The following is a 121,896-nucleotide window of genomic DNA, read 5'->3' as shown; positions in this document are numbered from 1 at the left end:
GGGCCCTCGTGAGGGACACAGATAAATCTGAAGGACGGTGGGATGACTATTGGGAAAGGAAAAAATACAAGTTTGCTTTATTACCTCATTAATACTGTAAATTGAAAAATAAATGAATAAATTCCGAGTTTGAATTTCTTCTCCAGATGCACATCTGTCATTTCTGAGTGAGTTGCAGGTAGAGACTGCATTTTGTAAGCCATAAAGATTAAGATTTGTTGTGTTGCTTTTATATAATGTTTCTGCAAATGTTTCTTTTTCATATGAAAGATTAACACGTAAAGCAACTCGTAACTTTAACTGTCAAATAGATGCAGTGGAGTAAAAAGTACAACATTTACCTCTGAATATGTATGAAAATGGAATCAGAAACACTCCTTTAAAATATTTAATATGTAATATGTATATGTAAATGTTACTTTCCACCATAGAGGGCAATTATGAGACTTTGAAAAAAATGAATAGGCTATATATAATTTATCATAAGCAGCAGTTTCTTAAATATGAAAGCATCTCATTTCATTACTTAAAGTTGCTGGTTTATGGAAATGGAAACATCTGTCTGTTTCCTGTCTTTGTTTCCTGTTTTCTTTGAGGACAGGAGGACTTTAGTTGACAATCTACTGTTTAGGAGAAAGCACTGTTAACCTTTGGCTGCTGTCATGCTTTCTCATCACTACAAAGGTGCGTGTTTGGTGATTGGCCTCACTCGTGAACACTTTCCCACCTGTTTGCCCCTCAGCACCCCCCCTCACCCCGTCCACCCACACCGTAAATATAAGGGGGATTACTTGGCAGGGTGATGGCAGCAGACATTCCCAGAAGAACATAAAAGGGACAGCTGAGGGCGACCAAAATAGCTAAATAAACTTGACCGTCTGCCAACGCGTCAGGCCCTGGGAGCAAAATGCTTTCCTTCATTAGTTTTTCATATTTTATATCCAAATTTACCACCAGATAATCTGTTTTCATTTCATTAACAACTTTGCTAATCTTGTCTATTGGAGGAGTTTATTTTTGCGCTCTCCGTCAGCTCTCTGGTCGGGACTGTTTGTGTTTCCACTGATCTCCTCGGATGTTCAATGATGAGTCATGTCCATTGGTTTCCACTCGTGTAGTAATTTGGATTAGACAGACGATTGTTTGTCCTAGGTGTTCAGGACAGCCAGAGCCCAACGCTGGCTGTCAGCCCTCCCCGTGTGTGCCTATTGACATTTGACCCCTGGTTTGCTTGATTTTCACCACCTTGTTGCAGGAATGAAATATGTGACAACACATGTTCTGACTCTTAATTCAACTTCAAAAATAAAGTAAACTGGTTGATCAGCTTGATTATTGTTGAATGCGTGTGGTAGCAGTCATTTTAACAAATGAATGTGATATTCAAGCCTTAAATGTTGCTTCTATACCTTATCTATGCCTCTATTGCAATATTGGTTGATTTAAAATCTTAATCTAAGGTTTATATTCACAGGCAGTCCCATAATCCTGCACATTAAGGGAAATACAATTATATTCAGCAGTTTAAGATACTTTGACTTTAAATGAAGGCAATTATGCACACACCAAGAGTTGAGTTTTTGATAATGATGATAATGACTTCTGATAATAAAACAAGATTATAGGTATAAACGAAATATGCTATCAAGAAATGTTGTACAATGTTTATCTTATCTGCACAATTACAATTTTATGCCAAGGAACGGAAATGTTTATGTTTTATAAATATGGCTTGATTACGAAATAAAGTCAATTTTGATGATAACTAATGATTTGGCCCCCTCATTGCTTCGTTTTGAGGTGCAAGTAATAAATAAAGAAAGAAGACTAGGTGTGACATCTCAAACTTTTCACAGATGTGTCAGCTGCTGCCGTTTGCTGACTTTACAACAGAGTCGTAAAACGACAAGACACTTCATTATGTGTTTACATGCTGCTGTCGGGAGTAAATGTACAGATTTGTATGCGCTTCAGATGCCTGTTGGTGTAACCTGAGATGTGTGGCCACGCTCCTCTGAAGCCATCTATCACTTTTTGGATGACTGGTATGCCTGTCTGTAGGGTCTGGAATGTGGGGAAGCTCCCACCTTGTCCTGTGGAGTGAGACGACCTTAAGGAACCGTGACATGCGTGACATCCATGACATCCGAGACGTTATAGTTTCAGACACTGGTGTGCCTAAGATTGTTTGTTATGGTATTTGATTCCATTTAGCATTGTGTTACATTGATTGCCATTCAGTACATTTTAAGTGTCAGGGCAGATGTCAGGCTTTGCCTTCAACTTATCAAAGCTTATTACAGTCACACATTACCACTTTTTAGCCTCTGAAGCAGTTGCTTTGCTTATTAATTAGCAGAGTGGATTAAACTGAAATTGCCGTTAGACATGTTTGAGTAATTGAGTGGGCAACTCAATTAAGGGCATCTGATTAAACTGAAATATTGAACCTGTCAATTTTGACATTTGCTGCATTCTTTCTGTCACTTGCATACCTCCATAAATCAGTGATTGACTTCCGACAAATCCCACTGCTAAGATTACACTGTGTAAATAAATCAGGTGGTTCACTTCAGCCCGGAGTCACCACAGTGTGGATGTGATGCCCTCTGCTGTTTACCAGCCTCCAGTGACTCTACATCTCTCTTAGATTCCTGGACTCATGGACCTTTTTCAAGTAAATGATCGTACCTCATAGACCCACAGCAGGGACGTGAATAAATGACAACTGATTGATTGAGGCGGATCAACTTTAATTATTCAGGCAATGAAAACTATATAATACTCTTTGCTTTTAAAGGCATAGGTTAAATTGTTTTATATTGCACCATATGTGAATACTAAACTGGTCAGGGAGCTATTGTGCAATCAGCAGCAGGTGTGCAGCTTCACTCAGCAGGGGGTACATGAGAAAGGCATTTTTCATGGAAAACATTTTTCACATATCACAGTAGGAAAAGCGCGGGTTTGAATAACATAAAGAAATATGGAAGAATTCCATTTAGCTGTTTCAGTTTCAGGGTCTCGTTATTGTGGATACTGCCTCACTGTTACACAGTCACAGCAGCTTACACTTCAGTAGAACTGAGGCATTGTTAATATTATTGACAATAAGCAAGATGCTGTAAAAAAGCCCAGTTGTCACATTGATTAATGTCCAAAGGATGACAGATGTCTGGACACCAACAGCATCTGCACTTTGTGTCTGGATTGTTGCTTGATCTCTGTTGAATCTCATGGACACTTTAAAGGAGAAGTTCACCCTCAAATAAAATTTCAGTTCATTATTTACTTGCCCTCCTGCTGATGGAACATCAGAAGAAGTTTCTTGTCTGCAAAACGTTTGTGCAGATTCTATCTACTCGTTTTAAAACGTGAAGAAACACCCCAAAATGGAAACAGAAAACGGCTCCATCAAGCTTGTGCACCAGTTTCAGACAGGGTGTGTGCTTTTGTTTTTAGTTTAGCATTTAAATTGAAGATTTTGGCTTAAAAAGGGGTGCAAATAATGTCTTTTCAAATCACTTTTCGATCTCCTGTCTTTCAGAGGCTTTGCAGGACAAGCTGTATGGAGATATTTAATTTTTTTCTGTAAACTAATAATCTTCACCCGACTCTCCATCAGCATGAGGGTGAAATATTGACTGATTTTCACTGGTGGGTGAACTCATCCCTTAAGGCAAATCAGGGAAATTACAACTTTCTGTAGACAAACCTAACATAGAATTGATCTAAACTCATCATGTGACATTTAGCACATTTACAGGTGTCTGGGCCTCAAACTCTAAGTTTATTAAATAAAGTAGAACTCACAACACTTCAGGTTCAGTTCCTTTTTAACACGCATGAACTACTCCGTCTCGCTTCCTCTTTGAATGTCTCTCAACTGTCAGGTTTTTTTTTTTTCACCCCAGGTTGATGAGATCACCATCACTGCGCTCTTCTTGTGCTTGGCGACTCCTCAGCCATTCATCTCTTGCTTTCTTCACTTCCTGCCCATAATAATCATGAAGTTTACTAAACTCCTCGAGTGGATCGAACCCCACCAGAGGCCATTCGCCGTACAAAGGTGCTGGTCCATTGAGTGGTGTGACGTGAGCATTTCTCCTGTGCCACAGTTTAGGGGACTTTCTAGCCACCACTTTAGTGGGGGCTTGCAAAACGGTGCTGGCACTGAGGCTTCTCCCCTCCCTGACCTCTGCTGTTGGCCCCTGCACAGGGAGGAAAAAGCTGGTTGGGGACTTGAGGGCACTGACAGAGGAGCTGTGACAGGATTCACCAGAGCCTTGCTGCTGTTTAGCTTCTGTAGATAGAAAACAGGGAATTAATAAAAACCTATTCCACTCATGATTCATAATAAATAGTATTTACATAGCACCTTTTGCAGTGGAATGGTTCTACACACCTTCATACTGCCTCCCCAGGTCTCTCACCAGCAGGGAGAGGTAACAGTGACTGGCTGAGAGCAAAGCTTTCACCCAGCTCTCTTGAGTGTGACGATCCCCTGCTGCAAATCTGTAGGTTTTGAGTCCGGGCCCTTCAAACACCAGGGAGAAGCCAAACTGTCCGTCAGACTCCGGGCGCCGAACTGCACACCCCTCCAACACGATGACACCCAGCAGGTGTCGGTCACCCGGGCGCTCCTGGTAGAAAAGTAGGTTTGCTTTCAGGACAAACCACCGCCGCTGGTAGGTGGCATTTCTGGCTTTCTATTAAGAAAGAAAGCACGATTACTGCAGTTACTGTCATGTGGGTATCAACACTTAAGACATAGTTCCTTTATGATATCAGTGCAAACCTTTTTGTAGAGATATCCCTCTTTGTCTACTGGAGAGGTGCATGAAAGGTAATGGGTCAAGATCTTCTCATGGAGCTTCATCCCAACACCTAAAGAAGAAAAAGTGATTTTAGAATGTAAAATACTGAAAACTGCATGACATGTAGCAAAAGAACACACAAGAGATATTGTCTATTAAATTCACTTCATTATCTTTTATATCCTTCAATTATCTGAACACTTGAAAGCATCATTAAGTCCAAGTCAGTAATTATTCACCATATTATACTTAGGCTATAGAATAATTACTGAAGCACTCTACTAAGATACTTTGGCTTAACATGATTTTATGATTTTATTTTCAATTTTATGCTATGTGACACATTTACTTCTTCTTTTGAATCCACTAAATTTTTCTGACAGGTGTAATTAGTTACTTCTCAGATGAAGATTTTACATAGCAAAACATGACAAGCTTGCACAGTAAATGCAATATCAAAGATCAAATCAGTGGTTTGAAACTTGTTTTACCCTTCATAAAACAGAATGGCCCCTTCACGTGTTTCAGATACGTATGAGTCTTTGGCCAAGGAGACATTTCCCCTCTAAACTTTTCCAACTCGAAAAATTATGATATAGAGGAAAATACTTAATATTTTACAAACAGAACTTTGTTTTTTCTTTGTTCCCTCTCCCATTTTAGATCTCACAAACCCTGAGATTTATCTGGTGACCCCAAGACCGAGAACTACTGAATTAAATTATAAAGAAGGTAAGACTAAATCAAGTTCAATTGGCAACATCATTAAAATACTGTATGTGTATTAATAGTTGATTTAAATGTAATTTTATTGTTAATGATAGTGGGAAAAAAAACTCTGCCTCTGTTTTAAGACACAGAAGAAGAAGCTACGAGTGAATACAGGGGAAACTTCCTCAGTTGATTACTGAAATTAAGAAAAACATTTTGTTTTACCAGTTTTCTGAAAATATATTTGTAAATATATAATTGCATGCTATCAAATGTGTTAGTATTTTGCATATATTTCCAGAGCAGAAACCTAAACTGAAAAAAACCCCAAAATCTGTATTTTGGACCAGAAAAACACTGATTGTAAATCATCAAGTGACCCGATTTGAATAGGAAGAACAATAAGCTTTCACTTGTCTTTTAAATTCAATTCAGTAGATCTTTAATATTATCATTGATTATATTAACAGATAGATAGATAGACAGATAGACAGATAGACAGATAGATAGACAGATAGATAGATAGATAGATAGATAGATAGATAGATAGATAGATAGATAGATAGATAGAATACATAATAGAAAATCGTGACTCAGACTTACCTCTTGAGTCCCTCACAGGGTCACTTTACCCTCCCACACAACCTCTACATTATTTACTTTACAGATATTCTCTCCTGGTCGTCAGCGCTCCTAAGCATAAAGCCAGTTGTTCAGTATCAGTTCGATGCATCCAGAACTAGACAATGTTTGAATATATAGTTTCAGGTTACTACCACTGGTTCTCTCTCGGGTACTAGAGGACAAGTGTTGAAATATAAATAACTCGCCCCACTTCCTGGTAACAAAATCCTGACACATTATATTCTCTCTCCTCTACGCTTGAGCCGACCCTGAGCTGTCTCATCAGCCAAACGGAACAGCCGAAACAAACCTGCCTGAGAAGAACTGCCACCTGGAAGTGAGATGCTGCAGTAGATGTGAATGTGGAGTTTGAGGTCTGATGGCTGTGTCTCAGCTCTCTCACTTCTGCATTTTGTGTTGCCTTTTTTGATTTCAGATTGAGTTTTATTTTAATCTTTGACGGTGCAGAGAAAATATCACTGGGTAGGTGGTTGATTCTTCAGGGAGATGTGCAGCTTTGTTTCAGATATAATGAATATTGTTCATGACAGTATCAGGTGTGACAAATTCTCTTCTCTGCTTTAAAAGCAATGTCATGCCCAAATCTGTCTCTCTTGATTAAAATGAAGATGAATAAATATATATAAAATATTTTTGCATCAATTAAAAGCCAAGACACGCAGATATTACCTGACCCCTTGAAAATGTGCCTCTGTTTTTCTTTGCATCTATTTCAACACACGCGTATCTGTTTTATCCTCAAGGACCTCAAGGAATTTCATATCTAAGAGTCCTGGCTGAAAAGATTTACACAGCCTTGTATGCTGAGGGGCCTTTCCTGAAGGCAACAACACTGAAAGCTAAGAGTTTTAGTTCATGTACTCATGCAAAAGAAAGTATTGAATTCCTGCAAACTCTCATTAAAGTGATTCATCTATTTATATAATTTGTAAAATTCAACATTTCAGACATGGACCTTGGTTGGCATCAAATCCACTGTGTAAAACATCAACACCTTCATTATATACAACTTCATACTTTAACTCTATGAAAATGGACCTCCAGCAGGTGCCTCAAAGTTTTATGCCAAATTTCAATACTTTCATAATTTACCATGTTTTAATGACTCATATAACCTTTTGGTTTAGGTTATACAGATTTTATGGATATGAAGCATATAAGCATATCTCAAAAACTGTGTTAAGAAATATACGATACAATACATATTGATCCTTTAGATCAATATGTATTGTATGTTTATTTAGTCAAATGTGATGATGATGCGATGATTTATTATGACACTTTTTTCAATGCTTGTATCCTTTATTTTGGTTTATTGACTTACATTACCTTTTATCTTAGGTTTTGCAGATTTTAGGGGTATGAAGCATTTGAACATACTAACATCACAGTAAGCAGAAATAGCAATATAAGCACTTTACTGCCTTACTCTGCTCATAAAAATAAGCACATCTCAATTCTAAAATATCTACATTGTTTGGATAAGTTATTGAGTGTTGAGAAATAATTTGTTCATGAATCTACATTACAAAATTGTTTGATCAATATGTAATGAGTTTCTTCTAGTAAAAAAATGATGATGTGATGTGTTTGAGGATGTTTGTATTTTCTTAAATTATGACACATAAGAAGATTCTACAAGAAAAGACAAAATAAACAAAAATACCAATGAAAGATCTGGTGGACCATATATACTGCTGCAGGGTACAAAGGGCTGGGAGTCAACTCCCAAAGACTTGAAACTTAAGGATGAGTCTGTTTTTCTATGCACACACCGAGTGGGTATTATAATCAGGAAACAGGAACAGTAAAATCTTCAACTTTTCTTAAAATCTCTGGGACCTTGAGGGATTTTTGTTTTAGAAAGGTCACCAGACGGGGGCGGTAATGCGCCATATTGTTGTTTACCGACCACCAGAGAACTACCGAAAGGGAAGAAGAAGAAGCCGAAGAAGCCGAAAACAAGCGAAGAAGAAACGAAAGCAAACGTCGCTTGAATTATATTCACCAGGTTTGGTATTTCCCAGCTAAATCTCAGTTTATTATCTGTGTATGTATTTTTCCACACTAACGGAGCATGCAGGTTGAATTGCAGGAGTTTACTAACTGTTGCCGCTAGCAAGAGTTGTCCTCCGCATGCGCTACGTGCCTGCAGTTGTCGGCTAACATTTTTAGCATCAAAGCTAACGTGAGTGCTGTTGGTAACCGCGCATATTCGCAGCGTTACAAGAATCTAGCTCCGTGAAAGTGTTAAAACGGTACTCACTAATACAACCGCTCACTGATGTTACAGTTGCGTTGGGGATTAAAAGAGTCACTGTCTTGCCTTCTGTAGCACCATGCCGAAGAGGAAAGTAACATTTGAGGATGGGAACGGGGAGTTCGACCTGGATGACGAAGTCCCAAACAAAAAGGTACCGCTGCGCCGCGCACATCACTGCTTACTAACAAACATATGACTTGAGAAATACAGAATTTAACACACAAAAGACACTTTATAGACCCGATAACATGATCAGTCTCAACTTGTGCAGTCCAAAATATATACCTGTTTATAAAAGAATAACAAACAGCACCCAAGTCATTTTTGTCTGAGTTGCATGCTTTTCACATGTGCAGGATCCTCTTTCTTTTTTTATGTATCAGTACATCTCTCTTTCAAGACTTACATGTGCAGAAGAACAATATTTATCTGTCAGACTGAGAGACCTTAAATGATATCATGAACAGAAGCACAGCCATGAATATTAATCAAAAACAGACAATGTTACCAGGACATGGACTTCCAGCAAGTAAGATGCTGTGTGTGTTAAATAATGTTACATGTTTTCCATCCCTATTTTTTCCTGTTTGATTAGAGTTGCGAAGCCGTCAGTGGACCAGGCTCCAGGTTTAAGGGCAAACATTCCCTTGATAGCGATGAAGAGGATGAAGGGGATGACACAGACAGCAAAAAATATGAAATTCTGGACAGTGATGATGTGGACGGTATGTCTTGATTAATGTTTGAACTGTAACTATGACAAGATGTGGTGGATTTGACGTGCTACGTATATTTAGTTTTATAACGTCCAATTCTGAGTACACATGAACATGTTCTTAAGAAGTCTAAACCCATAGTTTTTCCCCAGACTAACAATTTGAATTAAATGTTAAGGAAGCAAATTAAAAGAAGAAGCGGCTGGAAAATATTTGTCTATCTATGTATGAGTGCTATGAGTTTTAGAGAGATCATGTTTTACCTAAACAGGGAGTATCAGTTATTATGTCACCTGACACTATGTTAACTATGTTTTCAGGCCAAGAGGGAGCAACAATCGACTGTGATGAGGGAATTCCTATCACACCTTTTAACCTGGACGAGGAGATGCAGGAAGGACACTTTGACTCTGAGGGAAACTATTTTGTCAAAAAGGATGAAGAGATCAGAGATAACTGGCTTGACAACATTGATTGGGTAAATGGAATTTAGGGACTCTTGCTTTATTTGTGACAACTTTCAAGCAATATGCAACAATATATGTTATTTCTTGCAGGTGAGAATAAAAGAACAACCTTTCAAAAAAAAGAAGAAAGGTCTTGGAGCCAAACGGAAGCGCAGAGTTGGTGATGAGGATGAGGCTGAGGAAGAGAAACAAAGAGAAGAGCAGCAGGCAGACAAAGAAAATGAGGATGAAGATGATGAAGAGGAGATGGAGCCTGCGGAGGACCCCCTGGCGTCCTTCACACAGCACCAGCTCACAGAAGCTGTGGTCGAACTGTTGCTACCTGGGGAGACAGTTGCCGCGGCACTTCGTCGGCTAGGAGGCCTTGGAAGACGGAAGAAGGGGAAGCTGAGGGAAGAGAGTGAACCCACTGAGGAGGCCAAAAGGGATACAGAAAAGCTTGACAGGCTCACAGCACTAGCTGACAGATTGGTTGGATCTGGGATGTTTGAGATCTATCAGCAAACGTATGAAAAACTGGCCTACTTGATGAAAAGCATGAGTAGCAAGCAACCAGCTTTAAGGCAGAAAGCCAGTGGTGATGGCGGTGATGATGAAGAAGATGAACTTGACATGTTTGCAGATAAATTTGATGACAAGCATGGTGGAACTGATGATAATGAGGATGAAAAAAGAGGTAACTTAGTATTACTTGTATACATTTCTCTTCAATATCACTAAATATCTTGTTTTGTTTAACCAAATTGTGTCTTCTTCTTAGTGAGTGATGAAGTGATGTGGGAGTACAGATGGGAGAATAAAGATGATTCAGAAGTTTATGGCCCCTTCACCAGTCAGCAGATGCAGGTATTGTCTTACAAAAATTTGGATCATAAAGCAGTTCCTGAGTTTGTAGGTGATGCAGTGTATTGTAATGGTAATAGTGGGCTTCTAAAAAAAAAAGCACCCTTTATTTATTTCATTTACTTATCTTTTTTGTGCTTTTTTTCCTCTTCCTGTCAATGTATTTTTTTCTCAATGTATGTGTTTTCCTCGGTTGTTAAATGCTATAAAAAAAATTTATATAAAAAAAAAAAAAGTTGGAAGGGACTTCCTGGCATCAGGTTGATTGGTTGACAAAGGTTTTATTATTACCATTTTTACGTCTCAACTGGCAGTGGTAGAATGTAACTAAGATCTGTTCTCAAGTACAAATTTGAGATACTTTACTTGGTTTTTCCATTTTCTACTTCTACTTATACATTTTGAAGGAAAATTTATTGCACTACATTTTTTGCAAATTACAGACTGTCAAAGCCAAGTGCCACATTTTTTTTATCAATTCAGTTTATCAGCATTCCGATAAATTAAAATGCTGAATATCAGATCTATTCGTCGTCAGTAATGAGTCCGCCCTGAATATGCATGATACACATACATGTAAATGAATGTATAATTTGCTTTCACTGAATAAATGTCTGAATCAATTTAATTAATAATTGAATCATTTAAATTACTGCAGAGTCATTTGACAAATACTGGTGACTACTCCAGGTTTTATAGTTTACTCATTTTCTTGTGTTTCTTTATACTGTAAACTAATATTCTTACAAAGCTGTTAGTAAATCCCATTATATTCATTAGATTATTGGGTTGCAGGCTGGTTTTACCTTTAACCTCAATCTGTCCAGGTGAGTTTTAATCTTCTTCTTGTCTGTTTTTCCAGGGTTGGGTGGATGAAGGCTATTTCAGCAGCGGCGTTTACTGCAGGAGGAAGGACCAGGATGGCTCTCAGTTCTACAACTCCAAGAGACTTGACTTCGAGCTATATACATGATTCAGTCCAGCAGCACATTATTCAAGCCTGTCATGATCAGTATCATGTTTTGCCCTTAGTCTTTGTTCAACCTGGGCTTTGGTGTCAAAACTGTTATTTTAAGGGGCTTTGTTTTCTGTACATTGTTTTTAAATAAATAAGTCATGTATGTGGTGTTGCCTTCAGCCATTTCTTTCGGAGAGATTCAAGTCAAATTTGGGGTTTATTTTAAGGCTCAAGGACATCTCTGACTTCCCACTGTAGCAATAATTGTTACTTGTTACTGCAGAGCATTTTACACTTGTAGTGTTAAAGATACCACTATTCTAGTTTGTCAATCTGGGCTGAGCTTACTTTCAAACCCAAAACTAGATAAATAATACTTGTGACATGAAAAAATAGAGGTTTTCAGTGGAATAGATAGTTTGACTGGACACAGTTTCATTGGGTACCCATTTCATTACATTTACTTTGCATTTAGTCACAAATACATCAGTATCAAGAAGTGCGTTGGGCCAGTTCAAATTATATTCTTTCAAATCCAAAGTAAGTAAAAGATCATCTGTAGTACATTTAAGATGGGTTTAATATTGGTAGTGATGACAAGACGCAGAACTTTGGCAGTATAATCCAAATTGTATTAAAATCACTTTAAAAAGAAAAAGACGAACATTTGATTGTTTCAGGTAGTTAAATGTGAAAATGTGCTTCCTTTTTGGTTTTATATGATAGTATTTTAAGTTTTCTTAAAATACTGTTAATGAAACCACCGTGTGCTCTTTTTTATGTCTTACACACCAAACAATTAATGGAGAAAATAAATAAAAACCCTCATAAAATTTCATATAATTGTTGAATGTTTAACTTTAACCTATGTTGTTTTATATGAGACGTTCCAGTAAACCTTAAAGATTAAACTAAATCAAATGAAGGTGTTTGATATATAAATTAAATATAGTTCTCTTAAGATACGAGGTCACTCGAGGACATAAAAGAAAACCATCATTTTATGTGAGCCATTTGCCTCCACTCTCCCATTGGCTGCCTCCAACAACGACACGTCAAAATCGGTCCTAATTGGTCAGATTTCAACAGCGCTTTCCGGGCGGAAAACGAACTCGTGCTGTGATTGGATGATCCGTCTGTCTTGTTGCTGGATTTGTAAAAACGGATACATGAACGAGTCAGTGTAGGGCGCCGTCCGGCATGTCTTATTTACGGTAAGGTCGGAATACGAGCCTGCGGTCCAGCTGCACGTTTCTGGTAAGTGTCTTTTTTATGTTATATAGCCTAAATAACCGTAATCAACTAAACAACGTAAATATCATATGTCCAGTTATCTGTCAGAAAGCGTGTGAACGTTTGGAGATATGACAGCTCCCGGCTACGGCTACTCCCTGGCACAGAAACTGTATGTTAAACACTATGAATATCGGCGCTAGCCATACCATGCATTGTGGACGGAGGTACAATAGAGCTCTGTCCACATGTGGCTAAAATGTTTAACTCGTATTGATATGAAAACCTTTGTACAAGTCACAATTACGGTGGCCAGTGTGAAGATACGTTCGCTCGTTTGTAAAAGTTTGAATATCAATCTGCTCATTCCAGCAAGTAGACCAGGCTCAGTTTTGATCGAACCGCCGCTTCAATTTGATTGAAAACACACCTCACTGAAACGCCTTCGTATAATTTGAGCTGTAAAACATGGTTTACCTCCACTTTCCACTGTTATTCGATTTAGCCAACCTTAAGCTAACAGACTAAGTTGACTAACACTAATATTGATGTGGCAGTGACAATGAGCATCAAAGACTGAGACCTGAAATTCAAAACATCAGTTACGATTTTCCTTTGACCTAAAAACTGTGGTGATGTTGACGATCAAGGGTTTTTTCCTCTATTCACAACGCATTTTCAGTCTTCACTCAGCATTTTGCACGATAGCCAAAAACATCCACCTTACCTAAATTTTATTGTATTCGTTTCATACCATTTGAGAAAATCACATTTGTAAAAAAACACCTTGATCGAGCTATGGAAACCTTTTATTGACCCTATGAAGGATATTTCTGTAAACCAGACTGACTGTGTGTGAATCTAATAATGTATGCAAAATTCACCATGAGTATCTAGCAGATACCTCTCAACTTTTCCAACACTATTTTCCTCAGGTTAAATGTTTATTTTTATTTTTACTACAATTTGTACTTGCACAAAACATAAAAAACACTCCTTTTCAGCGTGTTATTGTTTTTTTTTTTTACTACTTTTGATAATTGTTATCGTAATAGTACAGCTTTTGTACACCTGTAGATCGACATGTGCATAGGAAATCAAGATCAAGGGCCAACAAAATCAGCTCGCTAATATGTCAGAAATCCCCTAAATCAAGCGTCATTAGTGGGAGGATTTGAAGGTTTTGGACTGTTAACAAGGAGCTTTTTCACTTTTCTGACATGACCCAATAAATTGAGAAAGTCATCATTTTAATGTAGGATGAAAATTTGTATAGGGATAGTAGTTTGAAAAATACAATAAAAGCAAAAATCTTATTACTTTTCTTCATTTCAGATTAAACCCCCATTCCAGACACAAGAAAAGTAAGTGAAGCCTAATTTTAAGACCTATTTTGATGTGCTTTCATATTGATATGATACCCCGCATGTTTGTTTTTTTCCCCCCATTGTTATTATCTACAGAGAAGGACAGACAAGGAGAGCAAGGGGATGTTGACTTATTCCTCTGAACCACTCCCTCAGATAGTTTGTCCAATGGATGAAGATGCTATTCCCCAAAACCGTTTTTGTAGTGCACCTCCCCACAGTGAACCTCCACCACCTCTCCTCCCCCTTTCCTCCACCACTCCCAGGTATAGTTGTCCTGGCACCTTTTGGTTTCTTATGCTGTAGGTGTGTTTTCCCCTCCTCGCCTTTTCAGACATTTATTTTTCAATGGACTGAATGATTTAGGACTTGCAGACACACAGGAAATCTTGCCAGTATCTGAAAACTGACAATTAGCTTTAGGACTGGCTTTGGGAAAATGTATTTTCGCTCTTGGAATTTTTCTGGTACACTGCTATGCATAGCGCAGATTTGGATGTCTACGAGAACCGTGTGAGTTTCCCATTTGTATTGGCAAAAAAGTTTTAACAGGACATGGTTGAGTTCATATGTCTTACTTTACATTGCAAGTCTTAGATAAATTGTGTAGCCTTAATCTATTTCCTATCAATAGGTTAAGCTTATTAACAATACAGTTTTGAATCAGAAATTTCACAACTCAGCTTTGGCAACAGGTTACAGTCCTCTGTAACCAGAATCCCTCCAGCAACTAAAGTGACTACTCAATCACATTAGGTGAAAAAATATGTTGCTGCAAAATTCTCCATGCGTACAAATTTTTCTCTAGAAAATATATTATTTTTGTCAGGCGGCACTAGTCAAAGGTATTCACTTAAGTATCACTATGTACAGGAAGATACCTGTTAGGAAAGGACTCTGTTTGGAATCATGCCCAAAAAATGTGATTGAGTGGGGCCTAATACACATGCTGGGGCATTGTGCAACTCTGAGACTTAAAGTACTGCATAAAGGCTACATTTGCTGTTTTTCTTTTTGTATTCATAGCTGTGCAAATAATGGAATATCTGGACACAGAAGGAGTGGTCGCATTCAAGGGAACAGAACCCAAACTCCTAAAAAGCAGGGCAACACAGACAGCGGGGCAGCTCAGAAACCTTCCAGACAGAATCCGTCCCCCTCCAAAAGACAAAGAGCAACTGGAAGCATGGTATGAGTTTAATTTAAAAATCCTTTTTTAGAGACTCTTAGGTAATTAAATGAGTCATTACTTATACAGCAAACGTTCATCCCTCTGATTTGTAGGTACAAGCATCACAGTCCACGCAGCCAAGAGTTGAAAGCACACATGGACATGAGAAACAAAACAAGGTCAGTTTTATTGTTTCTTGCTTGAGTTTCCGACTCTCAGTCCTCCCTAAATCTCTGTCATGCAGTCTGCCTGCATGACCTTGATGGTATTTTCCATGTTGTAAAGCTTTCGGTGTGTAATCTGTACAGTGGCTGTACTGTATGTAAACACTGAAGACGTGCATAGTGAACGGGGCGCGAGGGTTAATTGAGTGATTTAATCCTCCTTCACGGTCTGCTGCATCTGACACAGACAAGCAATCGAGTGTCCTAATGTGACCCACTAATACATAAACCACAGACATTTAAGAATGCAATGCATGTTTATTGTCCTTGTTTTCCTTTGTCGTGCAAAATTGGACTATAGAAAAACAGCTCTTTTTAAAATCTTAAATTATAAGGGAATTTGTTCAATTTAAATTGATCTAAGATATATAAAACGTTCTCATTAATCATGAAAGCACTGTGTTTTGTTTGATGTTGTCCAAAAGTTAAAGAGGCTTTTTAGCATTTTCTTGTTGTTGGTTAGACCAGCAGTTAAGATTGGTATCAATGCCCAGCCAAACAATGCCCAATCTTCTTAAAAGAGCTTTGTTTTGTATTCACTTTGCAGGATGGCTTTGATTTTAGCCTTGCACCAGAGTGCCAGAAATGGTAAGTTTGGAACAAATGTTTCTCAAATTGGGTATGCATAACATTTATTTAATTTATATGTGTTTACTAAGATATTTTACTTATCTGGAAAAGAAAACTGCTCACATTATTTTTAGCCAAGAGAAAAAACAGCTAAACCAACCTACTAAACCAGAGGGGCATATATGTCCCCAGTTATTATGTTTTTTATTAACATAACAGGGAACTAGTGATTGGTAGGATGCCAAGTAAAAGATCTTGTGTTGACACCATTTATTGAAAAAATTCAAATTTTCCGTTATTACAGGCAAGAAGACCAGAAAAGCCCACAGGAGGAAATTCATTTCTCTGCTGCAGAAAATGTAGTTCAGCAGTTTTCTGACAATACCACAGAAAATCTTGACGCCACTAAATCTGACATGGATACATGTGTGGGATTACCTATTGTACACTCTGCTGTAAATGCGTCTGCCTCGAAGGGATGGGTGATTGGACCCTTGTTTCAGTCCTTCAAGTCAAAGATGGCCAGTTTCACAGAGATAGTCATGAGTCCTGTTAAACTCTTCAAAGCTAACAGTCCTCCTCCGTCCATGGACTGTCCAGACTTACTCAATGATTGCGAGTTACAGACTGATGGAACACCAGATGTTGAACCTTCAGAGCCAAGTGATATGTTTCATCCAGAAGCACAAGGTGAGAATGGGAATGAGGACGCTAAAACTAATCCGCAGAGGCTCAGTGGAGTAGAAGATGAACAAAATTCAAAAACTGTTGCTATTAAGTATTCCAAAAAATTATCGTTTGACATGGACTTATCAACACACAGCTCTGAGCAGCCAAATGAATGTGCATTAACTCTGAAGGACAAAGACATACCTGATTCTGTGCCTTCACAACACAGTCCCTTACCCTGCACTGTTTCTGAGGATGTTTCAGAATCTGCTGGGTCTGTTTGTATGTCCTCCTTACAGCTACAGCCCTCTGTCAATGTAAGTGCCTCACACAAATCCACCTCAAAGATATCCAGTGATAACAAGGAGCAGAAAAGCAAACAGGCTGTCCGGCTCAAGCCACTGCCGAGGAAATGTTCAGGAAATAGAAGGAAGGTTATCTCTAAAACTTTAACGTCTGAAGTCAAAAAGGAAGAGTCTGAGGCAGAGATTATTGAGGATCAGGTTTCTTTCAAGACAACACTGTCATCATCCTCAGTCTGTTGTACTCAGCCTGACACTGATGGTCCGCAGCCTGATGATGATGATGAAAAGAAAATGGACGGATTCCACTTGGTTCGCCAAAGCCTCCACAATGACTTCAATGTCAGCACCAATGGGAGAACTCTGAAACCAACTTTGAGTGCTCAGCAGCTTGGTTGTCATGTAAACCATGAAACTTTTTCAGCTGCAGGTCTTGGGAAAGCAAAGAGGGAGCTGAAAGAAGACTGTCAGTCCCAAGAGTTTGTGAAAAGGAAAAGATTGACGAGGGATATAGGTGCAAAAGAAGCAAAACAACGAGAGTTGTCAAATGTGGCTTCAGATAGTGGTGTATTAAGAGGGCGAAGATCACCAAGAAAGCAAGTTGTGTTGACAAATACCAATGAGAATGGTGAAGAAAGACTGAGACCTGACAGAAAAAGACAGGCTGTCTCAACAAGAGCAAATAAGAAAGGAAAAGATGTGGTAGAAATGCTTGGTACGATAAATGAAGAAGTGTTAAACACACAGACTGAAAGTTTCTCTGATGCAATGTTGCTTTGCTCGCTTGACAAAAGCAGCTGGGTGTCTGAAGACAACCAAAAAGGCAGCAAGTTGACGCCCAGTGTTTCATGCAAAAGACTGAAGACAAAAACAGCTCTTGGTAAACCTGACGTAAACATTAATAACAGTATGGATCTGGAAACCACCATTGCAATCACCTCTACAAAACAAGCCGAGCAGGAACCGTTATCAGAAGTCCTAGTCCGTCCTAATATAAAGCCGCTCCAGAGCACCAGAAAGTGCAGGGATACAAACAAGAAACCACTAAAACGGAAATCGCCAATTCAAGCCACAGAATCAGACAGCACTGTGGTTCCTACCTCATCAAGACTACCAATGGAGCCAGTGGAAGTCACACCCGCAGATTCTAAAACCCCCCAGCATGTTGAAAATGAAGAGAGCGGGAAAACACAGCTGGACCAGCTGTCCAAGAGACCCAGAAAGGGTTTAAGAGGTGCTGTTAAATCATCTGCATCAAGTGGGAGTCGAGAGACAGAGAGACTTCATTTGAAAACCAAAGAAAACCAGTCTCAAGAAGGCAATGGTGAAATCTCAATGGACCCTGTGTATTTTGAAATGACACCTTTTGAAAATAATCACCAACCAGGCCCTTCAGCCTCCCAACTTCCTTTAGACTGTTATGTACATTTAAATACTGACATTGAGCATTTCAATGATGAGAAAGATAAGGGTACTGCTGTGGCAGATGAGGTATCTCCCACTGACGCTGAAACCAGTCACCACAGCAGCATCCGTGTCTGTAGGCTAAGGTCTAGTGCAAGAAGGGTTAACACTAAACCAAGGAGGGCAGGTAACCAAAGGAGAAGATTCATGGTTTTTCATAGGACAAACGACGGTGAAGAGGCGACAAAGTCTGTCACTATGGATGATGTAGACCTGCCCACATCAGGTGCTAACTCTTCAGAAAATGGCTCGTCAAGGCCCCTGTTACGCAGCTACTCTTGCCCAGAGATCCCCTCATTCCGTCCCATTGACCTACCCTGGACAACTTCTGTGCATTCACCACATCACAGCAGGATTAACACATCACACCAGCATCAGTCACACACTCCTGTCCATCAGTCCAGCAAATCCCTACGTCGGACTCGTCGACACACAGTCTGCAGTATTGAAGTGGAGAGGGAGATTGCCCCTCTCTGCCTTCGTAAGGAGGTGTATCCATCCAGAAGATCTTTCCCGTATGACAGCACCAGCCACAACCTGTCTCCTAGTCATGCACTGTCTCCCAGCACTTCCCTTACAGCACTTGCCTCCGGTTTCCTTTCGAGCCCCCTTGCTTTCCTTTCTAAGAAAGCTGACAGCAGAGGAGGCCCTGCCAGCCCCAGCACTTCCACTCATGTTTCCTCTCCCGCCTCCTCTTCTTCAATATATCCATTGAGCACCTCCCCATGGCGCCTATCAGGATTCCTCCAGAGAACTGACTCATCGGGTGCTACCTTTAACTCTAGTAGCAGGTGATACCTTTTTTTTTTATTCTGTGATAACATACTGTATATCATGATAGTTCCATTGATACTCAAATGTTTTTATCGCCGTGCTGCTGCATTTTCTTACTTGGCTTCTTTGCAGTGGACTGCCCATGGAGTGTGAGATTGAGAGAAGAGGACAGAGTGAAGAGGAAGATGATGGCGAGAACACGAGCTCATCCAGCCAGGAGTTTGAAGATGTAGTGCTGAGGGAGGAAAAGGCTTTTTCTGATTCTGAAATCAAGGTACACAGGTGTAATAGCACATTGTGAATGTGCATAGTAAATAAAAAGCTAAAAAAAAAATAGAGGCCATAAAAGAATATTACTGTTTATGGCAAAAGCGTTTGAGAGGTGTTGTTTGAACTTTATGGTCATTTGGTAGCTGTAGTTTACTTTTACTGTCCATTTTAGGTTGTATTTTACTATATTAAGTGGTGTTCAGAATAATTGTAGAAAGATTTTTATTCAGAAATTGATGCATATTTCTATCATGTTTTTATTATACACTAATCTGTCAAAGTCATATTGTCACAGCTTACTGAAGATATGACACTTGTTCCCAGCTCGCTCTTTTTAACTATACTTTTGTCAACTATATTTTATAAGGCTTTGAGAGATTCAGGTTGCTAATCCTCTTTTTTTGTCATCACAGGTGGTCCAAAAGCGTGAGGAACGAGGGAAGGTGTCGTCTATTAGAATTCGGAAAACTTTACCCAAACCTCAGAACAACCTGACACCCATGGGCCTGCCCAAACCCATCAGGTGAATACTCTTCTCTACATATGTGAACATTCACTCTAGACCTTTTCAATGTTATGTGTGACATGCTCAGAAATATCAGTGTAACTTTGGCTAGGTGGCTAATTAGTTAGCTACCGAGACTTCAGCAAATTAGGAGCGGTTGTTTTATGCTTGTTATATAGAAAAGGACCATAATACACTGAAGGAGAGGGAGAAAAGAAAGCAGGGATAGGGCTCACTGGTAGGGGAAGGGGTGTGTTTTGTTTGGGCAGAACTATCACTATTTATTTGTTGCCGTAGTACTTAAAGAAATCATAATTATTTAGAGTGATCTGGTAAAGTTGTAACAAGTTCAAAGGAGGATCTTAAGTAACAGTTTTGTAGTGTGTTATCTGACGGATTACTAAACATTGGGTCAAAGGCAAAAGTCTTAACAGTCTTCATAAGTGCTGCCTTTACGTTAAGAAAGACCGCATATGTGCTGATAAATATACAAGGTAAAATTTGATAATCTGTAACTAAATCAAACAAATGCAGCATTCGGTGCCTTAGAACAGTAGTACAAGTCCTACTGGGTCACACTGGCCTACTATTGTATGTGAATGTATGTCATTGTCAATACATGTCTGTCATTTTATTGAACACTCTCTGATCAATATTCACAGTGATTGCAACTGTGTTTTTTTCCCCTGCCACAGGCTAAAAAAGAAGGAGTTTAGTTTGGAAGAAATTTACACCAATAAGAATTTCAGCAAACCGCCTGAAAGGTAAGATCATCATTACACCACTCACTGTTAATGTTATGGTGCCTATTAGCACAAAGTCACACACACTTGCCATTTCATAAAGTCATGAGTTGTTTAAAAAATAGTCGATCAACATAAACGGCAGATTCACCACCCTTTTTCGCTTTACACTTTTTGTCTTTAATTCTATCTTTATCTGTGGCTCTATGCTGCGTTCCTGGATATATGTAGTATAGGCCAGAGCCGTCTGTTTATTCAAAATAAAGACATTTAATACTTCAACTGGTCATTGCTGTCATTATCAATTAGTTTGCCATTACTTTCATCAATTGTAAATTGATGAAATTTCACAATTGATGAATATAATGGCAAACTAATTGATAATGACAGTAATGACTAGTTGAAGTTCCAATTAGTATGCAGTATGGAATCGGGATACAGCTAAAGCTTCACTATTCTGAGGCAAGCTTAAAAGCTGAGTTTGACCAGAGGGTGGCCCTAGAGGAAACTGATATTTAGGATTCGGTACTCTGCATTGGGAATGTATAACTTTTTGCATCATTAGAATGGCATATCACACTCACTGAACTTCCTGAACTTGCTGTTTCAGCCGGCTGGAGACCATATTTGAGGTGGCTCTAAATCGCAAGAACGGTTCTGAGTCCTGGTTTGGCCAGAGGCGCGTCAAGCGATTCTTGGAGTTCCTTGAGGTTGGTGAGGCCAGAAGACCAAAGAAGCCACTTGCTGGTGTTGGAAAGGCAGGTATTTCATCTTCCAGGACGAGACGCGGGGGCTCCCCTAAAGACGAACCGTCCCTCAGTGTACAGGATGTGGACTCGCTTCTCTGTGCCAAGCTGGATCAGCTGAATTTGTGGTTGATGGATGATCAGAAAGACAGTTGACAGGTTCCCTTTTTAACGTCCATTGTTTGGCAGTCATTAAAAAAAACAACAACACTGCACAAGATAAGGCTGTTTGTTTTCAGCAGTCCCTCAGCTCTGCTTTCAGTCAGCACAATTAGTGGGCAGTTGTTGTGGTGACAAGTTGTTATTGAAGAATTACATTTTCATTCTGTTGCACTTGTGGCCTGCAAGTTGAAGAACAAGACATCACAGCACCAAAAATGTATTGCATCATAGAAGTTGGATATAACCATAGTGGTTAAATGCATTATATGTTAAGTCTCTTTTTTTTTCTTTTCTTTTCTTTTCACTGTCATTACTGCACTGAAACTTCTGCCGTCTGTTATTCTTCCGGTCATTTTCTGTGTAATAAGTGAAACCGTATAGAAGCAGAAGTTGATATCCTTCATTCAAACATCTGTACAGTGTGACAACTCGGGGTGATGAAGATTTGTTTCGATGATGTTTCTTTTCAACAATGACATTGCGGACTACGTCTAATTTCTTTTGCACTTGACAGAAAGCATTTTTTTTTTTTTTTAACGTAAGTAGTGGTGATCTTGCAGCATCTGCGTAAGTTATTGTGTAAAGGCAGCTATTTTTTTATTAAACGCTGAATATAACTTTTAAACATGCCACCATGAGATTTTCTATTTGCTTCAACCAGGTTCTCAAGTTCCTTTTCTTTTTGTACAGTCAAATGTGTCTGCAAGCAGCATGGACTGTGTGAGTCCTTTCACTCAGCTCAGGGCAGACCATGTCCAATTATTCAAGTGTTTGTGTTTGTACATTTATGGCTGAAGAGGTTTTTTTTTTGTGTGATATATAAATCTCAAACTATACGACACTCAAAAGTATTTCTAATCAATAGTGGAGGTGTCCAGATTCCACTGCTAGCTGGCTTTTTGTTACCTGTGGTTCTTTCTGGATTGTTCTGTGGTGTCTATATTTGTAAAGCAACTGTAAAATTCTTGATAAACTGTCTATGTATAATGTCTTTCTTTTGGCCAAATTTTATATGAGGTTGCCTTAACTGTAAGATTTTTCTGTTTTGAATAGATGTTTTGTAGGTGTGTTTGTAATCGTCGCTGTTTTATGACAGCATCAAGCAGCTCAGAGCACACAAGTTTCTGCCGTTTTATTATAAATTGTCTTTGTATGTATAAAAGTACAACATATTGATACATTTGACATCAATAAAGTAATATGGTAACAATGCAATAATGCTAAGATAATGTTGGCAGCAAGAGAAGGGTCTCATCATTTTCTGAAGCATTGCCATCCCATTTTATTACAGTAGAGACCCAATCCATAATGACCAGGTTTAAGTTGCTACCTTTTAGATTGAGAAATGTATCATCTTTTGTAGTATCTGCAAGTACATACAATATCTAAACATGAATATGCCACATTGTAATAGCAAAAATATTGAGGATTGGGTCAATACTGGGGAATGATAGTTCTTAACTTTAATATATGATGTATATGTGTCCTGTAGTGCCATGTCTCCAACTATAGTTCATGCTGGATTTTCTATGGTCATTTAGATTTTAAATTGTCTATATGTTCATATATTGTTAAATAAATATTACAGTGTATAAAAAAAACATGCAGAAGTTGTAATATTGTTGATAACATATTCTCGAGTGGTTACACCTTATGTAAAACAAAAACAACCAAATGGTAAAGAGCAAGTAGAAAAGTGTAAACTGAGAGCGGTCATTTTATCAGCACAAGCAAGGCGAAGGCAGTCTTTTTTTTTCATGTAACTTCCAGTTTCTTCATGTCTTTATGTTTTCTTTCATAGTTGTCAGCAGCTTTTTTTTTATAAACTGTCTGCTGTCCGTCTCCATAAGCATCTTATGTCAAAGTCCTCTGGTTGTCTTCTGCTGGGGTTTCGATCAGTCGGACAGAGTGAGAAGATATGAGATCAGTGCCATTAGCATGGGAGTCAAAGCCAGTATGGCAACCCATGTCAGAATAGAGATGATGCTAAATTTTTTTGCCTCTTTTGAAAACTCTGTAGATTTCCTAGTATCTTTTGTCGTCTCAGCCTGTTGAAGTAAGGACAAGATAATTAAAAAGAATCATGGGTTAAATCAGAAGTGACAATGCATGAATACAAAATCAACTACACTTCCATTAATCCATAATATAGTTTATCATTTAGTACATTCTGTGATTTAAAGGAAACTATTTAGCCCTTGTGTTTAGTTTATTCGGCTGTACTTCTTTCCTGATTTGGGTCCCACAGAAATCACCGCTGTATATTTGAATAATAAAAAGCAAAATCAAGATTTTCATTTAAAAAAAGACACATCCTCGGCATTAAGGATGTTTGTTTTCCAACAAAATGGAAGGTTAATGTGATTCCAGTATGTGTGTGTGTGTGTGTCCAATCAGAACTTGTGCATACATGCATTTAACTCATACACACAAAAAAAGGCCAATTATACCCACTATAACAGGCGATGTAAAATGAAAACCTTCCCTAGTCTAAAATATGTTGTTTTATTTTCTCCTCCCCGACCATCTGGCGACCCCTGGAAATTACCACCATGAAGTCATTCTTGTGATTAAGTTTGTAAAAGTGTCACTTGGCTAGAGTTGAGGGCAGCTTTCGGGGATTTTGTAAAGTACAGCTTCAGGGCTGTGACATTTGGACTGACAGGTGAAAGACAATTAAATACCTTGACTGAATATATGAGAGCCTTGATTCCAATGCAGGAGATCCCACAGATGATGCTGCACACGGCCAGTTTCCTGTGGTGCTTGTCATCGCAGTAGGAGGCAGCTTCCTTTTTTTCAACAACTACTTCAAAGCAAGTGTTATTTTGTGTGTCAGCTGTCCCTGGAAAGGAATCTAGCAGGACCTCTTCAGCCTCCTCTTCATGCATCTGAGATGAATTAGCCATTTCTGTAAAAGGTAAGAACATGTTTAAGGATTGATTATCTGAGTGATGTCATAATTACCACTGCAAAAGCATGCTGAAAACTAAAGAACACTTTTAATACTTGTCTGAGTGGCTGCTTTATGGTTTTAAGTTTGTTCCTGCTCAATAGAATTGTTTGTTTTTCAAGATAAAGGGAATTATGAGGGACCGGTTTCACCCTTTGTTGAAGGGCAAACCCTGCTTATGTAAATGTTTAGTTAATTAGAATATGTATACTTGAGTGCCCCAAACTTAAGAGGACCACTTGTGTATGGTCTTTTCAGAATATTGTTCAGGCGCAGTGGGACAGGTGGCCTCAGAGTTATTTTATTCTCACTGACCACACCGATTGTATTTGACCTTTTATGCTGCTTCTTACATTCAGAAAATAATAACCTGATTTGAACATCACATTGTCAGAGTCTCCCTCCATTATTAAACCTGAAAAACTCTGTTTAAAGGAGTTTACCCACAAAAAATTACAATTCAGCCATTATATATTCATCCCTATGCTGATGAAAAGGCGTGGAACTTTTGTCGTCCAGAAAACATTTCTGGAGCTTTAATGCAAAACATCGTTTCAGCATTCTCCCAAATAATAAGTAGATGGTGACTTTGAAGCATAAAATGGCTCCATGCAGCTGGTCCGGAGTAATCTTCCTCTCTAGAAACCCCAAGATCCCAAATTGGTTCGAAAAGACGTTATTTACACCCTTTTTAAAGCTGACACCTTCGCTTTAGCTGCCAAGCTAAAAGGCGTTAGCATGCAGGAGCTCGACTGCACATTGTGGATGTAAATAAAGTCTTTTATAATCAATTCGCGATCTAGGGGCTTCAGGACATTATGCTGAATTACCATTTTAAAATCAAGAAGAACAATCACCCATCTTTTTCAGTAGAGAATGCTAAGCTGTTTTGCTGTGTGCTCCATAAATGTTTCTTGGACAATTTCCTTTAACACTTGTATAACCCTGCATGCACTCAGCCAAACAATGCTGTGAGCAACGCCCAGGTGGCGAGTGCTACTGCTCTGATTTAAGCTTGGTTAGATGAAATGTGTTCCCAAGTTGCCTTTGTGACCTGTGTTAACCTCCTATGAATGCTAACGAGGGTTGATGACTTAACTGAGAGCAGTTTTACCTGCTGAGCTGTTTCTCATACAGCACTGGGCAGGTTTCAAGAAATATTAACTAATGTCCTCAGCAAGTCTTAACGTGTTTCTCCAAATATTCAGGCAGTGCGTGATCATGGGGATATCACTGGACTGGGTATTTCCAACATTGAACTGAAAGTACCCTTTGAGTGGCGCAACATGGAACACAGTGTCATGTGTTCTCTGGTAACTATGCAAAAGCTTGAAAAACTCGTAGGATCACACTTTAATGTACAATCTTCCTGCTTGGTTGGCTGGTTGTCGTGGCAAAATCAAAAGGTAAACTGCAACTTGGGGCCTATCTGATCTCTGATTTGATCAGAGAGTGGCACAACAGCATACTTTGCGTGTTTGTTGCTTGACAATGTATCAACAAAGAGTTGGTTAAGAATAGTTTGCCCATGTCGTATTTGCACAGGCCTGTGAATCATTCGTAACGAGAAACATAATGATTCAGGTCTGTGAGTCTGGATCACTGAACGTGAGTTAGAATGATAAAGAGAGTTTCTGTTCTGCAAATGTACACAACTTAAAACATTATCTTAAAACTAGTTCTTCAAGATAAGAACATTTACAAGTTGAGTACAGAGAGTGAATATCAAATTGTTCTAGTTCAAAGACTATGAGGGCTAATTTAAGGTTTACTTTAATGTACAAACCTGTTCAAATTTAAAAAGCTTCGAATCCACTTCTCGCTCCGAGCACTCCTTCAGTGAAACAAGCGATGTCTTGGTTCGTCCAGTGTATTTATTCAGAGTTTGTAGGCAGGTGTCTTCCCTCCTTAGAAAAGTATTTCCGTTTAGGTGACTGCTTCTTCCTTTAGATATAAAATGTATTAGTGAAGATTCCCACACGTGGTCACCCAAACACTGCCACTGTCATCGTCATCGAGTCCAAAAGACATTAGCTGCGAGGCCAACCTGTGAGAGCCCAGTGCCATATAAGTTGTTGAATGACTGGAGGGAGAGCCCAGAGTGAAACTCAGTGTGATACCTCCACGCCCATTTACTGTGCGGGCTCCTTGCTTCTTCCCTCCCACACGTAAACTTGAGGAACCCTTGCCTCACTTGGTTACAGTAGTTCTCATATTCTGTTCCCTTGGGTGCGCAGCGACGGCTTCCTCTCTCCTTGTTAGTCACAGTTTCACTTGCAGCAAAGTGTTTGAACTGCTCCCGTTCTTCTTTCCCATACAGCATTCCAGAGGACATGGGAAAGGTGTGTCAGCACTTGTCTTGCCTTGGGGGTGAAACAGCCACGGATTCCAGTCTGCCTCATTGTTTTTTTTTCTAAATTCAACTTGGAGGAGTAAACAGGTCTTGTGTTTTCACATAGTGTCTCTGCTTTACCACTTACATGCTCTTTTTTTCTCTGGGTGTAGATGTTCAAACTTTATACCATTCATATTATTTTTCTAGCCTCCTGCCATCCATCTGCTCTATGACCCAGAGATAAGAAATATTTACTCCCTGTTGGCTCAGAGATTGATGAAGACCTGACTGCATTTTTTCAGAGCTGACGCCATCGACTCGACCAGCCTCTGAGGCAGCTGTGTGAAAGAACATGGGAGGGACCTGCTGTGTCTTTTCGTCCCGCTGCGAGACAGTTGTGTCTGCATCATACTAATTATTATAATCCAGTCAGACGAGGTAAAGCAGAGGCTTCCTACTTGTGTTATGGTCCATTTTCTCTAAATATAGAGACAACATCCTGGCTTTGTTTTGCATCAGCAAATTGCTGGCACTGCTTCACAGTAATAATAAATTAGGGAAATGTCAGTTACAGGGACTGGCGAAAGCAAAACTGGAGAGGTTTTACACCTAAATGCATTGGCTTAAACGAACAGGAGGCTCCCAGAGGTTCACAAATTCCATCAAGGCAGATTCTTGACTCATGCCAGCAGTCATCTGTCTGATCTTCCATTAGGGGAGATCACAAATCATCCCTACTCGCACATCCACATTCAGGAACAGCCTTATTGACCAGTGTTGCAATTCTCTTTTCCTTTCCTGTCAGATCCCACTGTCCTGGACTATTCTGTTCAATCAATACAGCTGAATTCATGAGCAATATCACAACAGTCTTATATGCAAAGAGATTGAGCACAGTAAGTTCTTAATATGCAGTAAATCATTATTGTGTAAGCTGGCTGATGACGCCTAAAAGAGGCAGTATTTATTGTATATAATGGTATTTTTTAGCAATGCTAGTGGCATGGAAACATCAGTTAGTCGTTCAGTCCACTACTTTACACCAGTGGATGGATTTCCATTTGATTTTATAAACGTATAAACATTTCTCAGAGGATGAATGCTACTGACTGCAATGAGTTTTCTTTCAGGGATCAACTCCGACATTTGTGGTGCCGAGTAGATACATTGAAATCCCTTTGGTGATCCCACAAATTTCGTAAAACGTAACGATCAGTCCATCATTTAAGCTTATCCACTGCCTTTGTTTGTGACCAAATAATTAACTGCACCCCCATGAGCCTCAGCTGTACTTTCTGTGCTATTTAGCAAATGCATGCAGTATGTATGTTAACTTAGATCTTTATTCATATTATCTATATAGTCTATCTGACACTTTAATGCTGTTGTTCAAGCTCTGTTTGAAGTGCCATATATTACAACAATGCTCTAGAAATATTTACAGCTGTAACCATAAATGATCATAGTTTCTTGTACAATAAACTTTATCATGGCAGTACTATTAGAATGCTCCTCCTGTCTCTCTGTTTATTGGTCGTTGGTTGCCATGTTAATCAGAGCTCCGCCTTAAACTCCCGACCCACCAATCAGAAACCGCCAAACTTTGAGGGCGGAAAAAAACACGGAAGTGCTGAAAAGGAAAACACGACAGGACGGAGCGACACGTCGGCTGTGTCCAGTTGTATGGTATGCTGTACCAAAAATCAACTTTTATAAAAAATATTACAGTGGTCTTGAGACTGCATTATTGATCAGTTTGTTAGTTTAATGTGAAACTCTGTGTTTTCGCTCCTGTAAGCCTAAATGGAGGGAGACAGAGGAGTGGTTCTGGCCACAGAGAGATATGGCAGTGCAGAATCCTGGAAGTATTTTGGAAAGGATGGCGTGATGGAGAGGAGAAGAGATGGGGGCGAAAGCGAATCAAGAGGAAAATCTATTGTTGGAGTATTTAAAGTAAGGATTTAAAACGTTTCTGCATTGACTGTTCAAACACGAACACTCCCCTCCAGACTCACATTTTAACATTTTATTTCAGAGCGTTTTTCTGCCTCAAGGATATCCAGAGAGTGTCAGCAGCGATTACCTGCAGTACCAGTTTTGGGATACTATGCAGGTACAGTAAATAATGCACCAAAAAATTGTTATCATCACTGTCAGATTGAGACTTTAATCCACACACTGCTCATTCTCTCTCTCAGGCTTTCTCCAGCTCTCTGTCAGGGACTCTAGCCACTCAGGCCTCTCTCAAAGGTGTCGGTGTTGGAAACCAAGAGGCAACAGTAGCTGCAGCCACGATCACCTGGTTACTAAGAGGTGATGCCTTAAAATATACCATACATTTACATGACTTTTGCATGGTGAGTGCAACTGGCAAACTCATGTTTTTTCCCTTAAGATGGAACTGGCATGTTGGGAAGAATCCTCTTTGCCTGGCGGAAAGGGTAGGCTCCTGTTTTTCTTCTTTTTTTCCGTCCAATAACAGTTTCTGAGAAATTTCATCCTGTCTATGTTATACACTGTTTCCATTTATTTGTGCTCCTCCTTCATAATCAGTTGTTTTTATGTTGTCCTTCCAGGAGTAAACTGGACTCTGAGGCCAAAAAATGGAGGTATACATGGTGTACAAGCAGTGCATTTTTTTTTTTTTAAAGTTACTCTAGTCATTATCATGATTAAATGTATTTAAGTCCAAACTTTCAATTTATTCCTAGACTTTTTGCTGATGTTCTCAACGACTTTGCCATGTTCCTGGAAATATTGGCTCCTTACTTCCCTGCTTTCTTCACCCTCATTGTTTGTACTGCGGGAATTTTCAAGGTAAACAAAAACACGATGAACAAGTTAAGTTGAAATGTGTCAAAAACCTAAAACTTGGTTAACTAAGTAACTGAACCTTGAATTTACCATTTACCAACACATTTGTTGTCATTTGCCAGTTTCAACAAACCCAGAAGCTTAAATTAGAGGCTTAAAATAGTGATTCCTAACCTCAGGGTCAGGACAGTAAACAGTGTTGGAGCAGAAGAAAATCAATTCTGTTTCTCAAAATTGTGTTTATACATCCATGCCTCTGCTCACAAAAATATTCTGTAATTTCTAAAAATACTCCTTAAAAAATGGTCTGAATAAAATCACTCTATAAGAGGGTCTATAAGAGTGCCTCATTCTAATGGGTCACAAGCCAAAAAGGTCAGGAACCACTGGGCTAAATCACCTGATAATCAGACTGCATGGCTATTTCCTTTAACCTCATTTATTCATTGTTACCAAACTGTGATATGAAATGGAGACAAGCAATCAAAAATTGCATTTGAAAAGATGCACTTGATCATAAAAATATTCGGTTGGTTACTTTCTGAGTATTAAATCAATTAAAAGTTTTAGGGCTGCTAGGTGTTTATTGATAAATACAAGCTATGTAGTACAATTGTGTGTGTTTGTCTACTCCAGTCCATTGTTGGAGTGGCCGGCGGTGCGACCAGAGCTGCTCTGACTGTTCATCAGGCTCGCAGGGACAACATGGCTGACATCTCGGCCAAAGATGGCAGTCAGGTACTTTTATTGATCCTGCATGACATTTGCACTGCAGGTTTCTGAGTTTAAATTGCAAATAATTCTTAATAGATACCTGCAATTTGTGCTGAAAAGAGGGACTTTTAACGTATTCTTATCTGCATGTCTTTTATTTACCACAGGAGACTTTAGTGAATCTAGCTGGACTGCTGGTCAGTTTGGTGCTCATTCCCCTCGTCACTGATAATCCAATGTAAGTATTGTAATGTAGAAAGTATTCAAACTGCAATAACAGTCCTACACAGGGACTTTGAAGAGTCTGCTGTGTCTGTTACATCACCTACCTCCTGTCTCTGTCTGCCCCGCAGACTGACTCTGAGCCTCTTCTTCCTCTTCACCACACTTCACCTCTTTGCCAACTACAAGGCTGTGCGTTCAGTTGTCATGGAAACCTTCAACGAGGCACGACTGTCGATCGTACTGCAACAGTACCTGACAGACAGTCGGATCCTGAGCCCAGCAGAGGCCAATCAAAGGGAACCAGTTTTCTTTGGTAAGAATTGTGGATTTGCTGACTGTTTTTTGTATTTGATACTAGCAGCTCTTAAGTCTCAGTTGTAACATGTTAATTTTGTGCATTCAAAATGATGGATTTGGCTCATTTTCTCCAGAGTTTAGGAAACAAGTGCCAATCAAACTTGGAGTGAGGCTGCAGGAGGTTGTACAAAGGTAAATTCATTCACCACACCATTTTGCTTATATGATAAAGAATTATGCACAATAAAAGTTAAACATAGTTGATGATATAATTTCTTTATTTTGTAGTCCAGACGAACTCAGTTTGGCTCTGAAGAACAACAACATGCCTTTCCTACTAGGATTACGCAATGGTATGTCATCTGTCGTGTGTTTACGAACTGTATAACATACTTGAATGTTTTTCATTAATTCAGCTGTCTTCCTCTCAGGATGCGTATGTGTTTGTTTGGGACCAGAAGCATCAGTTCATGATGAAATCCGAGCGTTGTGCCAAGCTGTGTGGCTCAGCAGCATGTTAAGAGAACAGCAAAGTAAGCCTTTACCTCCCTTCATTTCATTACTCAATGTTAATACAGGTGCTTTCTCTCATTTACACAATGCATACTTTTTATTTTCTTTTAAAGGTCACTGGGATATGGTGCATGAGAGTCACAAGTTGATGGACAAAATTTTCAGTCCATTCCTCAAAGGTTAGCGCACACAATTACTAGTTTAAACTACAAATCATCAGCTTTATCTTTTGTAGTTTTTACCAATAACCATTTTGCATGTATAATTTCCAGGTGTGGAAGCTGCAGGATGGGACCTGAAACGAACTCTACTGGACTGGGACGAGTGGAGGGTCGGGTGGAAAACAAAAAGCAACTGAGCTGTTAGACACATGGAGCCATTTCGCACTGTTCATATCACATTTTCAAATGTCAATTAAACATTGATATTTTTTAAGTGCACTTTGATTAATTTTGTGTTCAATTCTCAGTGGGTTTGATACAAGTCAAGAAAAAAAATCTATATTTGTATGACAATATTTCTCATCTACAAAATACTGTTAATTGCACAGTGTTCCTTGTTATTTTTTTCTATTTTCTGTAAACGACATTGCAGTCACCTGTGTACAAATGTATAAAAACTACACACAAAAAGAATGACTGCGCTTCTATCTTCTATCCGTAGGGGGGCGCTACAGAGCACTCGTATGCATTTAAAACACCACGAAGAAGAAAAAAACAACATCCGTTGGTGAAATCCGTTGCGTCAAGTTAGCAAGATTTTTTTAGGATGATGGCGGAAACATTTGCAAACCATTTAATACAATAAACAAATGTTGTTAGATATTAACGTTTGAGCAGTTTAATTGAGAAATGTATAAATATTTCTATAAGCTTCTGAATTGTTTATAGATTATTTAAACGATATTTAAGCTTTCGACATGTCGTGAGGCTATTATTTTGACATTTGTGACCGGATGTTGACCTTGTATTTTTGCTAACTAAATGGTCGCTCAAACTACACTAGCTATATCACTTTGTTTGGTAGCGAGTTGAATTAAAGTGTGTGCTAAATGGGGAGATATAAATGTGCCTACAACTGCGAAAACTCCAGCGACTCAGATGGGAAGTTTTTTAAGTAAGTATTTGCGTTTGTCACTCGAAGACAGGGTTATAAATCAGCTTATACATTTGTGAATAGTCAAGCTAACATTAGCTAACGTAAACATGAACATAATTCTCTGTTTTCTGTGCCTAATATTGAGTTTTTCCAGGTTGTCTCAACGTTTTGAATAACTCTGATTCTAAGGAAGGATATAGGTTTAGCAAGTTTAATTCGGCTGAGTCAAAATAATGATTCAATCTGCGGTTAAGTTAACGTTACTTTCAAACGCTATTAATCCTAAGTAAATTTTCAATGAAAAATGACAATTATTGTTTCAGATTCTCAATTTTCTTCTTTTTCCTGTGACTATCAATCATTTAGTTGTTAAAATAATCATCAGGTTAGTCATAATGAACATATATGTTGATTGCAGTATTATTATTTACCCTTTTTAGAATGAATAGATGATACTGGAGACAAAAATATAGCAAATATTAAATACTGAGAATGCACAACTTCGTTTTGCATGCAACATTAACCAAATATAAAAGCATTTTAGAAAAAAAGGCTTTACAATGTTTTAGTATAAGTATATTGAGAGAATTAAAAGTTACTGAATTTTAAATGGAGTTCAATGTTGTGTTTCCTTCACACAGGAAATACAGACACTCAACAATGTTTGGACTGTTCTAATGATGTGTGTGCTACAATAGGTTTCCACTGTACAATCCTCGAAGACTCAAGAAATGGCTTGCCAACATGAAATGGAAAGACTGGACGCCAACCCGCTTCTCTGTGCTGTGCAGCAGTCATTTTGAGGAACAGTGCATTGACAGAACAGGCAAATGTGTGAAACTTCGGGACGATGCTGTTCCCACCATATTTTTAACTTCTGACACACAGAAAAGAAAGGTTTGTGTGTGGTTACTCAGTATAAAACATCACCTGCCTCATATGGTGGAACAAATAGTTTTTGAACAAGACAGTAAAAGCTTTGATAGGAATTGACTTCATCAAAAAGTTCAGTAATTCTCTAAAATAATGATCTCATTTGCAATTAATGTCATTGTCCCTCTGATGTAGGTTTCCGTCAACCCCAGAAGTAAAAGGAACAAGGTGAGAGTACTATGATGTCATTTACTTGTTAAAATTGTCATTTATTTGTGGTCATTTTAGCAAACATGATGGTCAGTTTTCTTGAACTTAAAAAACATTGTTCACTCAAATGCGTCTTCTTTGGATTGGGGTTAAAGGGACATTAACATAATTTCTGTCTTTATTCAAGCTCTTGTGCAAACTTCTGAACACAGTGTGTGTTGTTTCCCTGTAATGTGAATCCAGCCACCTGCTGCTAAAGCCTCACAGAAGAGTCCAGCACCGTCTACAGCGACCACTCCTGCTACATCGAAGCAAAGCGTCCAGAACAAAGAGCCCAGCCAGACAGAAGAGCCTGCTGGGTACGTTACTATACACAGAAATGTTTCTGTGCTGTCTTCACCCCCGTTTTTATTTGATACTCGCAGTATTACCATTATGTCATGTGGGATTAAATTTAGTATTTTTTTTTTTAAATCCCAGCAAAAACAATCCAAGATGAAACAAAATCAATAGTAAGAATAAGTCATTACATATAATATAAAAATGTCACAGGAAAACAAAAAAAAAAAGATTTACAGCTTTTATTTAGTGTGCTGTGTACAATAAAATGAGATAGCTGCACAGTATTCGAAGAACTTAGGCTGTGTTAACATTTGGATACATTAATAGACCTTTTCAAATGATAAAAAGATGAATATTGTTGCCCACAAACAAACAAAAGTTATTCAGCAATTCCAAGAATGCTTCGGGGTTAATGTAGTAGAAAAGGCAAGTGACCAGTTTATTCCATCATGATATCAGTGGGGAACCTCGACGTTTACTGGACTCAACATCATATTGGATGCTGAGATAAGTGAGCCCCTGATGTTTGTCCCGTATGATTATAAGAAGTAATAATTAGGTATCTGTAGAGACAAGTGTCCACCTCATGCTGGAAATGTGGTAGTATGTGTGGTGGCAATTTCCGCATCTTGCGTTCTAGATTTTTGCAGTACGCCGAGATGTCATCATTGTTGTCATCCTTTGACGCCAAAGTCTCCAGAGTTTTACTGATGACGCGTAATAAGTTCTTTGACTCCTCACTAGAGGACTCCTCCGGCTGTTTCTTGCTGCGCTTAGCTGGAGGCCTGGACTCTCTGGAGGTGCTAGGCCACGGCTCCTCCCTGATAGGTGTGGGTGTGTACTCTGGGTCAGAGATGCTTGACTCCTCAATGGGAGCACATGGCTTCATATCTGTTTCAGATGTGCAGTCGTCATATGTGGGGCTGCTGCACTGGGTCTCACTGCCAGGGCTGGAGGGCACCTCAGTTTTGATGTAGCTGATGCCATCTGAGGTTGAATCATAAAGAATAGTTGAAGTTTCCTGTAAAAGGGGGAAAAAATGAGGGATATGATGAGTTTTCAGTTTCCAGCAAGGCCTGCACGTTGTAGACGAGTTATGGTCACAAGACAATACGTGTTTTGTTTTAAGCTGATGAGTGGCGTGATTTGATATCCCTGTGTTCCTAGAAAATCTAATTAATGTTGCTCCAGGACAATAATTAAAGCTGACAATCACATTTTTGTCATGTCATAGCTTTATACTGTTATTACAGTGTAGTAATACAGAATATGAGCACTGGTTGGTTTCCTCATGAAGCTGGCATGTGTGCACTGCACTGTGTTTTGTATCAGGTCATACTAAAAGAATTTCAAACGAAAGAAAAAGAAAGCAGCAGTAAATTCAGTGTTTTGCTGCTCACTCTACTTACACTGACAGTAAGGTTAGAGTTGGCCTCCTTTATTTTTCTGTGGGGCTCTAAGAACTGCAGATGGCTCAGGATCCACTGCTGCCTCCCGGTCGTTATCGCTCCACGGCTCCCTGGGTCTGCAAACTTCTTGTAGCGGGTGTACTGAGTCCGTAGAGAGTCCCACCTCTTCTTCAGCTCTTTTTCTGGAGGTCATAATAACCACACGTAAACCAAGCAGCATCTCCAAATCATGCCATAGCAACAGTGTTTACTGGCGACAGCCGGAGTTATAATACGGTTTGTGAAAGGAGTGTCAGCGCCTGGTGTGTTTGCCTGTTTACGTTAGCAACAGCTAGCTAGCTCTGCACTGGAACTGGGAGCAACTTCCCTTCACTGGCGTGAAAAGCTGCACGACAGCCACACAGAGGGTCAGTGGTTGAGTAGGAAATCTCACCTGGTATCCCGAGTTTATTTTGTATTTCCCCCCACAGCTCGGTTTTCTTCGCTCTGTTGGCATAGTGTTTCTCCCTGATGTCGTACAGAGCTGGCCGCTCTTGAACCATGCTGACCAGCAGCTCTTCGGCTTCTTCAGTCACGATGGACATTTCTTTCTGAAAGTCTGCCCTGACACGGGTATCGTTCAAAAGGGGGCTTTAAAATAAAATCAAAATATATGTGTCCAGACGAGCGTTTTAGCAGCTTTTCACAAATAATCGTACATAGCACACCTGAAAACGTGTATCACATGACGGTGTGTGTACACTGCGCATGCGCGTCCCGGTTTAAACAGGAAGTAGATTGTTTTTTCTTTATTGAACAAGTTTCAAGTGCTACATTGTCCTTAAATGTAAAGTTCAAAGAGTCATGTTGAAAAATGATTATTTTACAGGTAACACATGCATGGGACACAAAGGAAAAGGCAGAAAGGGGAACCACTACATAAGATTTCTACTGTACAAGGCCGACTGATAGATACAAGATACAAGTTTACTAATAATAATTCATCTTAAATAGACAGTATTTCCCCCATTATTTAAGACTTCCTGAAAAATAAGTGTTTGAATATACTATTGAAAATTAGCTGGGGATATCAGGATATGGTTGCATATATTCAAGTCTATGGATTTGCAGTAAATGTCAAATTACATTTTTCACATTACTTTTGGGAACCAAAGATATTCGCATAACACAAAAATAAACATTCAGATATTTCACAGAATAAACAACCAAGTGAAGGACTAATATATCCCAATATCCCTAACAAATTTTGAGTAGCATAAGTGTGTTCAATAATATATGATTTAGTCATGTGTTTTTGTGATTATCTGTTCACATGCAAGTTTAAACCAGATTCCTTCGTTAAGTGTTTTGCATTATCTTCGCACTGTTTTTTTTTTTTATTGTTTCCCTTTCTGGTTTTATGTTCAGAGACAAAGACCCAACAAATCCTGACAGATGGAGGATTATAGTAGATGAAGGTCTGATGAAGATTGACTCATTCCCACATTTCTTCCATGGAGATTACTGTGTACCACAGGTAAGTTGTATTATATATATTTTCACAAGTTAGTGATCTTGTTATTGTTGTTTATTTTTATAATTACTTATGGCAAATCAAAAGCATTTTGTTGTCAGATTTGTACTTTCATTATAGCAGTTTTTTTTTTTTATCAGATATTATTATTTCATGTTTATATCCAATTTGTTCTTTGTCATGTATTTGTGTCATTTTTTACATTTACATACACAACAGGATATTCAGTGGGCTCCAGATGATGATGTCAGCGTAAGTAGTCATCATGATTTTAAACAACAATATTTTGTCTTAATTTATATGTATTTTTAATCAAGTGCTCCTCTGTGATTTTCACAGCCAGAAAGTGAAGATCCTGAAAAAGTGATTGAGGTAAGTTACAGCATTATTTTCCTTTTTCTTAATTCCTGAATGTCTTGCAACCAACTGTTTTGGGATAATTACTGCAATCACATTTTATTTCTGTGGCAGGTGAAAGAGCCGTGGGAGTGGCTTGGTCTCGATATCAGAGGACCGCTTCCCAAAACACTGAATGAACACAAATACATTTTGACTGTGACTGACTACTTCTCCAAGTGGGTTGAGGCTGTGCCCATGCAGTCCTGCCTCCCTTCAGTTGTGGCGAAGCACATAGTGGACATCATTGCCCACTTTGGATACCCCATCAGGATCCTGTCCAGACTCCCTCATGACATCGTCCAAAAAGTGAGTGTACTGTCAATTAAACTGCTCGCATTGTTTATAGAAAGCTTGAGATGTTACCTTGACTGCCAGTTTTTGAACTGTATATATTTTTCACATCAACATACAAGTCGCAGCAATGTTAGAAATAATTTTAATTTCATCTTGGTTAAAATAACCAAGTGTTTGATTTAGTCTATCCAGTACATTACTAGACAAACACTTTGCTTAGAGCATGAACAGAAAGCCCAAGAAACAAATTTAAGCTTCTTTTTTTTTAAAGATGTTGAAGAAAGAAATGTGAGAAATTCCACTAAATTAATGTTAATTAATTAATTAATTAATTAATTAATGTATCCTCATGGTAGGTCAACAAAGAACTAAAAGATCAGCTGAAGGTCACCGTCGCTCTGGTCATCTATCATCAGCAGACGGGCACTGCGGATCTGATCACACAGCAGCTGATTGACAGGTCTATACTTGTGTTACAGGTTTTGGATTTACTGCTGTTTGCAACATTTTCCTTTTATACATTTACACAAGTTATTATCACATTATATTGAAGATGGTTCTCGATCTTCTTCTTCTTTTTGTCCTGATAATTGTCAAATTGAGACTTTCCTGTCAGACGCATTAAGTGATATCATATTTGCAAAAGTCAATATTCCAAACAAGATTAATTCTATTATTACTCTTCTGTTATTGCATTTAGGGATCTCCCTGGTCCCCCTTGTAACTTGTCTCATATCTGCTGCCCAACAGGATGGTAGGTGATCTAATAACAGAGCATGCAGCTGACTGGGATGTCTACCTGCCTGCTAAGGTTTTCAGTCTGTGTTTCAAAGAACATTCAAAGACTAAAGAGAGGCCTTTTTCAATACTCTGCTGTAAGGGAGTGGAGCCTGTCCAATCCCCCAGAGGTCTGAATGTAAGTGCAGATTTGGAATATTTGAATTTTGATATAATATATTTTTGTATAAACTGTTAAATGACTCTTGTGTTCTTCCTTCTCTGTTCCACAGTTTGATTATTCCCAGATCCGAGAGAGCGCCTTTGTAGTTAGATAGAGATTTGCAGTTTATTTGGTGAGTTGAAGATATTTTAAGCTTTTGACAATTGGAAAACAAACTCAAAGAAGTTTAAGGATATTAGAGATTTTTCAGTAATGTACAACTTGTCTCACTTAGCATTATTATGTTTCAGGTCTCACATGGAGATCAGACCTGACTTGATATTGGTACAGAGTATTTTTCACTAATGGGAGCTCTTTGACTCTATTGAGAGTCGTCATGGAAAAGTGCTGGAAACCTGCTATACTTCATGGTCACAGTGGGATCGTAGTTACCCTGATAGTTTGACAATGAGGAGGACTTTGCTGACTGGACAGGCACGGCAGATAAAACTGTATATTTTTTTACAGCATCCTTCACTCTTCCAAAGACTCAATGTCATCTTAAGTTATTTTCAGTTTTTACTCGCTGTCAACAGCTCTGGAGGCCATTTTCAGTTTTGTATCATATTTTGGATGTAATTTTTTAAAGATATTAACTTTGTACTACAATGAATTGTCTTAAAAATGTCAAACTGTGCAGTTTGATACCGGAGAGGAAGTCATGTTTATAAGAAACTTGTGTTTTTTTGTATTTTGTAAAATGTCCAATCAGTTTCTCATTGTCCAAAGTGGCATTTCAAGTCTAACTGCTAATCAGCTTTAGTCCAAACAGTCCGAAGCATTTGAGTTGAGAAATTTAAGGCTGCTGTTCCTGATTGTTTGTTGTTATTTTATGACGGTAAAATGTAATAGATGCCAATAAACATACTTTTATGTTACATACAAAAACATACAAAAACTGTATGTGTGTTTACACATCAGTATTTACAAATTCATGGTGAAACATAATGCTTTATGTAGGAATCTGCAACATAAAAGTCACATCTGTTATGCCAGAGTTGCATCTGCACATGCAAATTCAAGTCATGCAAAGACAAGTTGAAGCCTTGTTTACAGTTGACATTGTAATAGTCATTACTCATTTTAAATAGTTGTTACATAAAAGGTTTTAAAAACGGTAATGTGTCAAGGGTCACAGTTTCTACATTGCATCACCTAAATGGACAGTTTAGTGACAACTGTTTCACAATGACAACCAAGTCACAATGTCATAAACATCGCAAAATAACAACAGAACCCTGATCTTTACAGTCTGTGGCACCTGGTTTATTTGTATGTTTCAGCTGCTGTCGATACAGCTGTCCCACTTACTGCAGTGACAGCTGCTATCAGAGGAGAGCAGGAGGAAACAAGTCCTCCCACAAAGAAGAAACAGCCAGTGAAGAGAAACACCTGTTTGTCTTGTTTCCCTGCCCAGTGAAACAAAGCTCTTTTCAGTCTGATTAAAAGGGGTTGGATCAAAAAGAACTGTTCTGCTGGGCCCAGAAGGAGGACTGAAGCTGCAGCAGGAACCAAAATACATTATTTGTCGATTAATGCTGGCACCTGACGCAACGTACAGTTGTGAGATTTTGCAACCTAGTTAAGTAGGAAAGAGGAAATTAAATATGATTAAACTGGGATATACTGAAGTAAATTCAGTCTATAATTCTAAGGACAGCACACTAGCAGAAACTGATGTGTGTGGGTCATGTTTGTCCTAAATATGCAAATGAAAAATAATTAAGGACCAAGCTTGATTGTAACAAAACAGTTTGGGAAATTGAGTTTGAATCATGTATTTGCTTGTTTTCCTGATTATTATTAATAAATATAATTTTTTCTGTGCCCTCCCTCATAATGTAAAGCATCCTTGGGTCTCTTGAAAGGCGCCAAGATATTATTATATCATTATTATTGTTTACAAGACATGGGACTGATATGAGTGATGTCAACATTCTGCCAGTGGGTGGCGATAGTGTTCCATCCAGTTGCAGCTCGCTCAGTAAGAGAAGAAGAAAGTTCGGGTGCCTGTTGAAATATGCCATGCCAATACAGCTCATAAAAGGCTGTATTTCACCTGCCAAAAAGTGTTTAAAGCACCTGCCTTGTGACTGAAAAGTTGTTTCTGTATCAAATGACTTGATTTTACTCTTGGTGGTTATAACTGACAGATTATAGCCCACTCACTCATTTTTACCTGTTAAAATACCTTCATACCTTGGCCATCTAAAGGTGTTTCAACAGTTAAAAAGGACTGGATTGGTTATTATCTGTCAAATATAACCATTAAGAGTGAAATTAAATCAATTGGATGCAGAAACAACCTTTCAGTCACAAGGTAGGAGCTGCAATAACTGTTTGGCAGGTATAACACAGTCTTTAATAAGCTGTATTGGCCCTTTAAAGGTATTTCAACAGGTAGAAAGTACTGGATTGCTTATAATCTAGGGCACAGGTCAAATAATGGACAGTCATTAGGATAATTGCAATAGAAATCAATTCTTTATTTTATACGTACCCATCTGTAAATCATGTTTATTACAGTCTAGTTCTAAATATAGGCCCAATCAAGTATATCAGAAATACAACACACAATGACATTGCAAAAAATACTATTAACTGTGATCACGTAAATGTCATTCCCTGATTACGATATAAACTGCCAACACTTTTGCCACATTTTTGATTATTCGGTTACAAGAAACATTGCAGACATACCTTTGTTATTACCACGGACATGAAGTTATTTGCATGTGTAGTTATGACTGTTTGATCCAGATAAAAACAGCTGTACAAGTAAATAAACTGGGCGATACAGCTTTAACGGGCCGCGCGCGCTCCCGCGGACGGAAATCAGTTTCTGGCGGACGTCACTTTTTGGCGCCATACCACCATCTGCCGGTTGACGTCGGCGCTGCAGCTGTGGCTGTCTGATGCTGCTGTGATCTCACAGTTGTCGCTGTGCGGTGGAGGCGTTTTTTTCCCTGTGTGCAACCAACCGCAAGAAATGGTGAGTGAGGAAAACAGATACAGCTCTCAATGTTATGGTGTTGTCTACCCAAACCTTATTCGAGACAGTCAAATACTCCTTCCCTAGGCGTTAAAATGTACGCGGTCAGTCGGCGAACCAAGCCTGTCACGAAAAGCGATCATACAAAAGCTCATGTCTTTGTTTAGCTAACCCTAGCTATCAAGGGTTAGCTTCCCTACGCTGGTTAACGTCAACACACTAGCGTATGCTGGTTGGACATTTGATTGTAACAATCACGTCTATGGCAAGGTTGGCGGAGAAGGATCCAGACTAAAGCGCAGGGATTAACATCGTTTAGGATAAGTGACAGCCCAACCAACAAACTTTGCTTTTGATCAAACGGCTACCTAGCCTCGAAGAAGCTAACTAGCTAGCCGAAGTTGTCAGTAGCTGCTGTAGCTGCGCTAGCGTTATAAATCCATCAAACAACTTGGATTAAAGGCGGAGATGGTGTTAACAGGGAATGTAGCTATTTGAACATGAATCGGTGTCCAACTCAACGTGTGTTTAGGAGCTTTGTGGCCCACAGTTTCCAAATCCAGTCTATTAGGGAAGCTACTCCAGCTAACAGTTGGTTGAGCAATTACTTCACAGCTAGGCTAGCTCGTCATGACGCTAGCTGGCAGCTGCCGCACCGTGTGTCTTTAAAAGCACCTAGGTGAACAGATTGGTGTGACGTTATGGAGCAGAGCTGTGATCTTTCTTTTCAGATATAACCGGACATCCTAATTCACTGTCCGCTTCACCACCACAGCTGCAGCCACTCTACTTTACTCTGTGGAGTCATACGATGATCTAGTGCAGGTAGCGTTAGCTAAACAAGAACCAGCCTCCTAATTAAATAGCTTTAGCTTCTGCCAGCACTGGTTGTGGCTGTAAGTTTTAGTCAACACCGATAAAAGATCCTTGCACAATGGGACTTATTGTCTCAGAGGTTATGGTGACTGGGCACGTTATCATGAAACATTCAGACTGTATTAAACACCTTTATCAGGAACTGTGTGTCAGGGGTTTGGCTCAATGGTAAGTCTACTGAGGGTGTTTTGACTAGATTTGAATTATCTCCACACTGACATGAGTTTTATTCCTTAGTGCGGAACATGGGCCTATAATAGATAACATGATGATATTATAGGTGCAGCATGTCTTCTTGAGAATGTTTTTCTCACTTTGGAAGAATCTAATTCTAACTTCTAACAGATCGTTAATAAGTTGTTTCAGGGGGGAATAGAGTTAACTAGGTTAAGGATTACGTTTTTCCAGTGTGAATGTCTGAGAGTCACCGTTGTCTCATTTGCACTCTTTCCCCTGTCACTTGATCTCACTACAGGATGTGTTTCTAATGATTCGACGTCACAAGACGACCATCTTCACAGATGCCAAAGAGTCGACCACAGTCTATGAACTGAAGCGCATTGTGGAAGGGATTTTAAAGAGGCCACCTGAAGATCAGAGGCTTTATAAGGTAGATTTGAAAAAAAGGACTTTTTAGACATGTGCAGTTAATTAATAAATACCATTTTAACAGATACATTTGGATCAGTTGGTAAGTGGCAGTCTCTGCCATCGTAGTAGTGTAATGACCAGTTAGTGGTCATGTAGATATAGCTAAAATGTTCTGGGTTTGTTATTGTTGCTCCTAGCAATTAGAGTAATCTTAGAATTCCTTGAATTTTCATTGATTTTTTATGTGGCTCAAGGCAATATGATTACATGGAATGGAGCTACACATAATAACAATTACAAAATATGGCCAAAATACAGTACATACTACTTAAACAATGTAGAGACATTTTTCATGATGGCACCTATTTTACAAATAACTTTTGGCTTTTAGAGGCTTTGCTTCTAAAAATAATAAAATTAACTTAAACATAAACGTGTGATTTACAGAGCACTTTGGCTGACACCTTTCTATAAGTAATTTTACGTACATTCTTACATTCAAACAAGATATGATACTATCCAACCCTTTATATCTTCCAGTGACCTTAGGAATTCTGGTGGTGTTCACTCTGTGTGTGCAATGATACAAATCAATGAGCAGGACTGCTGTATGCTGAAGATGGATTATAATATAACAATTTCAGCATGTGAATTTCTTTGGTTCACTAGATTCATCAAAAACTGACACTTTTCGAGGCTTCAGAAACACCCATCCATAGCAGTGTGTTGAAAAGCCAAAGTGCGTCATGTTATTAACACAACAGTTACAGGATTCTTTAACCTTAAACTTAACTGGCAGTATAAACATACTAAATACAAACTTGCTGATTCTGAGGATCACAATTAGTCTTCACAACAGAGAGCATTTCGTGAAATTTATGGATTTGGTGCTTTGTGTAAACATAAATAAATAAAACTGTATTGAATAAACAGCAGGCTCTAAACTACTTTTATGTGTTTGTTTAATTTCCTTCACCAGGATGATGTGATGCTAAATGACAGTCAAACTCTTGGAAATTGTGGCTTCACAAATCAAACAGCCCGACCTCAGGCCCCTGCCACAGTGGGGCTAGCTTTCCGTCTGGGTGGTGAGTATTTCCCCTGTTATTCGACCTCGTCGCAGACCATTTTCAGTTAGTCTCGTGGTCGTGGCACCATTCACTTGCTTGTTTTCATTTCAGGCAACTCTAACTCAGTGTAAACTGAACTTGAGTGCTCTGAACTGATTTACTTTATATTATGTATCTTCCTGCCCTCCCGTCTCACGTTTGTCACTTTCTCTCTCTCTGTCGTTCTCCCAGATGATTCATTTGAGCAGCTGAGGGTCGAGTCTTTCTCCACTCCCCCAGAGCTCCCTGACGTCATGAAGCCCCAGGACTCGGGCAGCACAGCCAACGAGCAGGCTGTACAGTGAGGGAGGGGGCAGGGAAATGAGAGGGACGCGCAGGGGGGCCGGAGGGAGGATGCACGGGGGCGGGGGAGGAGGGAGGGGTTGAATTTTGGGAAATGATGCCTTAGCGGGCGAGTTTTATCTTGCCGACGACAGATCTTCAGCTGGGCACAAAGAATTACACACACGGATTCTCGTAGTTGTAAATTTGAGGGCGGGTGCTTCAAAGTGGTTCATTTGTCCTGAAATCGGTGAACGCATGCTAGATAAATTGATAATTTCACACAAGACCCTTCAGAGATACCTGACGGACTTGTCACGACACTGTCAGTCATCCATGGGATTGGTAAAGGCTGAACATAAAGAATTGTACCTCGTATTTAATTAATTCTAGTCTTTATTTGGGGCAAGGTTATTGCTGCCTTCCTTGTGTTTTTTATTTTGCTGGCTTAAACGTGGGAGTTGATACGGTGTGACCTTTTTAGGCTTTTATGTTTGTGTGTTTTCTTTATTAAACTATTATTAAACTATATAGGATTTAACATGTTTTTGGTCTTTGGCCTGGATATGTGTTGCGACAATAGCTAGGAGTTTGTGCATTTCTAAGTTACTATCTGTATTTCAAAAACATTTGAACAATGCGAATCTGAAATAAAATAGATTCAGTTGTTGGCAGGAGATCTGACATTAAGATGAACATTTCTTGGTACTTTACTTATCAGTAGTTGTAGTTTTCATACTGTAGCTGCTCAAGTTACTGAGACTGAATGAATGCACTCACACGAGCGACAGGCATGGCAGCAATCAAAAATGAATTGATAATGGTATTGATTTGTTTTGTTTTTGTTTTGGTTCAACGTTACTAACAAAGGTGGGGACTAATCAACTTTCCTCTCCAATGTTTGATCGCAGCACAGGAAGTCTTGGAGATGAGTATTACACCAAACCCATTTTGACATGTGATGAATTATGAACTGTGCCTGTGAGTAGTGACCTGCACATCTGACCCTCCATCATCCCAGAATCACTGCCCATTTAAGTTCATGCTGCAATTTGTGTTGTATTACTCTACACCATTTATGCCCTTTTCCTAAAATTAAAGGTGAATGCGTAATGACCCCCTGTCTACATCATAACATCACTTTAAAGTTAAACAGTGGGTCTAATGATCTATAAAACTACACTTTAAAAATAAAAATCCTCCATTAGACACAACAAGAAAATATATTCCAACCTGGGGGTGTTGAATGAAATTGTTGACATTACCGCATTTGCAATTTGAGGCTGTTAAACAGTGGGACATGATCAAAGTTGCACTTGTAACTGATTTAACATTAAAACAACTGTTTTTCAACCCTGTTCTCTGTGGTGTCTTTGTATGCTTTTGTAGTAGAAGGTAAACATTGGCACAGTAATGCAGTATTTTGTTTTGAAGGAACACAATCGATTATTGATTTTTGGTCACACTTGTGTTTTCTGGTCATTTAAAAGTTGCCTCCATATACAATAACACGCTAGCACAAAGGTTAGCGGCAGGCTGATGAGGGGAGATGCAATGTTGAAGATTTTTAAATATTTACGCAACCAATAAAATGGGATGGTTTGTAATGTCTCTAGGGCACTGACATCGTATATATTTACAGCAACAATTATTGTTTTGATCTGCAAATAACTATTAAAAATATGTGTGAACTCAAGTAGGATTGTAACTAAAGATTTTAAAGATTCAGTTGTTGATTGATTTTCTCAGTGTATCCTGAAGTTGAACTAAATCAAAAAACATTTATATTGAATGAATCAACTTCAATATAATGACATTTAATTTATTGAATACAAGGCCACTGTATTTGCCAAGTGGCACATTTTTAAATGCAGTCATTTGGCAACGTGTTTTGAAACACATTTGTTGATGACAACATTAACTAGTCATTTGATTAATGGACGAAAAGATTTAAACTGTCATCGCTTCATAATCGTTGCAGAATGAGTCTTTGAAATTCCCAACAGCACTTGAACGCAGCGGACTTTAGCTAGCAGGGTAGCTTTAGTTAGCATTTTGATAGCAGCGACTCCTGTCTGCGCAGCGCCAAATAACTTTGTGCTCCATGTATGAAAAGAAATAAACCTAAAGAACTATCCATCTCTACTAATGGACGTCAGAGAGTATGTTTTGTCTGCCGGCAGAGCCGTGCTGGACATGGTGGAGCGGGAGTGGCAGCCCCTGTCCCCGGGCGAGCTGGAGCAGCGGCTGGACCAGGCGGTGGAGGAGATCCTGGAGGCTGACCTGATGGCTAAAGTTAAAACTCAGCCTGCTCCTGCTGTTTATGTACAGTTACTGCAAAGTCAGGCTAACGTGCAGGTGCAGCCCCAGGTTCTGCAAACTACAACATCCAGTCCCACGGAGAAGGAGAGCCCGGAGCTCAGGGAGCCGCTGGAGACCGTGGAGAGTGCTGCAGTCAATGTGCGTAGTGACAAAAAATCTGTAGCAGTTAATGCACTTAAAGAAGGTTTACAAGAGGGAAAGATCATTTTACTTACTGCTGTGCACATCAACATCACCAGGACATCCAAAAGGGTTTTCTCTGCACTAGTTTGGTGATGTATTTAGCTCAAAGTTGCACCGTGTAGTGTACTGTGACTGAATAAACAAACAGACCTTTAAGGACAACATTTTACTTTCAATTTCTGTTTTACTTTGTTTATATTTGGTGGACCCTGCCACATATCTGGCTTCAAACAGTGTTCTGAGGATCTTGTTTACCTCTGGAAAAAATACATATTTCTGAGTTTGTATAATTAATTAATATTTTAAATATTAAAATCCTGAGATTGAATATCTTCTCCAAAACTACACAGTGCCCCTTTAATTTGCCAAGTAAAACACACTTTTTAATTGAACTGCAATCAGTTTTACGTCTGCTGTCAGGCCTGTCAGATGCACTCCTTGTTTTTACACTATTTTACAAGCAGAATCATCACCTGTCAATATTTTAACCTGAAATACCTGCTGACAATCAATTTTTCCCCTTTATCAGCACATCGCAGACCTGCTTCAAACCTCCAAATCCAGGGCTCGAATGGCTGGGCGGGCTCGGTTATCCCTGTCCCACACTGTTCAGCTGTCCCTCACTCTGCTCACCGAGCGCGTCAGCTACCGCTCAGTGTCACGTCGCTTTCACCTGGAAAAAGGAAACATTCACAGGATCTTCTTTTCTTTCTGTGAGCGTGTCAACATGCTGGAAGAGAGGCTGATCAGATGGCCAGTCGGTGGGTTGATGTCAGTGTGGGATTATCAGTGTGATGTTGTCAGTGATTTCAGTGTTTTTGAAAAAAAAAAGGGGGTTGGAAATGATATTTTCTCTGTATTTTCCAGGCACAGAAGCTGCAGAGGCCCTTTTCCCACTTACCAGTCCAGAGAAGGTGCATGAGGAGGTGCAGCAAGGTGTCCCTCAGGTCCTGGGAGTATTGGGACACACCCACATCCCTATCCGCCTGCCTATAGGGAAACATGATGTGGAAAGCAGAGTGTCTGAGGTGAAGAGGATGAAGAAGGAGGCCCATCCCGACTCCTGGCTAAACCTTCAGCTCGTATGTGACCGTAAGGGTCGGTTCCTGCACTGCAGAATCAGTAAAGGATCAGATGTGGACAGAGGCAGTGCTGTGAGGGACAAACTCAAACAGCATCCTGAACTGATGCCTGCTGGCTCCTGCCTCGTGGCCAGAGCTGGCTATCCGCTCACTGCTCAGATTTTAACTCCATACTCAGGAAGTCTCGGGCCGAGAGAGGAGCACTTCAACAAAACGCTGGAGGATCATTTTCACATCCTGGATCAGGCTGTTGCCAGCCTGAGAGCCAGATTTCAAAGGCTCAGGTATCTGGATATTGGGAACTACGATCGAGCCAGAGCTGTTGTGCTGACTGCCTGCATGTTGCACAACGTGTTTTTGGACATGGGACAAGTGGTTCAAGGAGAAGTTGAGAAAGAGGAAGCGATAACCGGAGAGGAAGTGGGGGAGGTGTGCGACGAGGGAGTACACAGACGTGACACCATTTCAGATTTATTGTTTAAAAACACTGATTCTGGAAACACATGATGTGATGAGATCTTTTGGAAACTTGTGCTTTGTTTTAAATGAACAGTTCTGTCATATAAAGTTTTATTTTAACAGAAATTCTTCTGTCTCGGTCTGTCTGCACAAACACTGCTGCTACCAGAGGTTTGCTGTTAAAGCATTTCCATTTTGTGAATTAGCTGTTTTCCACATTGACCATAATCGGAATGACAAATGATAATATTGTGCAAGGTCACAACAGTTTCGACACATTTTACAAGTAGAAAATAGAAATATAATCACACAAAGCAGATGAGGAGGCTTCACTCTGACACAAATATAGATGCCAGTGATTTTCTGTCTTCCTCTTACTCAGAGTGGAAGGACGAGTCAAAGCTAATAATACTGTGATAGCAGCATACTGAGAAGGAGCACAATAATATCTACAGAAAACTGACAAGTTAGGTCATTTCTGGGCTCTAGGAAACCCATTGTTGATAACCATTATAAACTAATCTCCCCACCTTAAAACACCTTTCTGTTAATGCCATTACCGAGAACACTGTTGCTACTATGATATCTATAATAATCACACTAATGATGTGTTGTACATAGATTTTAATATTGATTATACTGATATTAAAGCTAAAATGATTGCTTTTGCAATAAAACCACTGGAGGGCAGTGAGCTTTCACAAGTCTGCAAAGAAACTCACCAGGATCTTAATTTAAAAATAAACCAGTCAAAAGAAAAAGTGTCTCATATTCTGTCCACCGCCAAATGTGCAAGAGGGGGTGGACAGAATATTTACAAAGGTATTGTTTATTGCAGGATCGTTTATTGGAACACAATACATGGTAAAGTTAATACTTCAGTAACTGTAAAAGCCTGTGTCGTTTCTATTAATACTATTATCTATACTTACTGAAGGTCCAGTGAGTAAGATTTAGAAACAAAATGTCAGAAAAATTGGATATAATGTTCACTGTCATGTTTTCATTAGTATATGACAACCTAAAGATGAGAATTGTTGGGGGTTTTTTAACCTTAGAAAGAACAGACTACCTACTGTAGCCCTAAAGGGACAGACCAATCACCTGCTCCTGCTTCACTTTTTAAAATAATTTTTTTCGCATTTTTTCGGGACAATGTAGCAGAGGTTGAGAAGAGGGGTGTTCACTTGGTTGCAATGTGGAACCTCACCACTAGAGGCTACTAAGTCTTACACATTTGACCCTTAACGATGATAATTACCAGTGTAAATGTGTATTTTTTCAGTTACAAATATGAATTTTTAGTCTCCCTTCTCTTATCAAATGGTCATAATCATGATCATTTCAGTTAATTCACTCCCAGGGCCCATGTAAAAAAAATAACACTCTTGCATAGGTTTGTCGACTTTTGACATAACTGGTACAGTGGTGGTAGCATGCCCATATTAACCTTATTTATGAGGATTCTTTTGTTTTGTCTTCTATTTGGTATAAAAATAACTGATGATGACATCCACCAGAAAGGGAAAGCTCTGCACCCTGTGTCTCCATTTTTTATCCGTTGTATTTCCATTTATTCTGACACAATAATCTCTCTTTGAGCTCTACCTGCTGTGTCAAGTTCAGCTCTGAGTTCTGAGTTCAGCCTGCCCAGACTACTCTTAAAGCTGCAACAGTAAGAAATGTCTGGACATGACCGACCTAAAAAGTTTTAGAACAAATGTACACACGTGGAAGTTCAGATCATGTCTCTTCTGTACTAATCCTTCGACGTGTCCGTGTTGTTCTTCTGAGCCAGGCTGGAGATGGCTTGAGCCAGGTTGTTAATGGCCTCTATCTTCCTCTCCTCCAGGGCTTTCTGCTGGGCCCACATGTTCATCTTCCTCTCTTGCAGCTCCATGTACAGCTGCAGGACGTCCTGTGGAGGCCGGGCAGAGCAGGGAGAAGCTGTTGCGGGAGGTGTAGGGAGGATGGGGGTGAACCTCTTGCTGGCTATGGCCTTGCCCACCCTCGTCCCGCTGAGCTTGGCCCTCCGCTGGGCTTCGATCTCCTCACTGCTCTTGCCCAGGACCTCGTGCATAGCCTTGAAGAACTCCCAGTGGACGCTGGCCGCCCCGAGCCTCTTGGCCCTCTCGCTGTTCTTCCTGTACGTGGCCAGCATGTTTCTCCACTTGAGGTCACACTCATAGGCCTTCACGGTGACATCTGTGACCTCTGACTCCCTCAGTTTGGCGTTGACTTTCTCTGCCACCATCTCCCAAAGTTTCTTCTTCTTGCACACTGGCTGGTCAAAAGCCGGATCCATCTCCAGCCGCGTGTTGACAAGGTGCCATGTAGCCTGCAGTGTCCATATAAATTCTAGAGGGGAAAACAAAGGTGTATCATGTCATTGGACGAACACATCTTTATATAATCTTGAATTACATTCCCTAGCATTAATCCTCTTAGCCGTTTTAAAATCGATTAATTTGATTTGACAAAGCTTGTCTGACTGAAACAACGGTTTGAGGTTATTGAAAGACCAGACGACATAACTCTGATTACGATATGTATGAATCACGGTTTGTGGCTATAATCGCTGCGATAGGTAACGTTAGAGGCTGCGCACTCATCAGGCCCTCCTCGCTTCACGCGGTGACTGGATAAAAGCTTGCCAACTTCAGGCTGCGTCCACTAACCTGCTTTGGTTTTATCGGTATCCACACTGGACACGACCGTTTCCTTTCCTTCCACTTCAGTACTCTGTATCACAATTGTCTCGATAACCTCCATGCTGCTAAACCATCACACATTATTAATTCATTCCAAATTAGTATTTTTTTTTTTGCACTCAGGAGTTGTTGTTTTTGTTTGTTTGATGAGCGGAGTATCGATCGTGGACTTTAACAACCTCTCACAGTCACCGATGCGTTGTCTCGCATCGAGTAAAACGATGATTATAACAACGTCACTTAGCAGTTTGGGAGTTGTAGTCCGATTTGGTTGAAACGAACGGTATTTTGCGTGATCTGGCGTACCGACTGGACTACAATCCCTAAACGCTGCGAATTATTAGACGTAAACGACCCTTCGTACTTATCACGGGAAATGTAGTTTTTTAAGGGAGGGAATTCACAAGGGGGACGTGACAGGCAGGGGCGTTCGAACTACAAGTCCCAGTGTTTCTCCAACCGCCCCACCTCTTTACTCCGTGCTCCCTCCCTCGTTCGCCCCTGTTTTGTTGTTTGGCTAAAGATGGCGTTAGCGGCTAACACAGGCGATTGCATTTTGTTTCACAAAAATTATTCTGCCAGTGGTTAAAAACATTGATGAAATAGAGCTTTAGTCCGTCATTTGATATGCAGAAATGTGTTACATTGAGCCAACACACGTTCACTACGTAGAATAACGCTTGTTCGGCCTTCTCACGATGTAGGCCTGTTTTTAGGGAGTGGACCGAGGCTGTTGGAACTCCATCTCCCGACAGCGACTGCGGCGTCAGGTGGTACAACTTTTCCTATTTTGATGGTATCTGTAGTTCTCTGACCTCGTCAGAAGGTAAATTTTTGGGAAACTTTGAAAAATATGAACGAACTCATTAAGAGCATATATGCTGCCACTTGAGTAAACAAACCGACGAATTAAAGTGGAAGGACATGTTATTGATTTTCACTGGAACAGTTCAGCGATGCTCCACATGCTGTATAATACTTATCTAAACTGAGAGGAGTCAGACTGAGATTACTGAACCTGTAGGTGAAACCATAGGGACCATGTCTGCATCACTTGTGCAAGGTGACAGCAAACAATCTCGAACACCCTCCAGAGAAGGGCACCAATCATCACCAGAGTCTTCTTTGGCCTGGTGCTTGGCTCACCTCTCCAAACCTGGACCAGGGGCTGAACATCATGGGCATGGCAAGTCTGACTCAGGTGGTGGAAGAGAAATGGATAAGAGATCCAGAGTTTCTCAGTGGAGAGCCCTGGTTGCAATTCGGACACAGCATATCAAGGGCGACAAGGCTGGCATTGCCACATTCAGAACTCAAGGGGGCCTCCGGCCCCTGCTGGACCTTCTAAAACACCCAGATTGCTCCAGGAAGACCCTGGACCTGGCTCTGAGCATCCTGGGAAACTGTTGCACGGAGCTGGAGACACGCATTGAGGTAAGATGAAAGAAAAATTGAGAAGGTGTTGAACTCTATTCTTTAAATCTCTCATTCAGACTGATAACATTTAAAATGTCTTCCACCGTAGGTTCGTAAACTTGATGGAATAAATATTGTTGGTAAGTGGTAATTCTCTTTTTTATGTGGAAGTTGATTGTAGCTCGAAAACCACAGTGAATGGAATTTAATCTTGAATAAAAATGTTACTGCTTTAGTGGAGATCTTGAGGAGAAATGTGGCCCTGGAGACGGTCCAGAACCGAGCAGCCCGAGCCTTGGGAAACTTGGCCATGGATCCAGAGAGCTCTGCACTCATCCACTCTGCCGGTAAGTCTGAAATGTCAGTGTATCCCACTGCTTAATTTTTAGCTCAAGGTTTTCCGCATTTAAAGTGAGATGAGTGGTACTTAAGGGAAATTTGCAGTAAGAGCAGAATAGTAGTAATAGTTATAATGGTGAAAGAATAATCATTTATGGACTACAAAAGAGGTGAATTGATTTATTAGTTATTAAGAGATTAAAAGACGCTCACAGTCTTATAAACACATTGTATATTTTGGTATTTTGTTTTGTTAGGCAGTTGTAATGTCAAAATGAAAAGATGCCTTCTGCAGCACAAAGTAACGCATCCAGCTGGAGCTGCAACAATTAATAATCTATTTACATTTTCTTTTTGCAGGTGGTGTTTCTCTTCTCCTCCTCTGTGTGTCTCTGTCTTCTGGACGGTCCTCCCCCTCTGCTGCTCCACTCAAAGACACCTGTCCCAAACTGGAGTGCGCTCAGTCAGCTGCTCGGGCTCTCCTCTACCTCTCAGATACGCCCTCTAACCGCATGTCCCTGCTCACCCAGGGGACCTTATCTGCCCTCGCCCCTCTCATTGCTCCAGAATATCCCCAGGGGCTGAGGCGGGCCACGCTCAGGACACTCCATGAGCTGACCCGGGGCTGTGGTGTTGAATGTGCCAGAGAGGTGTCCCGGTCTGGGGTCCTCGCTCAGCTTGGTGTCATGGTATCGGAGGAGTCTGGGAAACCTTTTGAGGAGCTGGCGCTTAAAACCCTCGCCAACATGTGCTCCCAAGGCTGCCTGCGCCCTCTCGTTGGGTCACTGGGGGTCATTCAGAAATTCACTGAAGAGATCAAGAAGGACCCACTAAAGTCTGGAGTCTTCCTCAAGGCGCTGTGCTTGTGCTGCAAAGAGGCCGTCAACCGGGCCAAGGTGAAGGAAAGTGGCGGATTGGAGGTTCTTATTGGGTTTATGTCTGCCCATCAGAGCCATCCCCTTTCTCGACTAGTCATCCTGGCCTGTGTAGACTTTGTTTTTGATGAATCTGCTATGGAGCAGTTGCAGGAGTTGGGGCTGGTCCCTCTGCTTGTTGCCAGACTAGTTGAACTCACCAGAGGTGAGGAACAATCTGCTGAGAAGATGGATGTGAGCCTCTCCTCCAGCATGTCTCCCACTGAGCTCCTGCCCTCTTCATGCTTCGACTCTTTTGACTTTCCTGCTCCTGAGGGCTGCAAGAAGGAGGAAGCGCCTGGGAAGGAGCAAGGTCTATGTTCATCAAGCTTTTTAAGTCTCAGGTATGGAAAATAAAGAGCATAGATTTATTTATTTCCCCAGTGATTTTTTTTTTATTATCCTATATTCTGTCATATATCTATATGCTTATTGCTCTCTCTTCAGGTCCTGGTTGGTGTCTGAGGGATTGATCACTTCAGAGGGGGATCTGTTGGATTCCTCAGGTGTTGAAGGGGAATGGGGGAGTCTTCAGATCCCGTCGTCATCCCCTCAAACTTCCTCCCCAAACCCTGATTCCCTTTCCTCTCTTAAAAACTCTTCTCCATCCAACCCTGCTGCCTCTTCCACTTCTAAAAAAGTGACACTGCCTTCACCCATGTCCTCTTCAACTCAGCCCCAGCCGTCATCCACAGGAAAAATCCCTGATCCCCTTCCCTCTACCCAGTCTAGTTCCTCCACTCTCCCCTCTCCCACTAAAACAACCCAAACACCAGTCTCTCCATCAAAGTTTTCATCTCCTCACAGAAGGAGGCAGCGTGCTCATGCAGCAGCTTGTTTGACAAAAGTCATTCTTGACACCCCTCCCTCTGCGCCCCGCCAAACAGCTTACCAACACCCCTACCACCCTGAACCATGGACGCCCGAGTCACCTATCCTACTGCTGCTGTCACGTTTCTCCCACACCACCGACCCAAGTGCTGCTCTTGTCAGCTCAGGTGTCATGTCCGGCTTGCTCTACTACCTCACCCAGCACCAGGATCCCAGCAGCAGGTGCCTGCGTATGCTCTGCCGGCTGAGCTGCAACCCAAACTGTTTGCAGGCGCTGGTCCGAACCGGCTCAGTCGCGCTGATTTGTCACCATCTCTGCCAGAGAGAGGGAGGATCTGGAGGAGAGGAGAGGCAGACGGACCGAGTGAAAGCTAAAGTTAAACAACTTGGTAAGATAGAGGTCCTAGTGGGATCAGTAATCTGCAACACATTAACTATAGAATGGCTGAGAAGCATTATTTCACCCATAAACCTTCTAGCTGTTTTTTTATTTTTTTTTTATATCATACAAGAGCAGTTTGTAATTGTGTGCTGACTCTCTCTGTAGGCGTTACTCTTCTCAACAATCTGCGTGTTCAGTGTGAGTCTGGATTTGGCTCCGGGGTTCTTGCCCATGTGATGCTGTCAGGCTCTGAGACTGACAAGATGAACTGTGCATTGTCTCTGCCATTGATCAGCAGGTGAGTGGTAGATCTGTATGAATTCGAGTTCAGTAATCATTGAGAGAATTATTTACACAAATCCACTTCTAGTTCTAGAAAAGTTCTGTTACATGTACTCATTCCATGGGGATACAGAATAATAACTGTAAATGTCCATCTATGAGCTTTACAAGTCCTCTTTTTTTTTCTCCAACAGCAACAAGTCCCTGTTGAAGAAACTCCTTCTGGACAGCGGTGGACTACTCTTGGCTCTGCAGCCCCTTGGTTGCAGTAGCGATGATGAGGATGAAGACCATCCAGCTGAGTGTGGAAGGTTACTTTCTGATTGGTTTAATTCCCAGCATTCTGGCCTGACTTCCCGGCTCCACTCGCTGTACTTCTCCCTGCTGTCTGGATGCCTGTCCACCCTGATGGGTGGCATCAAAATTGAGTTTGATAAAAAATATCTAAATTCTGTTAAAACCCCATCAGTCGCTAAAATTGACAGAGCTTCACCACCTCCCTTGAAAAAGCCTCGCATGGACGACATCTGTCCCTATGGAGTCTCGAACTTTGACCTCCTGTTGCTACTTGATGATGGAACGAAGGTGCCAGCCAACAGAGAAGCTGTGGCCGGGTTGGAGGGAAAACATGGGGTTGGCTCTGAATACTTCTGGGCCTTGTTGAGAGGTGGATTTGGAGAAGCTCAGGGAAATGCAGAAGAAGCCATCCGCATTAAAGATGTCAGCACAGGGATGCTGCTACCAGTGCTCCATTTCCTGCATGGATGTGGCCTCACCAAGGACACAGAAAGGGAAAGTGATGAAGGAGAGCTGAGAGGACAGTGTCGGATTTTGGACTCAGTGGTCCTTGAAGGCCTGGGGATATACCACAAAGAGACAGAGGATCACTCAGCAGAAGACTTGACTTTCCAGAAAACAGCTTTAGGCGAAATGATGATCGGAGCGTGCAGATTTTTGGTGACTGAGCTGCAGAGAGAGTTGGAGGATCTCTGTGTGTCTCTTCTCCTGTCCTGCTCCACCAAGGCCGCTAGTCGGGCTGCATCAGCTCCCACAGAGGACAATGCTGCATCTAAAATGGACCAAGAAGGCCTCGAGTCTGCTGAGGAGAACCTGGCTAATCGAACATCTGAGTTAGAATTGACTGGTTCTGAAGCGCAAACAGAGACGGGACAGATGAAGAAACCAAACAGTTCCGTACATCCGACGGACAATAATAAAACCTCTTTCGCTGGAACAGTTCAAAAGGCAAGTAAAGGAATCAATACAACCTCAAACCACAAGACTGTCAAAATTGTCTCTCAAGTCTCCAAATCAAGATGTGCGTCAGATTTGGACACAACACCTGATCCAGGAAAGCTGAAGTTGAGACCAAAGAACTTGATGAAAAGTTCAGCACAACCTATGAAATCAGCAGCTCAGGACTCTCCTTCATCCTTAAAAGCCAGCGCCAGAGGTAGGGCCCTGGCTGCTCTCCTCCCCCAGGTGTACTGGTTTTCGCAGCGGTACAGCTACCCAGCACTGGGTCGAGCCTGTCTGTCTTTGCTGCTGGGCTGTCAGGACTGTCCTCGGCCCTTCCTGTCCCCCTCGCTTACTGGAGATTGCCTTCACAGATTTGCCAGAGAGGCCGACTGTACGGAGACTCTGAAACAGGACCTGCTAAGTTTGGCCACAGTAGCTCTGAGCTGAACAAGGAGGGACATGTTGACTGATTGGTGGCATTAATTCAGAGGGCACAGCTTAAGTGCAAGTCAACTTTGGGGCTTTTTAAAAGCTTCTAGGAAAGTTGCTATTGTGTTGATTTCTTCAAATGTCAGGTCACATTAACCGCATGATTGGAAAAACTGTGCTGTACCAATTACTCCAGCACTAACAGAACTGATTTATTTTCGTAAACTGGAGGCGTAAATTTATATTTAGTTTTGATGTAAACTGATATGAACTGTAGCCTGTCCCAGCATGACGTAATTGTATTATAATTTACTGTTGTTGGATTAACTTCTAATGACATTTGATTGTGATTTCTTTTTTTTTTAAATTTAGGATAAAGTCTAAGCAAATGTCTGCAATGCATTTGATGAATGTCATTTAGCTGGAAGTACTGGAAATATCAGGGTTGGTCAAGAAGCCAGTTGTTTATTTTGTACATAGAGATAATATGGATAAGCAGATATACATTGTATAGATTCCAGTTGTCCCATATTAATTTATGCCGCTGAATATATTGTTGGAACATCACTTTGCTTTTGGTTTTTCTTGTTGTTGAGGTATACACATAATATGTGGTCATCATAACATAGCAATATTTTTGTTCTATATTTTTCCCATTCTGTGAAAAGACCAAAACCAACAATTTGTTAGTCGGCCTCTTAAAACTTTCTTCTCACCCCCAAGCCTATTGATTTCTATTGAGGACATCAATCTTAAAAATAGAACATGGTTCTGGACTGTGTTTGTGAGTGTGTTGGTAAAAAAAACAACTTTGTACATTCATGGTGATTGAGGAACATGTCACCAAGTACAATAGTGTGGCTCTTGTTGTTTATGGATCACAATTGAGCCTTGGAACAGCACAGGTTGCTATGTAAGGCTTTGGCTTTACAGACAATACTTCAGCATCGTGAATAATTAAGTAGATCATAAATGAGTAGATCAGTTCATTGTTTCTGTGGTCCTTTCATGGGATTGTGTGACATTAAGAACAACATTGCCAACCTTCTCTTAACTTCTGAAAGCCCTGTGTGCAGGTTTTGAACAATTCAGATTTTGGCAACCCCTTGTGGTGGTGCAAAAAAGTACAACGTAAGATATAGAGGTGACACTTGGAAAAACTAGAACAGTTTTATATAAGTCTTTAGGACTGATTAAAGGGAGCACTCCTCTGTATTAACAAAAGAAACGGCACTCATTATTATAGAGCACAAAGTGGTTTTATTCCTGTCTGGGTGCACCGGTTGATGCGGAGCAGCTTGGCCCCTCGGCCAGTATAGTTAAGCCAAGTACACTGCTGCCTGGAAACACAGCTGAGAAATGTGACTGATTGTCTCAATGATGGGAGTCCTCGTAGCCATCAGGCAGAGGGTTCGTGTGAGGGTTGTGGAACAGGGAGTGGTTTCCATCCCCCCAAGGAAATTTCTGTAAGGAGAGATAACACATATGTAAGGTCAACAATGGGGAAAAAAAACCTTGATATTCATCCCATACCAATCTTTTATTGGTGGAGGGGTGGTGTTTAAATCATGCTGAAAGAGAAGAGTGCACTGATGATCAGCCACAATGTTAAACAGGAAGAGGGCGAGTGAATAACATTGATAATCTTGTTACAAATGTTCCGGTTAGAATTCTGTGTCTTGGCATTCATGTGGGTGCCACTTGGCATGCACTTGCGGATGGAAATGCCCCCCTAGCAGCTTATTACTCCCTGACACACGTCAACGCCACCTCGGAATTACCCAGATCCTAATCTGATCGAGCATCTGTGGGACATGCCAGGACAAATCTGATGCACAGAGGACCCACCGTGGATCAGACTTTGCTTTGGCGCGTCAAGGCATTAAAACAAGACCTCTGGAGGGGTCCTGTGGTGTTTGGCACTATGCCTTTTGCAGAGGACTCCCTGAAAGAAGGAGGCTTGGTCAAAGCCTTGAAGGTAGAGATTGCGATTCTGGAGAAAGATAGTTGACCATTGAGTTTCCTTCCTGGGTCATCAAGTACAGACGTTTTGGGTCGATATGAAATTCTAACCCTCACGTCAGTATTTGACGACTGACGTAAGAGACAGAGCAATCTCAAGGATCCTTCTTAAGGGTCGCCTTCCCTTCCTTTAAGGTCTTAATCACATCTCTTGGGCACATTGCTGAGCAGTTTTGTGTGGCAGGCAGCCTGTCCTCCTGGAGGGGGGGTGATGAGTGACTAGTGCAACCCATATGAATACCAGGTTTGGTACCAGGTACCAGGTTTTCCCAGATAAACAATGCATTGTAACATGATGATCAATGCTATTTACTTAACCTATTTGTCCTCTTGATGTTGTGGCTGATTGGCGTGTACAGATGCAGGCAGTGTGAGACTCACCTTGGTGCGGATACGCAGGTGAGGATATGGCACAAACTCTGGTGGCTCATGTGAGGCTGCCTGCATCTTCATGTATGCATTAGCCATGCAGACAGTAACACCAGGGATGGCCAACACAAAGGTCAGAATCTTCCAGGTCCTCGCTGTAAGACGCAACAAGTGAAAGTAAAAAACTGAAGCACTAAGTAGGCTATAGAGGAGAATGGAAAAATGATATCAGCCTACTTTCTACAGAGTCCATATCCATAATAAAATCTAACTTGGTGTTTTGCCAAGGAGCATGAATGTGCAGGACAGCTGCCAGCTCTGCAGACATTTTAGTTAATGTTCAACAAAAAGCTCCAACTGTAAGTGACTCAAGAGGTGCAGTTACACATGTAGAAGTTGATGCATTTTTGTTGTATTTAGTCGAGACTGACTACAGTTAAGACACACTGACCTCCTCCCTCATGGCTCGAATGTGACGCAGCAGCCAACACTCGACGAGCTGCTATAGACAGAGACATCTGTAGAGGTGCAGGGGGGAGGAAATGACTTTAGAAGTAAGATTGGCCCAAGTTTATTTCATTTATCTCAACCTCAAGAGAAATTCATATGCTTTACACTGAGCCATAATACAACTATTCTATACTATATACTATTCTCTATCTTGCCATTTAAACAACTTAAATGCCATATATAAAGTAATTTGCAGATAGTAATCCATCATATGACCCTCTGCAACAAGTCAAACAACAGGCAGTTGAGGCTGGGCCTACTAGTATTGCTGCATATTGGTATATTAGCAACCCTGCTTTAACTGAAATCAAAGAAAATCAGGTCAGAACTTACTGTTGTTCAGGCAGGCAACAACCAGTATGCTCTAATATTTTTAAATATTTCTTCGGACCCGTTTAGCTTTGAATTTTTTCCTCCTTCCTGCTTGTTTGTCCTTCAGTCTGTCCTGAGCTGAACTCAGTGTGTTAGACTCCTCCCCATTTCGATCTGTCGCTGCACCAACCAGCTAGTTTATATTTGGGCAAGTGCAGAGGCGGGTTGATACGTGACGAAGAGGAAGAAGGAAGGGGGAGGAGGTGTGCTGAGCACATTCAGCCTGAAATCGGCACAGAAGCTGTGGATTGATCCTCACTAATGGATCACATTAACAGAAAAGGCATCAGGTTTTTCATAAAATCAGTTTGTTTGCTGTTACTTTCGGTTTCAGTTAGAGACCAGGAAGCCAGTTACAGGTGTGCACTGACAGCACACATTGCTCACTTGTGTGTCACAGATTCAGAGCAATCTCCTGTTTATTTACATTTTTCAATTTCACCTTTTAATTACTTTAAGTCCTTTTTGGTCCGCATTGTATTAAGACTTGATGAACACTTATATCCTGTAGTAAAATGATAAAACCCTGTAACTTATATGAGAACAACATCATAACATCTAACAATTTTCACACATAACATACCAACTTATGAGTATTATAGTTATATATAGTATCATAGTTAGTATTGGTATATGTCTTTATAGAAAAATGTTCAGGTTGACTCCTGCCTCCGAAACACAATGACTATAGATTATGTCCCCATTATCATACTTAAATATTTCATTTGGCATTTCAGTTAACAGGAAAATGCAGGCATGAATGTAAGACATGAAATCATACAAACAGTAAAAGTTTAGGTTCTTTAAGTCCTGAAACGATTGAAGTGTCAGCTAATTATTTGACATTTAATTTGACATTTAACATTCAACCCAGCTTTGTTTAAAGTGTTGGCGAGAATGGTTTGGTGATCAGAATTGTGACCTTGTGTGAAAAAATGACATGTACAACATTTATTTTTTATATACCATAAGACAGACTATCCACTAGATGGGGTAGTTTAGCTACTGTTGTTGTTATGAGTGTCATGAGGACATGTCCTTAAACACTCCTTGGGTCATCTGCTAGTACAGGCTCGCTCCCTCAATGGGCTTCCTTCCTCTTTGCTGGAGTTTACTACTTTGTTGTTGGATTGTGGCTGATTTACCCGCACAGAGTCAGTATGTCGAGTAGTATATTTGAAGTCCATGTGACAACTTTAAGGTGTCAGAAAATGTCATAAAAATGCAGCATTTATGGGATTGGGAAAAAAGTAGATATATACACTTCATATCTTTAAAGGAAAGGCTTTCTTTGCAACGTTTGAATCAAATTATGTTGTACAATAATCTCCCCTCCTTTAAGTGTTCACACTGTTAGTGTTGCCTCTGTCGTCTCCGTCTTGGCAGGTTCGGGCTGCAGTGCAGACAGCAGACAGCAGACAGAGCCAGCGGTGATGTCAGCCAGTCATGCAAGCAGCCAGTCTGAACGTCTAGCACTTGTGTTATTGTGGGCAGAGGTTAAACACCATCTCAGTTTGAAGACCCCAGCGCGGACATGTACTGGCAGTTACAATTCAATTCAATTCAATTCAATTCAAACAACTTTATTTATCCCCGCAAGGCAATTCAGTTTGCAGCCTCAGTCACCTAGAAACAAAGAAACAACAACAAAAACAAAGACACATACAGCACCCACTCTGTCAGTACCGCAGGTTGGCATAGGCAACCCGAGCTAGCAGCAAATAACAATAGGAAATAAATAATGAATAAATATACACATTAAAGCGAAACTCTCGCCAAAAAGCAACCGAGGCTTTATTTGGGATTGAATATGAGTCAAACCTTCGTGTGAAAGCATAATTACGACGAAAGAGGCACTTTTAAAATGTACCATAGTTTCGGTTTTGGGCACGTTAATTTTGCTCTGCAGCTAACGTGAGTAGTTCAAAAACCTTCTCTTTCATAAACTCTGTGTACACAAACAATGTTCTCAATGCTTTTGTTCATGAGTAGAGACCTTAGTGATGCTACGAGCAAAGTTTCATGTTGTGTCGAGCCTTCTTAGTGTTCTAAAAACAGCGATTTTGATGCTAGCATGTCTTGCCCCATGCACTCCCGTTCAAAATTAACGTGCCCAAAACCGAAACTACGGTAAATCTTAAAAGTGCCTCTTTCATCGTAATTATGCTTTCACACGAAGGTTTGACTCATATTCAATCCCAAATAAAGCCTTGGTTGCTTTTTGGCGAGAGTTTCGCTTTAAGGCTCTCAGGTTTACAATGCCTGGCCTGCAAATCTGTTTGTCTTCCTCGGGGGGGCGGCAAGGTAACGCTGCCCTGAGGGCATCAAACAGAATTCCTGACCCAGGATGTGGTCAGGATGACTAACGACCTTTCTGGCTTTCTGGATAACTCATTTATTCCAGATGGAGCTTAAGTCTGTTAGCTGGACTCCAATGATCTTGGAACAGACTTTGATAATGCTGCTGAGACAGTTCTTCTCCTTCACAGATAGACCATCAAACCAACAAATAAAAGAGAATGTCAACAGAATTTCAATAAAAGAATGATAGAAGTTACATAAAATTCAGCTTCCGCAGTAGATGGATACGTTGTTGGCCCCGTTTAACAATAGACTCTGTGTTTTTTTGTCAAACTTGAGTCTGGAGTCAAACATTGTGCCTAAATACTTGTATGTCTCCACAATTTCTACCTTTCCTCCATAAATAGTGCATGCAGCAGGATCAGGAGGGTTCCTCCTAAAGTCAATGATTAACTCCTAGGTTTTTGTCACGTCTAAGTCCAGGTAGTTATCATCGCACCATTCCACAAATGAAGATAATGCACAACCATGGTCTGATTGGGCCCCCTGGAGGAGTGACAGTAGGGCCGTGTCATCAGAAAATTTCACAAGATGGCTGTCCACTTGGGAAGACCTGCAGCTGTTGGTATACATAATAAATAACAAAGGAGAAAGGACACAGCCCTGTGGAGAGCCTGTGTTGGAAGTGATGGAGGTGGACATATGACCATTCACCAATACTCGCTGAATTCTGTCTGTTAAGAAATTTAAGAGCAGCAATAAAATCTGATCAGGTAGATCAAAGTAAGAAACAAGACGTTCAATTAAAATATGAGGCTGCATCTTATTAAAAGCTGCAAATGAAAGCCTAGCATGTGAACTGGGTTTCTCAAGGTGCTTATATAGCATGTATAAGATAAAAATCTTTGCATCATCCACACCTTTCCCAGGCTGATATGCAAATTGTAGTGGATCAAGTTTACCAGTTATAAGGGAGACAATTTCATCCTTTAATATTTTCTCAAGAACCTTCTTCACAAGAGACGTGAGAGCGACTGGCCTGAATTCACTGAGTTCTCTTGGATTACGATCTTTGGGAACAGGAATTATGGTGGATTTTTCCCACATAGTCAGTATCTGGCCACTCTCAACCTACATCTGGAACAGTAGTGAGAACACTTCACTGAGCTGGTCAGCACAGTGACGCAGAGTGCGACCGCAGATGGAGTCTGGGCCAGCAGCCTTACCCTCTTGAGGAGATTTGTGACATTTCCCTGGGATTCATTCTGTGGGGACAGAGATTCCCGCAACATAGAAATATTATTCAAAAAATCAGACCTTTCAAACCGGGAGAAATACGAATTGAAACAGTTTGCCAAGTTGTTATCATCCTCACTATTTACTTGGATGGGCTGCCTGGTCTCACAAGATGACTGATTAATTGATGCCATAGACTTTATTCCTCTCCAGGCAGCTCTAAGATCTCCACTTTCGATTTTATTCCTATATTCCCTTATTTTGGACTTCCTTATTTGCTCCTTAACTTCTTTAGAGACTGCCTTTTTCTCCAGGAGGTCACCTGAATAGAAAACTCTTTTCTTCTTGTTGATCACACCTTTAAGTTCTTTAGTCACCCAGGGCTTATTATTAGGGTAGGTGATCACTTTTTTAGTAGGAATTATCAAGTCCACACAGAATGTGATGTATGATGAGACAGTGTCTGAGAGTTCATTTACATCTTCACACACATCATAAAAGCAGTTCCAGACTGTACACTCAAAGCATGCCTGGAGGGAGGAGATGTTGTCTCTCCTCCTGCTCCAGACGTCTGAAGGCTGGCTTGTATACAGGCAGGAGATACACGCTGCTGTGGTAAGAAGCACCAAAGGGAGGTAGAGGCTGGGATTTGTAAACCCCACTAACTGATCCATAGCAAAGATATAGTACGGTGTTCCTCTGTGTGGTGGGAGAAGTAACATACTGATCATATGTCCTCAAGGACTTTTTAAAATTACAATGATTAAAATCTCCTATAGGACAAACTTTGGTGCGTCAGGGCAAATAGAGTCCAGTTTGTCTGTGACGTCACCGATCAGCCTGGAAAACAGCTGACGCGTTGGCTCGCGGGTGAATGTACACTAAGGTAAAAAAAGAGTTGTTGAAATTCGCGAAGCAGGTGAAAGGGGCGGAGAGAAATAGACAGTAATTCCACATCAGTTGTGCATATCCTCTCTTTGATCACCACGGTGTTACAGTAGCCTCCCTCTGATTCATCTAGAAGCAGACGCCTCCACCTCGACTTTTGCCGGTGATTTCCGGTGACTGGCTGTAGGAGTCTGTAAGGACAGGAGAAGCTCCCGGCTGAATGCAGCTCTCCCGCTGCCATGTCCGTCGGCGTGGCTGGCGCAGTCCAGCAGCAGCGTTGACACGCAAAAAAAGTGCAAAAAGCTTCACTGAAGTCCCCATGATCCGCGGCATTGGAGTACTGACAAATCTTCCACACACACGTATTAAACGATAACTAAAAAAAACACACGCATACAAACGGTTTAAAGACAATAAAACAACAGAGCGACTGAGAGGTTGCTGGGTCGCAGAGTGCGGAGCGCCCCCCGAAAGCGGAGCGCTCCACGGAGGGTTAGACACATTTGCATGTGTTGCAGGTGAGCTGTTGGAACTGTACAACCCGCAAACACATTATTAAGATTGCCTCCACTGCCTGCATTTACCTTCAAGTGGCAGAACTCAGATGTATGGAACACTGTTAAGTCATGTATTTATGTATTTCAGCCGTAGGATTGTGGATCCAAGGAGGGCGATGTTGGTCTATCTGTCAGTCCACCATGAGACTGATATGTTTGTTTATTAAGTGAAAGATCTCAGTTATTACATAATTACTTCCCTCCATTCATTTGGCAGTCGAGCTTCACAGATCTGGTCTTATTGTTGTATTATTTTCAATATGACATATATTTTTCATGTTGTTGTTTTACCATTAACTTACACTGACAGTTTACCTTCATTACCTCTAACCTCATTCCACATGTTAGCAGGCCTAATAGCTTCCTCCTTTAGTATTGAGCGTAGCAGGTTTGTTTGTGTTGTCAGGTTGAAGGACAGCCGCATAATAAATTAAACAATTCAACAGGTTTTTTACCTGAACCTGATGAAGCACAGCATTTCCACAGAGGGTGGAGGGCACGTGTGGAGTTTATACACACACGGCAGCCAGAGGAAATAGTGTAGACTCAACACAGCAAAAGTGCACAGGGCATAAGTGCACAAATGTTTGAAACATGTAAACTATGTCCGGAAGACAAACATTTTTATTCCTATTTTCCAAAGATACCATCGACTCATTCTGACACCACTTACACAATTATTAATACATGTAAAAGATATTCAAGTCATCCAAAATGTGGGTATTTAAATTAAAAATGGTGTGTAAACTGAGCTTTAGGGTGGGTTTGTCCTCCACAACATCCCTCAACTTCCACACACTGCTGTCTGTGTGTATTCTATTCCAAGAGAAAGACAAATGTGGACTGTGTGCAAATGCAGTAAGTGTGTGTGATGTTGGACAGAGGTGAAAACAGCCTGTGCCAGTTGTAACAGACTGTCCCGTCTTCCCCCTGTAAATCTACGTGGCTCCTTCCTTTCTGGGCACTTATTCTTGGAGTCACACCAGAGCAGCTCACGTCAAAGGTCTTCTCTGACGTTATACCGTTTTTCAGACAGAGACTGTTTTTTTTTGTCGACCATTTTAGGATAATTGACTGATTGATTTAGATTTCTCTGGAGAAAGTGCTGTCATGATAACTTATAAAACACTGATATGATGTCTTCTAATTGTGAGTATGTAAGACTGTGTTTGGCCTGTAGTGTAACTGTGGCTGCAGACACCTGAACAAACCATGAGGAGCCAGAATCCACCATCAGTGTTGTCCCAGACACAGCAAGTAGTGGATTTGGAGCGATGTGAGGGTCAGCATTACTCCACAGTGGAAACGTTCATACACCATCCAGCACATGAGCAGTCCCGTGCAGACAGAGCAGGTGGAAAAGAGACTTTCTTTTGTCTGCAGTGAGGATGTTTACCTACAGTCTGACACAACAGGTGGGCACTTCAACATCAACCAACGCCAACGAGTTTTGTATGAGTAGCTCAAGGTATTTTTGAATTTTTCACACGGCAGTGGAAATGCACCGTCCCACTGACTGATTAATGGAGGTAGTTAGTGGAAGCCAGTTTAAACCCACATAGCACCATTGGTTTGGCCCAGCTACAGACCACAACACGACGCAAAACACGCCTCACTCTACCTCGGATTTGTTGCCTTCATTAGTTCGGTTTAGACAGAACTATGAGCAACCATTTCGAGTCAAATGTAGAGGCTGTATTGTATGTGAAGCACTGGTTGTGTGGGTTTTTCTACAGCAGTCTATGACCCATGGTTTCCCCACTAAGTTTTTCCGATGGGGAAGAAGAGGGTGACTCTTATTTGAACTCCGAACTTGCCTTCCATCTCCCTGGATGTGCGTATTTAGTTCCAGGTACCAGGACCAGAATACAGTCGAGACTGTCATCATAAGGAGTTGGACGTGGTTTCATAATGTGTCTGTGGAAGGTTACTGTCCCCTCAATCAGACTATATTCACGCAGCAGCCATTTTCACACAACGCTTCAGGGTGGGAAGCTCATATGCCGTGATGATAATTTGCTGCTGTGTTCCAAGACTGACTTATCGTCATCATTTCCATGCCTTTTATAGGACTTGGACACTATAGGACACTGGAAAGAAGCAGAACAACATGCAGGGCTCTCAGCCTGATTGTCTGGGGAAAATGGCCACAGAGTCGTTAAGTACACGTGTGAGCTCTGAGTCAGGGGACACTTAAATCACATGATTCACTCACTTTATGTCATGAATAATTGGCTTAGTCTATTCCCATTGCACTTTGTTGCATTTTGTTTTTATTAATACACCAACTTTTCAACCTTTTTCAAGGGGGGTTCATTGTAATTATCTCTTTGGTAGCCAGCATTCGCAAACAATGCTGAAATGTTCTTATTTCATCTGTTGTACCCATAACAACATCAACATAGCTGCTGATATGACTTATACCTTTATGCTATTAAACTCTGTTTTCTTCTGAAAAGTATTAAAAACACATCAGAGAGCCATTTCCCATAAGCTCTGAACACTCCCTTACCTAACCTGCACAGCCAGACGCAGGCTCAGCTGCATGCAGAGTGTGCCAGCACCATCACTCTGTAGGTCTTTGTGTTCTTCCCCTAATGTGTACACGCTACATGGAGCTGAACGCTAATATAAAGCCTCCTGGAGGTGGCCCACAGTGTCTTACAATCTGGAAAGTAGCGGCGCATAAAACCACTGATAAACACGACAGTTCCAGTCACAAGGTTGAGAAAGAACAACTTGTCAGGAAATTCAAGACTTAAGTTATTTTGGAGAAGAGTGAAAGTGATCATTGGATGTTTATTTTACCGGAGCAAAGCCAGTGTGGAGCTGCACTTTCTCTGGATTCATGAAAGTGTTCAAGGTTGGAGATATGCAGATTTCCAACCTCTGATAAAACTTCAAGACTGTGGGAGCTCATTTTTTGAGTGCTCTGCATGTATCAGTGATTATCTGTCTGTACTTGTCTGTAATGTGAGATAACTGATGGCTGATGACTTAATGGAGGTGATTATGTAACCAGGTACAGGTGTTGTTGCTCTGACAGAGAGGCACACTGTTTTTGTCTGTCCTGCTGAGGTGTGCCCGAGTCTGTGTTTCCTTTTCACTTTCTGTGGAACGTTTCAGTTTATTTTAAGTGGGAAGGAAACAATGAACTATAAATACTGCAACAGCAACCAGTGAGCTGTATAATAACTCTAATGTTTGTCAGTGGTTTTTTATAGGAAACTGGCGTCATGAATAACTCTTACAGAATAGCAGCCCCGTGGTGTCTTAGAGTAGCAAATAGTCACTAAAGAGACCAACAACATTGACCTGTCTCTAGGTTGACTGACCATCTTATATTTGCAGATTTGCAAAAAATGTTCGAAGTCAGTTTGCGACATGTTTGCTAGTGATTACTTTTCAACATGGAGGGGAGGCAAAAGTTACTGTTGGCTGCGGCTTCAGGAGAATCACAACATTAGAGCAACATCATGTTACCTTTTTTTTTAAACCTTATATTAACATCAATAATCATTTTGATGGTACAGTGTCTTGTAATAGGTCGAATAGTGTCTTTGTCTCAGCCACCCTGCCCCCCATCACTTGTTTCTGCACTATGCGACTTCAGTGGGAGGGAAGGATCACATTGTTACATACATGTATACTTCAAGACACAAAGTTTTTAACACATCACACTGTCATGACGTAATTAGTTTTCATAAAGCACGTACATTATGTCTCACAAGTTGCCTCAGGCATGGGCCCTCATTATCAAACATTGCGTAGAAAAGGCTCCTAAATTCTCTGATATGAGTAAAATGTGCATGAGTATAGAAATATCATGACAATTACAACACTTTCTGTTTTTTCTGTGGAATTGATACACATTCCTGGGTACAAAGTTGATCACTTATACACTTGGCATACACTAATTAAGCACACATAGTGGTGTTGCACTCAAACACTGTGGGGGGCACCACTGCCACAAAATGCCTGTTTATAACTTAACGTAAGCCTCAACCAGGGGCGAAAATCTTATATCAGCTGTGGAGGGGACAACTACATTAAGTTTGCTTGACAGCAATTATTGAGGGGACCACAGAAAGAAGTGCTGATATATTTGTGGGACAAATCATATTTTTATCAGGATTGGGGTGCCGTGTCCAGCTTGTCTCCTCTGGGGTTTACACCTATGTCCTCATCTAACATGACCGCTGTATCCGTCATATTCCAAACCCCTTCCTTCAGAGATTTTTCTCTTGTCTTCTGTCCTCAAAGGACACGTGAGGACAGCACACGATCACACACAGAATGTAATCTGTATGTATATATTGGGGCACACAGTGTTTCTAATATGACCGACCACAGTGAAACTGCCATCCAGATGTGTCTCCAGACACTGCATTCCCTGTTCTCATACTGTTCTCTGGGTAAATGAGCCAACACGGTTCGCACCACCTCTGACAACATTTAGCTCCTCTTCACAGCTCCTCACATCTCCTCTCGAACAATCAACACTCTCCTTATGGATCCTCGTCCTTAGGCACCTCTCAAACATGCAGACAGACAAATGTTTAGAGGTTAATCATGGTTGAGGGAGTCATGAGTCAGACGTGGGTTATGTTATTGTCTTATGCTCAGTACCACCAGGGAAGACGATGTGGTGGTCTGCCCATGTGACTTCAGTTTTCCCCCAGGTAGCAAAAAAAAAAAAACACAACCAAACTGGCTTCTTTCACTGCGTGACCATCATATGTGGATCTCCAGTCAGACGTTTGCATTGAGGGCTGCTGTGCCCGACTCTAAGATCTAAACTTGAAACATTACATTAAGAAACAGCTGTCTTGACAGGGGACCTCCCGCACTATATGATATGAAGGTGATCCTGGAGCTTGATGACGATGCTCCCAGGGCCTAATGCTTGTTGTACACAGTCTCAGCAGACTGCAGTAACACACTGTGTTGCCCCAAAGAGCCTGTATTAAGTGAGATTACACAAAGCTCCTCTGTAGAAAGCTTTGGCAACTCCTTGAAAATTACAACTTAATTGAGGTAGCAGCCTTGAGGGCTATTTTTACAGCAGTTACGTGTGTGTGTGTGTGTGTGTGTGTGTGTGTGTGTGTGTGTGTGCATTTTCACATTAGGCATTTGTTGTTTATTGATGAACACAAAAAGGATGAAATGTTTACTCTAGAATTTCCAGTCCACGCTTTTTACAAGGATATTTACCCTTCTTGAGTAGATTCTGTTTGCTCACTCTCATTATTTTCACCTTCTTGTTTTAGAAGGTGTGATGTTTACTCCATTAACAAAACCCAAGAAAAACAGCTGCTTGTTGACACTCTTTAACGCAGCTGAGTTTTTTTTGGAAGACGGATAATTTCAAGCCATCTGTCAGACCGTAATTTTCTACAACAAACTCATTTTTGGGGTGAGGGCAGTGTATCCTCACCATGTCTGTAATTTATGTCTGAGTGTGTAAATGTCACTGTGTGAGTGTTTACATACAGGACATCATCTTCCTTTATAGAGCTGTTAACTGCTGTCACCGGTGCTTTTCCATCCTGACAAGAATGTCACTGTTGCGTGTGTTTGAAGAACTTCTACTGTGGAAAGCATCCGAACAAAAAGCTTCACCAACTGGTCTGGGAACTGTTCTGCTACAACTATAGAGAGGGATGCACTGTGCAGAGCGTACCATTGGGAACAATGCGGGACTTCATGCAACAGAAGGTACAGAACCAGAGCCTGTAAGATTATAAAGCATTTTTACCACCCCAGGAACAAACTTCCAGCTTCTGCACACAGGCAAATACATAGTTTTGGCTCAGATATCTGTTATTTTCATCCCTACACTCGTCATGGTGAAAAGGCATTTGTTCTGCTGCAGTAACATCTGACTGAAACAGAAATAAATAGTGCATGTCTGACTTATGCTTTTAGAATAATGTGAATGAAACTTTGACAAACCATTTGCTCAAATGCAATCTGCCTATTTCAGTTCTTTTGGGTGGAGAAAGCCAGGCACAGAGATGGTTAAGAGAGGCTGGATTTTCAGGTGCTGGCCAAAGCACAAGATTTCAGTTCCAGTGGTTTTGTGCCTTCTCAGCTAATGGAAATGGACCAAAATGGGCCCTTTTTTTGCCCAATCAGACCAGTGTGTGTGTGTGTGTGTGTGTGTGTGTGTGTGTGTGTGTGTGTGTGTGTGTGTGTGTGTGCAGAGGGCAGGACTGGACAGTGGGAGTGTATCAAAGAGAATATCGTATATAAGACATCAGGGATAGTCGTCCTTTAAGCATCCTTCCATCCGTCAATCCGTCCATCAGCTGGTCTCTCTGCTCTCTGTCGGTGCTGCTCAGTGTTTTGTCTCCTCCATCATGCTGGTTCGAGCTCTTCTCCAGACCTCGCTGGTTCTCTGGCTGGCTCAGCAAACTCTGCAAGGCGGTAAGATAAACATTGAATTACACCTCTTGTAAACGGATTTGATGATTTCCCAGCCTGTCTTAAACACATATGTCTGGGATGTGGATCATTTTGGTTTTCTTCACATCCAAATCATGTTTTATTCCTTGCATCTCATTCTAATTAAGCGTTATATAAAATTACTCGCTTGGAGTTTTCAGATTCATTCTTTGTGCAATATTTTTTAACTTTTGGTTGAAAAAGATCCAATCATCAGGTTAAAATGAGATAATATTGTTACAGAAACAGAAATATCTATTAAAATTAAGGATAAATAACATTTTGACATTATTCAAAATGTGAAGCACGGTCACATGCATGTAATTATTTTTGGTACATTTTCATTTCCATCGTTGCCTTGCTACAGTTAGTATATATGCCATGGTTGTTTGTCATTTTGAGTGACAAATTCACTTCATCACGGAGCTGACACATGTCAAAAGCAGTATGATTTCATCTTGAATGCTCTGATGGATCTCCAGTGACTCCCTCTCACCTACTTGTTAGATATCATGCCTGTGAGACTGAGGGGAGAAAAAAACTGCTGAACGACGTGGGCTCCACATCAGCGATCCCGCCAAATCACTGTGGTTTATGCCATCTAATTTCTTTGAATCAAAGGATGCCCCGAGAAGGTGGCAGTGGCGAGTAAAATTTGACGACCAATCGTGAGATGAACTAACAGGCTCCACACAGTCGCTCCATGTCATCTCCTCCTCTGTTTGCATCAATGGATATCTGTTCCTCTCTCCTCCCTTTGGCCACTATTCATGAATCACTACAGTGGCGATTTTAATACTTGGTAGTTTGAAATGACTCATATTGCTGTATCAGCCTCTCAGAGTACTTACCTTTACAGGTAGAAAACCATTAAGTCAGCAAACAGGAGTCCCTGCTGAAAGTACAAGAAATAATTCCTGTAACATAACTCCAAACTAGGCTAATTTTGTGGTAGATAACTAATATAATAGACCTCTTTACATCAGAATTTACTCAAAAAAATGTTACCTAATGTTCATTATCTTGCATATCTAAGTGTGTATTATGTGTGCTATACATACTGCTGTCTAGTCTTGCTGTGAGGGTCCTGAACTCATCCTCAACACTTTACCATTACAACTTTATTCAATTATTATTTATCAATTTGTCTGTAATGTATGATTTTTGTTTTTTTGTATATATGTAGCTTATGGAAGTAAAATTCCAATAAATTATTGTATTACCTCATCAGCCATTTTAAATTATTTCACATGATCATTTTTACTTCTGATTAATTCAACAAACACATTTTCACACCTGGTGCACTGCTGTGTTCCATTTTCAGGGGTTAAACCTCAGAGTATGCCCTGGGGGAGAGTGCCGCCAGCCAGAGGTATGTCACAACGATTTCAAAACCTATTCAACTTGTGTATGACAGTTTTAATGACTTAGAATGAACATGGCCATGTAACATATGACCTTTGAATGCTTATTAGCCACGTTTGAAAGCCTGTTTTGTGTTTGCTAGTTTGGAACGTTAGCAAGTCTAGCTAGGCTACTAGCTAGCTAACAGCTAATCCGCCATTTTGTTTAGTTTGTTGCCACAGAAGTAGGTGTCCTGGTGTATTTATGTCCTGAAAACAATTTATATTCTTTTTCTTTCTGTGTTTTTTTTTTTTTTTTTTTTCGTCTGGTGTTGGCATTGGAGTTAAACCTGGAGGTGAGTGGATTTCCTAGCATGTCTAAAAACCATCATACCAAATGATTTAAACTACAAACAAGTGCAATAAAATAAAGATGGTGTAAGATTAGCACCTCTACTGACTGATCTTTAGGTTTGTGGAGTCAGAAGTGCTTATTGTCAGCTGTGCACATGATTCGATTTACGGAAGAATCAGGAGAAAATGAAGAGTAAAGTTGTCCACTTTAAATATTTGTTGTAATGTAAAACATATCATGTGTGTAATGTGTACGTCATCATATTTTTTTATTTTTTTTATTTTTTAAAAACTTTTTCTCAGTTGCAGGTGCCCTCGGAGCACTGGGAAGCCGATATGGCACCAAAGCAATGAAGACCGGAAGTATGTTTAACACTATCTGCAATTTTCTGCTCACAGCTGTGTCTTATTTAATCTGAGATAGTAATGTTTGTATTTTTGATTTTTTTTCTAATTTAAGTGGGACGTTATCCAGGGGCTCAGCTTGGTGCTGGCAAGTTGTCCTGATCTTGGATCTTTACACACCTACCTGTACTTATGTTGCCGCCATAAACATGGCTTAGTTTTATATTGCATAACAGAAAAGGAGGACAATTAATTAAAACGTAAATGCAAAATATATAAGCCGTTTGTTCAATTTTAGCATTAAACTCCTTGGTGTTCAGTGGGACCATTAAACTTGGAAGAATAAGAGTTTTCCAGTCTTGATGCATAGAAACAGATTGTGTAATCTTGAATAATTGTAGTTTTTGTGAATTGTGCTCTTTTTGGTTTTCACAGGAGGTTACAGAGGTCTCGGATTAGGAAGTAGAGCAGGCCTGAAGCCAGGTGCATATGGAACCCAGGGAGTCTATGGTACATCAATATGACCCTTTTCAAACTGTCACAGCTCACTTGCTTTTTATGATCTTTCCTGACTACTGAAAAACTGAAGATAATCCTTCTTGTGATTGCAGGGGCTCATCTTGGCACAGGAATGGGTTTAGGGACTGGACTCACAAATGGATTTGGACTGGGCTATGGCCAGGGACCGAAACGTGGTAAGACTGACGTATTAAAGTATCTGCCATAATCCAGCTAATATTTTTTAAAGATGTTGATAAAGAATCATCAAGTTTAACCCACAGTATGTGTGGCTGGGTGTTAGATCCTTAAAAGCAAAGATCAAATCACAAGCAAAAGCAGTCGATGGCAGGCAGGAAGTTTTACACAGGATCAAGGCATCACAAGGAACAGTCAGGACAAAGGCAGCTGACTCGACAAAGATTTAGCTCAATTCTGGACTTAAATACAAACTAAACTTACAATGGGGTGAGTTGCAGGTCGGGTGAGGTGGAGAAACACAGGTGGAGGAAACAAGACAGCAGGGAAGGAGCTGATAGACTAGAGAGAACACTGGGAACAGGGCTGGGCTGACGAAGAAAAATGCAGTGCAGGTGTGAAGGTAAAGCAGACTAGGGAGGAGCACATGAACACAGGGGGAAAACAGAATACTAGAAACAACACAAAACCACACAAAACACAAATTAGATGAAACTGAAATGACAGGACAATGTCACCTTAAGCTTGTAAAAAAAACATTTAATTGACAGGTAAAAGCCTGACTCTGCTACTTGAACAGCTGCCAGCTGTAATGGTCTTGATGATATGTAAGGCCTTGAAAAAGTAATTTTTTCAGTCGCCCTCTTCCAACTACTAGGAATAGGATTTTACATTTACAACCACAGTTGTCTGCTAAAATTACATTTGCTTTAGTTGTTTAACACGAGTGGACGTGTCTCAATTAGAAAAAGGTGAAGTCACGCATGTTTGCACTGAGAGTGTTGCTGTCCCCACCTGAATTGTTCTGGTGAAGCAGATTGATGAGGATGTCATTGTTAAATAAATATGGGGACGGGAACAAGGGCAAAACTCACATAAACAGTTGGGTTTCAGCTGTAGAGCTCTTTGTAAATGAGAATGAAATGAATGCTTTTGTGTCTTTGCAGCTTACGGTGCTGGTCATGGCACTCTGCCTGGTAAGTATTCACATGGTTTGTTCCATGATTTCTTTACCTTGTTTGCCCAAATGAGAGCATACACAGTCTCTCTCTGTAAGCACTCTCTGTGTTTGTTTGTTTGATAAGTCTCAGCTAAGTGGCACTATGTCATTGTCTGTGAACGTGATATATATGGGGCAGATTGCATCTCAGCAAATGACTTACGTGTCCTTGTAAAACAGAGAAAAAACCCAGAGCACTGGTGATGTAATCTGAGTGCTGGTCAGATTTATAGATGTCCTCTGAACTTGGCTTTTTGTTTCCTTGCCAGGATACGGTGCTTTAGCTGGCATTGGCTACCCTGGAGCCCGACCAGGTAAGTGATGAATCATTCCCATTACTTCTTCCATTCAGCTCATGCTTGCCACAAACACACACTTGCGCTGTCAGTCATGTTTTAACAGATTGCACAAAAGAGGTATCCAAGGATGCTGGGTAGTCTTCCAAAACCATATCTTCTTTAATATAACAATTTGTCCTGTTTCACTGAACTGTGGGCTTTTATTTTATCACCCCCTTTATCTTACACAGCTGCTTGTCCTTTTGATTTGGTAAGAGGAAACTCCTAGCTTAAAAACTGTCTGCCTGTACGGCCATAGTGTCGGCCAGGGTTTCTCTGTCAGTCAGTATGTGAAGTGAAATCGATGACAGTTCCCTTATCTGCTATCATTAGGAATTGGACTTGGGTATGCCGCTGGAAAGAAGGCTAAGGCACAGAAACCTGGTAAAACCTTGACCACAGCGACCTGTGTGGTCTTTGTGTTTGTTAGTCTGTGTCTGTCTTTGTTCTGTCTTGTGTTTGTCTATAACCTCGCTGAAGTCGAGTTCATGTTGGCTTTTGTTTGCATGAAATCTCAGCTATCTGCTGTAATATCACCATCAGATCCTCCATTTTATTTTGCGTGCACAGGGTAGATTCACATGCTGATGTTGGACGGTGTTTTTCTAACAGTGTTTTATGTGTTGCATGATGCATGAGTCGCCCAGCTCTTATTACCGCTCTTTCACTCTGAGTTAATCAGAGTTAATGAGAGTTGATGGTGTGGAGTACTTAATGCTGTTTACAAGAGCTGAAGGGGCTATGGGAAAATAGATTATAAAAGCTAAATACACACTAACAACTTGATTATAATAATCTTAACATTTCAATCAAGCTCTGCAGAATCTTAAGAATTTGGGTCACCTATTTGATTTATCTCGGCACAAAAGTGATTTTTTTTTCGCACACATTGGTTCGCTAAAGTGTGCATGCAAATGTCTCTAGTTTCAAGAAAAACTTGATGACTGAAACTGTTCCATAACAGTGGAATTATTTTAATCTGCTGGCCAATATTTTTCACTTTTAAATCCTTCACCCTGTTCTGTAGGTTTCTGCTTCCTTGTCCGATCAGTGTTTCACTAAGCTTTGTCTGTCTGTTGTCTTTGTCACACACTCATGATGTCTGAGTCAGCTGTTGTCTTGACTCTGTGCTGTGACACAGGTGTGTTTTATGGCATTCAACAATTTGGGATGGCAACATTATGTTGTCATGTTTTATATGTTGATGTCATTGCTTTGACTCACCGAGAAGTGGCCTCAGTTGTGTCTTTGTCGTCTTACTTCCTAATTATGGTGATGATTCTGTCCTTTGAAATAGGACACATTCAGGCCATAATGGATTTTTTTATTGTGTCCGTATGGTTGTGATTTTACCTCTGTTTGAGTACTGATTACCCTGCTGATGATGTGTTATATTGCATTGAATGCTCTGATACACACATCAATCGAAAAGCATATCAGTAGATATGTGCCACTGGCCACCACAGTGTGCCGTTGACCCTCAGAGAAGCACTGTTGTCTCTGAGCCACCAAGAAGTCACGAATGCATGATGATATTTCTCTGCCAGGTGCATCGACAGCAGATTTGGGTGGACCTGAGATGGCCCGTCTGGGGCAAACTGTTCAAGATCTGATGAGAGAAAAGAGCAGAGCGCTTGGCCCGTCGTATGGAAAAACTCTTGGACCTGAAATGGCTGGGATGAGGAGAACCAATATACTTGGTGCCACTGCTCCTGAAGCACATGCAGGAATTGGCTTTAGACCTGCTGTGCTCACACCTGGAAGAGAGGTCAAAAGCCTTGATTCAAAACTGAAGTCGTCAAGTCTTGGACGTATGACACCCTTTGATAAAGACAGTGAAAGTCTTGCTGTTTCACAAGGAGGGGTAGGAGAAAATTCTGACAGTTTGGTCTCATTGAAAAGGGGCACGGCAAGCCATGGAGCCACACTGGTCACTGGAGGTGTAAGACAGCAATTGCCTCTTGAAGATAACATCAGAGGTCTTGGTCATGTTCCTTCACAGGTACAAAGGGCACAAGACTCTGATTTATCTAGCCAACAAAATCAGTGGGTCAAAAACTGTGGATCCACTCGTGGTTTGTCAGATGCATTGGGAATCAATCGCCATGAGCTTTTGGGTTCAGAGACGCAGAGGGGTCAAGGTTTAGTGCCCCAGCCTCATGCTGGTAAGGACAGCAAACATCTTGGGCATGCATCTCCACAAACTCTACCACAGACTCAAGATGTCAGAGGCAATATATTCTCTCCTCCACAGGGTCAGGCAGCCAGAAACTATGTATCTGCCCTAGCAGACAGGCAGGGTGTCAAAGACCTTGGGCTTGTGGCTCAAGACACAAGTGTGCCTAGAATCCGTGGGACAATTGCTGTAGACAACAATGGTCGTGGTTCTCCTAATCTTCAAGTACAAGGAGGAGGGAACTACGCACCAGTGATCCCAGGCACAAGTGGAACCCAAAGTTTAGGCGTCCCCTCAGTAGAAGGGCAGAGAGCTAATGGCTATACTGCTGATGGAAAGAAGGCAAAACACCTTTCCCACGCTGAACATGAAGGGACAAAGTCTAATCCTCTCAGTGTCCCAGGACAGACTGGGAGGAATACCCAGGCATCAAGTAAGAGCAAAGCTATGTCTTTACACAGCATCACAACATCTTTTTGTTTATTTTTATCCAGTTTTCATTCATATGTGTGCACAACCGGCAAACCAGTTACAATATCAACACACCTACACTTCTAGAATCAACAGTGAATTGCTGTCTTTGTATTTTGAAGAGTTTGTAAGCTGTAATTAGTTAATACAGAACTGATTTTTAATGTGCCAGAGTCGGTCAGTAATTCTTGTTGTGGCATTCAGGATCTACTAATAAGCACGTGCAATGCATATGCTGCTTCATGATAGTTGTTGTCTCTAAAGGTCATGGGCCAGCAGCTGCAGCGACCAAGATTCTATAAATAGTAAATCCATTAGCCTGTATATGTATTGCTTGGTATGCTGAGTGCTGTCCTTGAACTTTTTCACCTTTGCATGAATGAAGAATAATAGCAGTAATGAAGTTGTATTCATTGTGAGATTGAAGCTAACAGATTCCTTACTTTTCAGTCGATTTTTCTGATATCGATACATAGGCCAGTATACCGCCGTTTTTTGCAATGATCCCTCAAATGGAGCATTTTCGTTTTCTGTCGTAAGATTTGTTTGCTTCTTGGTAACAGGATGGATGATTCTAATTGTATTAGATCAACAAGCTTGAGATCAAAGGATGTTGCATCCTTCGTACAGAGCTCAGAGTCCCGTTGTCAAAAACAATGGCACTTTTCTTTTGTCTTTGGTTGTCATATGTTTGCTGATGCTTGATTCAGGTGATGAGCTCTTAATGACAGGACAAAGAATATTAGATCAAAGTTTGTGAAGTCATTGTTGGTCCACCTCTTTTTTTTGATCAGCTTGAGAGATGAGAGGAAATGGGGATGAGAGAGTGGGGGGGGGGGGGGGCATGCAGCAAATGGCCACAGGTTGGACTTGAGCCCTGGGCTGCTGCAGCAAGGTCAGGCCCTCCGTACATGGGTCACATGCTCTACCAACTGAGCTATAGAGCACTTTTCAGAACATCAATTACAAATGGCTATACAGAAAATGAAGAGGGAAAGAGGGAGCTATAATAGACATTCAATATAATCAATGAAAAATGAGATGGTGAAAGACCGCTCAGCAGCTGGTGTTCAGGACGGTCTGTGTCGGATGGAAAAGGTGCTTAGACCCACCAGAACCCAGTCAAAGATGTTGACATCTGTTGTGTGTGTGTGTGTGCCTATTTCTGTTCCACTGTCAGCTGCACATGTCCAACAGTACGTTAACAGCAAACCTCTGTATGTGGAAAACACATGAATGAGAAAGAATTTTATGTGCCATCGTTTAAAACATGATTTCCACTTTGAACCAAAAGCAGAGCTGAGAGATTGTTCCTCGGGTTTTTCCCTGTAAATATTGGCACTCATATTTTTAATGGAAATTGCAGGAGATTTGGCTGAGTGTGTGCTAACTTCCTCCACAGGTTATGGTGCTGGAGCAGGTCTGGGAGCAAGCCTGGGCACTGGGGGCTATGGAGCAGGTAATGTTGACCACTGACACATAACACAAGAACAGTTCTCGCTAGCAGATGTAGATGTCGATAGATCTTACACCATCTGTGGTAAAGGATTCCCGTGTACTGCCTACAGGTTTGGGACAGGGAGCATACCAGGGTGGTGCAGCTGGCAAACTTGGAGGTAAGGACGCATATTTTTCTTCATTTTTCTTTGTTTTACTTTCAGGTATATATTCTCATTTTATTACTTTTGCGCCATGTCCTTGCTGTCTCTCTCTAAATTAAATCTTACCTGCTGCTGCTCTTGGACAAGGTGAGTATTCCCAGGGTGTTGAGGGATGTCTGCTGTGGGATAATTGTACTATCTGTCTCCTTTATAATGTTTTTCTATCTCAGTTTGATTCTTTACCTCCACAGACTCACTGACTGTATACAAATGTAGAAGCTTGTCTGAGAGCACAAACCTATTACAATCAGGATTTTACTTGGGATGCATCGATTCATCAGCTCAACATTGGTATAGGCATGTATTTGCCTTATTGACTATTATCAGGACACAAAGGAGTTGATGCGTCGCGCAGCAGAAATCAGCTGTTGCTCAGACTTTGCCTTGAAAGAAAAACATTTGCTTGTGAGTTACGTCTGAGCTCTTCTTTCTTTAAAGGTCACAGGCAAAGCGGTTTCATGCTCCTTCTTTCTGGTGAATAATTGATAGTGCTTTTAAAAAGTAAAAGGCAACAGCAACAGCAATGAAGGATTTCTTTAAAAACATTCCAGTCATCTCTAAATTGTCTTTTCCTCTTGTTTTGTATGCAAAGTCAGAAAGTCACAGCATCCAAATATTGTTTTTATAGCAACAGTTTTTCTTCCAAGTTTCATATTGATGTCTTTACAAAAGAAGTAAGAGTCTGTTTCCCATGAAATAGCTTTTGAATGTGTGTCCTCACAGGCTATGGTGGTGGAGCAACAGGATACCTGGGTGCTGTGCCAGGCAACGGATTTGGTAAGAGGAAACTCCTCAGTACATGCACAGAGAAAAACAAATTATATCAGTCAAATTAAGTACTCTGAGTCACAGAAGGCAACATGGAGGACAATTTAGATTCAGAAGCCAGAACGTGATCCATGAAACATGAATTGTCAGCCTGCAATGACTGAGGATCATTCTTTATTCTGTTTGGTGTCAGAGGGAATCTGCATCAAAGCTCTCACTGACATGAGTGATGATATCCAGTTAAGACAGGCTGATCCTTTGTGCTGCTGAGTGACTTTTATTGTTCTGCTCTCACTGTATGTGGAGACGCTGCAAAAGCTTTGTCCACAGTATTTCACATGAATGATAAAGACTCTCCTGAACTTTTCCATTCCATTTGATATAGTCAGAAAATGTCAAATACGGCACTTGAGAAGATGCACTTTGAATTCAGTCTTTACATGTAAATACAGCTTTTAAATGTTTTAACATACAGCCCCTTCTCTTAACAGGTTATGGGAATGGTTACAGTGATGGCTACGGGCCTGGTGAGTACCATTTAAAGAAAAAAAAGGGATATTAGGAGAAGCTCAGTGAATGTAAAGAGCCATCAGCTCACAGTCATAATTATAATGCTAATTAGAACTATGTTTCAGGGCTTGATTACCCTGCAGAGTTAGCTGATGTTGCTGAGAACAAAGCAGGGAAGAGTGAAGGTAACAATTTTGAGGTGTTATAAGCTGCTGAAAACCCTAACAGGTGATGGCACTAACCTGTAGATGCCTCAAAGGTCCAGTGTGTCAACTGAGCTGAACATTATCACTAAAGATATGAAAAATGTGAAAGGCCCTCTCTAGAGCCAGTGTTGTGTTTATCCCTTCTGGGCTCCTGTAGAAACATGGCCTTGAACCATGGTGGACCCAGTGGAAGAGGACATCAATGTAAATATAATTATGAATATTATGTTCAGTTTCTGCCAAAAGATACTCCTAAAGCCTACACACTGGACCTTTAACCTGCATCATCCGACAGCTGTCCAAATAAGAGGCCTTCAAGGAAACGCACTTCCTCTGATGAACAGCCAGTTCGGTCTTTCATCCACTGGGTGTAGCTATTGTCTCTTATTTATAGAAGCTGACCAGTTGAATCTGGCAGTTTCTGACTTCCTTGCTCTTGTAGAAGCTTTTCACACAGCTTCACTAAAAGATGTAAATCAGTTAAAGGATGAACATTGCTTAACATGCTTGTTTATGTTTTTATTTTTTTCCACGGTACAGGAGGCTATGCTGGACCAGCCCAGGGGGCATATGGTAAGAAATTGAAAGACAGGGGTGATCCTCTAGCTGCCACACAGTGGTACAACTAAAATGGAAATACTAGATCGCACTAAGAGTGTTGAATGCTTCAACCCAGGCTTCACAATCCTATTCACTGTATTTAACAAACAGCTGTCCTCTTCACAACTTGCAAAAGTTGCTGGCTCTGTACTGGTTTAAGCATGCACATGCTGAATTAGGGCTGCAGCTCAAAATATCTGACACATTTCGGTCAAACTTTCTATTACTTTTTAAGAAATCCTATCATACCAGCAGATAAGCTAGAAAAAAAAAACAACCCCCTAAAAATCCCCAACAAGAGCTCTGTATGAATATATTTTCTGGGATGTTTGAAAGCATGTCACTAAAGCCCCTCTTGTCTTCGTTCAGGCGCACTCGGCGCAGGAGCGCACGGTGCAGGACTGGAATCAGCTGGTGGTAAATATGGTGAGCAGTGCTGACATGACCTCATCCTTCTGTCACAGTATTAGTCAGGCTTTTGTGAATGTGGCTTTCCGCGCAAGAGTCAAACTTGAACAAGTTGACAGCACAAAGCCTGTTTACTGGCCTGTGCATGTGAAATGGTGAAAATGGAGAAGAAATATGAGTCAGTTTACCCAGATGATTTCTTTTTCCTCCAGGAGGAGGAGCTCCTCAGGTTCCTTATGGTAATGCTCCAGTGATTCCTGTTGGGCTGGAAGGTACGAGTAAAGTAATTTAATTTACATGAGATTTATAACTAGAACTTTAGTCGCGTCAGTTTATTGGTGTAGTCCTCAGTCACAGTTTCAAAGGCAGAAACAAAAACACAAAATATAATAAGGAGAGTAAAGTCAACACCTCCAGTCCGAGGCCCCCAGTGCTTACGTGGAATAAACTCCATGAAGTAAATACAAAGAATTCAGTTTTGTTACACCACAATAAAACATCCTGTTCATCACTACGCCACAGCTACCAAAACACTTAAATACTTGTTGTCCCTTTAGGTGATGGTGGCTACCCGTACTATCCTCAGCAGCTTGCTCTCGGGGCTGATGGCACCAAAACTGCCAGCAAATACGGTGAGAATGAGTGTGAGAAACTGTGTGTAATGGAAAAAGGGCTGTTCAGTTGTTTAACCAGATTAACCAAGTGAGGTTAGAAACCACAGTAGAACAGATGATAATGAAACTGTGACCAGTAATAATGTGTTGTATGCATGTGTATAATCTTTCTGTCTATAAGGATTTTGTCATTATTAGGCCAAGCGATATCTGATTATCTACATGTTTTGTGTTGTTTCAGGGGCTGGTGCAGGATATGGAGTTCAGCAAACAGGTGAATTTCCATGTCACAGATCCTTACACATAATGTGCCATTCGTCACACCAGTATATCAGATTGCGATACATTAGCAGTTGCATGAGCGTGACAGTTGGATGAATTTTTTAGTATCAGTATGTCTTGCATGATTGAGAATGACATTTTTAAGTACACTCGTTAGCTGCACACATTTCTTCAGCTACTCCTGAAGTCCAAAAGACACCAAATCATAACATAAATGTATTTTGTGTTTTTGTTTTTTGTCCAAGTCAACTTCTTTGCTTGTATTTGATAAGGTTACGGTGCACAGCTGGGAGCAACTCATGATGCATTGGGTAAGCAAGAAACCTGAGACTTCCTCATTTATTTCACTTCATCAATTTCCAGTTACTGCGCAGTTGCTGGTGACATTATTAGCCATGTCTGGTTGCATAATGATACTGCGACAGCACATAGTGTACTACATATTTTGCTGTGCTACAAAATAGCTTTCATATATAATTATTGTGCGGTTTTGCATTCGTCTAAATAGCACTGTGCTTTTAAACACAATTTTTTTATTGCTGACTACAACGAACGACGCAAATCTATTTTTGGACACACTGTTGTTCTTTTCACATGCTCTGAACATGTACTTTAACTTAAATTGCTTCCACACAAAAAGCAGAAGTGCATGCATTATGGATTATTTTCCACTTAAGGCTGTAGTGTGTTGGCTGAGTCCTCACATACTGTAAAAGGTCAAAGACCTTTATTGCAAGGGTTGACTTGGCTGTCAAACCCTGTTTTCTCACTGCTGCAGTTTCCCTCTGAGCACATTTATAACATTGAACTGGGTTGATCCTTTCGCAGGAGAGCAAGCTGGCAAATATGGTGGATTGAATGGTGCACTTGGAAATGGATACAAAGGTGAGAATGAAGGGAGGTGTACGATTAGTGTAGTCCAGTTAAAACATCGTTAAACTATTTAGAATTCAAAACCAGACTTGTGTTAGTCATCAGCCAATCACATTCATCTATGTTTATTTCCTGATTCATTATATGTGTGTTCTTCCCCCCTGTCCTCTTTGTCTGTCTTTAACCAGGCTAATTCAAATGACCTGGACTTCGAGTGGATCATTTCCATGATGTGCTTGGTGTAATGTGTTTTTCAAGCTTCGTGTGTGTTTCTCTCCATTTTGTCCTGTTGTGTTGTCTGTTTTGCCTTTTGTTTCATTTTTCTCAACCCCTTTGTCTTTCTCTGTGAGTGGACATTTGTTATCCATGTCTGTTTGTCTTGTCGGTCCCGAACCTGCAGTGCCCCACCAGTCTTATTTTATCAACACTGAAAAAAACTTGGTTGTGATTGATGAACATAAATAGATGCAGGAACATTGTCTCTATGTTTTAAAATGAATATTAAAAATGGTCATTTTACTGTTTGAGTCCAATAAATTATATATCAAATGATGCTGAATAGAAGCCTTTGAGTAAAAACATGTTACATAATGTCTACCTGCACACATTGTTCACTTGAATAGTGTCAGCGAAGCCTCATCCGTACACAGGAAGTTTTACCACATCCTTTCTAAAGAAGGTAGCACTGACTGAGACAAACCTAAACATTCAGATCACCACTAAATGTAATAAATGAAACATCAGATACTACGGGCAGATCAGATATTATGCTTTTATTCATGATACACAAACATGCCGAAAATCCACTAAATAGTAAACACAACAGTACATTTTTATAAATGATTGCATAGATAAAAAGGAAAGTGCTATAGAGTGATTGCGCAAGACAACATGTCTGAATCTGCAAATATATGCACATTTTAAAAAATAAGGTATAAATATGTCTGAGTAAAAAAGCTGCGTTGAATATAATATTTTCACAACTGGAAGAACTTTTATATGATCTACTGCATATGCTTTGCTAATGTGAAAGTATAATGGACACTTTCTGATGTAAATACATGGATACAGTATATAAAAACAACAGCATCTCATCTGCCACTGCTTTTATTCAAATTTTGAATGTTTCGAACATTTTAACCATTCATGTCATTTATCTAAATCTTTCACTCATCTCGATATCTGAGAGCCCTTTGTCAAACACAAATCATTCCATGTACAGAGACTACACTGAAACAAAACTGATCATACAAAATATTAGGGAAATGTTTCATAATTGAGTTGCAGCTGCTTAGTCACCACATAAAACATTCTTCCTGAGCTAACACACTTCTCATTCTATATGCCCACTAGAGATTTAATAAATCAGCATCATTGATTTACCTAATTAAAAGAGCGATGTTGCTTGGTAAACCTCAGTAAAGCCAAGCAAGGATATTTATATCACATCAAACGTTTGACTCTGGTTTCTCCCTGAGCTTGTTTCGTCCACAAACACTCCCATCTTCAACAGGATGGGCTTTGGAACAGGTTGGGCGTGACGGGACACATACAGACTCTTCAGACTCGAACTCATAGGTGAGGGTTTGTAGTCAGTGCAGGAACCTCCACTCAGGCTCGGAGCACATCTAACGTCAAACTTGTAGAACAGCTTACCATGCTGGAGGACACAGACGTCCTCCCTGACTCCAGCAGACAGAATTTGCTCACATTGTCCCAACAAGTCGTCGTCCCAGTTGCTGTCCTGATCCCACATTTCAAATCTCACGACATGCCCTGCAGACAAATCCTGGGTGCCCAGGTCAATGATGGTGCCCCAGTGTGGGTTGTTGTTGTTGTGAATGACAGCAGAACGCCGGACCAGCTGCCCGTTGAATGACACCTTCACATAGCCATCCGTGGCTGTGGTGTGGTCTCCCCAAAGATCAGAAGCCCGTTGGACAGTTATGACGACCCGTGCCATTCCCTTACGAGTGGGACAGCAGTCTTGGTTTACAGCTGGGTCATTGTGGCATTGGCAGACGCAGGGATCCCTGGAGTCGCTCTTGATGCCGGCCTGACAGCGGTCACTGCAGTTCCTCCACAGGCCTTTCTCCAAAATGTAATGGCTGATGGCCGAGCGCAGGTTCTTTCGGACAGGGTCTTTAGTAGGCAGTAACTCATGAAGCGATTCAAGGGAATATGTGAATATGTCTGGATTCTGTGCTAGTGTGGTCAGCCATTCCTTGTAGGCCGATGGATTTTTGTCAGCAGAGAAGAGAAGGTCTGGCTCGGTTGTATGACCTCCCTTTATTTCTGTGAACCTGTAGAGGAGAGAGTTGCTTAAAATATGACATTTGGCATTTCTGGTGCTGAAAACTGTCATTTATAAGGGTTTATTCCGTCAAAGTATGCAAATGATCAGAAGATGTGACAAATAGGAGAAAATATTCTATACCTGTCGTTGAAGAAGCCGGAGAAGGATGTCTTACTTTCAGACTTCTCCATGTCCTTCTGGCAGTGTTTTGCTTGAGTCCCGAGTTTTGAATCTTTGACGCTGGCGGACGCCTCAGCTTCCAGGCACATCCCCACCTCTTCCACACTGAGGCCATTGAGGCTTGCTTGGCACTGCCTGATGCTGGTCACAGATTGAACGCTTCCTCCCAGCTTCACCTAGAATGATATATTTTAAGACATACCGCATTAGCAACTATGGTGTCTAATTTTGCCAATGTGGTAGTTTTTTTTGATAAAATGGCATTTAAAAAAAAATCCATTTGATTCACCTTGGTGATGTAATGGGTGCCAAAGTTATCAATCAGTTTGTAGAATCGTTGCTTGTATTGAGGGCTGTAGATTTTGGGGAGTTGTTTCACTGCTTTGCGAAATTCTTTGTGCAGCTTGGGAGTGCCGGACACTCGGTAGCTGTTTCCAGTGAGACACCAGACAATAAGGGACAGACCAGTATGAAGCAAATGTATAACAGAATTGGAGTCATTTTCAGAACTAGGGGAGTGTGTAGAGAAATTTCAGTCCTGATCATCTTACCTGTAGTACTCACAGGACATGCTTTGGCTTGTAAAGCTGAACTTGTCATTCTTAGTTTTTTCCAAGGAGTATTCAGCCAATTTAGAATTGGTACCAGCTAGCATTACTGAGCCTTCTTTTTCAGCTACATTAACATCAAGATTGGCCTGCCAGTTGTTATCCACAGAAGAGCTGCTGGAAGTGACCAGAGCCTCACTGGATCGGTGGACTGAACTAGCCACTTTCATACTGCAAGAGTGCTTTGCCCTCCAGTCCACCACTGACAGCGGGAGCTTTTGCTTTTTGTTCTCTAGATAGGGGTTGCTACACAGGGTGCATCTCTTGTCCTTGCGTTTCCACAGATTCATGTCGATTACAAAGGCCCCCTTGCGTTCCAGTGTGGTGATGTCGAAGCCTTCACCAGCCAAATTGGTGCCTGGAGCAAATTCTGCATCCAAGCACTCTTTGGGTTTACCCTCCTCACAAGACTGATACGTACACTGAGGGAAGGACAGCATGAGACCAGCGAGGACGCAAATGTTCAACAGGAACATGTTGCTGGTAAATTGGATGATGGATGCAAACGGTTGGTGTATCCTGAAAAAAGTTACATATTAGACATTAGAAAGTGAAGCATGCACCACTACCAGATGGCTGTTGAGCACTGGTTATAAAATAATTGAACACCAACTGCTGCTTTAGATCAAATCAACCACTCTGTTCTCTTAGGCGGTCTCAATCATGCAGTTCATACTCAAGTGGTTATAAACTCCTATATAAAAAAATTCTGTGGTGAGAGTCTTATCTATACAGCTTACCAGTTTCAGTTGCAAGTGACGATCTTTATCTTCCTTTGATTCTTGTGGTGTACATCAAAGTTACATTTTAGGACCTATTTCATTACACTTTCACTCTGATTTACTTTTAGAAAACATGACATGGTCTTTTGCTGATGTTCTGTGAAGTAGATATGTATTAAATGTGGTTGTTAGACCTCAAATATATATATATATCTATCTATCTATATATATATATATATATATATATATATCTATATATATATAGATATATATATAGATAGATAAATATACATATATATATATATAAATATATATATGTATATATATATATATATATATATATATATATATATATATATGTATATTTATATATAAATGAAACTTTTGTTGGTTTACAAGAAAACCTGGCAGGACAATTTTAAGTCTCTTCTCCTTTTCCACAAGAGTGTCATGAACTGTACTGATAAAAATGTATACAGCTTAATGGTAAGCGTAAGTTAAAACCCCTTATTTTCCGCCCTCAGTTGCCTTTAACAGTCTGTGCTGAAATGTTCCAGAAACTTGCCAGACTTTCAGTATAAGAACTATTTTCCACATTAGAATTATTGTGAAAATAAAACCATATCTGTCTTTTTAGTTTTTCACGTTTTTATCTTCTCATATCTTGATTGCTGACTTTCTTACTGTGAGTCATCGGCCATTCTTGTCACTCATAACAAAAAAGAAACCAACATAATATGTAATCGTTTGTCTCTTGAATAGCTTTTTAAGCACTGCAGGGATTGACATGATTATATTTCAGATCTCTTCAGCCCCTATTACAAATTAATTTAGCTTATGTGATGTTCTGATCAATCTTTTTCTTTATTCTACATTCAATATCCAAAGGCAATAAAGCTTCTTTTTAGTTGAGTCACAACTGCAGTCACAACTTTATAAATGCTTAGGCGAACATTTGTTGTTTTAAAATGCACTCTGTCAGTAAATGGCCTTGACTTGCGGTATGATAGCTCACTGAATGCAAGAAAGCTACTGCTCTCACAAATCTAACAAAACTAAACTATCCGATTTCTCACTGTCACAGCAGTGAACAGTTTATACAAAACTAAGTATAACTTAACATTGTATTAAGCCACAGATGGTTAGTATATTCAGATAAATCGAAAGCATATTTGAATACGAGCACATCAGGATATACTCACCTTCGTCTCGCCTGTTCACGCTGCAATGGTGAAACTGAGTGAGAACACGAATAAGTGTGTTTAAAGTATAAGAAACAGGGTGGGAGGTGGTGAGGGGGTGAGGTGACAGTGGTCTCAGAGGCAATAGGGGGAAAAAAATCATCATCGATGTTTAGCAGACCGAGTGCTGAGGGGGAGGAGCTGGTGGTCGGTAGACAAACTCAGGCTGACTTTCCAGTCAACAACAAAACTAGAGACCACAAACCCATCATTTCTCTGAAGTGGTGGTGGGCTGTGGCCGTCCTCACTAGGAACCAGTCTTTCACATGAATCATTATATTTCATGATAAAAGTAACTTGATAGTTGCATATGATGATGAACATTATGAAGGAATTGGACTGTTTCAGCATAAAACACTGTACAAATAGAAAATCAATCCAAACAAGAAAATACACAAACAGTCAATCGCCATATGAATGAGTATATGACTTTTTTATTTAAGAATAAAGAAAGATCAAACCCAGAATGGAGAGATTGACATATTTGAAATGAACAGAGAAAAGCACATTTGATTACAAAATAACAAGAAACCAATTAACTGCTAAGCTGATAAATGCATATATTAAAAGAACATATATATAACAGCACTAAGGAGATGTAAAAATGGTGCAAGAGGACTAACTGACTATAAAATGCATAAAACATGTATAATATGGTGGCGTAACATGTCTAATGTACTCTTAAGCTTTATTGGTCTGTTCATCACTTCTTTGTTCAAGAATCAACAAGGCAATAATGTGATTAAAATGGATAAAACACACTAGTACAGCATGTTATAATGCCTGCATAGAAACATAAAATGCCAAGATAAAAAGCTGGTAAGAAATAATGCAAAAAAAAGTCCCCACAGTATATTAAGACCTTTATAAAACTGTATTAAAACTGAACACACAAAGTGTAACAGTAATGTTTTCTGATTTAAGTTTTAACCAGTTTGTCAATCAGTCAATTCTTCCCAAACTGATGTACCTCTCATCTTTTGTGATCAGTGGAGATTTGATAGGAGGACAATATCAGCACTGGTAAAGCCAAACATAGCTGCTTATATCTCATCTAACTTTTGACTCTCTGCATGAAGACTCTGGTTTCTCCCTGAGCCTGTTTCATCCACAAACACACCCATCTCTAACAGGATGGGCTTGGGAACAGGTCGGGCATGACGGGACACATACTGACTCTTCAGACTCGGATTCATAGGTGAGGGTTTGTAGTCAGTGCATGAATCTCCACCCAGGCTTGGAGCACATTTCACTTCCCATTTGTAGAACAGATCACCATGGTGCAGGCTACAGACCTCATTCTTGACCCCAGCAGAGAGAATTTGCTCACATTTTCCCAACAGGTCGTCGTCCCAGTTGTTGTCCCGATCCCACACTTCAAATTTCACTTTATTGCCTGCTGTCAAAACATTGTCGCCCATGTTAAAGGTCATGGCCCAGCGTGGGTTGTTGTTGTTGTAAATGACAGGAGTCTGAAACATTTGATGGTTGAAAAACACCTTCACATAGCCATCTGTGCTTGTAAAATAGTCTCCCCAAAGACCAGAAGCCCATTGTACAGTTACGACGACCTGCGCCATGCCCCTTTGGGTCGGGCAACAGTCTTGGTTTACAGCTCGGTTATTATGGCATTGGCAGACGCAGGGATCCCTCGTGTCGTTCCTGCCGGCCTGACAACCCTGGCTGCAGTTCCTCCACAGGCCTTTCTCCAGGACGTAATGGCTAATGGCTGAGCGCAGGTTCTGACGGACAGGGTCTTTAGTAGGCAGTAACTCATGCAGTGAGTCCAGGGAATACGAGACGATATCTGGATGCCGTGAAATTGTGTTCAGCCATTCCTTGTAGGCTGATGGATCTTTCTTAGCAGAGAAGAGAAGGTCTGGCTCTGTTGTATACCCCCCCTTTATTTCTGTGAACCTGCAGAGGAAAGACAGTCATTTAACCAAACATCACACGGACCATGGAGTGACGCTCCCACACTGATGAACAAACCTGCAGCTAAATGCCGCAATGTCAGATTTTGGTCTGAACTTTCAGATGAAAAAGCTCCCTTCTGTGAGCAATGCCAAAAGAATATTTGAAAACAATCAGGCTTTATTGCTTTCTGAGGTCAATCGACAAATCGATTTAAACAAGACAAGATTCAGGATCTGGGACAACTGACCGTAATTCAGGACTGTCCTCAATTTTTTAGGAGGTCTTGACGCCCAGGTTGAAATAATAAGCCAACTTTGACTTTTGGTCTTACACGGGACATGAACAGTGACTTTCCGGGTTGAAGCCCTGAAGGCTCTACTGCGCTGACTCACTCATGTGCATGTGAGAGAGTTTCTCATCCATAGCGTTACCACGTAGACACAAGATTGGATTTAGAGGAATTTTTAAAATTCCGATTCAATTCTAGCATTTAAGAAATTACAGTTTGGTCTTTACAATGTTGAGGTTAGTAATTTTGAAATGCAAATTATCAGAAAAGGTGAGAAAATATGTGAGAAAATGTTCCATACCTGTCATTGAATTGGCTGGAGAAGGAGGACTTACTGTCCGTCTTGTCAATGTCCTTCTTGCAGTGTTCTGTTTGAACGCTAACTTTAACGTGCACGCTGGCTGACGCCTCAGTTTTCAGGCACATCGCCACCTCTTCCACACTGAGGCCACTCAGGCTGGCCTCACACTGCTTGATGCTGGTCACAGACTTAACACTTCCTCCCAACCTCACCTGGAATTATATATTTTCACACATAGCTGATTAGCAAATTATATTTAGATGTTTGTTTGTTGCATTGTCTTTTGTTACAACCATTACATCATCTTGGTTCACCTTTGTGATGTAATGGGTGCCGAAGTTATCTATCAGTTTGTAAAATGGTTGCTTGTTTTCAGGGCTGTAGATTTTGGGGAGTTGTTTCACTGCGTTGTAAAATTCTTTGTGCAACCTGGGAGTGCCGGACACTCGGTAGCTGTTTCCAGTGAGACACAAGACAAAAAGATAGACCGTTATGAAGCAATTGTACAATATTAAATCATAGTTCATTGATTGTGAGTGTGTAGAGAAAACTTACCTGTAGTACTCACAGGACATGCTTTGGCTTGTGAAGCTGAATTTGTCATTCTTAGTTTTTTCCATAGAGTAATCAGCCAGTTTAGACTGAGAACCAGCTAACATCAATGAGCCTCCTTTTTTTCCTGCTTGAACATCAAGATTGGCCTGCCAGTTGTTATCCACAGAAGAGATGCTGGAAGTGACCAGAGCCTCACTGGATCGGTAGACTGTACTGGCCACATTTGCGTTGCAGGACTGCTTTGCCCTCCAGTCCACCACTGACAGCGGGAGCTTTTGCTTTTTGTTCTCTAGATAGGGGTTGCTGCACAGAGTGCATCTATTGTCCTTGCGTTTCCACAGATTTGTGTCGATCACAAAGGCCCCCTTACGTTCCAGTGAGGTGATGTCGAAGCCTTCGCCAGCCAAATTGGTGCCTGGAGCAAATTCTGCATCCAAGCACTCTTTGGGTTTCCCCTCCTCGCAAGACTGATACGTACACTGAGGGAGGGACAGCATGAGACCAGCGAGGACGCAAATGTTCAACAGGAACATGTTGCTGTTAAGTTGGATGATGGATGCTAACTGATGGTTTATCCTTAAAAAGAAATGTTTTTGTTGAGCAAACATGAACATGAACATTACGACACCACTTTAAGCTGCATGTTGAACAGGCCTAAAGTACTACTGAATTACTTAACATTAAGACCATATTCACTCACTTTGACTGCAGTTTTACTTGGTTTTTAAAAACAGTATTTTCGACGATTGGGACAGATATTACCCATAATTAACTGCTCTCAATCTACGAGCATTTTCTCAATTATACCTGCCGCTGCTAGCCCCTTCTTGATGAAACCCAGCCAGAGCTATCTATTTTAATGTATTTTCGACCAGAGATGGACAGAGTACTCGACCACAGTACTTGAGTAAGAGTACAAATACCACTGGTCAAAATTTACTCCGTTACAAGTAAAAGTAGCTCAGTCGACATGTTACTCGAGTAAGAGTAAAAAAGTACTTGCTTTTAAAGGTACTTAAGTATCCAAAAGTACATGCTTTTAAATTTACTTTAAGTAAAAGTAAGAGTAAGAGTAAGAGTATTTCTTATTTTTCACATTAATGAATTACTATGATTTTTTCTAAATGATTTTAAGGACCTTTTAACTCTTGTTTCTGAGAATTAACTCTTTGAAACCACCTGCACTGATGTGCTTGCTTTTAGGACCACAATGTTATATAAAGCCTGCAGAAACACCTATAAAAACAAATAAAATGAATGGGATCACAGGAGGACAGCAGATGTTTATTAACAATCATTAAAACTGTAACCAAATGAACCTGCACCGTCCAACTAACTCTCTATCATTTAGCTAAGTTGGGAACTGGAACCCCCTCAAAGACCAATGTTGTCCCCAGACCACTGGTTGAGAATCACTGCTTTACAAAAAACTACATGATGCAGCCATTGTCGCGGTTTTGTGTTGACAAACACAGTCGAGAGCGTGGCTACTTTGGTGGTATCCTTATGGGGAGGGATGATGTATTTCCGCTTTTACATAGATCCCAGTGGAGAGCGTGCACTGTGATAGGTTTCCTTCTTTGACAAACACAGCTTGTGTCCAATAGTATTTCAGAAAAAAAAAAAAAGTACTAGTACTTTTCAGCCTTCCTAGAAATTAACTCGAGTAAAAGTAAAAATATTTGTCTTGGAAATGTATTCAAGTAAGAGTAATAAGTACCAAAGAAATCTAATACTCAAGTAAAGTACAAATCCTCTGGATATGTACTTAAGTACAGTACTCAAGTAAATTACTGTCCACCACTGTTTTCGACCCATCTCTAAGGCTTGAAGTTGTAATAACCCAAAGACTAGCTGAAACCAAGCCACTCAAACAGATTGTTTCTGCTACAGTGCACAGATTTTTACCCTCCGACAGGAATATAAACCGTATGGCTGAGTGAACAGGGAGATTGGACGTGACTGACGGAGACAGCAGAAGGTTGAAGATGACTATTATTTGGCAGCCTTGCGAGCTAACTAGTCTACTTGTGTGGTAGAAGAACGTTAATAGTAAAGAACACGACTGCCCTGAATTTTCTACACAGAAAAGAAAAAAGTAGGAAGGCTGTTAATCAGTCAATATTCTGTCGCCGCCACACAGCTCGGAATATTATGATTAGAACAATGTAAAACAAATTAATACTTCCAATGATGGCCCAGCTATTCTGCCCTACAGAGGCTTATAGCAGTAACAGGAGTGTGTGGTTTCTGCAAATTTTGCATCACTTTTTCTGAAAGATAGAGCGAGATTAAACTGAGATATGTTGTCACAAGATAGAGCAGACATTTAAATGCTCAATCTCAGTGACAATTTAAGAAAATGTGTTAATATTGATATTAACATTTCATATGATGATTATGTTTGAAAACCCGAAAAGATTCTGTGTGGATAAAGTTTGAGAATATTTCAAAATGAGCAAATCAGTATCGACTCACCTTTGTCTTCTGTGTTCATGGCGCGTGTGTCGATCTGTTCGTCAGCATCGGGATCGGTGCTTTTTAAGACAACCAAGACAGGAAGTGAAGGGGCGTGAGGAAAAAGTGGTCTCTGACAGAACAGACAGCAAAAACAAGTGGTTTTCCAGTTTGACCAGTGTGGGCAACTATTCTCAGAAACGAAACAAAAAAAAGAACAATGTTAAAGGCAACATAAAATTATGATGATGATGATGATGATGATGAAAATGAGATGATGATGGTGTTTAAGCGGCACATTTTGACAACCTACAAACCATACAGAGTAATGCTGGAGTGCTTATTTTACATTAGGTTAATCCAGGGCAGATACATCGACATTAATTAACATTAACAATTAATTTAGAAGAATCTGTTCAAATTATTGATAAGGTAAAAAGGAACATCAGTACTTCTGAAAGCACGAGTTCACATGTTAAAAGACAAGCGAGACTTGGTGTGAAAGGGGCGTGAGGTGTTGGTGGTCTTCAACAGAACAGGGAGAAAAAAACACTTGGTTTGACTAGACATATCTCTCAACTATGGCACAGAAGACTCTGATGCTTAAAAGATCTGTTTCTCAAGACTAAACCAAACAAAATGTGATTTCAGGGTGGTTCAACAGCAGATGCAGACAGTAAACAAATACATTAGAGCTATGTGGGACCATTTTAACATTTAAAAAGAAAATCTAATACAGATAAATTATCATATGAGAAATTAAGAGAAGGAAAAATGACAAATAAGGTAAAAATAATCAGAGTAAACTGAAAAATGCATCAATTCATACATTAAAACTGTGTTTTTACAAGGAAGAAGAAGATGTACAAAGCAACACTGAGGTTGAAATACAAAATATATGTGATATGTATTCTTCACTCCTCTCTGCTTCTTCTCAGCCACCCCTCATCAACTTGAAACTTGTGGCTTGTCCACCGCAAAGGGGGGTCTTGTTTGTCACAGTTTCTCAGAGGTGTGAGAGGTGGAGGTGGTGTGAGTCGTCCAGCTCCTCAGCAGTCCTCTGCTGTTAGAGGATTACAGGCACCAGCTGCTGCCTTCAAGTGCTCCTGGGAAACTTCTAACTCCAAGTACAGTCCTTACTTTTGTGCAGTAGTAACAGCAAAATGAATAATGATAGTATTTTGTTGTCAGTTTTGAGATTAAGAGTCAAGCATTATGAAGCATATATGACAGTTAGGCACGGTGCTTAAATTATGACTCATTTCTAGACCTGCAGCTTTCAGTGAGCAGTGATTCTAAAATGAATCACAGTGATTCAAAGGTCTTACAATATAATTTTCATTCACTGGTATGATCCTGCCTTTCACAAAACCTCACAAAACATTCTTGAAAAGCTGACCTCGATCTTTATTTGTAATTATATTATTACTACAGAGGGAAAAGACACACTTTGTCTCTGTAATCACCATTTTTGTTGTTGTTGTTGTTGTTGTTTCTGACAAATAATATTCATGTTCCTTGTGTTTATCATGTGAGCTCAGGTGGTAAATCCAATATTTCCGCCTGTATTGAAGGCAGCTGTAGCTCAGTCAGTGTAGGCATTCACGCTGCCAAGTGCAGCCAGGCAGCATGAACCCAGTGTCAGCCAACCAGAGTGAGACCAGAAGTCAGAAGAGTGCGCCTTCAAAATAAAATAAAAGAATGACGAATCCCATGTTCACTTGTTGTTGTTGCCTGTTTGTTTGGGTCATTTGGTTACATTTGTTAAAGAGCTGCAACTTTATGGACCTGTCTTGTAGAGGGTTTATTGAGAACACTACTTCACTACCTCAGATCTTCTACTGTTCCCGTACCTGTTACAGCATAACACAATTGGGACAATCGTGCAGTGTTGGGAAAAGTACCCCAAAGTCAGACTTGAGTCAAAGTAAAGATATTGTGCAATATGTCTTTTTTAAGAGTAAAAGTCACCCAAACGAAGAGTCTTTGAATAAGAGTCTTAATGTATCTGATATTGAATATAATTCAGAAACTAAAGCACAAGTTAAAGTGAATTAAATATATATTTACATGTAGGCTATGGGTCGACCAATAGTTGGATCTGATATTCAGCGTGTTTCTGATAATCAGAATCAGTATTTTTTGATCTGATTGCTGTTTTTTTTATTATTCTGTAATGCAGCATGTAATCTGCAGAGTAACTAAAGTTATGAAATCAATCTAGTGGAGGTCCAATTATTTTGAAAACACCGACCGGAAGTGCTCCCGTGTTAGTTCATGTAGCGTGACACTTCTGTAGAGGCGATGCAGGGGACTTGAGGCCGCCAGGGATTTTCAAGGAATACGGCTAGCCAGAAATAATGGTGGATAATAATAGGCTAAAACAGATGTTGAAGAAACTGAATGCAAGCTCTACGGACCGGGCCGTGTGTGTTTGGAGTCAGCCAGCTCAAACATCAGCTCCCTCAGCCCCTAGTTACAGGACATCGATAGCCGACTGCCCGGCTTGCTAGCCCGCGGTCCCTTCCAAAAATCTCCGCTCCAGAATCACGGATCTCATTTGTGTTTAAAAAAAAACAAAAAAAACAGCATTACGAAAGCTGGCCGGCATCAGACGGACCTGACCTGAACATATGCCAACCTCGTGCTTTCATTTCAAGTGAAGGTATGACCTGCTAGTCCTCTATCGCAAAATCTGACCGCTAGGATCAAGCTAGCATCTTCTGGAGTTGGATGGACGCGCGGCTCGCACTCGAACACCCACAGCATCCCAGCCCGGGACGCGTTCAAGCCCGCGCTGCTGCACCGGAATGCTAGCTGCCTACTGAGGAAGTGGCACTAACATGAAGAGGAACACTGTCTCTCAACCGCTCAAGGCTTTTTGGTGCTACACTGACATTTTTTAGATGCCAAATGTGATGTCCTGCCCGAGCTTGCACCATGTACGTGGCTGGCCGTGTCTGTCTCCAGCCTCGCGGATGACACTCACACAGGTACCGGCGGTTGAGAGCAAACAGCGGCGGCTCGGATACACCGTCGCCGGGTAGTGCTGAGAGATTTGACGTGAGCCTGCTAGCGCCAAAGCTAGGAGGCTAACAGCACAAAATATTAGAAGAAGGAAAAAAAAAAAACCCTCAACAAATGCCAACACAAATGGTATCCCATAAGGTTTTAGTCGCAATAATCTTATTAAATGTGTATATAGGTGTACAGTCTGTTTTTTACTTATTCGGCGGCGTCCTTTTAACGGTCCTGTTTGCTATGGCATTTTTAAATGGACCCAGGCTGCTGGACTGGGCGAATTCACCTCCACATCTTCAGTTTAACAAATACGTCCTGACGGGATACCGGCCAATCTCCTCAGTGCAAGACTGCATCAGGAGCCTGTTCTACCTGCACAATGAACTTGGGAACATATACACTCACGGTGAGTACAACAATCAGCATGAAGCGCTTAGTCAGCAGGTGAGATTTCTGTGTGACTTTGGAGCATGAAGCCACACCAGTGCAGACACACTGCACCTGAGGGGAGGATGCTAGGACAGACACTGCACTGAAGCCTGGACGTTTTTGCATTCAGGAAGGCAGGCAGACATGACTTAAACATATATTTTTTTGGCTGATTATGTATTCAAACTCAAAACATTTGTCTTAGTGATGAAACATTTACTTTTTGTGTCTTTGTCAGCTAGACAGAATTAAGAATATTACTTGTTTTGGCTCATAAAACACAGGCATAACCCTGATACATAAATCCTCAATGGTGGAAAATGACTGATTACACTAACACAGGTTTACTGTACAGTTATGTTACTTAACACATGTATTCACACTACATTTCAGAGTCAAATACTGTACTTGTAATTCACAAAATGTATGAGACAGCTGTAGTTACCGGTTGATAACTAGCTGACTAAGATTTTAAATAGGGCCCTGTCTGATTATTCAAAATTAATCAATATAAAAATGTGCCACTTTGGTTCTGATGCAACATCCTCTCACACAATGTTGCCCACAACACTATCTGATTGATGACACGTCACAATTAATAGCCTATAAAAGTGAGTAATCTGAATCTGCAAATTAACTAGTAACATGATGTATCAAATAAATGTGAGAGAAGACGTATACAGTAGCAGAAAAAGGAAATACTCAAAGCACCTCAAAATTGTACTTAGATTTATTACATCACTGGTTGTTTTCGCGTTTCATTTTTGCTGCAAATGAACATCAGTGCCATATATGATTTTTCAGTGTCCTCATAGATACAAGTCTGAGTTTTTTCATCAAGATCTATGCATTGTTCCCAGAGAAACTCATGTTGAAAAGTGCCCTGTCTCTCAATGATTAAGAAAGACAGTAAAAGTTCCTGGATCTGTCCCTTCATCCCGGGCTGAGACTCATCCTTCATCCAAGTTTCGCGGAAATCCTTTTAGTAGTTTTTGTGTAAACCTGCTGACAAACCAACCAACAAACAAATGTGTACCCATCTTGGCATAGGATCTGCTGATATTATTTTATATTTGATAAGTCTGTATCGATTTGTCTAAGTGGTCTATGAATCAAAAAGATTGAGAAAAATGTAAATCACAACTTCCCTGACTTCAAGGCGATGGTTTCAAATGTCTTGTTTTGTCCAAACAACAATCTGAAACTCAAAGATATTCAACTTATTTGACACGTGACAAAGCAGCAAGTGCTTTTGTCTGAGAAGCTGGAACTGGAGTTCGTATTGAGTGCTTTTTTATGTACTTCTGTACTTTTTTTTGTAATGGAGTCTTATTACACTTGCATTACTATTCATAAATGCTCTGAATACTTCACCACTGCTAACGCACTCAGTCACTTTAAAGGTTTTACACCAAAATGACCCTGGTGATGACATAGAGAACTACTTTGAAATTGCTTTTTCTTTGAATGAAGGTACCATGCACTGTACATTGTGTGCATGCCTAATTGGAGAGTGATTTTTGATTATTAATTCAATTAATAGGCTACTAGGCCACATTTTACCTTTTTCATCCATTCCAAAATGTCATGGTTACACAACAATATGCCATTCTTTTAATAGGTTGGCGCAGGCCAAAATTAATTGCAGTAATGTGTTAATCTGTGCAGCCAGAGGTGAGACTGATGTGTCAGCTTGTTAGCAATCTGCATGGTGTGATTCTGTTTTCCGACTGATACGATTACACTGCCAATAGCATGGCACACAGCAGCATGCCTTGGTTCCTTCACCCCTCTTCTTACTACCGTCAAATTAATCTAAACGCACATCTGATAATCTGTGTGCACGCCGCCTTCAGAGAATAATCTGACAACTTCGTCATTCTGAAGGTCATTATTTCACGGCACTCCAACTGCCAGCAATCACTGAATAAACTACAGTAGTGATCATCTGGGAAGTGGCCCTGGAAGTCTTTATTACACTCTAGTGACATCAACCGAGCATGTGACCTTAAATGCACTCTTTACGTGATTGGCTATATAAGGAGGTGATTTTTAATCTAATGAGTTTTGGTCCAAATCTAGAAGAGAAGATGCAGAGTCGTGCTTGTAACTAAGGTGGAGCATTGTTGTCTTTGGACTGTGGTGAAACATTTCAGCCAAGTTTCATGAGTCGGTTTGTTTTGCATATAAACTCAAAACATCCTGCCCGCAGCTCGGCACTCAGACACTCCACCTTGTTCATGCCGCGGGCCGTCTGAGGAGATCCTCTCCACTGTGTTCAACCCAGAGTGGAGCAGAGTATGGCTGGTCGGCTCAGGACGAGTGGGGGGAGGAGCAGAGATAACACACTTAAAATAGATGTGTTACATTAGATGGCATTGCCTGTATCACCTGGCTGGGACGTATGCCTTGACATTGGGAACGGCAGAGCGAGCAAAAAAAAAAGCGGAAGGGAGTGCAATACGCGTGCGGTAGAGTGATAAATGATTGTAACAGCTGTTCTGCATGTGGATCGGGTTTCAAGGTCCTCTCCCTTGCCTGATAGATCAGCTCAAATCGGAGCTATGTCGACATTCACAATATGTCCTTTCCTGCATGAAAGTAGGAGCTTAGTGGGGACCCATGTCTTTCCCTCACAGGGCAACACTGATACATTTGTGCCAATCATGTAGGCTTCTGCTCTGCTCCACATTATTCTTGCTGGTGTCTGTGCACACTCAGCATTTGCAGAAGACTTTTGCAGCCACTCGTTCTTGTACACTGAAAAATAGCGTTCGCAGGCCACGGAAGTCCTGAGCTAGATTATCAACCACAGTATAAACATAACATTTTGATTTGGTTTTGAGAAAGTGTCTGTGTTATCTTATCGTTCTTGAGCTGTGGTTTTCATGCTAGCATGCACAGTGCCTCAGACTTTGTTTTCTCTCAATCACACGACACCTAAGAAGTAAATGTACAACAGTAAGTACTCCTTCGTCATATGTAGGGCTGCAACAATAAGTCAATAACCCGATTAGTCAACTGAAAGAACACTAATTGGCAACCAGTTTGATAATTGATTTATTGTTTCCATTTATTTTCAAGCAAAAATGTTGAACAGCTTCATAAATGTGAGGATTTACTTCCTTTTTTGTCATCTTTGAATGTAAAATTGTAAAATCCAATAGAGTCTTTGGGTTTTGGACTTTTGGTTGGAAAAAAGAGCAACATAAAGATGTCACTTTGGGCAGATTATTGGTGATAAAATTAATAACAGTCCCAAATTATGAGTCATGTCCTCCATCATTTGTTTTTAAGACATTAGTTGTCAGCGATGTCCTAAAATTCCTCATGCTTTACACATTTTGCCATCAAAAATACGAACTTACAAACAGAGAACACTGCAAAGGTGAATTAGATGTATTATTCTACCTTTTATAGTACATATGTTAATTACAGTTGAGGTAAAACCTCCTCTAACAACCTGTGCTGTCCCTGTTTCTCTCCCCAGGCATCCCTTTGGTTTGCTTCCTGGTGCTGCTGCCTCTCAACATTCCCTGGTCTCAGATCAGCGTCACGTGGTTGGGCGTGGTGCACTTCCTGGCCTGCCTATCGCCCCAGCTGGGCTCTGTGCTCTATCACCTCTTCATGAACCACGAGGGAGGGGAGCCGGTCTACCACACGCTCCTCAAACTGGACGTGTGTGGAATCTGCATGATCAACACGCTGGGTGAGCAGTCTTGAGCGAGCCGGCTCAGCAGATTTCTTCACCGTTTATCATTTTGCATTCATCGTCAGCCGCCCTCCTGTTATTGCTGCTCTGTTTACTTCAGGGGTGGAATTTTTCTTTATTGATTGTCAATGATTTACCAGGGGAGTGTTTTGCTTGGAGGTGTATCAGTATCGATTTGTCAAAACAAATTTGATTACTGAGTCAACTGGCCAATGCAAACATGATCCAAGTTCTGAAATGAATATTGATCCGTCCATGCTGCCTATATAAGCCTATTAAAAATGACGTGAAATATTTTTCAATTATTCATTTAACAAACAGACTGGCCATACTTAACATACGATGACATAATGCTTGATGTCTGCATATTAGGTCAGCATGTAAGTTAAATGCTGCATTTGATGATGCAGCTGCTCTTGCTTATTTAAGGATTTATTTAATACAACAACATTAACCAGCCCTAGTTTAGATATGATAGTGAGTAAAAAAAATTGTTCAGAGTAGGGAAATCATGAAAAATATTATGGCCGTTGATTTTGCCATTATTTCCCAATTAATTTGTGAGTTCATTTTTCTATGAACATTAAAAAAAAAACATCAAAAAAGGCATTATCACGATGCCAGGTATCCAAGGTGACATGTTCAAATAATTATCTTTGTCTGGAAACAGTCCAAACTAGTGCTGCACAATTAATCAAAATCATAAGATGTTCATTCAAACTAATCCTGAATCATCACTGTCAGTTTCTTTTACTATATCTGCAGCCCTAGCCCAAATCTAAATATATTCAATATACTATGTTATAAAGCAGTAAAGATCAGCAAATCATCACATAGGAAAGAGGGAATTAGACAACCTTCGGCCCGCGTGCGCCTCGTGTTCAATTCCTGCTTTGCTTCATGTTGTCCCGTCTCTCTGTTCTTTTCCTCTCTATTTCCGACTGTATTATCTAACAAAGTGAAATGCCCCTAATAATTATCTTCAAAATAATTGTCTGTCAACCAACTAATGGCATAATCTACCAATCCATAATCCAATTACATAAAGCGATCTCCCTGCAGACTTAATGATTTGTTCCCCGCATTTAAGCAATTTTCCTCTTGTGGAAAGTTTATTAATTCACCCAGTTTCTGTTTCTTAAAAGGCTCTCACATGTCAAGAGCTGAGAATTGCATGCAACACCATTAAAAGGCTTCTAACCACACCACACCAACAGTTTGACCTCTTTGTGTTGTGGCTTGCATCAGGTGTTGCATTGCTTCTGACTCAGGCATCAACCCTGCATCTCTTTGCTAACTCTTCTCTGTGTGTGTTCCTGTCTCAGGGGCGCTGCCCATCGTCTACAGCACTCTGCTGTGCTATCCGTTCATCCGCACTGTGGCCCTGTTAGTCTACATCCTTCTGTCCAGCCACGCCATCTACTGCGCCGTCACGGCTAGGAGCAGCGTTCGCCGGCTGCGCTCCTTCGCCTGGCAGGCGCTGTTCCGCTTCTCTTTCTTCCTGCTGCGCTGGGTGGGGGTGGGCGGCGGCAGCCCCACCTCGCTACGCCACTTCCTCATGATGGACGCGTTGGCTGTGCTGGGCGGGGTCATCAACATCACACGCATCCCGGAGCGCTTCCGCCCGGGACTCTTTGACTACTGGTGTAACAGCCACCAGATCATGCATGTACTGGTGGTGGGCTCCATCCTTTACCTGCACTGGGGTGTGCTGGACGACCTGCTGTGGATCAACAGCTACAACTGCCCCTCAGACTGACCCCCCCTGCGGCCCCCAGCCCTTCACAAGGAACACTGGGATGTAAGGTTGAAGGACCTCTGGGGGAGGGGGGTGTCTGGAAAGGGAACGGGGAGGTGGGGAAATAAGAAGGGACTTATGCTGTGAGGTGAGACGATATGTTGACCGTGCACGTGTTCACCTTATGCACTCAAACTCAGAATGTTCATATCTTCGTCCATCTTGGTACTTTGTGCAAATGCGGGCAAAAGTATGTCGAGTCACACGCACAAGCATTTTCGGTCACTCACTTGCCGCAAACATGGACACACAGGTGAAACTCACACACAAAAACACACACACACACACACACACACACACACACACACACACACACACACACACACACACACACACACACACACACACAGCAGAATGGGAATATTTTAAACAGTACATTTAATGACTGAATATTGAACACTGTAAAGTCTTATGTAAAGGCTATTGTTAAAGGTCACTGCTGAGTTTAAAGCCTTTACTTAATAATAGAAGTTAAACTTGAGCATTAGCTTGATATGGTTAGTTAAGAAAGTCTGTGGCTAAATGATATCACATGCGCAAGTTCTCTCAGATGTCACTGTTGCTACCTATGCAGCACATCCATATCTCAGCTCATGCACATCACATATACCACACACAATCAGACACCCTCACACCTATATTTTTATACTACATGTACATACTGTGAGTGCTGCTCGAGGCACTCATAGAGTTTTCACTACGTCCAACTGACTGAGTTTTACCGGACTGGCTGTTCTGTCCATGTTTTCCTGTTTTCTGCCTCTTTTATTGTGTGTGTCTGATTTGTTCCTCCAGTCACAAGAGAATAAGGAAATGAAGGTGGGTGAGGGGTTCATTCCTGAGTGTGAAAGCATGTTGGCAATGAGTTTACTTGGTTGTTAGAATCAATCGTGCAGTGTTATTGGCTTTGTTTGCACCTGAGCTCAGTGCCAATAGAATTCAGATGTTTTTAATCAGAAAAGAAAGTGCACTGGTTTACAATTTGTGTTGTTCAGTGGCCGAACCGTTGGCCAAACTTTTTCTTTATTGGAGTCTGCTCCGGGTTATTTACCCATGTATGTTTATGACAACATCCCATTGTCAGGATGATTGTAACAAGATGAGCTTTTAAATTTTTACTGAGAAGTTTTACACTGAAATGCCAACATATGTGCATTGGATCTTGATGTACATGTAGCATACAAGATGCACTGAAAGTTAAATTGCCTCTTGATTTCAACTTGATTGCAAGTGTAAGTCACTCTCTAAACAATTAGATGTCAGTCTGTTTAGAGAAACTTAAGATGAACCCAACCTGCGCTTTGGCACAATATGCATGAAACACTGTCATGAATTATATATTTATTATGTTTTTTATTCATTTGTATTTATTTGCTGGCAACGGTAAAAATGTGTTTGTCAGCTGCCCAGTCAGTTTAAGTTGCTGCTGCGTGGGATCACTGGCTGACAGATCAAGTTAGAGGTCAGAGAAAATCTTTTGTTTCAGTCAAACTGTTCAAATCCGGAGGATTAGCTCCTCATTTTTCTCTGCACACTCTTTTTTCTAGTGATTATTTGATTCCTCTGTCACACAGTAATATTGTCGAACGAGATCAGTCCCTACGCATTGCAATACACTTGAGCTAAAACTACGAGTTACTGCTGATCATGTTTACATGGAATCATTTAAATGTTGAGAGGTTAGTTTGTAAAATGTCAAAACATTTGCTCGTCACAATTTTCCAGAGCCCAAAGTGAATCCTTCAAATTGTTCTCTTGTCTAACCACCGGGCCAAAATCAGTATAATCCTAATTTTCTATCAAAGGCGACAAAGAAAAGCAGCAAATTGTCACATGCGGGAACCAGCAAATTGCAAACTGTTTTGATTGAAAAATGACTGAAACAATTAATCAGTTATCAAAATATTTGGCCATTATTTTTCTCTCAATCGACTCATCGACGACGTTCACAATAATGAGTAGAAAGGAAAATTTGTTATATGAGTTTTAAAACATGATGATGTTATTATTGTCATTTCTCTGGCTTGAATTGTTCTCATATGTTTAGATGTTTACTTGTACACTGACCTCAGACTTTGATGCTTTACAAGGGTCAGTCATTATTGCCACTTTATGCTTTCTAATTTAGATGCACTATGTTTGCTCTGCAGTTGTGTTTGTGTTCTTTGACGGTTACAGGTTGCACTTTTTTAACCCGAATACAGGTTAGACGGTTGTGTTTTATGAAGCTATTCTTGCCAAAACTGGAATGAACCTCTTCGCCCGCCTGTCACATTTTAGTCACGTCAAATTTTGTGTGAATGTTCATGATTGTTTTGCCACTTTTTTTCCTCTGTGGTATTTCAGTCACTACTCTTGAGTAACTGTTCCTTCAAGCTCAAGACTTGCGGCTGATGTGCGACTCCTTTTCCAGAGGCACTTTTCTTAACGACATTGCACTTGTTTCCGATGCCAACAGTCGCAGCCGCCCACTGACTAGTTGCCAATCCCGTCAGCCCCACTTCATCTTGCCAAATTAGCAGTGTCTGAGGTGTAGCACATCCTCTGCTTCCTGTGCTAACACTGACTCAGAGGTGAAGGAGGATTTCCCACAGTTTTTATCATGTACACTAGCCTCAGACTGCAGCCCCACCATCCCCACCACCCGCCCCCTCTCGCCTTGATGAAAAGTCAGATGCTGTACGTCTGCTAGTCTCACTCTAACACAGTGATTTTTAACTGCTATGACCGTGGTACAATGTAAAAGCTGAAACTAATGTAATTTTTGGCCACTGAATGAAAACTGAAAAAAAATGCATGAAAGTAGCTGAAGTCTCATAGTGTTAGCTAATCGTTCACCGTAGCCATCCACAGGCCATGTCACTCAGATGGAAGATGACTGTGTAGGTAGTGGGTCGTAAGGGGGTTCACCACTACAGGAAGATGATCAGAGGCAAAACATCACCTTCGAATAAACTGCACTGTTCATCGTTCTCAAAAAGGGCTTTGGATTAAAGTAAATTACAATTCTGAAACACATTTAAAGTCCATATAAATAATGTAAATACATGTATGTAGATTATATATACATACAGTGCAAACGATATACCCTGACTCATTTTTGATACACAATATGTTAAATACATAAAAGTATAGGAACAGGATTTTAAGGGGAACTTATTGGTGTGCTGATGCTCTCTTTCACGGCCAAAGCGAGTTATGAGAAAAGGGAAGCAGACACGGCTCAGCGCGGTGCTCCAGATTAATATCAAAGACGTGTGTTTGCTTTAGCTATGTCCATATGTATGTGAACAACACAGAGAAAAAAAAAAACAATGCTGAAATTGGTTTCAGTGCTAACGTAGACTTGTTTGACCCTTTTGTGACCCCTAACTAAGAATGCTTTTGATCATTTAAATGTAACCACTTTTTTAAGGCGCGCGGGAAAGACATTCGTGACCACCGTGGGGGAATCTTGGCGGGCATGTGAATACCTCGTGACTACCACTGGTCTATCTATGCATTATCAGCCGAAGGATACGTAACAGTGAAGTCGATTTGTGTTGTGGTTTAAAAACGGCTCTCTGATCCGCTTTGCGGGGGGAGGGCTTCGCTCTAACATCCTGGGTCTCCCACTTCTCAGGGTGCCATAACAGTAGCTGTAACATCCGAGACCTGACCTCTGCTGTCTGACACATGGCTGCGAGACTATGATCTACCTCCACCTGTCCTCTCTGTCCGGTCTGTTCGTGCTGTGACCTGGGTAACAGATTGGACAGAAGGGAGAAAGAAGGTGGAAAGAAAGTCTTTCTCTGAAAACCATGTTGCAGGAGTGGAACCTGGCCAGAAAATGTGTCCGTTTGTCTGTATGTTAAATGAAAAAAAAAAAAAAATGACATGATGTTTGAGTACATCGCTAACAAAACAAAATTCAAGTTTTTTTTAACATAACACAGGTGCCGGATAGCCTGTTAATGACCTGTTTATAATGGATTACCTGTATTGTTATATACTGATTATTATGATTACTGTTCTTCTGTGGATCCTAATAATGACACTGGTCTATGTGTACAGATAGAGACAAGCCCTTTCCTTTAGGATGAAGGGAGCTTTCTGGAGGGTCTGTCTGTTATTCATATCTGCAATGTCACGGCATTTTTCAAACGACAAGGTGTGGCTCCATCTAGTGGAAGTTCATGCGCACTGATGCAGGCATTACTGTAGCCATACTGCAGGCAAATGAAAATAATTGACAGCTTGTTACACTGTCAGCGCTGGCTTGCAGTTATTCTCCAGGGTTTATTTATTTAGATTTCCAGATCATGTACGTATGCCATGTGTGTATGAGCTCTCCTGCAGAACCCATACAAGCATGAGATCCTCGTCAAATTTGCTTTTTCCCTCAGCACTGACGGGGCGGCCGATTGCATCCCCAGAGTGCCTCGTTATCTGGTCTGTGTGCTTGCAAAGTCATGTGCACGAACCCAGAGACACAGTTTGTTCCCGTGCTGTAGTTCACGCGTCTGTCTAGCATTAACGTCCTGTGTAACAGACAGGCTCTCACACTCCTCAGTCTCCAGCAACGATTGTGCAATAAACTGAAGTCTATATTTTTAAAACCGCCTATAGACCTTCTCTTTCATTTATGTTTCTTTTATCGTGAGATATGTGTGTGTGTCTGCTTCTGCACTTTCATGTTTTGATTTGGTTTGTACAACTGGAAAGCGAGCACCTTTTGGCAGGTCCTCGTATCTTCAAACTGCTTTTACAAGGTTTAGTCATAGTTTTGTCCAATCCCCGGAATAAATGTTAGCGATGTAAGTTTCCTTAAACCGCAGATATGTTGAAACATACATTAGATATGTCAAAACTTTGTTTCTTTATGTCGCAATTTTATGTTTCCTCTTGTTCAGCTTTTGATTTTATGTTGTGACAACACTGCCCTTATGGTCGGATCAGGTTTAGGCAAGAAGACCGCTTGGTTGTAGTAAGAAAACGATCATTGTTTGTCTTACTTGGTTCTCGTAAGTGTCTCAACACCTCGTCAAAATTATCCAGTGGTTTCAGCTCACAATGGTTGGAACAATGGCTCTGAACTGTGGTCTCTTTAGTGGCGACCATCCACAGTCAGCTGATAGACACGTAATCTGAGTGCTGATATGAAACATTTACATTTAGATGTATCTGTGGTTTGCAGGAAAGAAATGCCAACAGTTGGTGTAAGTAGTTGTGGTGGTTACGGTTGGGACCAGGGGCAGAGCATCCAAACTGGGTGGTTTAAAATCTGTCATAAGAGCCTGATAAAAGTTAACATCTGTCCATATGATTGACTACTTTTCACGGTTGGTTAAACATTGCCTGAAAGACTTAATCGATATACTTTTGGCTTCTCAGTGTCAGTCAAATTTAGCAACCCTGGGCCAGGGAATACATTATGCTAATGAGGACATGCACAAGAATAGATGTACGTGTGCATGCATATAAGGATCAAACGTCCCTACAATGCAAGAATGCAATAAATCAGGGGTTGAGCTTGTCAGTGTAGTATAACAGATAAACTCAAAATTATAGTTTAGGATTTGGGACTAAAGTTATTAAATTGGGTTTAGTTTTAGAATCTGTGAGCATCAAAGTTAGCTGTACGCAGTGTTGATTCAGAGACAGGAAATAAATCAAATCGATAAGAGGCCTTCAAATACTTTAAAGCAATTGGAGCAGTTAAAGTTAGAATTAGATTTAGATATCTTTCTGCATAACAGAGGTGCAGTGAAGTGCATGTGTAATAAGGATCGATTGACCTGATAATGACAGAAAAATGTGTAATTACTCGACCTCACCACTTCATGGAGAAGATTAGAGCTCAAGTTTAAGATTTTAAAATAGTGCTTCAGAAGTTTAGTGTTGCTTGTCCATAAAGTTGAGGTACAGATTAAAAATAAACTAGGACTAGGCCAAGGACCAAAAGGCAATTTCCGAATTCCTGGATACGTCCTTTAATCTGGATCTTCACCAAAAGTTAATGAGGTCTATTCTGGGCTAACCTGGACACGTGTGAAAGCATATATTAGGGATAAATATTACTGTGATAAGAATATATGTTTACTTATACTCCTAATTCCTCCAAATGCACTGGATCCTACATTTCCCATAATGCAGTTATGTCTTTTATTAGGCCTTCCCTGACTGGTACATGTCTTGATGTCCCCAGTTTTGCAAAGCAGGGTTTCTGTTCTTACTATTAGACTCTACAAAGCTGACCCGACAGCCATCAGACCTCAAACAACAGTTCTGATTGTCTGATTAGGACTCATCGTGGCTTGTAAACTGATCAGAACCAAAACTGGGTTTAGTATCAGAAAAGGTGAGCATCAAAGTGTAATATTGGTAAGATCAGGGGGTAAGGAGATACATCCAAGGTTATAATCTCCCCAGGATCATAATTGTAATGCGCTCTTTCTTCAGTAGACCTTCAATGTGTAATCGCCAAGAATAACTGATGATTAAGCAGTTTTCCAGCTGCCGCATCATGTTGCAGTGAAGGCTGCAGAATTTTGTAGCTGCAACATCACTTTAGGGATGCACGTGAGATGCTTTAGAACTTCTGTGATGCCTTTTAACCCGCTCAGTGATCACTGCAAATTTCACAAAGCAGTGACTCTGATTATAAATTGACACCTGAGCAACAGTGGCGTGAATCCGCTGTCAATTTGTTGGCACCTGTGGCTCAAATAGAAATGAAATACATGTAAGTATGTATCATCTTGACATGTTTACATTGATATAATCTTACCAAAGATCTCATACAGTTTACGCCGTCTTCCTCTTCATGTCGTCTCTTGCAGATTTTGAACGCCGACACCTCCCACTTCCACCATCATTTGAAACTGTCACTTCCTCCATGTCGTTCTGTGATGTACTTTAACCTACCGACTCTTCTACGTCCTCATTCTGGTGGCAGGGTGGTTGTCGCACCGCTGAAACTCCTCGAGCTGAATCTCCCCCACACGACTACCAGGTAGGCCTCCAGCATCTGTCTGCAGTTCCTCCTACAGTTTGTCTAAACCCACAAGACGTCTCTCTGGGTATAATTTCATCTGTAACAGGTGCATTTATGGATAAATAACGGGTACGGATAATACAACGCCATTGATTTGAACTTAGCATCCTCTGATCCTCGTGTTCCACCTGGCTTGAGTTTACCCTGTTTCAAGTTAGTGAATTGCTTCCTACTTTGTACCGGGCGAATGTTTTCCATCACAACCAGAGAGAGACAGTGGTGGAGAGAGATTATTGACATGCATTTAGGCTCCTGATAAAATTACGGCTCACTCTGTAAAAGGTTATTAAATTAGGTGCAGAGCAGCCAGAGAGGTCTTGTGATGCACATGCAGCAAAACTGCTGTACGCTTTTGACTCTGAGGCTTAGGCGCGGCTGCAGATTTCAGGAAGTAAACTCTACAAATGGAGGTAAAGCAAAACATATTCAGTGTTTTTGATTGACGGTGCTGTTGCTGAGTGGTTGGAGCTGCTTTTGACTGAAATTCTACACAAGTTGAGGCTCTGTAGAAATCTCATTAGTCGTGAAACTTTGGTTCCTGCGTTGGTAAATGATTCATTTTCCTGTACTGTAACTTGCAGCTAGCAGATATATTCTCCAGTATGTATACCTGGTGGAAAATCAATGAGAGAACGAGTGAGCGACAGACAAATTTGGCAAGAGAGAAAGGTTGGTGGTTGCGTTCACTCTAAAAGGATGTGGTCTAACTGCTGCTTTGGGAGACTCTTCTACCTTTTTAGGTAAACAGCGTGTGCAGCTCAGCTGGTGACGAACAGCATCTACGTTCATACTGTTGTCTTTTTAATTGTCTCCAACAATCAACAGTTATTCAAACAGTGCACAGAATCCAAAATTATAGAAAGAGAAGGAGGCAGAGTTGCAGACAGTCTAGAGGAAGCAGTTGTGAAAGCTTTTGCTTCCTCTTTTTTTGGCTTTCCTCTGTCGTGTCTTTCAGCTGTTTCGTCAGCTTCGTGTCTGTCAGTTTATTTCCACATTGAATCTAAAAGCATAAATATAAAGGGAGCTGTTGCAGGTAAATCTTTACAACATGATTAGTCTGAATGCATTCTAATGGTGGCTCCAGACTAGAGACCGTTTCAGGCTTCATGCACGCATAAAGGTTTTTTCATTCTGGGACATATGCTTTCTTTCCAGTTCACCATGTCTAGGAAGGTTGTGAGGACCAGCAAGTTCCGTCACGTCTTTGGCCAGGGTGTGAAAGCTGACCAATGCTACGATGACATCCGAATCTCGCAGATGACATGGGACAGCAACTTCTGCTCCGTCAACCCCAAATTTGTGGCCATGATCGTGGACGCCAGTGGTGGAGGAGCCTTCATGGTGTTGCCCCTGAGCAAGGTTGGTGCTGCGTGGCTCTTTGCATCCGTCTGCCTCTCATTATACCATTTTTGGACATGTTGATGATTTCAAAAGCAAAGTTGGTGTGATATTTTTTCTTTGTTCAGCAACATGCTTGCAGTTTAAAAAAGTGAATACTTGCCAGCCACAATCACACGTTTAGCTGAATAAGGAAGTTTGATGCCGACTTTGAGCCTCTCTAACACGTCACTCGCTCTGCTGTTGAGAAGTTTTCACCATATTAGGAGTTTGTTGTCAGCTCAGTCAGGGCAGGATGTGGCCGAGGGCTTGGTTATTCTACAGTCACTTATGGAGCCTGTTTAGGTGGCTTGAACCTTTTCTCATTGGGTTTTATGTGCCTTAAAAGTGGAAAATTGCAAACCTTGTGACATTGTCCATGTTATTTTAAACATCTCAATGGAGCTCACCTGTATGTTCCCTCCGGCTTGTAAATTGAAAGTCTTGAAAGATCTTGGATCAGTTTCCTCAAAAAGAAAACATTAAAATTAAAATTCTATTTTATTTAGAAAAGTCTTAAACATTTTCTCCTACCTGCTGTAGGCAATAAAGTAGGTATATGATGTTTTAATATGTCATTCAAGTCGATCAAAATACTTTATATACCTACAAACTAAAGGTGGGATTGTTGCGACTGTGAATGATGGACACAGGAGACTGTTTAAGCCTTTTTTGTGAAGTTTCAGTCCGAGCTTTAGTCTCCACTATCACTACTGTTAGCTACAGCAGCTAGTAATGTTGAATTTGATGCCAGCTGCATGTTTCAAACAAGTCGGGACAGGATCAGCAAAAGACTGGGAAAGTTGTGTAATGCTCATAGAACACCTGTTTGGATCATCCCACAGGTAAACAGGTTCATTGGTAACAGGTGATGGTATCCTGACTGGGTATGAAAGAGGCATCATCAGCGTTCGAGGACGGGGCGAGGTTCCACCACTTTGTGAAACACACGATTGTATAAAGAATAATCCTACATGGGCTCAGGAACATGATGTAAACACGGTTTGTTTGCAAATGGTTGCATTCTTACATTTAACACACAATCCCAATGTTTTAAGCAATCAGGGTTGTTCTTCAGTCGTGAAGCAGGTGTTAATTTGCATTCTATGTGGTATTAAAATGGTCTTAAAGGCCCTTGAATTTAACTCGGTGAACCCTGCAGAGACCACATGATCCATGGTCTTAGCTCTGATGTAGTACAAAATTCTCAAGGGAACAAAAATTTGTCACGGGTCCAGTGAGCGTAAAATTGCGGAGAAGTGCACTGTGTGTAGACGTGGTAGCACTCATCTTGTTTTGAGATAAATAGTGGTGCTATTATGCAATCTTGCATAAGGACCAATAAACGCTTTGCCTGAGTTGATAAACTCCAGAAAGTCAGTGAGCTGTAAAACTTTTTCAAAAATGTTTATCCTGAATTTTTCAGTAGATCAGATAAGTCATAAGATGAATGATGCCCTGGGTCAGACATGATGTTTCGAGGGAGGGCAGACTAGATTGTGCCATGGGACTTCCTCTTCCGGCCCTGATTTCCTATCTAACCCAGTTACGAGACATTAAAGAGTAATTGGAGGCATAGCTGTGGTATTTATATCAGCTGACTATCATCGTCCACCTACCACCTGGACTAAATCATCATGTTTTTGACTCTATCATAGTCCCTTTGCTTCATTTGAGCTGTAGCTGTCTTGTTTGTTTCCACACTATGGATGAGTTGTGTGCTCATCACCTTTTCTTGATGTTACCCTCTCTACAGACGGGACGTATCGACATGTCCTACCCCACTGTGTGTGGCCACACCGGGCCAGTCCTGGACATCGAGTTTTGTCCTCACAACGACAATATCATCGCCAGTGGCTCTGAGGACTGCAGCGTCATGGTAGGCCTTTTACTAAATAAAGTTACAGCAAACATGGTGGAATAGTTCAGTCTGATCTTTCAAGCATTTACATGACATTGTACTGTGATGTGTGTGAATTCACTGAATTGTTTCCTTGCTAAATAGATCTGGGAGATCCCAGATGGCGGTCTGACCACATCACTCACAGATCCTGTTGTCAAGCTGGACGGTCACTCCAAACGTGTCGGCATCCTGAGCTGGCACCCCACCGCCCACAATGTGCTGATGAGCGCAGGTATGAGACACACCTGTGACTGGAGCTGCATGTACATGATCTGACCGAGAGTTTCTGTTCAGAAATGTAATTTGAATATTGGAGGAACCAGGGTGGTCTGAAAGTACAATACGGCACAGATGTATTGTCAGGATGTACTGAGACTCGCACCTTTGTTGAACAGGAAGCTCTTACAGCCCCCACCCTCTTTGCTTCACGCTCAAACCCTGATGCAGCTGCAGCGTGAAGTTGAAAGACATTGACCTTCCAAATATAGTTTGTCCTGGGTTCATGGGCTATTTTCATGTTCATGAATATTGTTGCCAGAGTTATGAAATATCTATATTTATAAAGCTAATATAATTGTATGAGGTTCTGTAGCCCGAGCGAAGATAGCAAACCTTTATTCGGCTAACAACTGCAGCGCCGACAGACTCTGCTTTTGAAAAAAAAAAAGCCCTAGAGAGTGTCGACTGTGTAACTACTTATCAGGGGGGAACCTAAACTGACACTGAACTTTTATTTGCATTGATTAATTGAATAAGATGATAGGAAGAAAATGAAGAAGGGCAACAACAACAAGACATAGTTTATTAATCCCCTTAGGTCAGATCAGGTCTGTAGTCTTCCTCGTCCACCACGGCGTCCTGAAGCTGCAGCTGCTTTACTTACTTAGCTGCTAAGAAATGGAGAAATGGGCTTGTTTTGCAGGGGGGGAGTGATTTGTAGAGTTTCCAAGGCTGCATCTGAAACCTCCTCATACTGACACTTAAGATTTAGAACAAGAATATAGCAGAAAACAACTATTTTCTATGTAAAGATTAGTGGAGTAGAGGCCTCCTGAGCAGAGAATGACGTCACACTTATATACAGGCTTCTCTGTTCTTTGTTTTGGTAGCCAGTGTGGCTGCACGTGTGTGTTTGCTCGTGTGAGTCAAATCCTCTTACTTGCCCAATGTACTTGTTGGTGACTTTATTCTTTTGTTTCTTTCCTTGTGTGTCTAGGCAACCCAATCCACTCACATGTTGTCAGAGTACGTTTCTGCAAACCACAGATATGTTGAAACTGTACATTTCTTTATGATGCAGCTTCACAGTTTTCACAGTATACTTACCGTCTGGTAGACACAAAAAACACCTGGTTAGAGATAGGAGAACACTGTGTTTAGCAGTCAGTTAACTGCCAACATTTTATGCCAGGCTGGAGGGGCCACTTTCTGTGTTTTACAACTCTTGCTGAGAACATGAAAGGAGGGGGAGGTGTGGCCATGTGTGTGTGTGTGGTCTCATACGCTGGTGCTACAGTGACATCTAGTGGCTGAAAATCTCATTTAATGAACCTTTAAGTTCACAGCATTTCCAAGCCTTTTTAAATCACTAAATCTGTCTGTGATGCTGGTGAACTTCTTATAGCCGAGAGCTCCTGGTACTGGGCTATATAGCTGAAAACGTCATGATGTAGAAGTCACCCAGCTCTAACTGCTGATAATAAATAGCACAAACTTTTGATTTATGGATGTTAAATCAACGGCTTGTAACTCTGTGATGAATCTTTATGTGTTGCATTCCTAATGTAAATGAGGTTGTTTGCATAGCAGAGATCATTCGGTGCATGATTCAGCTCTGTCAAGACTTGTCTGTGTATCCATGGCAGCTATCAGCGCTGTTGTTTATTCCAAAATATGCCACTTTGTGTGTATCTGAGGATTTTTCCCAAGAAGAAACACAGAGACTCTTTTTTTTTCTAATTTAGCAGATTTATGCTGTAGATTAATGAGCCACAGTTGAAACCTTTAAATCTCTCCCCATCACCACTTTTGTCTCATTGTGTCCGTGCAGCCTGTGATAACGTGGTGATCCTGTGGAATGTGGCTCGTGGGGAGGAGGTGGTGAGGATCGACACCGTACACACTGACCTCATCTACAGCGCCTGCTGGAACAGGGACGGCTCCAGGATTCTCACCGCCTGCAAGGACAAGTTTCTGCGGGTGCTGGACCCACGCAAGGGCACCGTCCTCTTGGTAGGTGTCCAGCTCTTACTGTCCTTTTCCCTAAAAACACTGTGCTGGTGTCAGAGTTAAAGTGACTTGACACAATGGCTATCAAAACATCACTGAAATCATGTTTCTCTGCAAACATTTGGCGTGTCATTTAAGTGACAGTGATGAGGACGGCAACTAGGGATTCGTTTCAAGACTGATTAATCTGCTGGTTATTTTGCTAGTTTATAAGTGAATTATTTGGTCCATAAAAGGTCAGAAAAATATTAAATAACCCCTCAAATCTCTTAAGCATGCAAGATGGTGTCCTTTTGTCTGACAGAGACATTCGGTTTAATTAATTGTAAAAGAGGCTGGAATCAGCTAAAACGAGATTTACTTTACAGATTACTTTTCTGTCAACTGACAAATTGATTGATAGACAAATTGTGTCTGCGCTGATAATGATGTGGTGTTTCTAATTTCCTTATTTTGAGCAAGTGTTTTCTCTAAGTATGTATAGGACAATACATCTGGGATATAATGCTTTTTTTGTTATTTCTAAGAGATTTGTTTGTCTTTCTGCATCTGTATCTACAGCAGTTTGGTTAAATTAAGCGGGAAAATCTACTTTATTATTAAATGATATATTCTTTATTTTTTATTATTATTATTATTAGCTCTATTACCTGATACTGATAAGAACAAGTATACAAAAGGACATTTTCATAATATTAAACCATTTTGGTATTTGAAATGTAAAATATAAAAACTCTACGTCCACACAGATGAATACATTTCTTTTTCTTTTCTTTGACATTTCTTTAAGCCATCTATATCAATATAACAAGTACACAGTGTCTGTAATGACTTCAACTCTGCTCCACCTACAGGAGAAGGAGAAGCCTCACGAGGGCTCCAGACCCATCAGGGCCGTCTTCGTGTCCGACGGGAAGATTCTCACCACCGGCTTCAGTCGCATGAGCGAGAGACAGGTGGCGCTGTGGGACCCGGTGAGTGTCAACAAACCTCCAGCAATATTATTTCTTAAATCCATGATAGCATTTCTCTACAAAATTAGATATTCATTACAATGTTAAATTTAAGTTGTTAAATTTAGCACTGGAGGACTCAGTTAATCTGCTTCATCGGGAGAGTGTGGGCGCGGGTTAGATCAGATGTGACTAACAGTGGCCTGGCAACATGAGCAACAATCCTGCCCACGTCAGAGCAGTGAGAAGAAACGTCTACAACAGTAGAAAACCTAGACATGAAAAATTATTTAAAAAAACGGTTTCATCATGGCCTTGAAATGAAAATCTTGACAGTGGCGCTCAACAAAATGTTAGTTATTTGTCACCAGGGAGTTCTTTGCTTTACTCACAAAACCGCTGTTACACAACGTCCAGCTTGCAGCACTGAGGGCGTTGTTGCTCTGAAATATCCCACATGAATCTCAATTAAATGAATCCGTGGCTTACCTGCAGTCTGCTGTAGAGGTCTCTCTATACAAACATGTCACACTGGATATAATCAAATGGTAACTCAGTGGACATATCTGAATCTCCTTTAACAGAAGAACTTCGGAGAGCCACTGACCCTGCAGGAACTGGACACCAGCAGCGGAGTCCTTCTGCCATTCTTTGACCCAGACACTGGAGTCGTCTACCTCTGTGGCAAGGTTAGATTCAGATGTTGTAATAACTTTTGTTCTGTTGTTTGTCTCGCCCACACAGACAAACACAGCTGACTTTCATATTTTGCCTCACAGGGGGACAGCAGTATCCGCTACTTTGAGATTACAGATGAAGCTCCTTATGTCCACTACCTGTCCATGTACAGCAGCAAGGAGAGCCAGAAGGGGATTGGTTCTATGCCCAAGAGAGGTCTGGAGGTCAACAAATGTGAAATCACTAGGTAGGAGCATTTATGTGTTTATAAAACAAGAAGTAGGTCAGTGTTGACATTGTGTATGGCAATGCTGTTGGTCAGTCCGTAAGTAGGTCCAGACTCTGAGATGAGTTGCCATGAAAGTTTGTACAGATACCCGTAATTAATCCTATGTACGATGGGCATCCTGACTTCCTGATTGATGCCTTCAACTGTTCTTTTAGTGAGATAATATTATTGTTTCTGGTTCTGCTAACTCAGGAACTTAAAATATAAATATATATTTATACTTTCAGGTTCTACAAACTTCATGAGAGGAAATGTGAGCCCATAGTCATGACGGTGCCACGCAAGGTACAGTATGCACTATATGTCATTTTATCAGTCAGAATTAGTTTGTGGGTCAAGGGTAATTTGTGCATTACTATCTTTAACTCACTCTTTCCTGCACAGTCTGACCTGTTCCAGGAGGATCTGTACCCAGACACCATCGGACCTGAGCCCTCAGTCGAAGCCGACGAGTGGTTTCAAGGAAAAGATGCCCCGCCTATTATGATCTCTCTAAAGGACGGGTTTGTAGCGACCACCAAAGCCAAGGAGTTCAAAGTTCACAAGAGTCTCCTGAAGACCACGACCGCCTCCGCTGGGAATCAACAGGACAGCAGCGGGGTGAGACGATTAAAGATTATTCTCATGTTACGTTTCGGGTTCAGACTGTTTCAGAAAAGTTGCAGTGGTGGAATGTAACTAAGTACATCTACTGAAATACTGTATGTAACTTGATCATAAGACTCACTTGAATTATTTCGATGTTATGCTTCAAAGAGAAATATTGTAGTTTTAATTCCACTACATTTGTTTTACAGTACTTACGAAGATTGACTTAATTTCAACTTGAATATAAAATATGTATCCACAATCTGCGTAATCAAATTCTTCATCACATCCCAACTCTGTCTCTCTTTGTCTCTCTGTCCTTCAGGAGGTCCAGTCCTTGAGAAAGGAGGTGAAAGACCTCAAAGCAGCGATAGAGGAGCTGACCAAGCGTGTGAGTGAGCTGGAGAGCAAGCATTAAACAAGAGAAGTTGGGTCAACAAGAAAAATAAGAATGAAAAAAAGACCAGAAGTCAAGAGAGAAAGAATGGAACGAATAAAGACTGTTGTAAATTCTGACTGTAGCGAGACAAAGGGAGGGATTTAAGACAACAGTTGATACAAATGAAACATCATTTTTCTTTGGCTTGAAGCTTGAATTTGTTTATTTGGTTTTGTCTGATCAATTTTAAAAGTCCCTATTTTAATATATGCTTTTAGTTTGAAATAAAGTCCTCTGTATTTTCAAAATATTGTTTTCACTTTTCTTTTCCAAACACATGAAACACACACCAAACACACTTTTGATTAACACCAGATTTTAATCATTTATACTCATAGTTATACAAAATGAGAAACAAATTAAAAAAGAGCAATAACGAGAGTTATATAAAATTTTATGAAATGTCATGTGGACATTTAGGAATGGATCATCAGTGAAACAAGTGCACAAAGATGAGAATTAAACATTTAACAAAATGAAAAGAATGTAGAGAAACAGACAATGCAATATAAACAGAAACCTTTCTGTTTATATTGCATTGTCTGTTGCTCTACATTCAGGGTTCGAACAATATGTAAAATATGAGTCACTGGCTCATTTATATGCTGAATGTTGAGCTTACTGACCCTAGGTGTATAATTTACAGCTTGTATACTTTTTACTTTCCATGTAATTTTCAAATACCTTCTGCATAACCCGGCACCTAACTGTGAAACAGCTTTGAAATTTAAAACATCTCCAGCATATGAATATGACAGAAAAAACAAGATCAGTATTCAGTATTTACAGACTTTTTCTATTGTTTTCATTCAGTTTTTATCCCCCATATCATCTACTTTTCTCTCAAACACCAGTCCCCTTTACAAAGCCACTACACGTAGTTTTTATTCGGGGCGGAGGCACTGTTGCTGTAGTACTTTGCGGTTCCACCGGAGCTGCCAGATCCAGGTCTGCTGAAGCAGCAGAGCAGACCTCCAGCAATTAGCAACAGCACGCCAGCCGCCCAGCCGATAAAGATGCATGCTCCCATCTCCTTCTTCTGAGAAGCTAACACCAAGGGACTGTTGAATTCTCGCACAATATTGTGGGCAGACCAGCTGACGGGGATGATCACCAAGAGGCCGGCCAGCAGCAGGCCTATCCCAGCCACCAGGCTGATCTTGGGTTTGGCGTCTTCGTTCTCAATGCAGGTGGTGAAGTCGGCACCGCAGAACAGGATGAGGAGGCTGAGGCCGCTGAGCATGGCGCTGATGATGGTCATGGCACGGGCGGCCTGCAGGTCAGAGGCCAACACCAGCAGAGAGTCGTAGTTCTTGCACTGCTGCTGGCCGGTACTCTGCACGACACAGGTCGTCCACAGGCCCTCCTGACTGCTCTGCTCACACACAGAAAGTAAAAGGGAGGGTCAGTCATTTTGTGGGGCTTAGGCAGCACATTTACTCAAAAAATGCACTTTCTTTTGAAAGGTTTAACATACAAAGATCAACTTGATCTATAATGCTTCCACATTCAGGAAAGACAGTTTTTAAATCAATACCCCTTTCTGTGACACATGCTGTCAGTGCACTGCAGAAAAGTACAATTTATGTTGGGTTTTACCTCCTTGCCATACCTCTCAATTTTCTTCCTATTCACGACCTTTCATTAAAAGAGCTTCAAGTTTTTCATTACCTGTGCAGTCACAATGTTGGATCCTACGAAGGACGACACCTTCCAGCGTGGGACGGCACAACAAACAATCACCCCGATCAGGCCGAGGACCCCGAGGGCCACACATACAATCTGAACGCCCTTAGATGCCATCCTGGAAAAAGTCAAGACGGAGAGAAGGATCAGAGGCACAAAGCTGATATTTAAAACAATTGTTACTATTTGTTTTTCTTCATTGCACACACATGATTCATTTATATTAATTTGCACTGTTCACATCCAAGTAGCGCAGCTTCAGTGCTGTTGAAACGCCACCTGTTTCCCTCATTGGTTACAAAGTAGGAGCTCATGAATCTCTTTCACAGATCTCAGATGTAAGCGCCATCTATCTGTTGTTACTGTGCTGTAACTGTTGATCCGTGGTTTTTTTTTGTTGTAATTGCATAGCTGACTGCGCATTCAGACAAACACCCGTTCCCTCCGACAGGCCTTCACAGGATTATGTGGCTTAGGGCTACATTTTAAAACAAGTTCATGTCCTGACAGGCCCAGGGCCCCCAGATCTCCACCCAGTACAGACTCAGCCACTCCCTCAGATCTTCTCACTTGGAAAACCATCCTTAAACTATATTTATCTATTTTAGGATCACTTCATACAGACAAGAATTAAAGTATGAGTAGAAAAAGATGTTTTGATCCTTAAATTACTGTTGCGTTATTTTGATAAATGGTATGTTTATATATCGGAAGAATTAAAGAACAAAAATAACAAAATGAAAACTTGAAGGACATACATTCAGGCACAAAAGAAGAGCAGATGTGCCTATACTCTCTCGAGACTTATGTTAATTGCTGCTAGTTTTTTATAAAACATGGATAATGTTTTCGCAAAG

At 40.8% G+C, this 121,896-nt stretch overlaps 17 protein-coding genes and 1 long non-coding RNA gene across 39 annotated transcripts in view; 10 read left to right on the top strand and 8 right to left on the bottom strand.

The window, feature by feature from the left end:
• Window positions 1-2,732: 2,732 nt before the first annotated feature.
• pheta2 (PH domain containing endocytic trafficking adaptor 2) lies at window positions 2,733-8,116 on the bottom strand. The gene is made up of 4 exons (XM_030408731.1): window positions 6,132-8,116; window positions 4,799-4,887; window positions 4,406-4,709; window positions 2,733-4,303 (listed from the first exon to the last, which is right to left on the bottom strand). The coding sequence occupies exons 2-4, from the start codon at window positions 4,877-4,879 to the stop codon at window positions 3,906-3,908; spliced, it is 783 nt and encodes a 260-aa protein (XP_030264591.1). The 5' UTR covers window positions 4,880-4,887; window positions 6,132-8,116; the 3' UTR covers window positions 2,733-3,905.
• On the top strand, window positions 8,060-11,588 carry cd2bp2 (CD2 (cytoplasmic tail) binding protein 2). Of its 3 annotated transcripts, none has more exons than XM_030408728.1 (7): window positions 8,060-8,184; window positions 8,509-8,587; window positions 9,032-9,161; window positions 9,473-9,630; window positions 9,710-10,295; window positions 10,380-10,465; window positions 11,325-11,588. In XM_030408728.1, the coding sequence occupies exons 2-7, from the start codon at window positions 8,513-8,515 to the stop codon at window positions 11,433-11,435; spliced, it is 1,146 nt and encodes a 381-aa protein (XP_030264588.1). In that variant the 5' UTR covers window positions 8,060-8,184; window positions 8,509-8,512; the 3' UTR covers window positions 11,436-11,588. The 3 variants fall into 3 exon arrangements, with proteins under 3 accessions (XP_030264588.1, XP_030264589.1, XP_030264590.1); XM_030408729.1 differs by lacking the exon at window positions 8,060-8,184 and adding an exon at window positions 8,194-8,361; XM_030408730.1 differs by lacking the exon at window positions 8,060-8,184 and having other exon boundaries at window positions 8,490-8,587.
• Window positions 11,589-12,531: 943 nt separating this feature from the next.
• prr14 (proline rich 14) lies at window positions 12,532-21,883 on the top strand. 2 transcript variants are annotated; one of them, XM_030407133.1, is made up of 11 exons: window positions 12,532-12,677; window positions 13,989-14,017; window positions 14,117-14,286; window positions 15,047-15,209; window positions 15,305-15,370; window positions 15,963-16,003; window positions 16,290-19,211; window positions 19,327-19,468; window positions 19,878-19,987; window positions 20,665-20,733; window positions 21,323-21,883. In XM_030407133.1, exons 3-11 carry the CDS (start codon window positions 14,144-14,146, stop codon window positions 21,612-21,614), a joined length of 3,948 nt encoding a protein of 1,315 aa, XP_030262993.1. In that variant the 5' UTR covers window positions 12,532-12,677; window positions 13,989-14,017; window positions 14,117-14,143; the 3' UTR covers window positions 21,615-21,883. The 2 variants fall into 2 exon arrangements, with proteins under 2 accessions (XP_030262993.1, XP_030262994.1); XM_030407134.1 differs by lacking the exon at window positions 14,117-14,286.
• An 854-nt stretch (window positions 21,884-22,737) lies between these two features.
• Window positions 22,738-26,796, bottom strand: LOC115575254 (uncharacterized). Its single transcript, XR_003982644.1, has 3 exons — window positions 26,360-26,796; window positions 24,305-24,531; window positions 22,738-23,668 (listed from the first exon to the last, which is right to left on the bottom strand). It is a non-coding gene; the product is annotated as an uncharacterized LOC115575254 (long non-coding RNA).
• A 1,580-nt stretch (window positions 26,797-28,376) lies between these two features.
• On the top strand, window positions 28,377-32,106 carry rusf1 (RUS family member 1). Of its 3 annotated transcripts, XM_030407137.1 has the most exons (15): window positions 28,428-28,594; window positions 28,707-28,861; window positions 28,944-29,021; window positions 29,107-29,221; window positions 29,304-29,349; window positions 29,485-29,517; window positions 29,620-29,725; window positions 30,359-30,460; window positions 30,604-30,674; window positions 30,790-30,974; window positions 31,093-31,150; window positions 31,247-31,311; window positions 31,390-31,491; window positions 31,585-31,650; window positions 31,744-32,106. In XM_030407137.1, the coding sequence occupies exons 2-15, from the start codon at window positions 28,712-28,714 to the stop codon at window positions 31,827-31,829; spliced, it is 1,263 nt and encodes a 420-aa protein (XP_030262997.1). In that variant the 5' UTR covers window positions 28,428-28,594; window positions 28,707-28,711; the 3' UTR covers window positions 31,830-32,106. The 3 variants fall into 3 exon arrangements, with proteins under 3 accessions (XP_030262995.1, XP_030262997.1, XP_030262996.1); XM_030407135.1 differs by having other exon boundaries at window positions 28,377-28,594; window positions 31,390-31,650; XM_030407136.1 differs by having other exon boundaries at window positions 28,581-28,861; window positions 31,390-31,650.
• Window positions 32,107-32,322: 216 nt separating this feature from the next.
• LOC115575252 (uncharacterized) lies at window positions 32,323-40,386 on the top strand. Of its 2 annotated transcripts, none has more exons than XM_030407140.1 (12): window positions 32,323-32,587; window positions 33,268-33,466; window positions 33,638-33,670; window positions 33,896-34,011; window positions 36,811-36,919; window positions 37,136-37,168; window positions 37,256-37,288; window positions 37,388-37,621; window positions 37,966-38,069; window positions 38,360-38,525; window positions 38,620-38,682; window positions 39,833-40,386. In XM_030407140.1, exons 1-11 carry the CDS (start codon window positions 32,523-32,525, stop codon window positions 38,662-38,664), a joined length of 1,137 nt encoding a protein of 378 aa, XP_030263000.1. In that variant the 5' UTR covers window positions 32,323-32,522; the 3' UTR covers window positions 38,665-38,682; window positions 39,833-40,386. The 2 variants fall into 2 exon arrangements, with proteins under 2 accessions (XP_030263000.1, XP_030262999.1); XM_030407139.1 differs by lacking the exon at window positions 39,833-40,386 and adding an exon at window positions 38,801-39,667 and having other exon boundaries at window positions 32,358-32,587.
• Window positions 34,218-36,181, bottom strand: LOC115575253 (transcription factor Adf-1-like). Its single transcript, XM_030407141.1, has 3 exons — window positions 35,837-36,181; window positions 35,404-35,585; window positions 34,218-35,015 (listed from the first exon to the last, which is right to left on the bottom strand). Exons 1-3 carry the CDS (start codon window positions 35,985-35,987, stop codon window positions 34,485-34,487), a joined length of 864 nt encoding a protein of 287 aa, XP_030263001.1. The 5' UTR covers window positions 35,988-36,181; the 3' UTR covers window positions 34,218-34,484.
• A 991-nt stretch (window positions 40,387-41,377) lies between the features above and the next one.
• On the top strand, window positions 41,378-45,752 carry elob (elongin B). Its single transcript, XM_030406978.1, has 4 exons — window positions 41,378-41,541; window positions 42,893-43,027; window positions 43,988-44,096; window positions 44,310-45,752. Exons 1-4 carry the CDS (start codon window positions 41,539-41,541, stop codon window positions 44,420-44,422), a joined length of 360 nt encoding a protein of 119 aa, XP_030262838.1. The 5' UTR covers window positions 41,378-41,538; the 3' UTR covers window positions 44,423-45,752.
• A 762-nt stretch (window positions 45,753-46,514) lies between these two features.
• Window positions 46,515-48,571, top strand: LOC115575110 (uncharacterized). The gene is made up of 3 exons (XM_030406975.1): window positions 46,515-46,859; window positions 47,434-47,665; window positions 47,772-48,571. Exons 1-3 carry the CDS (start codon window positions 46,548-46,550, stop codon window positions 48,491-48,493), a joined length of 1,266 nt encoding a protein of 421 aa, XP_030262835.1. The 5' UTR covers window positions 46,515-46,547; the 3' UTR covers window positions 48,494-48,571.
• A 483-nt stretch (window positions 48,572-49,054) lies between these two features.
• LOC115575111 (uncharacterized) lies at window positions 49,055-51,389 on the bottom strand. Its single transcript, XM_030406976.1, has 2 exons — window positions 51,124-51,389; window positions 49,055-50,803 (listed from the first exon to the last, which is right to left on the bottom strand). The coding sequence occupies exons 1-2, from the start codon at window positions 51,215-51,217 to the stop codon at window positions 50,205-50,207; spliced, it is 693 nt and encodes a 230-aa protein (XP_030262836.1). The 5' UTR covers window positions 51,218-51,389; the 3' UTR covers window positions 49,055-50,204.
• A 233-nt stretch (window positions 51,390-51,622) lies between these two features.
• On the top strand, window positions 51,623-57,759 carry armc5 (armadillo repeat containing 5). Its single transcript, XM_030406974.1, has 7 exons — window positions 51,623-52,590; window positions 52,682-52,712; window positions 52,809-52,919; window positions 53,272-54,169; window positions 54,273-55,045; window positions 55,204-55,336; window positions 55,515-57,759. Exons 1-7 carry the CDS (start codon window positions 52,198-52,200, stop codon window positions 57,004-57,006), a joined length of 3,831 nt encoding a protein of 1,276 aa, XP_030262834.1. The 5' UTR covers window positions 51,623-52,197; the 3' UTR covers window positions 57,007-57,759.
• A 469-nt stretch (window positions 57,760-58,228) lies between these two features.
• cox6a2 (cytochrome c oxidase subunit 6A2) lies at window positions 58,229-60,413 on the bottom strand. The gene is made up of 4 exons (XM_030406979.1): window positions 60,223-60,413; window positions 59,831-59,897; window positions 59,392-59,534; window positions 58,229-58,452 (listed from the first exon to the last, which is right to left on the bottom strand). The coding sequence occupies exons 2-4, from the start codon at window positions 59,895-59,897 to the stop codon at window positions 58,363-58,365; spliced, it is 300 nt and encodes a 99-aa protein (XP_030262839.1). The 5' UTR covers window positions 60,223-60,413; the 3' UTR covers window positions 58,229-58,362.
• Window positions 60,414-71,517: 11,104 nt separating this feature from the next.
• Window positions 71,518-84,888, top strand: LOC115576393 (glycine-rich cell wall structural protein 1.0). Of its 13 annotated transcripts, none has more exons than XM_030408980.1 (24): window positions 71,518-71,672; window positions 73,015-73,062; window positions 73,378-73,389; window positions 73,697-73,750; window positions 73,848-73,880; window positions 74,168-74,242; window positions 74,344-74,427; window positions 75,376-75,405; window positions 75,698-75,742; window positions 76,100-76,150; window positions 77,314-78,375; window positions 79,816-79,872; window positions 79,982-80,029; window positions 80,798-80,851; window positions 81,334-81,369; window positions 81,478-81,537; window positions 82,099-82,131; window positions 82,528-82,584; window positions 82,779-82,838; window positions 83,124-83,198; window positions 83,422-83,454; window positions 83,735-83,773; window positions 84,291-84,347; window positions 84,524-84,888. In XM_030408980.1, exons 1-24 carry the CDS (start codon window positions 71,606-71,608, stop codon window positions 84,526-84,528), a joined length of 2,175 nt encoding a protein of 724 aa, XP_030264840.1. In that variant the 5' UTR covers window positions 71,518-71,605; the 3' UTR covers window positions 84,529-84,888. The 13 variants fall into 13 exon arrangements, with proteins under 13 accessions (XP_030264840.1, XP_030264839.1, XP_030264838.1 ...); XM_030408979.1 differs by having other exon boundaries at window positions 73,691-73,750; XM_030408978.1 differs by having other exon boundaries at window positions 73,369-73,389.
• An 885-nt stretch (window positions 84,889-85,773) lies between these two features.
• Window positions 85,774-89,367, bottom strand: LOC115576395 (perforin-1-like). 2 transcript variants are annotated; one of them, XM_030408990.1, is made up of 5 exons: window positions 89,344-89,367; window positions 87,363-87,938; window positions 87,101-87,239; window positions 86,773-86,987; window positions 85,774-86,638 (listed from the first exon to the last, which is right to left on the bottom strand). In XM_030408990.1, the coding sequence occupies exons 2-5, from the start codon at window positions 87,893-87,895 to the stop codon at window positions 85,774-85,776; spliced, it is 1,752 nt and encodes a 583-aa protein (XP_030264850.1). In that variant the 5' UTR covers window positions 87,896-87,938; window positions 89,344-89,367. The 2 variants fall into 2 exon arrangements, with proteins under 2 accessions (XP_030264850.1, XP_030264851.1); XM_030408991.1 differs by lacking the exon at window positions 89,344-89,367 and adding an exon at window positions 88,160-88,259.
• Window positions 89,368-89,788: 421 nt separating this feature from the next.
• LOC115575279 (perforin-1-like) lies at window positions 89,789-94,937 on the bottom strand. 2 transcript variants are annotated; one of them, XM_030407188.1, is made up of 5 exons: window positions 94,923-94,937; window positions 92,445-93,020; window positions 92,204-92,342; window positions 91,890-92,101; window positions 90,426-91,299 (listed from the first exon to the last, which is right to left on the bottom strand). In XM_030407188.1, the coding sequence occupies exons 2-5, from the start codon at window positions 92,975-92,977 to the stop codon at window positions 90,426-90,428; spliced, it is 1,758 nt and encodes a 585-aa protein (XP_030263048.1). In that variant the 5' UTR covers window positions 92,978-93,020; window positions 94,923-94,937. The 2 variants fall into 2 exon arrangements, with proteins under 2 accessions (XP_030263047.1, XP_030263048.1); XM_030407187.1 differs by lacking the exon at window positions 94,923-94,937 and having other exon boundaries at window positions 89,789-91,299; window positions 92,445-93,316.
• Window positions 94,938-97,180: 2,243 nt separating this feature from the next.
• On the top strand, window positions 97,181-108,464 carry paqr4a (progestin and adipoQ receptor family member IVa). Its single transcript, XM_030407191.1, has 3 exons — window positions 97,181-98,328; window positions 101,842-102,060; window positions 103,389-108,464. The coding sequence occupies exons 1-3, from the start codon at window positions 98,043-98,045 to the stop codon at window positions 103,820-103,822; spliced, it is 939 nt and encodes a 312-aa protein (XP_030263051.1). The 5' UTR covers window positions 97,181-98,042; the 3' UTR covers window positions 103,823-108,464.
• A 2,238-nt stretch (window positions 108,465-110,702) lies between these two features.
• coro1a (coronin, actin binding protein, 1A) lies at window positions 110,703-119,601 on the top strand. 2 transcript variants are annotated; one of them, XM_030407189.1, is made up of 11 exons: window positions 110,703-110,855; window positions 112,053-112,256; window positions 114,031-114,153; window positions 114,280-114,409; window positions 116,228-116,409; window positions 117,261-117,380; window positions 117,944-118,048; window positions 118,139-118,284; window positions 118,554-118,611; window positions 118,711-118,926; window positions 119,240-119,601. In XM_030407189.1, exons 2-11 carry the CDS (start codon window positions 112,059-112,061, stop codon window positions 119,330-119,332), a joined length of 1,371 nt encoding a protein of 456 aa, XP_030263049.1. In that variant the 5' UTR covers window positions 110,703-110,855; window positions 112,053-112,058; the 3' UTR covers window positions 119,333-119,601. The 2 variants fall into 2 exon arrangements, with proteins under 2 accessions (XP_030263049.1, XP_030263050.1); XM_030407190.1 differs by lacking the exon at window positions 110,703-110,855 and adding an exon at window positions 111,880-111,930.
• A 51-nt stretch (window positions 119,602-119,652) lies between these two features.
• cldni (claudin i) overlaps window positions 119,653-121,896 on the bottom strand; it is a 3,124-nt gene continuing 880 nt past the window's right edge. Inside the window, exons 2-3 of the mRNA XM_030407192.1 lie at window positions 121,025-121,157; window positions 119,653-120,728 (exon numbers count right to left, since the gene is read on the bottom strand). Coding sequence (XP_030263052.1) covers window positions 120,225-120,728; window positions 121,025-121,156 — 636 coding nt within the window. The 5' untranslated portion in view covers window position 121,157 and the 3' untranslated portion in view covers window positions 119,653-120,224. The remainder of the gene's footprint in view (window positions 120,729-121,024; window positions 121,158-121,896) is intronic.

Source organism: Sparus aurata, chromosome 23, assembly GCF_900880675.1.
Source record: "Sparus aurata chromosome 23, fSpaAur1.1, whole genome shotgun sequence".
NCBI classification, from domain to species: Eukaryota; Metazoa; Chordata; class Actinopteri; order Spariformes; family Sparidae; genus Sparus; species Sparus aurata.
The sequence above is the reverse complement of the archived record's forward strand: the minus strand, read 5'-3'. Positions and strand labels throughout refer to the sequence as shown.

Bases quoted from the DNA above. Each gene is read 5' to 3' on its own strand.
- armc5 (XM_030406974.1), top strand. From the start codon at position 52,198: ATGTCTGCATCACTTGTGCAAGGTGACAGCAAACAATCTCGAACACCC. The intron at 52,713-52,808 runs GTAAGTGGTAAT...TTACTGCTTTAG, and splicing joins TGATGGAATAAATATTGTTG to TGGAGATCTTGAGGAGAAAT. The intron at 54,170-54,272 runs GTATGGAAAATA...CTCTCTCTTCAG, and splicing joins TCAAGCTTTTTAAGTCTCAG to GTCCTGGTTGGTGTCTGAGG.
- LOC115576393 (XM_030408977.1), top strand. From the start codon at position 71,606: ATGCTGGTTCGAGCTCTTCTCCAGACCTCGCTGGTTCTCTGGCTGGCT. The intron at 73,751-73,847 runs GTATGTTTAACA...TTCTAATTTAAG, and splicing joins CAAAGCAATGAAGACCGGAA to TGGGACGTTATCCAGGGGCT. The intron at 78,376-79,815 runs GTAAGAGCAAAG...CTTCCTCCACAG, and splicing joins GAGGAATACCCAGGCATCAA to GTTATGGTGCTGGAGCAGGT.
- elob (XM_030406978.1), top strand. The intron at 43,028-43,987 runs GTAGATTTGAAA...TTCCTTCACCAG, and splicing joins AAGATCAGAGGCTTTATAAG to GATGATGTGATGCTAAATGA. The intron at 44,097-44,309 runs GTGAGTATTTCC...TCGTTCTCCCAG, and splicing joins GCTAGCTTTCCGTCTGGGTG to ATGATTCATTTGAGCAGCTG.
- rusf1 (XM_030407135.1), top strand. From the start codon at position 28,712: ATGGAGGGAGACAGAGGAGTGGTTCTGGCCACAGAGAGATATGGCAGT. The intron at 29,022-29,106 runs GTACAGTAAATA...TCTCTCTCTCAG, and splicing joins AGTTTTGGGATACTATGCAG to GCTTTCTCCAGCTCTCTGTC. The intron at 31,151-31,246 runs GTAAATTCATTC...TTTATTTTGTAG, and splicing joins CTGCAGGAGGTTGTACAAAG to TCCAGACGAACTCAGTTTGG.
- LOC115575279 (XM_030407187.1), bottom strand. From the start codon at position 93,064: ATGTTCATGTTCATGTTTGCTCAACAAAAACATTTCTTTTTAAGGATA. The intron at 92,102-92,203 runs GTGAACCAAGAT...ATATAATTCCAG, and splicing joins GCACCCATTACATCACAAAG to GTGAGGTTGGGAGGAAGTGT. The intron at 91,300-91,889 runs GTATGGAACATT...TTTCCTCTGCAG, and splicing joins TCCAGCCAATTCAATGACAG to GTTCACAGAAATAAAGGGGG.
- prr14 (XM_030407133.1), top strand. From the start codon at position 14,144: ATGTTGACTTATTCCTCTGAACCACTCCCTCAGATAGTTTGTCCAATG. The intron at 15,371-15,962 runs GTCAGTTTTATT...TTCACTTTGCAG, and splicing joins GACATGAGAAACAAAACAAG to GATGGCTTTGATTTTAGCCT. The intron at 19,988-20,664 runs GTGAATACTCTT...CCCCTGCCACAG, and splicing joins GGCCTGCCCAAACCCATCAG to GCTAAAAAAGAAGGAGTTTA.
- cd2bp2 (XM_030408728.1), top strand. From the start codon at position 8,513: ATGCCGAAGAGGAAAGTAACATTTGAGGATGGGAACGGGGAGTTCGAC. The intron at 8,588-9,031 runs GTACCGCTGCGC...CTGTTTGATTAG, and splicing joins ACGAAGTCCCAAACAAAAAG to AGTTGCGAAGCCGTCAGTGG. The intron at 10,466-11,324 runs GTATTGTCTTAC...CTGTTTTTCCAG, and splicing joins TCACCAGTCAGCAGATGCAG to GGTTGGGTGGATGAAGGCTA.
- cox6a2 (XM_030406979.1), bottom strand. From the start codon at position 59,897: ATGTCTCTGTCTATAGCAGCTCGTCGAGTGTTGGCTGCTGCGTCACAT. The intron at 59,535-59,830 runs GTCAGTGTGTCT...TGCGTCTTACAG, and splicing joins TTCGAGCCATGAGGGAGGAG to CGAGGACCTGGAAGATTCTG. The intron at 58,453-59,391 runs GTGAGTCTCACA...CTCTCCTTACAG, and splicing joins ACCTGCGTATCCGCACCAAG to AAATTTCCTTGGGGGGATGG.
- pheta2 (XM_030408731.1), bottom strand. From the start codon at position 4,879: ATGAAGCTCCATGAGAAGATCTTGACCCATTACCTTTCATGCACCTCT. The intron at 4,710-4,798 runs GTTTGCACTGAT...CTTTCTTAATAG, and splicing joins AGGGATATCTCTACAAAAAG to AAAGCCAGAAATGCCACCTA. The intron at 4,304-4,405 runs GTGTGTAGAACC...TTCTATCTACAG, and splicing joins CCTGGGGAGGCAGTATGAAG to AAGCTAAACAGCAGCAAGGC.
- LOC115575253 (XM_030407141.1), bottom strand. From the start codon at position 35,987: ATGTCCATCGTGACTGAAGAAGCCGAAGAGCTGCTGGTCAGCATGGTT. The intron at 35,586-35,836 runs GTGAGATTTCCT...TATGACCTCCAG, and splicing joins AAATAAACTCGGGATACCAG to AAAAAGAGCTGAAGAAGAGG. The intron at 35,016-35,403 runs GTAAGTAGAGTG...CCCCTTTTACAG, and splicing joins ACTCTAACCTTACTGTCAGT to GAAACTTCAACTATTCTTTA.
- coro1a (XM_030407189.1), top strand. From the start codon at position 112,059: ATGTCTAGGAAGGTTGTGAGGACCAGCAAGTTCCGTCACGTCTTTGGC. The intron at 112,257-114,030 runs GTTGGTGCTGCG...CCCTCTCTACAG, and splicing joins TGGTGTTGCCCCTGAGCAAG to ACGGGACGTATCGACATGTC. The intron at 117,381-117,943 runs GTGAGTGTCAAC...CTCCTTTAACAG, and splicing joins AGGTGGCGCTGTGGGACCCG to AAGAACTTCGGAGAGCCACT.
- paqr4a (XM_030407191.1), top strand. From the start codon at position 98,043: ATGCCAACACAAATGGTATCCCATAAGGTTTTAGTCGCAATAATCTTA. The intron at 98,329-101,841 runs GTGAGTACAACA...TTCTCTCCCCAG, and splicing joins TGGGAACATATACACTCACG to GCATCCCTTTGGTTTGCTTC. The intron at 102,061-103,388 runs GTGAGCAGTCTT...TTCCTGTCTCAG, and splicing joins CTGCATGATCAACACGCTGG to GGGCGCTGCCCATCGTCTAC.
- LOC115575111 (XM_030406976.1), bottom strand. From the start codon at position 51,217: ATGGAGGTTATCGAGACAATTGTGATACAGAGTACTGAAGTGGAAGGA. The intron at 50,804-51,123 runs GTTAGTGGACGC...TTTCCCCTCTAG, and splicing joins TACCGATAAAACCAAAGCAG to AATTTATATGGACACTGCAG.
- LOC115575110 (XM_030406975.1), top strand. From the start codon at position 46,548: ATGGACGTCAGAGAGTATGTTTTGTCTGCCGGCAGAGCCGTGCTGGAC. The intron at 46,860-47,433 runs GTGCGTAGTGAC...CCCCTTTATCAG, and splicing joins TGGAGAGTGCTGCAGTCAAT to CACATCGCAGACCTGCTTCA. The intron at 47,666-47,771 runs GTGGGTTGATGT...TGTATTTTCCAG, and splicing joins GCTGATCAGATGGCCAGTCG to GCACAGAAGCTGCAGAGGCC.
- LOC115575252 (XM_030407140.1), top strand. From the start codon at position 32,523: ATGGGGAGATATAAATGTGCCTACAACTGCGAAAACTCCAGCGACTCA. The intron at 32,588-33,267 runs GTAAGTATTTGC...GTGCTACAATAG, and splicing joins TCAGATGGGAAGTTTTTTAA to GTTTCCACTGTACAATCCTC. The intron at 38,526-38,619 runs GTAAGTGCAGAT...TCTGTTCCACAG, and splicing joins AATCCCCCAGAGGTCTGAAT to TTTGATTATTCCCAGATCCG.
- LOC115576395 (XM_030408990.1), bottom strand. From the start codon at position 87,895: ATGTTCCTGTTGAACATTTGCGTCCTCGCTGGTCTCATGCTGTCCTTC. The intron at 87,240-87,362 runs GTAAGATGATCA...CACTGGAAACAG, and splicing joins ATGTCCTGTGAGTACTACAG to CTACCGAGTGTCCGGCACTC. The intron at 86,639-86,772 runs GTATAGAATATT...TCTCCTCTACAG, and splicing joins TCCGGCTTCTTCAACGACAG to GTTCACAGAAATAAAGGGAG.